The sequence below is a fragment of the Vespa crabro genome, chromosome 13, assembly GCF_910589235.1.
Source record: "Vespa crabro chromosome 13, iyVesCrab1.2, whole genome shotgun sequence".
Taxonomy (NCBI): Eukaryota; Metazoa; Arthropoda; class Insecta; order Hymenoptera; family Vespidae; genus Vespa; species Vespa crabro.
The window spans coordinates 6,235,661-6,368,217 of NC_060967.1; the positions used below are offsets into that span (position 1 = coordinate 6,235,661).

At 34.9% G+C, this 132,557-nt stretch overlaps 2 protein-coding genes, 4 long non-coding RNA genes and 2 pseudogenes across 12 annotated transcripts; 5 read left to right on the top strand and 3 right to left on the bottom strand.

Annotated features, from left to right (window-relative positions):
* The first annotated feature begins 14,999 nt into the window (after window positions 1-14,999).
* LOC124428530 lies at window positions 15,000-19,081 on the top strand. The gene is made up of 3 exons (XR_006943206.1): window positions 15,000-15,482; window positions 15,551-15,726; window positions 16,048-19,081. It is a non-coding gene; the product is annotated as an uncharacterized LOC124428530 (long non-coding RNA).
* Window positions 19,082-21,452: 2,371 nt separating this feature from the next.
* On the top strand, window positions 21,453-22,355 carry LOC124428620 (piggyBac transposable element-derived protein 3-like). Its single transcript, XM_046972880.1, has one exon. The coding sequence runs from the start codon at window positions 21,453-21,455 to the stop codon at window positions 22,353-22,355; it is 903 nt and encodes a 300-aa protein (XP_046828836.1).
* A 7,648-nt stretch (window positions 22,356-30,003) lies between these two features.
* LOC124428622 lies at window positions 30,004-31,008 on the bottom strand (annotated as a pseudogene).
* A 25,829-nt stretch (window positions 31,009-56,837) lies between these two features.
* LOC124428734 lies at window positions 56,838-60,688 on the top strand. 3 transcript variants are annotated; one of them, XR_006943270.1, is made up of 7 exons: window positions 56,838-57,125; window positions 57,282-57,578; window positions 57,944-58,110; window positions 58,198-58,370; window positions 58,461-58,502; window positions 58,597-60,412; window positions 60,506-60,688. It is a non-coding gene; the product is annotated as an uncharacterized LOC124428734 (long non-coding RNA). The 3 variants fall into 3 exon arrangements; XR_006943268.1 differs by having other exon boundaries at window positions 58,198-58,502; XR_006943269.1 differs by lacking the exons at window positions 58,198-58,370; window positions 58,461-58,502 and having other exon boundaries at window positions 60,506-60,687.
* Window positions 60,689-69,878: 9,190 nt separating this feature from the next.
* Window positions 69,879-75,026, bottom strand: LOC124428748. Of its 3 annotated transcripts, XM_046973188.1 has the most exons (3): window positions 74,800-75,026; window positions 71,464-74,400; window positions 69,879-69,952 (listed from the first exon to the last, which is right to left on the bottom strand). In XM_046973188.1, the coding sequence occupies exons 1-3, from the start codon at window positions 74,872-74,874 to the stop codon at window positions 69,896-69,898; spliced, it is 3,069 nt and encodes a 1,022-aa protein (XP_046829144.1). In that variant the 5' UTR covers window positions 74,875-75,026; the 3' UTR covers window positions 69,879-69,895. The 3 variants fall into 3 exon arrangements, with proteins under 3 accessions (XP_046829144.1, XP_046829142.1, XP_046829143.1); XM_046973186.1 differs by lacking the exon at window positions 69,879-69,952 and having other exon boundaries at window positions 70,513-74,400; XM_046973187.1 differs by lacking the exons at window positions 69,879-69,952; window positions 74,800-75,026 and adding an exon at window positions 74,480-74,570 and having other exon boundaries at window positions 70,513-74,400.
* A 2,030-nt stretch (window positions 75,027-77,056) lies between these two features.
* Window positions 77,057-79,527, bottom strand: LOC124428746 (annotated as a pseudogene).
* Window positions 79,528-80,144: 617 nt separating this feature from the next.
* Window positions 80,145-85,779, top strand: LOC124428677. Its single transcript, XR_006943254.1, has 4 exons — window positions 80,145-80,342; window positions 83,632-85,354; window positions 85,482-85,578; window positions 85,649-85,779. It is a non-coding gene; the product is annotated as an uncharacterized LOC124428677 (long non-coding RNA).
* A 4,825-nt stretch (window positions 85,780-90,604) lies between these two features.
* Window positions 90,605-98,711, top strand: LOC124428676. 3 transcript variants are annotated; one of them, XR_006943252.1, is made up of 4 exons: window positions 90,605-91,080; window positions 91,973-94,760; window positions 95,749-95,988; window positions 97,920-98,711. It is a non-coding gene; the product is annotated as an uncharacterized LOC124428676 (long non-coding RNA). The 3 variants fall into 3 exon arrangements; XR_006943253.1 differs by having other exon boundaries at window positions 90,605-90,811; window positions 90,918-91,080; window positions 95,749-98,711; XR_006943251.1 differs by having other exon boundaries at window positions 95,749-98,711.
* Window positions 98,712-132,557: the final 33,846 nt, after the last annotated feature.

Below are 132,557 nucleotides of genomic sequence, written 5' to 3' on the forward strand. Positions count from 1 at the left end.
GGATGGAATCAGTAAAACTACCAGCTATACACCAATATTCATGTCATATTCATGTCCAATGATCATGCTTATATGCAAACGTTCCCGAAAAAAGTGATGTCAAGGAACAGATTTGAACTGTTACCAAGAATGCTACATTTTGTAGACAACCAAAACATGGTTCCAATCATTTTGTCAATTATAGTCCAATCATTCAAACAATTATAGACACTTTGGAAACCAATTATCAAAAATATTACAATCCATCCGAGGACATATGTATTGGTGAATCCTTGGTTCTCTTTCGTGGCCGCATTATATTCAGGCAATATTTGAAACAAAAGCACCACAAATATGGAATCAAAATATTTAAATTGTGCTATGGATCGGAATATACGTACGCTCTCCGTGTACACGCAGGGAAAAATTTAGAAAGAGAAAACACTACGCCCACTAACATCGTAATGTCTCTTTGCAGAGATCTATTCCATAAGGGATACACGTTATACACTGATAACTGGTACACGAGCCTAGAATTAGCGGAAAATTGATCCACAAAAACACCCATTTAGTGGGAACATTGCGTTCAAATAGACGAGGAAATTCGTAACAAGTTATATCAACAAAATTAAAATGGAGAAATCATAGCGAAAGAAACTAATCAAGGAATAACCATTTTGAAGTGGAGAGATAAGAAGGACATCCTAGTTCTATCGACAAGGTACTCGTCAAAAATGTTCAATGCCGATCAGGAAACAAGTTCAAGCCACAAATTGTAATAGCTTACAATAGAGAAAAGATAGCTGTTGATTTATCCGAACAAATGAATTCCTACAACAATCCGAAAACTTACAATAGAGAAAAGATAGCTGTTGATTTATTCGAACAAATGAATTCCTACAACAATCCGAAAACTAGCCTTCGAACTATTATTGAATACTACGGTTGTAAATAGTTACATTCTATGCAAAGATATTACGAAGCAGAAAATCAGCATTACAGAATTCCGGAAGAAATTAGCAGTATATCCTACAAATTGTGAAAAAGAAGACATTCCATAGGACAATATTGCAAGAAGGTCTAAAAAACAACACCAACTCTAAAGAAAACCTGGAAACGTTTCCAAAGTACGAAGATATTGTAATTCATGTTACGATAAAAATGTAACAAAAGATAGTAGAGAAATGACCAGGAAAAAAACTAAGCGAGTAGTCACATTTTGTAATACCTGTAAGGGAGAACCGTTTTTATGTTTACCGTGCTTCAATGAAATTCACTAATCCTGTAATGTGTCAAAATTAAGTAAATTTTGAATAAATTTTCTGCAATTCCGTAAAACAATGTAAATTATATATAGTTCTATATTATGTTATATGTTGTCAGCCAGCGGTAGTTGACGCGGCCTAAATGTAATTTCAGTGTCAGCCACCGATGGCTGACGTGGGGCTCAACGTGTTAAAACGAGAAATTCAATCAATCTTCTTAGAAAGCGAGACGAAAATTATTGTACTAAAACATGAAATTATAATACCTAAGGAGATTGAACGAATAGGCATTATATATGATAACCACTCGACGCCGTTAGGCGGACACAAAGAAATATAACTGATGAATTAATTTTAAAATTTACCTAAGAATTAGACAGAAGTATTATTGGCCGAACCTGAAGTGAGATATACAAAATTTTATACAACAATGTAAAAGCTGTCAGACGAAGAAGCTCGTCAGACTAAAGACTCATCAGCCAATGACTATCACCGATACGCCCGGGAAGGCGTTCGATAAAATATCAAAGGATATCGTAGGTCCACTATCGACCAAGAAATCCGGGAAAAGCTATCCATTATTATATATATCCATTATTAAATATTCGTTGCCAATTCCTCTTCGACAAGCTTATTCGGAAGAAATAGCAGACGCGTTTATAAAAAAACGTAATATGCCGATTTGGCTCTCCAAAAGGCATCTTAACCGACCAAGGTACTAACAGTTTCTGTCAAAACTGATGAAAGCAGTAACTAAGAAATTTCAAATCCATCAATACCAGACAAGCGCGTATCATCCACAATCGAACGGTTCGATCGAACGATCGCACTTTGTTCTTATTACATTCTTAAAGCATTTTATTACCGATAATAGCGAATGGGACGAATGGATCGAAATAGCTATGTTTTCATATAACACGAGCGTACACGAAGGAACGCTATACACACCGCATGAGTTAGTATTCGGTCAACTAACACGAACACCTAATGAATCTAATATATAACGACCTACAAAACGAAACTTACGCACGCTATTTAGGAACTTTAAACGAACAAATAAATAGGTCGCATGAAGCTGCAAAACAAAACCTTATTAAAACCAGATCGAAAATATATTATGACAGAAACCAGGGAGTCGTAGATTTCAGGGTAGGAAACAATAAACTTCCGAGTTAGTTACAGAGATGCCTGGAGCTCTAAACCATATTTATGGAATGAATACATATGTCAAATAATGAATATAAATCGTTTTGATTGGCTTCTCAGCCATATTCATCTAAATGATAATACCCTAACTCCAGCAAGAGAAAGTTGCCAACTAGGATAAACTGTACAAAATTCGTCCATTCTTAGACAAGATACAAGATTTCAAAAAAAATCATAGTCCTGGTCTCAGTTTAGCGATCGATGAATCTATGATAAAATTTAAAGGTCGTAGTTCGATCAAACAATATCTTCCGAAAAAACCAATCAAAAGAGCATATAAATTATGGCAGATAAATCGGGTTATTGCTACAGATTTGATGTATATATTGGAAAAATTGACAATCAAATAACAAAAATCTTGGTGAGAAAGTTGTGCATACTATTACTTCGGATTTAGTTGGAAAAAAACATAAAATTTATTTTGATAATTATTTTACAAGTGTAAATTTATTAGAAAACTTAAAATCTAAACAAATCAATGCTTCTGGGGTTGTTGATAAAATGAGAAAGTATTTGCCATCCTTCAGTATAAATATGAAAAATCGAGGAGAATATGAATCATTTGTAAGTGATACGGGAATAATGGCAACACGGTGAATAGACAATAAGCCCGTCCTCTTTCTTTCAAATTTTCACAGTCCTAATCAACTTTCCATAGTATACAGAAGAAATCGTATGGGGATTAGAAAATCGATTACTTGTCCTTCTTTGATCGCGAATTATAATGATAATATGAATGCAGTAGATAAATTTGATCAATTAATGTCTAATTAGACAAAGAAACAAACTCGTAGAACTGAATATGCGACAACATAGAAGGCATGCAATAAGAAGCCATGTAAATGTCTTCATGTTATCCTAAAAAGCGCATTCACCACCCGACCCCCTGTGAGGATGTGATGGTCTTATATTGATGGAACATAATGAGAAAATCATGTAACTCGTCTCCGTGAAGCCAATCTATTCCACAAGAAAAACAAGCGCTATTGTTATCAATCAAACCGGCTGAAATTAAACGGGCATTACCGGACTTCAACACTGCGCCAGATCCAGATGGCCTAACTACTAGACAGCTTCGACAGATCCCCACAGAAAATCTCGTAGGTATTTTCAATATTTTACTGCATATTGCCAAAAAGACTAAATTCCTCTTGGAATCGAAGACAATTTTGATTTCGAAAAAGAAGGAGGCTTACAACCCAGGATAACAGTATCATCGGTATTGGCGAGAACATACCATAAGATCCTTGCCAATAGGCCTATCAAAGAAATGAGCTTTGACAAAAGGCTAAGGGTCTTCCTCCCTAGAGATGGAACGGCACAGAATATTTTCGATCTTGACATGGTTCTTCGTTACCACCATCAAAACCTCAAGTCTCAATTTATAGCGTCAATAAATGTCTCTAAGGTTTTCGACTTTGTGTCACAAAACAATTAGGGACATCTTAACATCTTATGGTGTCCCAAACCATCTTATATAATATATATAAGACGTATATGAACGGAGCAGTACAAGCTTTACATGTGATAACTGGGTCGCTGGTGAAATTAAACCAATGTGGGATGTCAAACAAAGGGACCCGCACTCACCTGTTATTCTTAATATAGTGATGAACGGACTCCTGTGTAAAATTCCCCCTGAAGTCGGGGCAGACATGGACGGAGTTCGTTACAGCTCTCTTGCATTTGCGGACAATTTCGTCTTCATTCTACACCAAAAGGACTACAGAGCACTCTAGATATTGTGAACGATTACCTGGTCATAAATACAGGTAAGTCGTTCACTGTGGCAATTCGGAAGGTGCCATACTTGAAGAAGACAGTGGTTGACGGCAGAGCTGCGTTCAACTGCGCAGGATGCCAATTGCCAGCCTTAAAACGGGGAGAAGAATGGAAATATCTGGGCGCCCCGTTCGCCTCAAGAAAGATCGAAGGTGCAGGAGATTGAGCTCCTTCAATGTACACTTCAAATGTTAACCAAAGCGTCACTGAAGCCGAAACAAAGGCTCTTCGCTCTGAGAGTAATGATGCTTCCTGGATTACATTATCTTTTAACTCTCGGTAGTACATCTCTGAACCGTTTAACTGTTTGACTGCTGAGGAACGCTATTGCGCTTTTCTTATGTTCTGCCAAAAATGCGAAAAACGCGATAGCGCTCCTGTTTTTTTAATGCCAAGACTGCAGAGAGTATAATAACGTTGCTCTAAATCACTAAAATTTGTGCGTCCAGTGAAGCGCACCCGTTCTGCAGAAGTGCTACCGAACAAATAAAGCAGATATAGATCGACACAATGCGGTATGTCTCCTACGTGAAACGGGCACTTCACAAAACACACAATATCGTAGAAAAGGAACCTCGATATCGCGCATCAAACCAAAACAGAAATATAAAAAGCTGACGGAGCATATCAAGGAAAGATACGACGTGAAAAATGTAAATAACTCTATACAGAGCTATTTGGAGGAAAACTTCTGCCCAATACCTCACAAACAATAGCATTCTCAAACTCATGGTGATCTCAACAAATCCTGATTGAAGGTCTTTCTGGGTTCTGGAAGATCTATCATGCGACAACATCTGTCACACCAAGAAAACCAGAAGAACACACCAGAGTTGGACAATGGACAACAACATCATTGTGCTGCTTACAAAAACCAGAAGATTTAGGAATAGTTCATAAAAACAAGATTCAACCCTTGTTGAAGTCATTGATACGAATCGATGATTTAGCGGCTGATGCCGTTTAAATACGACAGTTATTTTTTGGCCCACGGAGTCTGACGCCACTTATACACAACAGTCATTTATTAGTTTACAGCGGCTGACGCCGTCTAGATACGGAAGTCAGTTTATTGATTTACAGACGCTGTCGCCAACAATATACGGCACAGACTTTATTGTCAGAGAAATAAAAAATTTGTCTCAGTAAGAGTATTCTATGCGAATAAAGGCAACACAAAATTATTTTGCTAAAAATTCAAATAATTTTGAAAATACAAAGTGCATTTATTTTCTGTAAGTTTATGGTGTATCAAATTCAAAAAACTTATAAGCTCACCATTCATGATTTTACAAGACAACAATCGGGAATTCAAACAGACATTTCTGATTCTTGGAAAATTTTGCGATTTTTCAAATTATTCGTATCTGAGAAATTGATAGATTTCATTGTTGAAAAAAACAACTAATCATTGGAGACGATGAGATAATATTAATCCTGAACCTGGGACAAAGACAGACGAACTGTACTGTTTTATCGCTGTTTGCTTACTAATGTCTAGAAAAAAGAAATTACCAATTGATGAATATTGGACCACAAATAAATTACTGCGAAGTGACATCTTTTGCAGAATAATGAGAAGAGATCGCTATAAAGTGTTACTGAGAAAGTGTTACTGCGCTTTCGCGGAAGACAACAAAGTATGGTACAGGTGCGCCGTCGCGAAAGGGTTAAGCAGTGTCGGTAATGTTAGACCTTCAGTAGAAAGATGATGTCCAAGTAGATATGGTTAAAGTGGTTATCAAGTACGTCTATGTGTATTGGCTTGATCTTATTGTGACGGTGAATTTTTGCTCTTTGGCAAGCAAGATATTCTCTGGACGATTTGAGTGCGTTCTTAAGGATCAGGACAAATGTATTTTTCGCATAAATTTAGAGATGTGGTCCAGCCGCTATGATGTGAAAGATCATGAATGACTTGGAAAACTGTCTTGCGTAATGTTTTTGGTAAGAATGGTCTGATGAAACTTGAGAAAATATCACAATAGATGTTCATTCCTGGTTCTAGTGTGAGTTTTCGTAGTTTCAATGAAGTTGTATCTCTGATCATATCAGCTAGATCATTGTCGTTCAGTTGTGCTTGTTGGATCTCAAGAGATGTGAGAATGGATGGCATGTTTATAGTATTAATGCAGGATAGTGTATCTGCGACTGTGTTATCATCACCCTTCACAAGGACTAAGTGTGAAAAATTATGAGATATATTCGAGCCATAGTAGTTGACGTTCCGATGTTTGGTCCAGTTTTTGTTTGAAGACAGAAGTAAGTAGTTTTCTGTCCGTTTTGATGACAAACTGACGGAAATCAAGCAAGTGATGCAAAAATAGCAAGAAGTTCACAATCGTTTGTGCTATATTTCTGTTCTGTCCGGCTCAGTTATCCGGAGAAAAACCCTCTGTGTTTTTAGGTATCACCTTTCAGCTGTTCTAGTTTAGCTCCGATAGCAGTTGCGAATGGCGTCGGTTGCGAGAGTCATTGGTTCGTTAGAAAACGGAAAAGAGAGCAAAGTGATTGTTGCGAGTATTTTTGCATATTTCAAATGCCTCATTGACTTCAGGAGTCCATGCGATCTTGGTGATATCATTTTTTATTGACACTTTAAGGTAACTGTTGACGAACAACATGATCTAAACTGCCTGAAGTATACAGCAATGATAATTGATCATGCCAAGAATTCCGCAAAGTTCAGCGATAGTTTTAGGTTTCTGATATCCTTTAATGGCATCAACTCGTTTGCACATTGGAATGTAACCATGTTCATTAATGGTGTAACCCAGGAAGTTTATTTCCGTTTGGTTGAACAGGCAGTTTTTGAGATTGATAATAAGGTTGCTGTCTTCTAAGCATTCAATGTCTATGTATTCTAGATATTAGTCTTTATCGTTCGAGAATACCAGAATGCCATCCACATAGACGAAGACGAAGTCCAGGTCTCTTGAAAAGTGCGTCAATAAATCGTTGGTACGATTGGGTGTGGCATTTTAGACAAAAAGGCATACCTAAGTACTCAACCCAAGGTGTTATGATGGCACTTTTTCAAAGTTGTCCACGTGCATAGATAGTTGTAGATATGCTTTTTCGCTGTCGATTTTGCTGTAATGTTTTTTATCGTGTAAATAGGGAAAGAGATCTTCAATGAGCGGAGAATTATAAGTCAGGATCAGTAGCATCATTGAGTTAACGGTAGTCACCGCACGTTCTCCAGCAGTTGTCTTTCTTTCGTATCATATCAATAGGATTGGCATACATTCTGCTGAAGGATCTAATGATTCTGGAGTCCAGAAGTTCTCTGATTTGAGTTTTTCACGCCGCAGCCTTTCCACCCGCTAGTTTACGTGCTCGTGCAGTGACTAGTGAACCATGCGTAATAATTTCGTGCGCAAATGGACGTGCTTTTAAATTTAAGCATGGCTTGCTAATCGACCAAGTGATCTCAACGAATTGTTTTAAAAGTTCAGCATACTCAGTAGGCAAATCTGAACTTACAGATGAGATGCCGTAATGCTGTGCTTCCATTGCATTTCCTTTTGACGAGAGATGAGATCTTGGATCTATCAATTGTTGGTATTTTAAATCAATCAACAAAATGTAGTGAATTAGGAAATCAGTTCCGATGATTGCTATTTCCACGTCAGCGATGATAAAACACCAGCAGAAATCTCTGCGGATATTTAAATTAAGGTCGATGATTTTAGTGCCATATATTTGTGATGAACTTGCAACATAAAGTGTGAGTCGGTATTTCTATTTTTACGAAACATTTTTGCAGATATCATGGACACGACAGACCCCGAGTCATTTAAGAATTTCTGTTCGGTTGTTTAGTCGGAGTTCTTTTTGTCTGGAGTTGCTGTCTTTCACTGCTCTTACTGAAGACAGCGACGTTAGTTTCCCTAATTTGTTGTTGTCAGGTTGTCATTGAAGCGAATTTACAAGGTAAAAGGCAGCGTTTTGCTTCGCTGCCAAAACTTTGGTGATAACAGGAAATGATAGGTGTCGATGATCTTGGACTGCTGCGATTATGATGCATCGGAGATTGTCGAGCCTACAGTTTTAGGTTCTGTTGTTGCAGTAGAATGAGTTGTGATATGAACTCATTGATCTCCATCACAAAAGATTTTTGAATTTCTATGAGCTTTGAATCAATGTCATAAAGAATCGGTGATGCAAGATTGCGTGTAAAGGTTGCCACATATAACTCGGTTACTTTGTTGATCGTAAGGCATCAGCTCATAAAAACGGTCCGCAAACTTGGCTAATAGCATCAAGTGGAAGTTTACTTGTGGTAATCAGATAGGGTTTGATATATGCTGGTATTCGTTCAAGCCAAAATTGGTGCAATATAGTATCATCAGCGAAACCATCAGCCAATTCACGCATTTGTCGCAGGAGCTGAGAAGGTGTTCTATTTGGAAGTGTTGACTCACGTACAAGTTTCTTTGTTTTTGTCTGAAATCAGAGTCGTGAAATTACCGCGTTTCTGAGAGTTTTATCTTTACCTGTAGCGGGCTCCTCCTTCAGAAGACCGGTCAAACAGATTAAATACTCCGCAGTTAAAAAGATAGACAGCACTAAATTAACAGCAATAGATATCCATACCAACGAGTTAATAGAGATACCAAAAAAACGAATAGTGAAATACCTGGAAGTTCACTTAGATCATTTGCTAAGACTCGACAAACACTATGCATTTCAATTAGAGAAGGCAAGGATAGCATTCAAGATGAACTCGAGAATATTCTACGATAAAAATCTCTCTACTAAAGAAAAAATTATATGCTATGGATTATTGGTGAGACCTATCCTAACTTACGTAGCACCAATATTATGGAACACAGTTCCAACAATAATAGAACAAATCAGGAGAATCGAGAGATCTTGCTTGAGATCGTGCCTAAGGACGCATCGAAGGGCTGAATCTGAGTATAAGAGGGGAATTAAAAATGAGATCATATACAAACAGCGCCAACATAAATAGAATCGACTGATTTGCACTCAAATTAACCAGAAGATATTTCAGCAGCATAGAGAGTACAAACAACAGTTTAATCACAAAACGTATCACACACGATGAGGATGCGATTCTGAGTAAACTGGCTACATCCCACCGGAACTGTTTATATGTGACAAAATGGTCTAATTCAAGACCACAATAACCTTCCACTAATCTATCACCGTCGCAAACACTCAGCTAATAAGCAAATTTACAGTAACCATACTGAAGATATGCAGGAAAACCTCATATTTTCGATATCATTACTTAATAGAGATGTTAAGGACACCGACAGACTATGTAAAAAATACTACTGTCTACAAAAGGGCACAAAATACATGGACGATCTGCGCCGAAGAACGAGGTTTAAATAGCAATAGCTTCTAAAAGCCACTATTTAATAAATATAAAATAGAATAGAATAATTAGGCAATTTTTAAAATAAAAAGGAACACACTAGTTGGACCAGAGATTGATAACGTACAGTTAAAATGTACATAATGTTTATATGCTCCCATTGTAAATACCCCCCCCCCCCTCCCGTAGTTAAGTTATCATAATTGCTAGAGGAGGTAAAAAGTTTCTATAGTCACTAATTTTTATTTTATCAACATACATATTGTACTGTTTATTGAACATTTAACCACAGTTATAAGATAAATTAATATTCTCTGTTACTGATTGCTATGGAGATTTATCTTATAGATAACTTATAGCAATTTTTATAATATAATAACGTTAAAAGTCTTCTAAGTTAGATTATTCTTATGTACATATAAAGAGCTGTGAGAAATAAATTTACTTTAAAAAAGAAAAAATGTCTTAGAGTAACGCCAGTGCTCAAACTGATTTGAAAAATTTCGTTCCTGCAGTTTTGATATTGAAGATGCGTTACGTTCTGGAAAGCCAATTGAAGCTGATAAAGACTAAAAATAAAGGTACTACAAACTGCCCAATAATAACACAAGACATCCCTACGAGATTAGATCTGTCGAATTCGACCATTTATAATCACGTGAAACGACTTGATTTTGTTTCAAAGATCGATATATGGGTTCCATATATTCTTATAGAAAGAGATTGCTCCGTCGCATTATGATTTGCTTCTCAAACGTCAAAAAAATGATCTATTTCTAAAGCTAAATCATAACTGGAGACGAAAAATCATGGAGCAGAAGAGATGAGCTCACTCAAAGTACTTCGAAAACCAAAATTCATCAATAAAAGAGATGCTTTCTATTTGGAGGAATTATAAGGGAATTGTTTTTTTTAACTTCTACCAAATAATTACTTCGAAAGTGTTTCGTCACCAATAATTCATTTTCAATCTCGGCAACTTACGCCCCGCCAAGATTTAAAATCACAATGGATCAATGAAAAGATTACTTGCAATCAATAAGTATCAAATTCATTACAGCAGGCAATTATAATGCAAAGCATTCAAGCTGGGGATCAAAAATAACATCATGAGGTAATAAACTAAATCCATATTTATATAACACTAATTTGAACATTCTCACCATCGATAAGCCAATCTACTGGCTACTAACTTATAATAAAACTCCTTATCTACTAGATTTTAACATCTTAAAAGATTTAAACCCATTATATTTTACAATTGATAGATAAATAAAACAAGAATAAACAAAAGGCAATAAAACAAATTAATCAAAGAAGTAAACAAAAACATACAAAATATCCAGAATAACAATATAATAATAACAAAAGATATTCTTTAAAGATCCCTGAAATCACTTTTATCAGTAACACAAACCGTAAGGCACAAAATTCTTTTTGGGAAACAGTCAAAAGATGTAAAGGATCCATAATACCAATACCGGACATACGAAACCTCGACGGCTCATAGGCAAAAATACAGAAAACTAAATAGAAACATTCACTGATCACATAGAAACAACACTTCACAAGGCACAAATTTATTCCGATAGTCAATAATATATATAGAAAGACATCCTACGATGGCTCGAAAAAATATACCCTGGAAACTAGGTAAAAAATTAAACAATATGAATTATATTAGATCGATGATCTTATAAATAGAGACGTTATCTCAATGGACACATTGTCCACATGCTACTTTCCATATATAAACAATTTACCTAATATCTATTACTGATAAATTGTTAAAAATATGGAATATAAAAAAAAATTCCTATACGTTGCTTCGAATTACAAAGGTACTGTCTAATAAATCGCCAAAGAAGAGTAAACAAATGTAAGAAATATGCGTCATATTCTGCAAAGAAGCAAGCATATTAAATACAAACAATTAAAGTAATAATCACCCTTAATTGGAAAGCATAAATCCGCCATTTGTAAATGACCACGTTCACTGGATGAAAAAGTGGAGAAATGTAATTTTTTAAATTGACAAAATAAGATCTTAAACTTAGCTAATAAAAACAGACATGCATAATATAAGGAAACAAGGAAAAAACATAATTAAAAATCCTGAAACAGAATTACCAATGGTCATGCTCGCCAATAACTTATTGGAAAAATTATGATCAGTAACTTATGCCGATTCGAAACTTTCATTGCCACAGCATAATGTAGGATTAGGAAAATGTTCATTTATATGTAAGTGTCGAAAGAATGATAGAATAATACTATTACAACTATATTATATATATTATGTAATATATTATTTTATGTATATACATATATATATATATATATATATATATATATATATATATATAATATCTTATTTTTATAGTAACTCGTTTTAATTAGTGTGAAGTGATAAACGAAAATCTGTTTCTCTGTGAACAAAGAAACGACAATTCACGTTTATTGTTCACTCTGTTAAATTTTATTTACTAATTATTATTCACACGGTTAAATTTTATATTACACTCTCGTGCTACTTCTCTCGTCTACGTTCTATTTCTTACAGCCCGTTTCTCTCCCAAATCTTAACGACTCGATTCGTAGGTAACAAAAGAATTTGTAGATAACAAAAGACAAAGGAAGGGCGGGCCATGAGACGCGCGACGAATCTATGTAAAGAAAGTATACTTTCTTTACATATATATATATATATATATACACATATGTTGTAGCTTGTATCATATATATGGTTATTTTGTACTCACTTTAATATTTTGTATCGTATATTGTAAATTTAAATATTACGAAATTCGTAAGGTAAATTAAAGCAGTGCAGAGTAATTTAGTTTTACCGAGCATCGAATGTTAAGCAAATGACCGAGAGTAAGTTTGTATATAACGAGAGATAATAGATAAAAAGCATTTATAGTTTTCAAAATACTTTGACCTAAACCCAACTACAATAACGGATACAAAAGCGACTTGAATATGTTCACTTACTACTTAAGAAGTTCTATGGTGGTTCCAAAACACTCATTTGCGACGTAGATCGAAATTGACTTGAGAAGCAATGATTATCTGAAAAAAGATCACAAACAAAATTTATATTTATTAAATAAAGTAGGTATTTCTTCTTTAAATGGGGATGAACTAAATAAACAGGTTACGAGCAGATACCGTATGCTTCCATATACACACTTACAAAAAATTAATCTAGTACTAACTAGCAGCTTGAGCAAAAACACAATTACTCATTTTAATATCTTAAAGCCGATATATCGACTTCCCAAGTTTTTTAATAATTTAAACATATGTAATGACATTATCTTTTGATTACGGAAATAATTTTCCCCCTTTTTCACGTAAAACTACAAACATTTTACAATAAAATAAGAAATAAAAAATACGTGCACAATAAGATCTGATATAAAACGAAAGCAATATAACTAGTATCATTACTATAATAAAGAAAACTCCTTAAAAGTATATGTATACAAAGTAAATAAGAGTCGTTACTTGAATTTTTCTTAATAAAAACTAATTGAAATAAAAAAAAAACAGCACGAAATAAAAAGAAATTAATAATTTTGATTTATTTAATAATGATAATTATTCCAAAATAAAATAAAATAAAATTTTCAATGATATAATCAACAAGAAAATAATATTACTTATGTACCTCTATTTGTAATGTACTTGTATTGTACCTTGATCATATTACTGGATGTGAGAGGGAAGTCACCTTCCCTGTTTATCATGCGAAAACAAAACAACTTTCCTAAAAAATACCAAGCAAAATAGAACAATAGAAAGTACGTCCTTAATGTATGTTCTTTTATTAGAATTTACTTGAAAATTTTAAAACCACACATTTAACTTAACTTCGACTAAATACGAAGAGCAGTAAAAAATAAACCGACATTTCCACTATACCGCGTATAGAATTTCGTCGATTCGTAGAATATCATGTATTATAAAATGAAAGTGTTTTACTAATACAAATCAAATATATATATATATACATGTAAGATATTTTTTGAAACCCTACCTGGAAGATACAAATTGACTAATTCGAATCAGTCAATCTTAGTTAATACGAACTTTATTGACAAAAATACTATAACTAAAATGTAACAACTTGTAAACTATAATTCTTTTCTCATAATCTAGCCTACTTAAGATATTACCCGTTAAAAGATAAATCACGCTCTCCTTGACTACCAATCGGATTACCTCACATATCCATACATACACACGACTAATTAGTTCCAGAATATTCCATCGCTTCGTTCAACTGTCGATTGGAACATTTCTCACACACACACATGACTAACTAGTTCTGGAACCTTCCCATTTCATACTTATATATATATATATATATATACACACGAATATGTAAAATCAGGGTTTAGAGCGAATGATTAAAACAATTGATCTTACAAAACAATTTGAAGAGTATATATACGTATATATAGAATAATGCTACTAACGGTCCGTTCGACAACACAAAATCTTACAGAATGTCCTCTTTTTGCCTTTCAAGTTTTTTTCCAATCGTAACTGTTTTTCAAAACTTTTTTTCAATCGTAACATTCAGTCACCTGAATACCTGAATATCTATACTACGCGCTTGGCAATAACAATCCTGATATATGTACACCCCTATATATACGATTTAGAGGAAAGTCAAATATAATACATAATACATAATACAATGAATTATGATTAAATGACTTAAAAATGATTACACTAATCACAATTAAAACCTTTACAAAGAATACACATTACGAAAATAAGATCTGAAAATCCTAAAACAAGTACAACACAATAAGCTTCACGATGGACATATCTAAATTACAATTTTATATTTACGAATATATCTCAAATGCACGACTTTTTCGACTTGCAAATGCTACACCATAAAAATCACATGTTTAGCTATCGATTGGTATATTGAAAGAATCTGTAATTTAAAAGAAATAAAGTTGATTACTTGTAATCAATAGAACGATGAACTTCCAGGCAACTTGCGCCAGCACGCGTAGATCTTAAGTGGTCTTGATAATAGCAGCAGCAGACGAAGTCTGTGGGTTTATCGTTGGCAATCCATTATGTAGAGAGAAACCTTGAACATCAAGTAACAATAGTGATGTTTATTTAGCTTTGTTCGGTGTGTAGTAGGTATAATTAGACTATGACTTCTAGCAATTATGATTGTGGTCTCTAGAAGAGTCGAAGAAAGAACAATGATTTTCTTTGTGTTTCCGGCGTCTTTTTCGTCACCTTTGTTTATTGGTTTCCCGCGTGTGCGTTTAGTGGCGCCAAGACATGTTAGTTATGTGTTTTGCCGAAAGAGGCGTAGCATGTCCCACATATATAGCATCATCTTGTGAACATTTCGTACAATAGACCAGGGCCGCGTTAATAGTTTGCAAATCATATGCCTTTCCATTATATATATTTGATTCCTTTATTCAGTCCGCTAATGGTACATCCTGTGAATTTTATAATAGTTTTAAAAGATATCAAAGTTATATAGCTTTTCATTCGTATACGTTTTCAGCTATGAAAGTGATTATATGTCAATTTATCTAAAAGTTGTGAATACGTTTCTAAAGGAATCATCCTCATCGCGTACATTTGTTACAACAGATGAATACATAAGAGCGAAAAATAAATCTAATAATAAATAAATTTATCTGCGTAATAAATTTCAATCTTTCTTACAAATAATTTGAAGAAATAATATTTATCTGTATCTATTCATTTTTATTTAAAAACGTCTATTAATATAGAATTAATAATTGAAATGAAATATTACGAATCGATAGAAGTCGGAAATCATACGGAATGTTCGGACGATTACTAATTAGAAGAAAATGAAGCGACAAATTTGCAGCAAAGTAATAATTTTATAAATCAATCTAAGTATCCCTTCCTTCATTCAACACGTTTTTTTCATTATCTTTAGAGCACGAGTTCTCATAAAATATTTGGGACATCGTTGGAAGTTAGAAATAACTATGCGAAAGAAGAAAAAAATGTTTATACTACACGTTGTTTCGCTATCTGAAAGCAATTACAGCAATCAGTTCAACTTATCATCAGTGACCATCATTTGTGTTGGTACACATATATATTGCACAAGTATGTACATACTATATATTTCTAATAAAAAACAGCAGTGTTTTTTGAAGTAGTTGAATATGCATCTGACTTATGAAAATTTAGCACTTGGTATAGATTTTTTCTATCAGGTACAAATTTACTTTGAAATGATATTTTGCTTTGTACATTGTACTTTGTTGGTCATTTCATGTCCATTTGGCAATTGACATCCGGCAATCTTATGGCATTTTTAATACCAATTCAATTAGTTCAAAGATTCTCTCTCTATTTTATTTTATTATTCTTAGTTATAAATTTTATATAAATTGTTAATAATTGTATCTGAATTTTATCTTATAGTACTTAAATATGCTACCATTGCCAATGATGGTGGGAGGAAAGACAATAATACATTAGGAAAACTCTTGAAAGAACTGAAGAAAGCATTGTCTACAGTCAAGGACGTGAATCATTTAGAAAACCAATTAAAAGAGAAAATCCAAAACGATAAAGGATCGGTAATTGTATAAGCTCGTCACAAATAAGATATAGATGTCAAAAAATGAAATAGATTAAGTAAACTACCTGGAAATATAACATTTTAGAGGAATATTCGAATCTTAACAGCAAAATCATGGAGAAAGAACAGTGAGTTAAAGGATCATTCACAAGAGATTTTTCATCAGAGGTAGCTTCTCATTTTGTATTGCAGAAAAAATAGAAAATTTTCAATATTTAGAAGATCATCCTCAAATTATCGAAGATGAATTGCACAAGTAAAAATTAATATGCAAAATTTACGTGAGCCTAATGTAATTCTTTGATGCATAAATATACTTTGAAAATGGGGTAGAAGAATACTGTGAATTTCACATTCGTTTTGACAAAAACCGCCTAAAAGAAAACAAAATATGGAAATGGAATAAAGAATTCAGACCAAATAATCTGGATTTAGACCATCGAAGAAAAGAACCTTCAACAATACGGAACAAGCAACAAGGATGTTATACAATAGCGAGCCACTTGTGAAAGTCAAATTTAGCAGTAACAAATGATACAACAACTTACAGACTGCAACAGAGTATTCTAAGATTTACACATCAATGAAAAGTCGAGCTCGGAATTGCTACAAATAGAAACGCTGAATAAAATAAGCACCAAATCGCACATTTCAAATAATCGAGAGGATTAAACTATTACATATATGTTATCTAATATTCGATCACCGCTCTGACGAAATAATGATGGAATGCAGAAAGGTACCATGAAAAAGGATATTAATCTGCAACAACATAGTAATAACACACCGTTAATCGAATGGATGTTTAAATTGTTTCAACTATTGTATTCAACTATTGTCGCAACTAGAATTAATACCTTACATTTGCTAATTTTTGTTATAACGCGCGTTTATCCATAAAACGTCTATCGGTTATATGTCATCATATATGATGAAACTTTAGATCTTTTATTTGGTAATGCTGATAAAATTAGCTTAAATTAATTGATAATTCAATTGTTCGTAGCATTAACTTTCTGCATGAATAGAATTAACTATAGAAATAGAAGTAAGAGCTATTCCCAGCAGTGTCACTATTACAATTTCAGAATTAATCCAGTAGCTTATTATGACAATAGTTATCCATTGATCTCTTGAGCCAAAGAATGTAAAATATCATAATAAGAGAAGTATGAATTACCGACAAGAATTCAATATAGCAATCTTTAATATCAACGTATGAGAATCGCAAGTGTAAACTAAATGCTGACGTCATATATATCAACGGAGCAATCAGAAAAATCCAGATGACTCATAGTGGACGCGAACATGCCTGAAAGGATGGACCCTGGTGACTACAAGTTCGCTGTAGTAGGTACAGACTTTCGAACCTATTCGTCGTTGGCATGATTGAAAGATCGAAGAAATTGAAAAATTCACCCATCGCTTAGAAAAATTCTGCGGTGTTCCTCTATCACGTCTACTTCACAACTACTACGGTAGTCACGCGAACAATGAACTCCGTGATATTTCTTTTTATAAAGAAACAAATAAGCAAAAAAGAAAATACACGCAGTGCTCACTTTGATTTCAATTATGTTGATCCTTGCATAGTGAAAATAATGTGCCAGAATAACGAATTCTTAGAGTACAACAGAATAATGGCTCATTGCTTTTAGATGAAAATAAACACAAAAGCAATAATACCATTATTATAATAAAAAATATTATGAAAATTATTTAAGATATATTGAAAAGAGCAAATTATCTATCACGTAAAACAACCTACTGACAGAAAAATGGCTATTATAAGTTTATTTTCACATAATCGGCCAATTCTTACTCCGCAAAACAAACAGACTTGAATGGACAATAACTTTCACAACAATTTACTTTTTACCTTTCACTGCATTACATATCTCATGTGTCTCTCTCACAATCTCTCTATCTGTATTTATTTAATCGATCTAATAATGATCGATTAAATTGCATTAAAGCATGATTAAATTAATTTTACAAACATTGATAATTGCTACAATAATATAAAATCGATAGTAAGTAAAGCTTTTAAAAAATTTCCCGATTCTCCATAAGAAAAAAGAAAATAAATAAAAATAGAATAAAATGGAAAGAATCATGACCGATGTTAGGCCGCTAAAAAGTTTTAAGTGCGATCACTTAATCATAATATAATTTAATTTTCTTATAAGACCGATACGTCAACGGCACGACCTACTTATAAGACCGAAACTGATTTCCTTGTGTCGATTACTCCTTCGAATGCACATCGACACGATTGTAAGCCTCAAACGATTCGATCTATCAACGAAAAACGACGATTACTTTTCGACGATTAAAAACGACGATTAAAACGATCTTGTGAAAAAGGTCTACGAGCCACAATCTTCTACGTCACAAGCACGAGAAATGTTCAACGCTGAAGAACCAGAAAACATTATAAAAAAATTAAACATGATTTCCGATGTTAAGGGATTAATATATAAGCGGATAAAGTTCAATTACTTTTTTCACAAGAGAACAAACATTCGTGTCGATTGGTCACGATAGACAAATAAACAAAAAAATCTTCAAAATGCAATAAAACATGTACACAGATTAATGATACAGAGATGAGAAAAACGTGAGCATTTGTATTCACCAATTGTACTAACAAAACCAGCGTACCTGCCATAGTAAAATTTGGTTCCTCTCTTTGCACGAAGACGAAATAGAGAAAATTCATTGAGCACGAGATTAACACTTTGACGGCCGAAATCACGTATACGTGAGTTCACGAGCCAGCGGTTATCGGCCAAACTCACGTACACGTGACTTCGCGCAATCGGCAGTTACCGGCTGGTTACATGTATACAAATATTTGCAAAGCGTCAGTTGCTTATTGTTCATCCATTGTTTGTTCATTGTTTATCAATTGTTTGTCTACTGAGTATCGGTTAGGACTACGGAGTATCGATTACTATATTTACTATAATATATATATCTCTGTCCATCTATCTACCTACCTATTTATATTCATATGAATATCCAATCCTCAAAAATGAGTAAAAGTGACGATTAGAAAGTAATGATAGGAAGTGGACGGATACAGACGCTGAGGAGATGAAAACATTTCTCGCTTTAATAATTCTGATGGGATTAATAAAAAAGTCAGAAAAAGATGAATACTGGTCAACAAGTACATCAATTTGCACACCAATTTTCGAAAGAGTCATGCCAAGAAATAGATTTCGCCAAATTTCGAAATACTGGCATTTCAACGATGACTAAAAAAGTCAAGACCGATTGGACAAGATTAAATCCATGACAGACCATTTCAAACATAAATTTCGAATTGTCTATAAACCAATTCAAAAAGAATTATCATTAGACGAAGCCGTTATGTCATGACGCGGAAAGCTTTGCTTCCGCACTTATAATCCTGACAAGATTGTCAAGTACGGAATATTAGTACGCATGTTGTGCGAAGCACGATCTGGTTACATTTGTAACTTTAATATATATTGTGCCCGGGGAATAAAACTAAAAGAAATCATGTTGTCGGTACTGTCACCGTACCTTTACTTCTGGCATGATATCTATATGGATAATTACTACAATAGTGTAGCAATCACAGAAGAGCTACTACAAAAACAAACAAATGTGTGCGGAACATTAAGAAAGAATAAAGGTGTACCACACTGTTTGAAAAATATAAATTTAAAGGAGTCCGGCACGGACTTTTACAGGAAAGTTAATATCCTTGTGCAGGCATTTCGAACTAAAAAAAAAGACATTATATATGATTTCAAGTATACACACGGCAAATATGGTTGAAGTCACAAGTCCAAGTACAAACAAGACCGTGAAAAAACCGACTTGTGTTGTCGAATATAATAAGTACATGAAAGGCGTAGACCATGCAGACCAATACTTGTCGTATTACTTAATTTTATTACAAAGAAAGAAGTGGACGAAGAAAGTTGTGGTATATTTTATAAATGCAATCTCCTTTAACCCATTCGAGACCGATTGCACACCGTCTGTGCAATGGATTTCCGAGGCTATAAGATGGCCTGCACACCGTGTGTGCAATAACAGTAATGTGCAATTATCAGTTATTCTGAGTAAACTAGTCGTCGAAATAAGATTTTTTTTGGAACTAATGAAATCTGTAAAGTACAGGAAAATAAAATTTGGCATTGGTTTTACCAAAAAATCTGAAGAATTATTTTCCTTACATGTAAAATACTATGAATACGCATGCAGCGAAGGCTTAAGATAATAAATTTCGTTTAGGCTGTATGAATAGAAGGCGATACGCAGGCTGTGTAGGCTTAAGATAAGTTTTTCTTTTCTTTGACCCATCTTTATCCGTGAATAAATAAGAAATTTGCTTCCACCACTCTATACTTACTTACCCGATATAAACCGACCAGCAACGACAACGCGTAATAGTTCAGTCTTACAGAAAAAATTCCCAAGCGATAGACAGTTCTATACTTAGTCCCTAAAATGTCAGATCCTAAGGCAGGAATATCAGAAATGCAAGAAGCAACCAGTGATAATGAAAGTGATGATTTCATGTTTACAAGAAATAGAAAGGAGAATCGAAAGTTTGTCATCATGGATAGTAATAGTGATTTAGAAAATGTGGAAAACATGAACGTGAATATTGAACTGTTAGGTGATACACAGGATGAGGTTTTTGAAGAAAATGATTGGGACGATTGTACTGACATTGAAAGTGAAATAGAACAGCATCAAAGTGAGCTTACTGAAGATACAGAAACGTGGGAAGATGATGTTCTCTTACAAAAATTCCTTTTGTGGGTAAATTAGGTCTCCAAAAGTTATCAAACGGAGGTAGTCCGTACGATTTTTTTGAACTTTTATTTGACAATACCTTTTTCTCTTTGATTGTCAATGAAACAAACAAGTACGGCGAAATTGTTTTAAAGGAAAAATGGAAGGACTTAACTATTTCTGAATTCAAGGTGTTTATAAGTTTATTATTACATATGGCAACTATCAAATGTCCAAGAATTGATAATTATTGGAATAAAAGCGAACAATTGGTTTCCAGTGTTTTTCCCGACGCATGACTGAACAAAGATTTCAAAATGTCTTACGAGCGCTTCATTTCTCGTCGGATAATGAAAGTGATCATCGCCTACGGAAAATAATTCCAATTATAGATTATTTTAATAATAAAATGAGAGAAATATCTCTAGTTCCTTAAAGAGGAAGGTTAATATTTAAACAATACATGGCCGATAAAAAACACAAACATGGTGTAAAGTTATACGTTGTGTGCGAAAGTTCTGGTACTGCGTTACGAATAAAAGTATATACGAGAAGTGGTGACGATATAAGTGGAAAAGGACATGTAGATAAAGTTGTCTTTCATTTGATGAAAGAGTTTCTAAATCAGGGACATTCTGTTTTCATGGACAATTATTACAGTTCTTTTGGTTTAGTTTCAAAATTGCTACAATACAAAAGTTACTGTACAGGAACATTGAGAAAGACAAGGAAAGGAAACAACTTGGAAGTAATAAAAAAAAAATTGACAGAAAATAAAGTTATTTCTCGATTCAAAAACAATGTAATGATAGGTAAATTTAAAGACAAAAGAGACGTGTTATTCATTTCTAGTGAATACAAAGCAACGTTAAAAGAATATGAAAATAAATATAAACGAAATATTTTGGAACCAATTGCGTTCCATTATTACAGCAATTATATGAACGGGATAGATTGCAAAGATCAAATGCTGTCTTATTATTCTTGCTCAAGAAAAACATTTAAATGGTACATCAAATTATGGATTCATTTAGTTGAAACTTTGGTTTTTAATTCCATCAATTTATACAAAACATACTCACCGATAATAAGAAAATTGAGTTTTAACGACTATCGTCTAGAGATTTTAAAAAACTTAATTGGAAAACCTCGAGACAGAAGGTTGACAGCATCAGAAAGAAATGATCACCTACCTGGAATTTTACCAAGAAATAAAAATAGGAAAGTAAACAGAAAGATTTGCCGAGAGTACTACAAAGAAGGAAAATATAAACGTAGTAATTACCCTTGTCCTGCTTGTATCGGTAATCCTAGATTATGTTTGGGAGAATGTTTCAAGTGCTATCATCAACCAACTAATGTATAATTATTTTATGATCGGTGTACTATTTCCTAAAAATGTATTTACAAATTATATTTTCTTTTTTATTATTGAGTTACATTACTGTATTATCTTTAGACATTTTTCTAAAAATTTATTTCTCGTTTATGTTATTTTTTTCATTATTCAACTTATTTTTTTTTAACTTTTTACTACTTTTTAAAAATTTCCTTTGCATAATATTCTGTTCTTTATTATTGAAAGCAAAATAACGATTTTATATTATCTAACTATTTTGGAAATAAATGTTTATACATTTTTTAATGATGTATTTTCATTTTACCTTACATTGCACGCATGCTGTTCAATCCGCTCCTCGCAATAAAAATTTTCCGAGGAGCGAACTGCATACCCGGTGTGCAATGATTTTATTTATGTGAATTCACTTACGAATTGGGTGATTTCCATAGTAAATATATATATATATATATGTAAAGAAAGTATACTTTCTTCAGTTAGATTTGCCGCGCGTTTCATAGCCCGCCCATCCATTGTTCTTTTTTATTTACAATTTCTTTTGTGACCTACAAACCGAGCCGTTAAGATTTGGAAGAGAAAAGGACAGTAAGAAATATAACGTAGAAGAGAAAAGTAACACGAGATCTATAAGGAAATTTATAATACATATTAAATAAGATTTAACATTGTGAATAATAAACGTAAATTGTCGTTTCTTTTGTTCAGAGGTAAGAGTAATTAGGAGCTAAGCATTAACTAACAAATAAAGATTTATCACTTTTGTTCACAGAGAAACTTATTTTCGTTTATCATCTCACCTCATCAATTCGAGATATTATATATGTATTAGTACTCAATTTTTTTAAATGTCTGAATGCAATATATAAGAAGATAAATGCAATATACACAATTGAATGATTCAATGAAATACTGAAATTGTTATGATTAAGGTGCTAATTTTGCTAATCACAAGTACATTAATTAGATATATTACTTGATAAAGCCTACTTACATTTCCTTCTACTTTAACCATTTGACTGCTACGCGGCGCAAAAGCGCTGAGATCGTTTGTTTCGGAAACCGCAACGCAGCGTTTTTGCGCTGCGAGTTTCAGTGTGTTGAAAAAAAATGAGCTGGCTCAAATTCACATCGAAAATTAATGACGATATCGAAAAGGAGTGGATGAATCATAAAAATAGCGTGTCAATACAACTATCTTCATCAAACAAAAAATTTGCGCTTGAAAAATTACCGGGACGTAACTTACGACAATGTGCGGTGTGTAGCAACAGAAGGAGTGGGATCATTCGATCCCGACTTATTTGCGCTCGTTGTAAGAAAGGCCTTCATGCTATTTGTGCGGCAAAACATAGTTGTTATACATAAATTTTTCTTGTAAGAGTCAGTGATCTTCCCCTAATCAAAATGATCCATTACGCGCTGATCATAAGAGAAGATCGATAAACTTTGTTATTTTTTTATAAATTTTAATTTTCAAAAAAAAAAAAAAACCAATTTTGTTTATTTTTTCTTATTCACAATCACAATTAACATTTGTTCTTTATAATACAAAAAGAATTATTAAAATTGATTGATATTTGTCTAAATGAGTGTTTTATTTGAGAACATTATTTTTTCCTTTAAAGAAATCAAAATATGTATCGCAATTTTTGTGCATTCCTGCAAAAATTGCTTAGCACTAAAACGATTAAATTTTGTAGCATTTTCATCCTGCGTTTCCGATACTCCACGTGGTCCTCTCGTGGATTTTTGAGGTCTGAGGGGAAGATTCAGACTCCGCCGAAACTACGGTTCTCTTCGCTTTCCAAACCCTATCTCCCTGGTATAGGTTAAATCGCCGCTTATAAAATACCATAAAAGGCGTTGGTTGATAAAGACAGCAGGACGTTGACCATGGAAATTGGAATCCGCTAAGGAGTGTGTAACAACTCACATGCCGAAGCGACTAGCTCTGAAAATAGATGGCACTGAAGCGTCACGCCTATATGCTGCCGTCAGTGGCAAGTGTGGCGATGTCACGTTCCACTCGGTACGGGCCTCAACAAATTTTTTTAAGTTCAATACTTACCTTGAGGAGCTCTGACCTTCGTGAGATTCGTATCCTTTTTGGCAGTTACCCGCTATGCGCAGTTCGTGACACGGGATGGATACCTATACGCATAGTCGTGCGATTCGTACGCACCTCTAGTAAAAGATAACTGTGATGGTTTTCACGTGAATAATGGAAGCCTTTTAGCATCGAACTTGTCGACTGACTTGTAGTAGGAAGATCTTGAGACTCGCGAGAGAAGTTAATAAGTTTAAATTAGAATTACGCGAAGTTGCCTGGGAAGCACAGCAGGGGTTATATGAACGAACACTGAGTTTAAACTTAACAAAACTAATTTATTAATGCTTGTCAAGTAACAGTGTAAAATCGAATTTTTAAAGTATAAAAACGAAGTTCGTACAAGAATAAGATGTAGCGTAGAATAACCACGTAGTATGCTTATATCCTCTGTCGGTCTGCGGTAGGCGGCTCGAAGCGGCGCTGCAATGGGGATGAAGCCGTCGTGCGTAGTGGGGATGAATCTGCCGCTGCCGTGGTTCCATGGTGGGGATGGAAATTTGAGAGATTTCTACCCGGAAAACACGCACATCGAGCGATAATTTCACTTCTTCACAATTCCTTGAATGCCTGCGTCCCTTTCACTTTTCCGGAGTTTGGCATCGCTTTCCATAACTTCCTTAGATTCCTCTCGTCTCTTGAATTTATCGCTTATATGTTTGTTACCTATTTGCTAGTGTGTGTTCTATAATAGTGTTAGTTTGTGATAATAGAGACTCCCTTTACATCGGGCTCGAATGTGTCATATAATTGTGTTAGTTATTTATATATGTAAGGATCTTACTTATACGCCCTTTGAATAATAAAAGAGCTTGAAAAAATTTATGTGGTACGTAAGGTGTCCCCATTTAGTCCTATACTTAATAATATAAGAAAAGTTTTATTTACAGGTATTAATACTTTAAGTGTGAGAAGGGAGCGGGATGTAACACTTATTTGAAAATTTGCGTAGATATACATGCATTTTAACTTCTTTCTTTAATCAAATACGTATTTAATTCATAGAAAGTAGTTGGTTTTTCATCAGCAGCGTACTCTCCTCTTTCTTCGTCGAGGGCGGTAGCCTCAAGTGCCGTACTTGTTGGTGTTTCTTCCATCTTTTCTCTTTTTCCTAGGTGGAGGAGAAGATGTGTCACCGAACTCCATAACGCTCCCAAGAGATGTAAGCTCCATCCGTAGATGTCATGCAGAGCGTAACCGTGGATGAGTGTATCGATGATAAATTTCACCAGGTGTATGGCCATGAAGATGGCTAAGACTCCGGCACTTGCCAATCTGAATGTTACATACGCGCTCCATAGTCGTTGTGCCGTACTTGATGCGATTTTATTTCCATTAGATTGTATAACGAAATTTTTCCGGAGGGTATGTACCTTCCGCTGATTCCTCTGGCAGGTTTTTCGGCTGGTTCCATTGAAGACCTCCATGAGACCTCAGTTTGTTTAGGTCTTCGTTAGAATAAATTCCGCTTGTTCCCAGGTCTTCCGGATCGATATACCTCCATTTTGGCTTTGTTAGTGGTTGAATTACTCACGTAGATATCGATTCCACTAATTTTGATGTTACTCTGTACCATGTCCCATGTAGGTTATACATGTTAGGTAGCAGCTCGTTGCAGTCTTTCGAAGATTCTTCCTTCAAAATGATGCGTGTCTTCGGCGAGAGAAAAGAAGAATCGTTTCGGTAAGTAATTGGTAATTCTTTGTAGCAATCTTCTGTTCGTCTTACTCCAACTTCTACTGGAACATATTTTATGATGTATATAACTTCCGATGCGATGACAGCCATATATCCCGGTTGTTTCATTAGGGCATAAGCCATTTCGTCAGGCGCTAACGTTGCTAGAGAGAGAGAGAGAGAAAGAGAGAGAGAGCGTTTTTGAGAACTTGTTGCTCCAGTACACATTTTTGTCGAGTAATATCGATGTTCAGTGAATTTAGCTGTGTTTTGAGATGCCTTTCTACGTAGATGAACTTTGAGTTTACGTAAGCGAAGATATCTAGGTTCTCTACGGAGGACTTCGTTTTTCCTTTGAAAGTTCTTCCAATGTTCCGATGTTTCGATTATGAATAGCTTGGGGTGTTCTGTCTTTATTAAATAATATCTACATAGAATGAACTCGCTTGTTCTCGTTAATGCGAATGTGACATTTGTTACCGTATATAATATGGGTCCTTGCAACGATTCGGCGGGTGTCAGTTTCGTTTCCGGCCTTTCGTAAAGAATATCGTATCCATTAAAGCCACAACTATCGGTAGGTATGTTTGACCAGTATGTCTCACTTTCGTCTAAGTCGAGGCAGGCTTCCTCGTCCAATGTACAAATGGTTCCTGTCTTTAGGTGTATCTGATTGGCTTTCGTTTTCACGGTGGCGTAGTAGTCTCGTAACGTGATGTGATCTTAACAGATACTTGTACCACTACGTCGTTCCATGTTCCGTAAAAGTCACTATACTGGGAGCCCTTACAAGTGCCATCTGTTGTAGCAGAACCACTTAAAATAATGCTCCTTGTATCAGTGCTGTTCTTCTTTACGCCAGAAATAAAGACATTTGGTCCGAGAGAGAGTGTGCCTGTAAAGTGTAGCTGTTGGGTTAACGTGAATAAGTATGCTTGACGTTTATTGTGAAAGATGGATGTATGTAATGCATGCCACAGTGGAATATTGTACGGTCTATTTCCACACGGCATTGTAAAACTCTCACGGTGTTATAGTCGGCAGTCTATAGTAGTTGCACATATACGGTGTTGTTGATAGGTTGTAAGTTCGGGATTTCGCGGTCAGCGATATTCAAGAGAGAGTACGATGTGATGTTTAAGGATTGCGTGGCGCAATCATATCCTACTAATGTTACTAAGCTAAGTATAAGAATATAAGTTTTTATTGAGTACATTGTGCGTCGACCTTTGAATTATTCTATAATGTAGAACGTCGAAAAGGCAACTGATGCCGTTGGTACATTCACAGTTTCTTATGTTCTAGCTTTTAGTCTATGGTGGGGGACTACCTTTACCAACCGTCATCATGGAAGAGAGAGCGATCGTCGCACCAAGCTGCGCTGAAAAGACCCGTTTATCGATATTATATAGCTTTCCATGATGTCGACTACTATTTCAACTTATCAATTTTAAGTCTATTGGCGTGAACCACGCGGTCGCCAATGTCGGTACGTATCTTATGTTATGTTTGCTTCATATCTCTACTATTTCGAACGATCCTATGTATTTGTCGTCAAATTTACCTTCTTGCGACTCTTTTAGGAGAGTTACACTTTATTTCCTACCTTGAAATCTACGACTCTTTGTTTTTTATCATAGTACTTTTTCGACCTGTTCTTAGCGTTAATTAGATTTTGCTTTACAGCTTCTTGAGATTTATTTATTTGTTCATTCAAATTCCCTGAGTAATGTGCGTATGCTCCGTTTTGTAGGTCGTTATATGTAAATTCGTTAGGTGTTCGTGCTAGTTGACCTAATTCATGCGGTGTTTATAATGTTCCTTCGTGTACTCGTGTTGTACGAAAACATAGCTATTTCAATCCATTCGTCCCATTCACTATTCTCGGTAATGAAATATTTTAAAAATTCTATAAGAACGAGATGCGACAGTTCGATCGAACCATTCAACTGTGGATGATACGCGCTTGTCTGGTATTGATGGATTTGAAATTTCTTAGTTACAGAAAGTTAGTACTTTGGTCGGTTAAGATGCCTTTTGGAGAGCCAAATCGGCATATCACGTTTTTTATAAACGCGTCTGCTATTTCTTCCGAAGAAGCTTGTCGAAGAGGAATTGCTATTGAATATTTCGTAAGAAGATCTTGTATAGTTAAAATGTAACTTTTCCTGGATTTCGTGGTCGATAGTGGACCTATGATATCCATGGGTATCTTATCGAACGCCTTCCCGGGCGTATCGCTGATAGTCATTGGTTGGTGAGTTTTTATAATCTGACAAGTTTCTTCGTCTGACAGCTTTTACATTGTTGCATGAAATTTTGTATGTCCCTTTTCAGGTTCGGTCAATAATATTTCTGTCTGATTCTTAAATAAGTTTTTGAAACACCTTTGCGTCCGCCTAACGGTGTCGAGTGATTATCGTGTACAATACTTATTCGTTTAATCTCCTTAGGTATTACTATTACATGTTTTAATACAATAATTTTTGTCTCGATTTTTAAGAAGATTGAATGAATTTTTCGTTTTACGTTGGCCCAATTAACTGTAATTCAATCAAGAAGAGAGTGAAGGATTTCATCTAAGGTTTCTAATTAAATTGAAAGCGACATTCTCTCTTTGACGGGTAATGCTATTAGGTATCTTCTATCCATTTTTGTAATCTTCACTGTACCGAGAGTTATATCGGTAATAGTGGGTAGCTTGTGTTTGTCAGCGAGTTCTTTCGCACCTATATCTACCGGTGTTTCGTTCGTGTTGTGAAGAAGGCGATGTTGCCATTGTGCATAATTATTCTATCTTTTACTTCTATAATTTTACTATTGACGTGCGAGTATGTTTCGCCGGTCGAAATTTCGTCGTATGCGTCAAGTGAGGCTTCAGTAGTTTCATATGTCGTATCGTTTGCTTTCCTATCTTGAGGGTGCGCTTGTTTATTTTTAGACGTATCTAATTCTTCTTCGCTTGAGCTTGTCCCTACTATAGGGAGTATTTGTTTATGTATTTCAACGGGGTTTCTAGATAATGCGTCCGCAATCACGTTTTTCTTTCCTGCCTTATATACTATATTATACTCATACTCGGCTAATTTCAATCTCCAACGTATTAATCTTGATGTTGGATCTTTGACTGAATTTAACTATACTAATGGCCTATGGTCCGTTACAAGCGAAAAATTAGTACCGTAAAAGTAAGGCCTAAAATAGTTTACTTCGTATATGATAGCTAGGAATTCTTTTTCTATCGCAGAATAATTTTGTTCTGCACCGTGCCGCGAAGTGTGCACATTGCGCATCGGTAGTAGTCTTCGATGTTCGCACTTACGTCTTTCAATGGCACTTTCGAATTTTCTTATATGTATACTTTTTTAAGAGTTATGTAACATCTGTTTCGTCATATTGTAATAAATAAGTATGTACGCATACAGTTCCACGAATACGATTTACAAAATATTATTTTATTTTTCATTTATTTTTTTATTTATAGAAACTATTTTTACGTTTTAACAATATTTCGACATATATACTTTATACTGTGGGTTAACAACAATTATTATTTTTTAAATTATTACATATTTGGCCCGAATACTTGAAATATAATATGATAAATTTATATTCTTTGTTGTATAAACACCTTGAGATAATTCTTTTATTCTTTGAAAAACATTATTTTACTATGTTTCGATAAATATCGAATTATTACACTTTATTGTACTATTATGTATTTAAGATATGAAGATTGAGTCATTAGGTCAGAAAAAACCAAAATGAGTATATTGTGGGTATTCAGAAATTTACATATTAACAAATTTTACTATTATTATAAATAAAAATTAAGTTAAGGTAATTAGATATCGAATTATACAATAATTCTTAGTAATATAACTCTGTATGGTAGATTCTAAAGCAAGGTTAAACGCAGAAACCAAAATTACAATCTTTACATTCATATCGAGTCTCGCGTCTTTTGTCGTTGGCGGTGCAAACAACGCAACTTCTATTTCGGTTTTGTCTTAGTGGTTTATACAGTGAAGGAAAGTGCCGTTCTATTAGCCGTAATGGATTGTTATTGCCTCTTTGATGATGATAAGTAGTGTTCATATGATATTTTTGCAATATTTGTCGGATTAATTCCAAGTGAAATTTGGTTATAGATATCGGTTTTCGCGTGTTATGTTTATATGGACAGTATGCATTCCACACGCACATGTCCAGCAAATGGAAAAAATATTTACGGTACCATTTCAGAGATTTACGTGTCGAATTTATAGTACTAATCACCATATCTGCTTTGTCGACAGAACCCATACAATTATTATAATTTATGACGGGTTTTTGAATTTTCTGACCTCCACGCCTAACAACCGTTGCAAACTCTGAAGTATGCATAATGGATAGCATGTAAACTTCTTTCTTATCCATCCATTTGACAACTAATAAATTTTTAGTTGAACTGGATGATGCCACTCCCTTTTTCAGTGTATTAGTAATCTTTGGCATTCCTCGTCGTCTGTTTGTTATGGTCCCACACGCATTTGTATAATTATTATATAATAAATAAAACAAGGATGGACTTGAATACCAATTATCTAGAAAAACTGTGTGTCCTTTTCCTAGACAGGGCGCCATTAGTGATTTTACTATCGCTCCCGATTTGCCGATTTCCTTATTTTGGTTGTTGATCATAGTCGATGACCCGGCATAGACAATAAGGTTCTATACAACGAAACCAGTTCGACAATTACGAAGAATAAATGATTTTATACCAAATCTACTTCTCTTTGAAGGAATGTATTGTTTGAATGAAAGCCGCCATTTATAGGGAAGTAAACTTTCATCGATGCATAAATTTTGGTAAGGATAAAATGATCGGCTGAAATTATTTCAGAGCATATCAACCATGTTTCTTATTTTATATAATCTATAAATATCTATATAATCTAATAAATTGATCTTAACTGTAAAAGCAGACAATAATCTTTTCAACCTATATCTTGTCCGACTTATATTGGTTCAAGAGAGACTTTATACTATAATCCTTGATTTCTATTCTAGTTTTGTGCCTTACAAATACTTCACCATCCAATAGAAAAGAATTGAAGGCACTTATTTCGTACGCAGAATATGCAGGATTTAGTTCAGTACGAGTCATTAGATTCAAAAGATACTCTACCGGTATAGTAGATTCTGTTTTACGAACGGTCAGCGTAGGTGATCTCGCGGACACCGATTATAGTCGGCACCCGTACACACAGCACTTCGCGCGACCGCCGACTATAGTCGGTGTCCGTAGCGAAAGGGTTAAGAAGTCTAGACGTATATGCGATAGGTAAGTCTTTGCCTATTTCGCCTTGGCTCAATATACCACCTATAGCGTAATTAGATGCGTCGGTTGTAACAACAAAAAGTTTCGAGAAGTGTATTGGAGAAGTGGTTCCTAGTAGATTTACTAGCGTTTTAAATGAATGCTCCTGACTGTTTTCCCATTTGAATGGAACATCCTTCTTTAAAAGATTTCTAAGTGGTTTGCTTATCGCTGAAAAGTTAGGTATGAATCACCTATAGTAACCGGCTAGTCCTAAGAACTGCTTAATGTTTTTAGCTGAGCGAGGTACTGGGAATTCCTTTACTGCTCTTATCTTTCCCTAGTGAAGATACAAGGCGAGGCAGCGTCCGCCGATGAAACAGCTGCTATGAATTATCGCAAAGTATTAGCGGAAACCATTGACGATGGTGGATATTGCCAGGTATACCAGATCAAGTATTTAATGCAGATGAGACTGGGTTATTCTGGAAAAATATGCCCAGCCGAACATTCATTGCGAAATCGGAGAAAACTGCAAGTGGTTTTAAAGCGGCAAAGGATCGAATCACACTTCTTCTTTGCAGTAATGCCTCTGGTGCAAAGATGTTAACACCACTTATTATAAATAAAGCTTTACACCCACGTGCGCTAAAAGGCGTAAATTTATCTGAATATCTAGTACACTTCATGGCCAATAAAAAAGCATGGGTCACATCAGTTGTATTTGCAAGATGGTTCAACGATTCTTTTGTACCAGAAAAATTGTCTAAGAAAAATTTTGTACCAAAGTTATATAATTTTGATGAATCAAATTCGGTGTTAAGGGTACACTTATCGAAAAAATCCACTGCTTTGGATGCGTTTAAGGTATTTTTCTCGGAAGAATTAATTACTGGTATCTGCGAGAAAACAAATAATTACCATAAAAATGTAGCGTAAACTAAAATACATGCAGTTAATTCACGCGTAAATACCTGGACGGATACTTCACCTTCGGAAATATATTTATTTATTGCCATTACAATGCTAATGTCCAGAGTGAAAAAAACATCTATAAGAGAATATTGGTCTACTGATTAAGTTATAAAAACTGACATTTTTTCCATGAGCAGAGTTAGATATGAATCATTGCTAAAAATGTTACATTTTAATGATGACAATAATAATAGTTCGCACGATCCGTTAATAAAAATAAGACCGGTGGTTACTGAACCTAAAAATGCATTTTCTAAATCATTTTATCCATATCAATATTTATGCATAGACAAAAGTATTTTACTTTATAAAGGAAGATTATTTTTCAAGCAATATAATCCGACAAAAAGGAGTAGATTTGGTATTAAGTCCTTTGTATATACTACACTTCATAATTTATTCTGGAAAAAATACTGATATCACTGAGGAAGTACCATCAATTGGGCAATCTGGAAACATGGAGAGGATGCCCACAAGGATCGGTCCTCGGCCCTTCCTGCTGAAACCTCATGTTTGACCAGCTCCTCCGGATACTAGAGGAATCATCGGAAGTTCGCGTAATCGCGTACGCGTACCACCTACTCGTCATCATAGACGGCGATTCCAGGAAGGAATTAGAGGAGAAAGGAAATCACGTGGTAAATAGCATCAACGGATGGTGAAACTTTCAATCTCCGAACGGAGTAAGAAGAAGATTATTCTCTTGAAGAGCGACTGGGTTAAGAGGAAACCCATAGGTAGAAGGGGAGGACAGCGCCCGGATAGAAACCAGAAAACATCGAAAAAGACTGACTTAGCCAGTGGGCCACCCACCATTAGAATACGGAATAATAGCGTTAAATTTAGGAATTCAGTTTGATATTTCGGCATACATTTTGACAAAGGGCTTTCGACGCACTGCCAGTACCTTAGTGACAAAGTTGGGCCATTGTACGCGAAATTAGTGAGATTAACAGCTAGGGAAGGGGGACTCCACCAAGGGGCACTCTACAGGCGATATATAGAGGCGTATTCACCTCCACGGTCAAGTACACGGCAGCGGGATGGTCGGATCTCTGCACCGAAGGGGATCTTAAAAAGTTAAGCGCGACCCAACGATCGACCCTCATCTCGGTAACATCGGCGTACCGCACAATCGCGACGGAATCCCTTTGGATCGTAGCGGCGGAACCGATCGATCTTCAGTTACTGGAGCACAGAAAATTATACGGTATTAGAAAAAACAGGAGTACCGAAACGGCTATGCGAAAACCACGAAGAATAAACGCGCGATAATAAAACAGGTAGATGAAGAAATTTACAGGGATTGGCAATCTAGGTGGGAGCTCTCCACAAAAGGACGGACCACATGTGCGTACTTCCCGGACATCAAGGAAAGGATGGGTGCCCGCTTCATCTTTCCTAATCATTACACTACTCAATTTCTTTCAGGTCACGGTGCCTTCAAGGCCAAACTGAAGTCGCTGAACATCACCATGGAAGGAACATGCGAGTGTGTCGAAGAGGACACGGTTTCGCACCACATCGTCGACTGTCCGGTTTTCGAACCTCAGAGAGTGACTCTGGAGGAAATTCTCTGTGAAAGGAGTTGGTCGGAAGCGGCGAGACATCTTGTCTCCACGGCCGAGGCCTTCTCCCTCTTGGCGGAGTTTTGTAAGGAAACACTCCTTATCAAGGGTTGTTAGCTCATAAGTCTTGTTCAGCTGCAATTGTCGGAGTTCTAGTGATGGGGGTGGGTGCCTGTAATCTTCTCAGGCTAACCCACTCTCAAACAGGATAGGGTCGGAGATTCTCGTACGCATCTCCATATTTCTTCTTCTTTCTCTATCACCCAACTCTCCCCCCTAAAACCTATTACCCTTCCAATCCCGTCCCATCCTACGGAACGAGTGCTAAGGATTGTGGTACTGTAACTAGGCCTCCCCGTGATTCCCCGTGGGCACGGTCAACATCATCGTCGTATTTCGTTGCTGCGACGATTTTTGCCGTGGTTAAACCGCTCACCCTGCCCGCCCGTAGCATAGGTGCAGGCACCCTTCGGGTGTCACCTTTACAATATACTGTTCGGTTTGTAGTTTTTTCTTCTACTTTTTTGCCGTCTAACTTTCTCTTTCAACTAAAAGTTTTCTTCCTGCGGCGTCTTTCCTTAATTTTATTTAAGTTGCTTCCGTAAAATTCCATGATGGCTATCCGTGAGGAAAAATATTCCGGAGGTAAACTAGCCTCCCGTTCGGATCTCCGGGTGGAGGCTTTCGCAGAGGGGTTAGCGTGGTGAGAAGAAATTCGCGTATAGCGTCGCTCAATGCAGCTTGCGCGACCCCGAAGGTGACGAGTGGATGCACTTCCGGCGTAGGGCAGCGTACGCAGCAACACGCCGGTCGAGTGCGCGAACGACGTCTAAGGGCACTCACTGTACGACCCCCGTTCCTTGTCCTGCACAACCCGAACTGCAACAGGTGGTACCTAGTCTTCGAGAGGCTACAGTTGTTTTAGAAAGGCACGATAAGAAATTGTCAAGACCATCTTCTAAGGCCACGCAAACGAACGCCGTTGATGAACCGGTCGCTAGCATCGAAATAGGCGCGATATGTCCTTCCAGTTCGGGCGATAGATAAGTCGAACAGAATTCAGAGTGCGCACCGATTACCACGCGAGTAAATGCTCGTACGCAATCCGTACGCAATCCCCCCCCGAAAACGGAACATATGCCCCCAGCCCCTAGGGATAACTACGACCCTCGCATCAATAAGGAACGCGTAACGCGTAGAAATAACACCTTACCATTATTTATTATTGAGCTAGACGCCGAACAAGGAGGCACGGTTTCACTCCTAGAATCGGAAGGGGCAAAAGAAACAGGCGATGTCCCATCGGAAATCCCCGAAGAAGTCGATACACGCGCAACCCCTGATACCACTGGTGCGACAAGCACGGATATCGAAATAAAAGCACCGCGAGTTACCTTCGCCGAACCCTGTGCATAAATCTGCGGAGACAATATGATCTCGACTATCCCCCCTCCTGTTAATCGTGCGTTCTCGAAAATCCGCCTTCTGCAGTTTAACATGGGGCGTTCTAGAACGGTAACGAATGAAGTCCGCGAATTGATTAGCTAGAGGTGTCTGGACGTGCTGCTTCTCCAATGGAGCCGTACGTCCAAAAGCAGCGGACAGAATACGAAATCATAGGATTAGGTAGCGGAACTAGAATAGCTACCACTCGCGAAGAAAGACCCTGGTCAGCGGTAGCAGCGACCAATCCGAACATTGCGTTGCTTTTTATCTCGCAGCTCAGCACTCCGCACTGCGTCTGTGCAGAAGTGCAAGCACCCGGCTTCTCTTTCTATATTGTTTCTCACTACTTCCAGATTAGCGACAAAATAGAGGAGCACCTTAGGGCACTTGGAATCGGTACTTCGTGCCCTAAGGGGGGAGAGAGTAATTATTTCGTTGGACGCCAACGCGCGATCACCTCTCTGGGGCCCTCAGAGCACAGACGAGAGAGGGTCGAAGCTAGAAGTTCTCATCCGCGCATCCGAGTTAAGAGTGATTAATGACGCGAAGCAGCCATACACATTCGGGAAGACGAGATGCTCCTCGTATATTGACGTAACCCTCTCGTCACAATCCATGAGCCAATTCATAGGCCAATGGAAAGTTAAAACAGGATGAACGTCCAGTGACTACAACTCGATAGACATCGCGTTACATCCCCCGAAGGCTGAGTCGGGTCGAGGTGGGGACGCTCGGGGCGCGGAGAACAGGAGGTTCAACCCCAGGAGAACTGACTGGGATCTGTTTGCCGAGCGACTACTCTCCCTCTCCGCGGCTAGGCTGTTTAGGATCGGCTTCAGAAGTAGAGACACGAGCCAACGTGCTCACTAGTGTGCTACAAACCGCGTGCTCTGAATCCTATGCCTCGTAAAAAGGCCCACCGGAAGTCCAACCCGTAGTGGACGACAGCGTTATCGATACAAAAGAAAGCGGTGTCCCGACGTAGGTGCACGCTCCAGCGAGAGAAAGTTCACTAGGCACGCCGCGGGTTAAAGAAAGATAATCGTTCGACGTTGCAGGAATAAAGTAAAACGGTACGGCGTACCAAATTAGAGATTTGGAGGAAATTCGTCACAGAACAGGGTAACGCAGAACCGTGGGGATACATTTATAAGCAGAAGGCAGGTAAACTTCGCGTCGAAAGGGTGATCAACACCCTTAAACGAGAAGGCGGAAGAACCATGAACGGATGACTGCGATTCCGAAGACACGATCGAACAGCGGGCGGTGTGGAGTACCTCCAGAAATGTCCCCGAAACCGCGGATGCCCATCTCTTCAAGAAGGAAGAGGTCGCGCGTGTCATAGGATCCTTTAAAAACGGAAAGGCCACGGGGCCCGATCATATCGAGCTGTGTGTGCCCAAGAGAGCATTTGCCACCATCCCATCAAAATTTCCTATTAACGGATGCCTTCGATTGGGTATATTCCCATCAACTTGGAAAGAGGGCTCCTTAAGAGCACTTCTTAAAGGTGTGGATGAGGACGCCGAAGATCCCAAGTCTTGCCGGCCCGTATACCTTCTCTCTGTCGTAGGAAAGGTTCTGGAAAAGCTACTGAAGTTGCGCCTTAATGAAATATCCCTCGCGCCGGGTAAACTTCCAGACAAACAATATGGCTTTGTCTCGGGACGATCCACTGAGGACGCGATAGTAGAGATGCGCCGTGTCGTTTCTGCCTCCTCACGGAGATATGTCGTTGCATTGTTATTCGACATCTCGGGAGCCTTCGACAATGTCTGGTGGCCCTTAGTCCTTAAGGCACTCCAGGATTGGGACTTCCCAGACATCAAGACAAGGATGGGTGCCTGCTTCATCTCTCCTAATCACTATACAACTCAGTTTCTTTCAGGTCACGGTGCCTTCAAGGCCAAACTGAGGTCGCTGAACACCACCATGGAAGGAACATGCGAGTGTGTCGAAGAGGACACGGTTTCGCACCACATCGTCGACTGTCCGGTCTCTGAAGAGAGTGGCTCTGGAGGAAATTCTTGGCCGAAAGCAGCGAGATATCTTGTCTCAACGGCCGAGGCCTTCTCCCTCTTCGCGGAGTATTGTAAGGAAACCATCCTTATCAAGGGTTGTTAGTTCGTAAGTCCTGTTCAGCTGGGATGGTCGGAGTCCTGGTGATGGGAGCTGTAATCTTCTCAGGCTAACCCATTCTCGAACAGGACAGGGTCGAAAATTCTCGTACGCATCTCCCTATTTCTTTTTTTTCTCTATCACCCAACTCTCCCCCCTAAAACCTATTACCCTTCCAATCCCGTCCCATCCTACGGAACGAGTGCTAAGGATTGTGGTACTGTAACTAGGCCTCCTCGTGATTCCCCGTGGGCACGGTCAACATCATCGTCGTATTTCGTTGCTGCGAGGATGTTTGCCGTGGCTAAACTGCTCACCCTGCCCGCCGGCAAGAGTTTTGGGTTTTTCCTAATCCGGTTTCTTCGTAGCGGTGGCTGCTGTCTCTATGAAGTTCCGTAGCGTATGCCCTAATGGGCGAGGTAGCATAGGTGTAAGCACCCTTCAGGCGTCCACCTTTACAATATACTGTCCCGGGAGGATGGGCGGCCTTCCGGAACTTCTTTGAGCGGATCATGCGTGTAAAGGAGGACGCTGAGAGGCGCAGGAAACGGACGCAAGAAGAAGGATGTGAATGAGCGTGCGGGTGTGTATGTGGACAGGAGTGCTAACGATAGATTTAGGGAGAGAAACGGGCAGTAAGAAATAGAATAGACGAGAGAAGTAGTACGAGAGTGCAATACAAAATTTAACCGTGTGAATAATAATCAGTAAATAAAATTTAACAGAGTGAACAATAAACGTGAATTGTCGTTTCCTTGTTCACAGGTAAGATTAAGTTATGATTAATAAATAAAGACTCATTTCTTTGTTCACAGAGAAACATATTTTCGTTTATCACTTCACCCTAACTAAAACGAGTTACTATAAAAATAAGATATTATATATATATATATATATATATATATATATATATATATATATATATAGGTAGTAGCGAATGGGGGTTGAGGAAGGGAGAGGACAAAAACGAGCTTGTGTTTTGCGTATCTTTCAGGTAACTTGCAACCAGGTCTTCGGCGTTTCACGTTAATGCAAAATTATAGTTTAGATGTCTACAATCCCTACGTCATATATATGTATATCTATATATATATATCGCTCCCCACCGCCCCTTCCGACTCTATTTACTTCTTCGCTCTTTTCTCTTTACGAAATAAATAATATTTTCTCAGGGGAATTGTCAACGATGACGTCGCAACGATATCGTCCTACCAGCTGTGCTTGTTTCTACTTCTTTTTTTTTTCTTTTATAATTCGTTCAGAAGGCAAGAAAGTATGTTCCAACAGGAAAATTCCAAGAAAAAGGCGACAAGCACACATGTACTGTGATACTTATACTCGAAAGCTAGGACTTCATATCGGTAATTTTTTCGCAAAATACCATTCTATAGAACATTACAGAGATTAAAAATTTTACATTCTTACGTATTATAAGTAGTATTAAATACAACAAATCAGTTTCAATAAATTCTATGTGTTTTAATATCCATATATTGACTTTAAATCCTGTACGGAAAAGTAATTGCGAAACGATAGATTCGCCTCGACCTACTAGTACTTCCAAAAGCGAAATCTGCTGATCGCAAAGGTTTAAGATGTACAATCCACAATGGACTACTAAATATGGAATACTTGTACGAGTATTATGGGAAAGTCATACTGGATATATATGTAATATAGAAATTTGTTGTGGACAAGGAGGAAAACCGCAGGATTCCTCTAACGATTCTTACACCGTTATTAATAATAATGATAAACACCAATGGTGCCAATATTTCGAATTTTGGCACCATCTTTATATGGATAACTATTATAATACCTTAAATATTGCTGAATTCTTATTACAAAATAAAATACGAATATATGGCACAATAAGCGCCAATAGATTGGCAAGATGTTTTAAAATAGAATCGTTAAATCTAAAAAAATGTAGTCATGATAGTCAAATGATAGTCAAATGTAGATGTTCGGCAATTGTTTTTATTGTCCAACATTCTGTCTGCGACCCTCGCAGAAACCACATAACTCGTCAATTACTGACAATAAAAAACAAAATTTAGTTATAGACGCCACTTCAGTTAGTTTCTGATAACTCATTTCATTTGTTATGCCGTACAGTTGTAACTATTGCATTGGCATATTGTCGTATTAAATATGATGTTAATTAACAAAGCATCAATCCGAATGATATCAGATGGACCTCTCAAAATTGTGAGCTCACCATTCATGATTTTACAAGACAACAATCGGGAATTCAAACAGACATTTCTGATTCTTGGAAAATTTTGCGATTTTTCAAATTATTCGTATCTGAGAAATTGATAGATTTCATTGTTGAAAAAAACAACTAATCATTGGAGACGATGAGATAATATTAATCCTGAACCTGGGACAAAGACAGACGAACTGTACTGTTTTATCGCTGTTTGCTTACTAATGTCTAGAAAAAAGAAATTACCAATTGATGAATATTGGACCACAAATAAATTACTGCGAAGTGACATCTTTTGCAGAATAATGAGAAGAGATCGCTATAAAGTGTTACTGAGAAAGTGTTACTGCGCTTTCGCGGAAGACAACAAAGTATGGTACAGGTGCGCCGTCGCGAAAGGGTTAAGCAGTGTCGGTAATGTTTGACCTTCAGTAGAAAGATGATGTCCAAGTAGATATGGTTAAAGTGGTTATCAAGTACGTCTATGTGTGTATTCGTACGTCTATGTACGTCTATGTGCTATATTGGCTTGATCTTATTGTGACGGTGAATTTTTGCTCTTTGGCAAGCAAGATATTCTCTGGACGATTTGAGTGCGTTCTTAAGGATCAGGACAAATGTATTTTTCGCATAAATTTAGAGATGTGGTCCAGCCGCTATGATGTGAAAGATCATGAATGACTTGGAAAACTTTCTTGCGTAATGTTTTTGGTAAGAATGGTCTGATGAAACTTGAGAAAATATCACAATAGATGTTCATTCCTGGTTCTAGTGTGAGTTTTCGTAGTTTCAATGAAGTTGTATCTCTGATCACATCAGCTAGATCATTGTCGTTCAGTTGTGCTTGTTGGATCTCAAGAGATGTGAGAATGGATGGCATGTTTATAGTATTAATGCAGGATAGTGTATCTGCGACTGTGTTATCATCACCCTTCACAAAGACTAAGTGTGAAAAATTGTGAGATGTATTTGAGCTATAGTAGTTGACGTTCCGATGTTTGGTCCAGTTTATGTTTGAAGACAAAAGTAAGTGGTTTGTTGTACGTTTTGATGACAAACTGACGGAAATCAAGCAAGTGATGCAAAAATTTGACTGATGCTAAAATAGCAAGAAGTTCACAATCGTATGTGCTATATTTCTGTTGTCCGGATCAGTTATCCGGAGAAAAATCATCTGTGTTTTTAGGTATCATCTTCCAGCTGTTCTAGTTTAGCTCCGATAGCAGTTGCGAATGCGTCGGTTGCGAGAGTCATTGGTTCGTTAGAAAACGGAAAAGAGAGCAAAGTGATTGTTGCGAGTATTTTTGCATATTTCAAATGCCTCATTGACTTCAGGAGTCCATACGATCTTGGTGATATCATTTTTTATTGACACTTTAAGGTAACTGTTGACGAACAACATGATCTAAACTGCCTGAAGTATACAGCAATGATAATTGATCATGCCAAGAATTCCGCAAAGTTCAGCGATAGTTTTAGGTTTCTGATATCCTTTAATGGCATCAACTCGTTTGCACATTGGAATGTAACCATGTTCATTAATGGTGTAACCCAGGAAGTTTATTTCCGTTTGGTTGAACAGGCAGTTTTTGAGATTGATAATAAGGTTGCTGTCTTCTAAGCATTCAATGTCTATGTATTCTAGATATTAGTCTTTATCGTTCGAGAATACCAGAATGCCATCCACATAGACGAAGACGAAGTCCAGGTCTCTTGAAAAGTGCGTCAATAAATCGTTGGTACGATTGGGTGTGGCATTTTAGACAAAAAGGCATACCTAAGTACTCAACCCAAGGTGTTATGATGGCACTTTTTCAACTTTGTCGATAAAAATTTGATAGTCAGAGCTCTTTTGGTCTGGAATTGTTGTCTTTCACTATTCTTACTGAAGACAGCGACGTTAGTTTCTCTGATTTGTTGTTGTCAGTTTGTCATTGAAGCGAATTTACAAGGTAAAAGGCAGCGTTTTGCTTCGCTGCCAAAACTTTGGTGATAATAGGAAATTCTATTGCTAGTAGGTGTCGATGATCTTGGACTGCTGCGATTATGACGCGTCGGAGATTGTCAAACTTGCAGTTGTTGGTTTTGTTGTTGCAGTAGAATGAGTTGTGATTTGAATTCATTGATCACCATCACAAAGGATTTTTGAAGTTCTATGAGCTTTGAGTCAATGTCTTAAAGAGTCGGTGATGCAAGATTGCGTGTAAAGGTTGCCACATATAAACCGGTTATTTTGTTAATCGTAAGGCATCAGTTCGAAAAAACGGTCGACAAACTCGGCTAATAGCATCAAGTGGAAGTTTACTTGTGGTAATCAGATAGGGTTTGATATATGCTGGTATTCGTTCAAGCCAAAATTGGTACAATATAGTATCATCAGCGAAACCATCAGCCAATTCACGCATTTGTCGCAGGAGCTGAGAAGGTGTTCTATTTGGAAGTGTTGACTCACGTAAAAGTTTCTTTGTTTTTGTCTGAAATCAGAGTCGTGAGATTACCGCGTTTCTGAGAGTTTTATCTTTACCTGTAGCGGGCTCCTGTTGTATCAAGTCTGAAATCAGAGCCTTAAGGACCGTCAGATATTTTACTTTATCATCAACGAATCCATAAGTAGTGAATTCAGCCTCAGCCATGATGAACCAGAGATCCGCGTCGATTTTTGGTGAATGCCGCCAATTTAAGTTTATTCATCGAATAATATTTTTCACGCAATATAATATTATAGCCTGGTGATTGATTATAATTGTACAGGTTCTACATACTAGACGTATTTCCTGCTATTGTTCCTGTTATTGACGCGATGGGTGAAGCTGTCGCAGTATTCCGTGGCGTCATTTATCCATTGCTATTTTGATTCCTTTGTTCAGGATGAATTCCTTTGTCGTCTGTATCTTCTGTGTTTAACTTGCCGTTGTTGTTGATTCGTGGAGATTGGATTTAGATTCGCGCTGAATTCTGTTGTATCACATCTGAAATCAGCTCGGTCGTGTCTTGATCAAGGGCCTTAAGGACTGTCAGGTATTTTAGTCTGTATGTATACTGTTGGCACTTAACATGGTGCTCGTCGTTTGTGATTCTTTTTCAGGTGTTCTGAACATGAGGCTCGTATTTTATGATGAGGCAGGATGGCTGACGCCGATACGTTTTTCCTCTTGTAGGAACTCTTGATGCATAAAGATCACGTCGGGGTCATTAATTGAGGTCAAATTATCATTGACAACGCACTATGTGGAAAGAACTTCACACATTAACATAATAGTGATAACAATAGTGATCAAGTAACAAAAATAAGTATATAAATTTAATTCAAATGACTCTGGAATGTAAACATGAATTAATCGATTTGCTACTCCATTTGACTACTTTGCGCTATTCTTTTCTGAAGAATTGATATTATTAATTGTTGACGAAACAAATCAGTTGAAAAGAAAAATCGAACACAAAATAAAAAATCTGTATTCATTTAAAAAACCTTATGAACAAGCAGCAACTCTGAGTGAGATTTATTGTTTTTTTGAAACTAGTTTATTAATGTAGCGAGTTAAAAAATTGCATTACTCCGAATGTTGGACAAAAGATAAATTTTTGCGTATTGACAAGGCCCAAGCTACGAATCAGATAACAGATTCGAGGTGCTATCGGATGACATGAGCCTTACGGAAGAAGGGGAAAACGAAAAGGCCAATAGGGCAACAGCAAGAATCAATAGCCAGTGAACCCCAAAAATTCGAATGCCTCCAATTTATATACTAAAAGCTAATCTTAGGGACATAATTATCTTGCTTAATAATAGCAATATTAAGAAGGATGCGTTTTTACTAAAACAATCAGATATTGACATGATCAGACTTACATTCAGCGAAACTCACGAAAAGTGCGTAACCATCCTAAAATCCAACAACCATAAATTTCATACATTTACTCCTAAACGCACTGAATGTAAGACCTTCGTGGTAAAAGGAATAAGAGGAGGATTCGACGTTACAGACGTCACAACAGCGCTTAACGCGTTCAACATGAGAAACGTCATGATAATGAAAACTAGAAAACTACTGTTCGACAGGCAAAACACAAATAAATACCATTTCATAATTCAAGTTGACAGCAACAGCGACCGCGGGAACTTTTTAAAAATAAAATACTGCTCAACCAAAGAGTAAGATGGGAGAAGCTTAAACGACCTAAAATCTTCCAATGCAAAAACTGCCGAAGAGTGGGGCATGCCAGCTCTAATTGCAATATGGGGTACAGATGCGTAAAATGTGGCCAACCCCATGAACCGGGAAAATGTAATCTTAGCAATTCTTCAGAAAAAGAAAAGCTGAAGTGCACAAAATAAAAAAATAGATGGAAACAGGCTAAAGTCTTACCGATTCTGAAAAAAGGGAAAAATCCGGAAGAACCACAAAGTTACAAATCTATTAGCCTTACCATGAGTATAAGCAAAATATTTGAAAAATTCATCAAGCTAAACATAATGGGCCACATTAATACGCACAACATAATACCGAATCAATTCGGATTTAAAGCTAAATTATCCACTACGCAGGTGATACATAAACTAACATCAGACCTGAACAATTATCTGCATAAGGAATACGCCATCGGTGCGGTTCTTTTGGACTTGGAAAAAGCGTTCGAAAAGCGTTCTGAAAGAACGGACTCATACACAAACTAGAAGATTATCAATTTCCCTTGGTGTTAACGCTTCTGATCGCTAACATGATAGAGGGGAAAACATTCCGCACGTGGAACGGCACCAATATCTTACTGAAGTCCTACAAAATATTAGAAGGTTTACAGCAAGGTACAGTCACTTCACCGATCTTTTTTAACATTTTCAACTGTGAACTAATCAACAAGTTTGGAATGAATAACTTTGAAAAATTTCATTCAATTGCTTACGCTGACGATCTAATAATCTACAAAGCAGATACGGATAGAATCAGAGATACTCTGCAGACAGTTATCAACGTCTTAATAAAGATCTACAACTGAAACTGTAATCTAAAGATAAATTCAAGCAAAAGCGAAATAATATTTTTCAGAAGACCGGTCAAACAGATTAAATACTCCGCAGTTAAAAAGATAGACAGCACTAAATTAACAGCAATAGATATCCATACCAACGAGTTAATAGAGATACCAAAAAAACGAATAGTGAAATACCTGGAAGTTCACTTAGATCATTTGCTAAGAATCAACAAACACTATGCATTTCAATTAGAGAAGGCAAGGATAGCATTCAAGATGAACTCGAGAATATTCTACGATAAAAATCTCTCTACTAAAGAAAAAATTATATGCTATGGATTATTGGTGAGACCTATCCTAACTTACGTAGCACCAATATTATGGAACACAGTTCCAACAATAATAGAACAAATCAGGAGATTCGAGAGATCTTGCTTGAGATCGTGCCTAAGGACGCATCGAAGGGCTGAATCTGAGTATAAGAGGGGAATTAAAAATGAGATCATATACAAACAGCGCCAACATAAATAGAATCGACTGCTTTGCACTCAAATTAACCAGAAGATATTTCAGCAGCATAGAGAGTACAAACAACAGTTTAATCACAAAACGTATCACACACGATGAGGATGCGATTCTGAGTAAACTGGCTACATCCCACCGGAACTGTTTATATGTGACAAAATGGTCTAATTCAAGACCACAATAACCTTCCACTAATCTGTCGCAAACACTCAGCTAATAAGCAAATTTACAGTAACCATACTGAAGATATGCAGGAAAACCTCATATTTTCGATATCATTACCTAATAGAGATGTTAAGGACACCGACAGACTATGTAAAAAATACTACTGTCTACAAAAGGGCACAAAATACATGGACGATCTGCGCCGAAGAACGAAGTTTAAATAGCAATAGCTTCTAAAACCATTATTTAATAAATATAAAATAGGATAGAATAATTAAGCAATTTTTAAAATAAAAAGGAACACACTAGTTGGACCAGAGATTGATAACGTACAGTTAAAATGTACATAATGTTTATATGCTCCCATTGTAAATACCGCCCCCCCCCCCCTCCCGTAGTTAAGTTATCATAATTGCTAGAGGAGGTAAAAAGTTTCTATAGTCACTAATTTTTATTTTATCAACATACATATTGTACTGTTTATTGAACATTTAACCACAGTTATAAGATAAATTAATATTCTCTGTTACTGATTGCTATGGAGATTTATCTTATAGATAACTTATAGCAATTTTTATAATATAATAACGTTAAAAGTCTTCTAAGTTAGATTATTCTTATGTACATATAAAGAGCTGTGACAAATAAATTTACTTTAAAAAAGAAAAAATGTCTTAGAGTAACGCCAGTGCTCAAACTGATTTGAAAAATTTCGTTCCTGCAGTTTTGATATTGAAGATGCGTTACGTTCTGGAAAGCCAATTGAAGCTGATAAAGACTAAAAATAAAGGTACTACAAACTGCCCAATAATAACACAAGACATCCCTACGAGATTAGATCTGTCGAATTCGACCATTTATAATCACGTGAAACGACTTGATTTTGTTTCAAAGATCGATATATGGGTTCCATATATTCTTATAGAAAGAGATTGCTCCGTCGCATTATGATTTGCTTCTCAAACGTCAAAAAAATGATCTATTTCTAAAGCTAAATCATAACTGGAGACGAAAAATCATGGAGCAGAAGAGATGAGCTCACTCAAAGTACTTCGAAAACCAAAATTCATCAATAAAAGAGATGCTTTCTATTTGGAGGAATTATAAGGGAATTGTTTTTTTTAACTTCTACCAAATAATTAATTCGAAAGTGTTTCGTCACCAATAATTCATTTTCAATCTCGGCAACTTACGCCCCGCCAAGATTCATTGCAGCAGGCAATTATAATGCAAAGCATTCAAGCTGGGGATCAAAAATAACATCATGAGGTAATAAACTAAATCCATATTTATATAACACTAATTTGAACAATCTCACCATCGATTAGCCAATCTACTGGCTACTAACTTATAATAAAACTCCTTATCTACTAGATTTTAACATCTTAAAAGATTTAAACCCATTATATGTTAAAATTGAATCATGCTTAATACTCAGCTGACCGCTAAATTATATTAATTACATACTGGAACAGATCAATCGTTTATAAATGTCATGAATCCTGTGTAAAGAAAAGACAAATTAAATGCTATTCAAAAAATCATATAATTAGATCACATAAAAACAACACTTCACAAGGCACAAATTTATCCCGATAGTCAATAATATTTATAGAAATACATCCTTCGAAGGCGCGAAAAAATATACCCTGAAGGCTAGGTAAAAAATTAAACAATATAAATTATATTAGATCGATGATCTTATAAATAGAGACGTTATCTCAATGGACACATTGTCCACATGCTACTTTCCATATATAAACAATTTATCTAATATATATTATTGATAAATTGTAAAGGATATGGAAAATAAACAAAAATTTCTATACGTTGCTTCAAATTACAAAGGGACTGCCTTGCAAATTGTCAAAGAAGTGTAAACAAATGTAAGAAATATGCGTCATATTCTGCAAAGAAGCAAGCATATTAAATACAAACAATTAAAGTAATAATCACCCTTAATTGGAAAGCATAAATCCGCCATTGAAGTTTGTAAATGACCACGTTCACTGGATGAAAAAGTGGAGAAATGTAATTTTTTAAATTGACAAAATAAGATCTTAAGCTTAGCTATAAAAACAGGCATGCATAATATAAGAAAACAAAGAAAAAACATAACTGAAAATCCTAAAACAGAATTACCAATGGTCATGCTCGCCAATAACTTATTGGAAAAATTATGATCAGTAACTTATGCCGATTCGAAACATTCATTGCCAGCATAATGTGGGGTTTGGAACATGTTCATTTATATGTAAGTATCGAAAGAATGGTAGAAATAATACTGTAACAACTATATTATATATATATTATGTAATATATTATTATATATATATATATATATATATATATATATATATATATATATATATATATATATTGCAGCTTGTAACATTTCAATATTTTGTATCGTATATTGTAAATTTAAATATTATAAAATGCGTAAGGTAAATTAAAGCAGAGCAGAGTAATTCAGTTTTACCGAGCATCGAACGTCAAGCAAATGAACGAGAGTAAGTTTGTATATCACGAGAGATAATAGAGAAAAAGCATTTGTAGTTTTCTATATACTTTGGCCTAAACCCAACTACAATAAGGAATACTAAAGCGACTTGAATATGTTCACTTACTACTTAAGAAGTTTTATGGTGGTTCCAAAATACTCATTTGCGATGTAGATCGAAATTGACTTGAGAAGCAATGATTATCTGAAAAAAGATTACAAACAAAATTTATATTTGTTATATAAAGTAGGTATTTCTTCTTTAAATGGGGATGATCTAAATAGACAGGTTACGAGCAGATATCGTATCCTTTCATATATACACTTACAATAAATTAATCTAGTACTAACTAGCAACTTGAGCAAAAACACAATTACTCCAGAAGAAAAAGTAAAAAAATTCAAATACCTGGGAGAAATAATTCAAGAAAATGATTTAGAAAAATCTGCAGTAGAAGAAAGGGTAAGCAAGATGGAAAGGGCGTATGGTATCACTAAGAATTTTTATAACAAAAAGTATTTATCTAAAAATCTTAAAATAAGGCACTACACTACAGTAGTGAAGCCGGAATGCTTATACGCGAGTGAATGCTTGGTACTAAATTATAAATTAGATGAACTAGAAGTACTAGAAAGGTGAATCATGTGGAAAATTTTAGGTCCAGTGAAAACAACAGAAGTATGGAAATTAAGATCTAATGATGAAATATACAGAAACATACAAGACATAACAGACACGATAAGGAAAAGAAGACCCCAATTTTTTGCCCATATTTACAGAATGGATGATTCCAGATTAACAAAAAGGATACTCATGTACCTTTGGGAGAAAAAGGCAACTAGCTGGATTCAAGAGGTAAAGAAAGATCTAGAGAGAAATAATATAAGTGAGGAAGAAACTATAGACAGAGAGATTTTTAGAAAGAAGGTATTAAGCATGGAAGGATTCCAAGGAAGATTAAAGAAGAAACCTAGTGCCAAGTGGTCTGAGGACAAGAAGAAACAGCATAGTGAAAACATGAAGGAATATTGGAGAGAACGGAAGAGAAAACAGCTAAGTGTGAAGAATTGAAATTGGAACGTGGTCCCTAGCAGGCCTCATCGAAAGAAGAAGAAGAAACAAAAACAGCACGAAATAAAAAGGAATTAATAATTGCGGTTTATTTAATAATGATAATTATACTAAAATAAAATAAAATAAAACTTTCGATGAATAATCATCAAGAAAATAATATTACTTATGTACCTCTATTTGTAATGTACTTGTATTGTACCTTGATCATATTACTGGATGTGAGAGGGAAGTCACCTTCCCTGTTTATCATGCGAAAACAAAACAACTTTCCTAAAAAATACCAAGCAAAATAGAACAATAGAAAGTTCGTCCTTAATCTATGTTCTTTTATTAGAATATACTTGAAAATTTTAAAACCACACATTTAACTTAACTTCGACTACATACAAAAAGCAGTAAAAAATAAACCTACATTTCCACTATACCGCGTATAGAATTTCGTCGATTCGTAGAATATCATGTATTATAAAATGAAAGTGTTTTACTAATACAAATCAAATATATATATATATATATATACATGTAAGATATTTTTTGAAACCCTACCTGGAAGATACAAATTGACTAATCCGAATCAGTCAATCTTAGTTAATACGAACTTTATTGACAAAAATTCTATAACTAAAATGTAACAACTTGTAAACTATAATTCTTTTCTCATAATCTATCCTACTCAAGATATTACCCATTAAAAGATAAATCACGCTCTCCTTGACTACTAAACGGTTTACCTCACATATCCATACATACACACGACTAATTTGTTCCAGAATCTTCCATCGCTTCGTTTAACTGTCGGTCGGGACATCTCACACACACACACACATGACTAACTAGTACTGGAACCTTCCAATTCCATATATATATATCTCAGATTAATTATGTGAAGTGATAAACGAAAATACGTTTCTCTGTGAAGAAAATAATAAATCTTTATTTGTTAATCAATGCTTAATTGCTAATCAGTCTTACCTGTGAACAAAGAAACGACAATTTACGTTTATTATTCACGTTATATAAATTTTATTTACTATATATTATCTATTATAAATATCCGTATAATCAATCTCTAGTGCTAACTTTCTCTTCTACGTTCTATTTCTTACTGCCCGTTTCTCTTCCAAATCTTAACGGCTCGATTTGTAGGTAACAAAAAGAATTTGTAAATAACAAAGGACAATGGAAGGACGGGTCATGAGACGAGCGGCAAATCTACCTGAAGGAAGTATACTTTCTTTAAACACACACACACACACACACATATATGTAAGATATTTTTGAAACCCTACCTGGATGATACTTACTGACTAATTCGAATCAGTCAATCTTAGTTAATACGAACTTTATTGACAAAAATACTATAACTAAAATGTAACAACTTGAAAACTATAATTCTTTTCTCATAATCTAGCCTACTCAAGATATTATCCATTAAAAGATAAATCACGCTCTCCTTGACTACCAAACGGTTTATCTCACATATTCATACATACACAAGACTAATTTGTTCCAGAATCTTCCATCGCTTCGTTCAACTGTCGATCGGTACATCTCACACACACACATGACTAACTAGTACTGGAACCTTCCCATTCCATAATTGATAAACGAAAGTGATAAAGTGATAAACGAAAATACGTTTCTCTGTGAACAAAATAATAAATCTTTATTTGTTAATCAATGCTTAATTGCTAATCAGTCTTACCTGTGAACAAAGAAACGACAATTTCCGTTTATTATTCACGTTATATAAATTTTATTTACTATATATTATCTATTATAAATATCCGTATAATCAATCTCTAGTGCTAACTTTCTCTTCTACGTTCTATTTCTTACTGCCCGTTTCTCTTCCAAATCTTAACGGCTCGATTTGTAGGTAACAAAACGAATTTGTAAATAACAAAGGACAATGGAAGGGCGAGTCATGAGACGAGCGGCAAATCTATCTGAAGGAAGTATACTTTCTTTACACACACACACATACACACACATATATATATATATATACATATATAAATATATACATACACACGAATATGTAAAATCAGGGTTTAGAGGGAATGATTGAAACAATTGATCTCACAAAATAATTTGAAGATTATATATATATATATATATATATATATATATATATATCGGATATATGAGGAGAGGTGATAAACGAAAATATGTTTCTCTGTGAACAAAGAAACGACAATTTACGCTTATTATTCACTATTTAAATTTTATTTACTATCTTCATTATAGAGTTTCTTAGTAATATCTTGTCTTATTTCTCTCGTCTATGTCCTATTTCCTAATGCCCGTTTTTCTTCAAAACCTTAACGGCTCGACTTGTAAATAACAAAAGTCAATCGAAGGGCAGGACATGAGAAACGCGGCAACTCTAACTTAAGAAAGTATTCTTTCTTTATATATATATATATATATATATATATATATATATATATATATATATACACATATGTATAATAATGCTACTAACGGTCCGTTCGACAACACAAAATCTTACAGAATGTCCTCTTTTTGTCTTTCAAGTCTTTTTTCAATCGTAACTAATATCTATACCAAGCGCTTGGCAATAACAATCCTGATATATGTATACCCCTATATATACGATTTAGAGGAAAGTCAAATATAATACATAATACATAATACAATGAATTATGATTAAATGACTTAAAAATGATTACACTAATCACAATTAAAACCTTTACAAAGAATACACATTACGAAAATAAGATCTGAAAATCCTAAAACAAGTACAACACAATAAGCTCCACGATGGACATATCTAAATTACAATTTTATATTTACGAATATATCTCAAATGCACGACTTTTTCGACTTGCAAATGCTACACCATAGAAATCACATGTTTAGCTATCGATTAGTATATTGAAAGAATCTGTAATTTAAAAGAAATAAAGTTGATTACTTGTAATCAATAGAACGATGAACTTCCAGGCAACTTGCGCCAGCACGCGCAGATCTTAAGTGGTCTTGATAATAATAGCAGTAGACGATGTCCGTGGGTTTATCGTTGACAATCCACTATGTAGAGAGAAACTTTGCACATCAAGTAACAATCGTGATATTTATTTAGCTTTGTTTTGAGTGTAGTAGGTATAATTGGACTATGTCTTCCAGCAGTTATGATTCTGGTCTCTAGAAGAGTCGAAGAAAGAATAATGATTTTCTTTGTGTTTCCGGCGTCTTTTTCGTCATCTTTGTTTATTGGTTTCCCGCGTGTGCGTTTAGTGGCTCCGAGACATGTTATGTCTTGCCGGAAGAGGCGTAACAAGTCCCACATATATAGCACCATCTTGTGAACATTTCGTACAATAGACCAGAGCCGCATTAATAGTTTGCAAATCATATGCCTTTCCATCATATCTATTTGACTCCTTTATTCAGTCCGCGAAAGGAATAGTACAAAATCTACATTATCTATATTTTTCATATCCCTTGACTCGCCTCTAATTAGTTCTTTCCTGGGGCTTTCTTTATTATCTTATCTATTTTTCATAGGATTTTCTTTATTATTATCTATCATATTTTCGTGGTATTCCTTTTTCTTTTACCTAATTAATTTAACCATTATATTTCTACCATTTTATTTTGAAGTACAGCCAATTCTTTGCCATATCTTCGTATATTGCCTTCTCATACGTTTAATTCTTTGTATTTGCCACTACTCTCATATCATCCAAAAACCATTGTTTACCTTCCCATACTTTCGGGATTCTAAACTTTTTCTTAAATGCTACGGTGTCCAATGCGTCCACTATGTATCCACAAATTTTTTAGCTCTTTTATTTATTTCAATATCTTAGCCTTATGTTGTTATTTTCCACTAAACTAATAAATACATCTAAACTAAATTTACTATGGTCTTTAGCAATGAATTCTCTATAGTTATTTCCAACTTTATATAAAGCAGATTTTATTCACGCATGATGTATTTTAGGTGAACTATTTGTACTTGCACTTTATCATTAACAAAAATCTATAAAAGTGAAACTATCCTCCGTAATTTTTGTCCTTTATTAAAACCTTCTAATACCATACATTCTCTTTTTATTGTTAATTCCTCTGCTATATCTTTTAAAAAATTCACAAAATCACCATGTAATGGTAGTGTATAATTAGTTAATTCGAACGAAATGAATTTCTAAATAAATCCAAAGACTTTTAAACTCTTTGAAACTAATATATATATATATATATATATATATATATATATATATATATATATATATATATAAAGCATCATCAAAATAAGGGGAAAAAGATAAACACAGATATATTAGAATAATTATAAAATTTGCTAAAACTCTGCGTAATACCCGGAGACAGAACTTTGCACTAGAGTGGAAATTACAACATTCATCCGGTCCTACCTGTTTGAAATTAAATATTTGACCACACAGAAAAATGTGTACTACTTATCTACCTATAATCTGTATTTAAAAAATAACAAGAAGATCATTCCTATACATATTCTCCACGACTGTATCTCATACCACCAGACTGCAAAAACAAATAGGAAGTATGCCCCGAGGCAATTGCGATACCCTAACTCTAGCACGTATGATTCTTAAATAATAAGGAGCACGTACCAATTGCTATAATAGATTTTCAAGGCTAACGATTATTACGTAAATGACTAAAGCAAAAAGTACTAGTACATACTATAATAGTATATATGCACCGTGGTAATATACGAGTATTTTCATGCAATATGTTGTAAATCTACTATACAAAACGATATAAATAATAATATATTAGTATAGTAGTAGGACAAATAATTAATTAAACCGATGAAATAAGAAGATCCTATCTTGAGTTAATAAAAATAAGAATGCACAATTGATATAGACAATAAAAATATGTCACTTGCAAAAATAAATCCAAAAGAAGAATTGCTTATGGTCGTGCTTGTTAATAACTTATTTAAAAAATTACAACCAGTAACTTGTGCTGATTCGGACATGAATGAGCACTGAAGGTATTTTAAATTTGTTCACTCACTACTTAAGAAGTTCTGCGACGGTTCCAAAACACCGTATGATTGCATTGATTATCTGAAAAAAGAAAGAAAAATAAAATTATTAGTATAATAACTTTGTTCTTCTTAATAATGAAAGATGTTTTAATGAAAGATTTTTATAATGAAAGATTTTTTGAATTATGAAGGAAATGTTTAAAAAAGAAATTTACTTACTGTAGTCTTTGCTGATCGTTTGCACGATGAGCATCCTGCCTCAGAACGATGACGAATGATTCTTCTTTTATTGAACCTGTAAAAAGGAAACAAAATTATTAGTATCATTGTTATATCATAAAAAATTATTAAAATTATTAAAGAAAAGTCAAAAAAGAAATTTACTTACCAGTCTTTGCTGATCTTCTGCACGATGACCTTCCTGTCCCAGTATCATGAAGAATATGTACCAACACTGACACTACGTTGCGAATTTATATTGCATCTAATATTATTTAATCAGATTATTTTAAAAATAAATCAAACGGATTACGAATAAACACTGCTTCTACTTCATATATTATATATAAATATATACATATATATATATTAATATGTATATGTATAGATATATATGTATGTGTATATATATATATATATATATATATATATATATATATATATATAAGTATATACGAATATTGAATTTAATACATCGATCGATCACAATTATAAACAAAACCAATAATCAGATAGTGTAAAAGCGAGAAAAGTATCAAATTTATGAAAATAAAGTTGGAAAATAAAAGACAAAAAATCGCGCATTCCGTTATCGACTGATATATTGGAAGTGGATGTACGTTAGAAAAAAAATCTACTAATTATCGGTAATTATGCAAAACGACAAAACAACGTGTAAACGTCGAAGACAGCGAAGGAATCACTAAAAGAGAACTGAAATAACTCGCATAATTCGATTACACCACATTATTGCGGATATAACGCGAGTCAATGCAAATATTATTTTTATATTTATTTAGTTAAAAACAATAAAAATATATTATAAAAATATGTGAAAGTATCAAACGTAATTAATTCGAATTTTAAGTGTAAACAAAAATTTTCTTTCATAAATAAATATTAATATAAATATAGAAATATAAAATAGACTCACACATGAGTAGATGCGGAACATTCTTATGCTTTCTATACTACGCGCGAAATAATGAATTATTAATAAATCCAATAATTGGAATGATTTATCTATTCACGTATTTCTCTATTTATGCACATCGTTTCTACAAGTATTTACGGAAGAATAATACTTTGTCGAATTTTTATTTATAAATATTGAATAATAGGTCATTTACAATTATAGTAATGGGTATCATAATTTGGTAATATTGGATGGGAAATGTTCGACTTTCGAAAAAGAGAAAATATATATACACAACTACCCACACACACATATACAAATATCTAAACGTAAATGGTTCAAAATTAATACTTTCGTCGTAACAACTTCGAGAATAGAAGATATTCGTATGGAAAATAATTATACGCGGACGAATGAACATTTTCCATACATATTTTGTTTTCACATTTAGGAGCTTTATTTCTACAGGTACCAAATTGAATCGATTAATTATTCATTTAGTATGGACTGACAGGGTATCCGTTTAGACAGTTTTTAAATTCCTGTATCATATTTTTAATGTTTCGATATTTTAATATAATAAATCGAAAAATTACAAACTTTGTGAGGTCTATTGCTCAGATGATATAATACGCATGTGCAAAGATCCAATTAGTTTCTTTGCTGACGATGAATTAATCAGTTTGTATAACTTTGCGATACAGGCTGCAACCAAGTCTCGTCGTCTGGTTAATTGTAGGTAATTAGAATATTTTCTCAATTATACACTTACTTTATATATTAATCAATTGTTAAATAGACGACTTTCGCGCGTTAATGTTGACATGACATAGCATCGTTTCCTTTAACAAATATCTGCGAAAATAAAATCGGCGTCTCAGCGTTCCTTCGTGTTTCTATTTTGAATTATTTTGTCTTATATTTGCAGTGTCAGTACTTGTTTCACTTTTAACATTTTTATTATTTTCATAAAAAATTAGCGGAAAATCGTCATACACCAAATTGTGGCTTTTCGAAAGACATTTTTTCATCGTGCTAATGCTTCATTTTTATCTCGTTTTTAAACATAACTAGCTTAGGGAATAAGGATGACGATATCTCTATAATAGGTTTTGTGAAATTTCGGCGAAAGCTTTTGTTATTTACTGTAACTTTATTTCTGTCAATTCTTTTTCTGTCAAATGTGTAGTGTCATGCGGAAGATACAATCCGTTTTCATTGGAGAGGTTTTTCCTAGTAATTTCTTAGCACATCTTTTTTATTAACGCGAAGTATGTTGCGTGACAACTAAGTCGAATTATTGTATTTATAAGATAAATGGACTTGGCAAAGTTTAAATGTGAAGTAAAAAAATATCTAAGATAATTGATAGAACGAAGAAAACACGTACAATTTTTCGATTTTTCTTCCTGATCATATGTTTCATTCAAATATATGTGTTCTTATACGATCCTCGTGATTGGCTAATTTTAAGCGCTGATGAAGAACGTTGAGTAGTTAGTAATTGGTGTCCTAGGAGTACATTGGTTGGACAGTTGCGTACTTACACATTGAGCTCGTTGATTGGACAGTTGGTGCGCGTAAATAGGATGATGTTTGATCGATCTTGTGAAATAATAACTATGTCTAATATATATAATAATAACTATACTCTCCAAAACCATATATCAATGTTTTCGACAAATGCAAACCTGGTGCAATAGTGGCGCTGGCGTCAATAAAGGTCTAAGGTTAAGTTAGCTTAACATTATATTTAATGCTTATTTAAAAAATAAATTGATAGATGCGTTTGATCCTATAATTTTTTCAAGTGATATGCTTTCGTTGTGCATAACAAAAATGTTGAGTTAATACCAATTTACAGAAAATCATTTGCATAACCATATTATCTATATGTATATCATAAAATGATATTTTACTCATAATGTGTTTGTTGCGTATTATTCGATATCAACAACATACTATTTTTCTATTAACTGCTAGGTAATCGTTCTTTTTTAAATTATTATAAATAACTTTAGTAAAAAAATTGTATTTGACGTTACAATATATTTTTTTTCTACCAGTCATTTTCTTTGTATATTATTGCTAATATTGATCATCATTAAAGATATAAAAAACGTAGGTCGTTTTTTTCAGGGAATCGTTACGAATTAATCCATCCAAAGGAAAGGGTAATGTCGTCGTTGAATTTAAAAGAGATTTCAACGCCACGTTTAGGTTATATATTAAACAGATATGCAAGAAGCAAAAGATTCAAACATTTACAAAGTTGGTTGAAGGACATCATGAACAGATGCAGTTATTATATTAAAGATAAATATGAAAGAAGCAATTAATCGAAGTAATAAGGCAACAAACAATAGCGATAGGCCGTAACCACAATGGAAAGACTTTTTGGAATATTTATACCTACAGTTATTAATTTCTTTGTTAGTAAGTATGAAAACATTGATAAAAAGTATTTATAGCTGTATGTTGATTTAGCCTTCAGGCTACTTGAGACGTAAAATTTGCTCGTATTAAAGTAAATCAATTTTACTTTAATGAAATTTTCTTCCTTTAACTGTTTATACAAATGATGTGGCAAAAAATACTCTTACTGGATCATAGGAACAAATATAGATATAAAATTTATTTATCGACCGACAGATATTTACCTACATTTATTATGTAACATAAACTTAGTTAATTGCGTGAAGGCACTGTTTTACAGGACCTATGCCATCGTTTCTATTACCTGTGCATAGATCCATCACTATATATTGTGTCACTACATTCATTATATTATTTATTTGTAGAGTACTCTGATCATAGCAATGTTAAATATTTGGATCACAAAAAGACACCATAATACAAAAATGTATTGACAAAAATATTATAAAGTAAAGGAAATGTTTCTACAAGGAATATTTTGGGAATGCTTCTGTGACCATCATTTGTGTTGGCACGCATATATATTGCACAAGTATGTACATACTGTATATTTCTAATAGAGGTAGAGGATAGTTTCTTCTTTATGCTCTTGAATCATAACCAAATTTAAATATTGCAGACATTTTTAACTTTTGCTTATATTCACGCAATTTCTTATATTATAAAAAGAGTGGCAATGAAATCAAAATGTATTCAAATCTATCATTGCGCAAGGTGGTACACTCTTCGAGAAACAGAAGTGTTTTTTAAAGTAGTTGAATATGCATCTGACTTATGAAGATTTAGCACTTGGTATAGGTTTTTTCTATCACATACAAATTTATTTTAAAATGATATTTTGCTTTGTACATTGTTCTTTGTTGGTCATTTCATGTGCATTAGGCAATTGACATCCGGTTATCTTACTTTTTGATGCCAACTCAAGTAATTCAAAGATTCTGTCTTTAGTATTTTATTATTCTTACTTACAAAATTTTATATAAATTGTTTATAATCGTATGTGAATTTTATCTTATAGTACTTAAATATGCTACGATTGCCAATGATGGTGGTAGGAAAGACGATAATACATTAGGAAGACTCTTGAAAGAACTGAAGAAAGCATTATCTACAGTCAAGGACGTGAATTATATAGAATGTTCTGTAAATTGGTATTAACTCAACATTTTTGTTATACACAACGAAGGCATATCAGTTGACAAAATTATAGGATCAAGCGCATCTATCAATCTATTTTTTAAATAAGCATTAAATATAATGTTAAGCTAACTTAACCTTAAACGTTTAATGACAACAGCTCCACTATTTCATCATGTTTGCATTTATAGAAGATATTGTTGTATGGCTTGGAGAGTAAAAAATAAGGGTTAGAAAAGATTTTCTAATTATCTATAATTAACGAGATGACGAAGCTCGGTTGCAACAAAGTACCACAAAGTTATACAAATTGATTAATTCACCGTTAGAAAGGAGAATAATTGGATCATCGCTCAGTTTATCATCTGTGCAATGGACCTCACAAAGCTTGTAATTTTTTTATCTATTATATTAAAATATCCAAATTTTAAAAATATGATACAGAAATTTCAAACCTGTCTAAATGGATACCTTGTTATTCCAAACTAAATAAGAAAATTAATCAATTCAATGTGAAACCTGTAGAAATAAAGCTCCTAAACATGAAAACAAAATTTGTAATGAAAATGTTAATGCGTCCGCACATAATTATTTTCCATACGAATATCTTCTATTCTCGAAGTTGTTACGACGAAAGTATTAATTTTGAACCATTTACGTTCGGATATTTGTATATGTGTGTGTGGGTAGTTGTGTATATATATTTTCTCTTTTTCGAAAGTCGAACATTTCCCATCCAATATTACCAAATTATGATACACATTACTATAATTGTAAATGACCTATTATTCAATATTTATAAATATTCGACAAAGTATTATTCTTCCGTAAATACTTGTAGAAACGATGTGCATAAATAGAGAAATACGTAAATAGATAAATCATTCCAATTATTCGATTTATTAATGATTCATTATTTCGCGCGTAATATAGAAAGCATAAGAATGTTCTGCATACGCATCTACTCATGTGTGAGTCTATTTTATATTTCTATATTTATATTAAAATTTAATTAGGAAAGAAAATTTTTGTTTATATTAAAAATTCGAATTAATTACATTTGATACTTTCACACATTTTTATTATATGTTTTTATTGTTTTTAACTAAATAAATATAAAAATAATATTTGCATTGACTCGCGTTATATCCGCAGTAATGCGATGTAATGGAATTATAGGAGTTACTTCAGTTACCTATTAGTGGTCCCTTAGCCATGTTGGACGTTATAGCAAGTTTACGTGGTATTTCGTCGCTTCGCATAATTACAGATAATTAGTAGACTTTTTCTAACGTACACTCTCTTCCAATTTATCTATCGATAACAGCGTGATTTTTACGGGACCGCGTTCGCAAGTCGGCACGTACTTTTGCGTATTCTATTTTCTTGCTTTATTATTGACGCTTTTTTTGACACTACTTCCTAATCAATAATTTTGTGTTTATAATTTTGATCGATCGATATCTTGTATTACATTCAATATTCATATATACTTATATTTATACTGGTATATATAATATATGAAGTAGAAGCATTGTTTATTCCTAATACGTTTGATTTATTTTTATATCTCAAAATAATCTGATTAAATAAAATTAGATTCATTATAAATAAGCGATGTAGAGTTTATGCTAGTACATATTCTTCATGATCCTGGGGTAGAAAGGTCATCGTACAAACGATCAACAAAGATTCCGGTAAGAAAATTTCTTTTTATACTTTTCTTTAATAATTTTAATAATTTTTTATTATATAACAATGATACTAACAATTTCGTTTCCTCTTTTCAGGTTCAATAAAAGAAGAATCATTTGTCATCGTTTTGGGGCAGGATGCTCATCGTGCAAAGGATCAACGAAGTCTACAATAAGTAAATTTCTTTTTTAAACATTTCCTTCGCGTAGTAGAGTCAGTGCATCGAAGAAAATGATCGAAAAATAAATACATTTTCTTCTATAAGAGCATATTGGTAAGTAAATTTTTTTAATTTCATAATAATTTCACAATTTTTTTATTAATATAGATCTAATAAAAATTTGTTTGTCTTTTTACTGATGTCTATTACGATTTTGTTTTATCAATGACGATGAGCTACTTTATTTTCAACTTACTTATATATCGAACTACATTGTTTTTGACTTTCTATGGATCATAGCTGTTCAATTTTGACTTATTTCGCGGACAAATGTTTTGAAGCTAACGTAGAACTTGTAGCAGAAAACGAACGAATTTAATATCCCTCCAACACTCAGTCATGTCGAGGATGAAAGCTCCGAATCAGCACAAATTACTGTTTGTAATATTTTAAATAAGTTATTGACGAGCATGACCATGAGTAATTCCTCTTTAGGTAATTTCTGTTTTGCTTGGTATTTTTTAGGAAAGTTGTTTTGTTTTCACATGATAGACAATTAGGGAAGGTGACTTCTCTGTCACTATCTAGTAATATGATCAAGGTACAATACAAATACAATACAAATGGACATACATGAGTAATATTATTTTCTTGTTGATTATACCATCGAAAATTTTATTTTAGGCTAATTATCATTATTAAATAAACCGCAATTATTAATTCCTTTTTATTTCGTGCTGTTTTTGTTTATTTCATTTAGTTTTTATTAATAAAAATTCAAGTAACCTCTTTTCATTTACTTAGTATACGTATACTTTCAAGGAGCTTTCTTTATTATAATAATGATACTAGTAATATTGCTTTTGCAATCGGGATGCAGGTGGTTTCAGGGGTGTAGAGGCATCGTAAAAAAAAGCTCGATTCGGGCCAGCGGAAGAGCTCGGATAAAAGTCGAAAGGTGAAACTACGCAAAGAAAGAGGGAGAGGGAGGGAGAGAGAGATCGTCTTTTTACCGTCTCGTGTTTCTTCGTTCGTGCGTCGTTCTAATGACCGATTTTCTGTTTGCTTTTATAATGTTTTCTCTCTCTCTCCCTCTCTCTCTCTCTCTCTTTCTCCCTCTTACATTTGAATGCCTTGTCGTCTGCCCTGTATATCTCATGCACCCCTCTCATCTCTCTCTTTCTCTTTCTATCATTATCACTTAACTCTTCGTACACTGTTTGTACCTCCATTACCATTCTTATCTCTCCTCGTTCTCTCTCTTTCTCTCTCTCTCTCTCTCTCTCTCTCTCTCTCTCTCTCTCTCTCTCTCTCTCTCTCTCTCTCTCTCTCTCTCAAAGGAAAACTTATCTCGCTATCTCTCTTATTCTGTGTATGTGTGTGTATATATTTTTATATATTATATATGCATATACACATATATATATATATATATGTTACGTAACATTTGTAAAGATAGAAGGAAAGAATAATAATAAAAGAAAGAAAAAAATTCACAGAAAAAGATAATACAAACAGATAGCACATTATCTTAAGAATCTATTAATATTCGTCACGTAATAGGGTGTCGACTTGATTTTTTACTTCTTCGTTTTTGTCATCGACGAAATCAGGTAAAACTGTAATGAAAAAGAAGAGAGAGAGAGAGAACCTTTTTTCATGCAGTACACGCAGTTACATAATTCCATTCCTTAAAATCGATCATTACAGGAAAATGAACAGGAAATCACGCGAATGGTATTTCGATTACTACTTCGCAAAACGAATGGACTCATACATGATTCGACTTGAATGAACAATAACGTAATGATGATCGTTTAAATCGCATTACGTTAAAGCATGATTAAAATAAATTTTACGAACTTCGATAATTGTTACGATAATGTAAAATCGATTGTTATAAAGCTTTTAGAAAATTTTTTCTTAGAATTAAAGAACTAAAACTGTTTAATTTATTTTAAAACGTGAAAGAAAAGCGATAAATCTAATGCAACTCAGACGTAACCCTGAAAAAAAATCGAGATTGTATAGGGACAAGAACGAGTATCAACTTATAATATTAATTGCTGAAAATCATGTGCTAAAAATTGATTAATTTATTTCAGGGCCTACGATTCTGTGATTGTACAAGTCTCTTCATCTTTTATCAATGACCCTACTTGACTTTTTTCTTCCAAAAGTATCAACTTTTCTCGACTTTTTTCATTCAAAAGGAATGACTTTATCGAGACTTTTTCTGACCAACAAAATTGATTAAATATTTGATTAATTTTTATATAAAAATGTAATAAGAAAGAAAGTTTCGATGTTTAATTATCGAAATTCAAAAGGAAGCTGACACAGTAAGCCTCAAAGGCAATCAATTTTGCTTACATTCAAACTCGTCAATTATAGCGAAAATAAAAATTTTCAAGTATTGACAATTTAAATTAGGATTATTTTAAGTTTTTTGTATTGAGTTTAGAGGTATAAGTTGTTTCAATAAATGCGCCATCGATTAAATATTAATGTACTGTACTCCATGTACATTATATATTCTTTAAATAACTACAAAATTCGCGAAAGTATTAATGTTTTAATTTTAGACCTTTGGAAAGATAGATCTTCGATGTTTACGTGTCGGAATCCAAAAGAAAGTTATTTTGATAATAGTCAAGTCATTATAAGTAATCAACTGCTCCGTGTTCAAAATTTAATCGTATTAAAATATTGAATTAAATTATTTTACGATTAACGAGCATTACTAATCGTCATTAATATTCTTTAATATTCTTACGTTAATGTTCTCGTAGAGAATCCACGTTTCATCTTCAGTAATTAGTCTCTTTAAAAATGGTTCTTTGAATTCGTATGTTTTGCTGCAGAAGCATATCGAACATCGAAGTACGGTAAGGTTGCTCATTACCTCTGCTTTTATAATGGTTTACGCCGTCAATGAGAACAGGCGTAATTCTCGACCGATTTTGACGATAAAAGCCTTATTTTAATTACGAGGATTTTGTCTAGGACATATCTTTATCAAATTTTTGGAAACGCTTTATTTTCTTTGAAAAAAATCTTGTTAAATAATGATATTTTTTATGTAGAATAGTTTATATAAAAATAAAAAGCTTCTTCAAAAATTCGAAAAAGTATGTCCTAGATTGAACCTTCTTTTTTAAAATGAGATCTTGCTAATTAGAATTAGTCAAGAATTCAATTATTTACATCGATAACGTAAATGCTGTTTCCGACATTTTTCGCGAAGAAATACTTTTGTACTGTGAAGATCTTCGAAATTTGGGACGAAAGAGAACCTCCAGTATTGATTTTAATATTATACAGAGTTATATGGCATATGTTTTATGTTTGTGAAATAGCGATTGCCCGCTTCTTTGTGTGCGTAAATAGCTGATGCTCAGATTTTCTGAATATTTCCAAACGCAAAGAAATGCGTTTCTCGACGCTCGCACGGAGAAGTAACTTACTCGGTCATTTTAACGAGCTTTGGGCAAATGATTCTATGACAAAAATAATTAAGTTTATACATTAACGACTTTATATATTAAAACACTGAAAATTCTGCAAACAGTTTATAGCACATTTGCAAGTATCTGGATTCGTAATTCAGGAATCGTAGGTATTCGATACTAGTTGATTCCAGTGATTTTGTTTTATTGTATCAATGTAAACGAAAATAATGAATTAATTTATTCTTTTTTCTTTATATGATAATTTAGTAAGGTTTTACTATCCCATCTCTTATATTTTTTTCTCCACTTTTGGCCGTGCTAGATAAGTATAACGGTAGCACATTTTTGTTCGATGACAAATGCATATAAAGTATGTACATTTTTCGATTATTATGAAGACCATTTATATTATTGTGATTGAGATTCAAAATAAGCAAATGATGGAGATTTCTTAACGCAGTCGATGGAACGATTGCTAAATAATTTTGCAGAAAGTTCAACTTTGTCAATTAGTTTCCTGAAACGATGAGTAAAATTATTAACACTCAATAGAATTTATTAAGTTCGAATCATCGTTTAATCTTTCAGTCATTACCAGTAGATATATTCAAATCTCTAACTTGATTCGAAATATGATTGAGTGAGAATTAAGGTCGAATTGAGCGAGATAATTTTAATTTAGGAGAAAGCAACGATACAATATCCTCTTTGATACAAGAAATTTCAATCATATTCTATTGATCTTGACAGATTTACTGATTGAGTACAACGATGATTTCTCAATCATAGCCAGAGTGCTGCTACCTTATATGTAACCTTGGAGCTTCGGTAAATTATTGTGTTTGAGTATCAAATAGAAAATGACAATATTTGGTTTTCCCTTTAGGATATTTATGGCTTTGGAGATATACGATAATTCGGTCTGTTGACATACGATATCCAAGCCAGCCTTTTTCATAGTGCAGGAACAGGGTAAGATCACGCGTTGATGTAGACACTTTGATAACTTTTTGCGCCAAACTGCTGGTCAGAAGGCAGATGAACCACGTTAACCTACACGCACCATTGCAAGTTCTACTCGTTCTCATATTTTCTATATATATTTGCTTTCTTCGTTAATTTCTTCCTCTACTTCAACTTTTTTTTCCTCTTTCCTTTTTTTTCTCTTTCCCGTTACCATTCCTTCTTCATTCTCTCCTTTTTCTTCGCTAGAAATAGTATATAATGAAAACGGAAGGCACGCAATAAGCCGCAGACGTTGCAATTTTTAATAGCTGAGAAAGCTAATAAAGTTCAATCAATCAATCTCTCTCTACCTCTCTCGTGAAAGAGAAAGGATTCTCGGGTATATTCGACTTGACGTCAGGCCAGCGAATCCTCCGAGTAGTCCTACTCCTTTTCCTCTTTCACATCAACCGCATAATTCTACTCCTCTTTCTCTTTTAACTCCCCATGGGTTAATGATTAGTACGGTTAGTACATACGGGATAAGATTAACTCGTCTATTATGCTAATTTGCCATAATAAGGGGTACTGTCTCACTATAATAAGAAGAAGTTAAGGGTCAACCACCGTGTCGACACAGTGCACAACTGTGTCTTGTGCTGATTGATAAGGGTTATGATAGTGAAGAAGAATGCTTCACCCCAGTCGGCTAAATCTGAACTACCATCACCACCAACCTATCTCTCTATTTCTTTCTTTCATTCGTCTTTTCTTTTTTTTCTTCCTCTATCTTCTTCTTTCTTTTGACTGTCTGCTTTTCCTTCTCCCTTCACATATTTATATATCCATCTCTTTCTTTTATCTCTTCATTACAGACGTTTTCCGTATCACTCATACATATATACTCTTCATCCGCTATTTTCCGTTAGTAATAACAACAAGGAAACTGGGATCAATCTCTTGAAGGAGTTAATGCATTAAATTTATTCCTAATCTGTTTCTCACATTTTATCTGTTTCTGCTTTCAACTCGTTGCTTCTCTCTTTGTACCTATCTGTCTGCCTCCCACTCTCTCATTCACAATGACCACATCACGTTCTCGTAGAATTTTTGAAACCGAAAACAGCCCAAAATGGGACGCGATTGGATTGATGTGGCAATGTTTTCATATAATACAAACGTACACTGTAGGAACGATGTATACACATCACGAACTAGTGTTTCGCCAATTAGCCAGAACACCGAACGAGTCAGAACAGATTGATAAATCTCAGGAAGCCACGAAACGAAATTTAATTAACGCTAAAAATAAATACAAAATATATTATGACAAAAAGCAACGAGTTTTCAATTTTAAAATAGGAAACCGAGTGTACCTTTCTGAAAGGGTTACATAAAGGTAAATTCGATGACAAATATGTCGAACCATTCGATGTAATAAAAGTATTAAACACACACAATATAAAAATACGTACCGATAATAACATAGTATACAATACAACAGACTTAAGATTGATAAATCCAAGTAAAAATCGGCATCATGGAAACTTGTAATACTGACACACTCTCTTTCTCCAAGCGCAGCATGGCGCAACGATCGCTCTCCCTTCCATGATGACGGTTGGTAAGGTGCTCCCCCACCTTAGTCTATAAGTTAAAATATAAGAGATGTTAAACGAGCTAACGGCATCAGTTGCCTTTCGACGCTTTACAAGATAGAACATCCCAGAAGTTGACATAAAATCCTTACGATAAAAGTCTTTATTTCGATGCTAACCTTAATAAAAGTAGCAGTAGCACTGGTAGGGTACGATTGCGCTACGCAATCCCTGAATATTACCTCGTATTCTCTCCTAGATATAGCCGATTGTGAGATCCCGAATCTCCAACCAATTAATAACACAGTCTACGTAGAGTTACTACAGACTGCTGACTACCACTCCGTAAGAGTGTTACAATGTCGCGTGAAGATAGATCGCACGATATTTCATTACGGCATGCACTCACACACGTCCATCGTTCGTAATGGACGTCGAGAACACTTATTCATATTGACCCACCAATTGTGCCAAACAAGCTGCACTCTACGGGCAATCTCTCCCTATGCCTGAACGCATTCATATAAGTCCTAAAGTGTAACCCTGAGTGGTACCGCCACGATAGATGACACTTCCAAAGGTTCTCAATATAACAACCTCTATGGAACATAGAGGATTGACATAGTAGTACAAGCCTCCGTTAGGATCACGCTACTTCGCCACAGTCATGACAAAAGCCAATCAAACCCACCTAAAATCTGGAACCGTATGTGCATTGGACGAGGAAGCCTGCCTCGACTCGGATAAAAGCGAAAGTTACTGATCAAACATCTCAACTGACAGCTGTGGCTTCCATGAATATGACGTCCTTTATGAAGGGCCAGCAATGAAACTAACACCTGCCGAATCATCTCAAGGGCCCATACTTTACACAGTGACAACGAAAGACGTCACGTTTGTTCTAACAAGAACCAGCAAGTTTGTTTTATGCAAATATTTTTTGCTCTATCCGCAAAACAGAACATCTTAAGCTATTCATTATAGAAACATCACTCGGAAGAACATTAAGTAAGATTGCATTAAGTACGGCACAACGACTCTGGGAAACCTTCGTAACCTTCGGATATCAGCAAGCGCCGGAATCTTGGCCATTTTTATGCCTTTTCGATTAGTCAACTTCATCGTCGACACACTCACCCATGAGGTACGGATTACACGATATTTATGGGTGGAGCCTACATCTCTTAGGAGCTCTATGGAGTTCAGTAACACACCTCCTCCTCCACGTCGCCAAAAGAGTGGAACAAGAAGAACCACCCACAAAAATGGCACCCGAGACTACTGCCCTCGAGGGCAGAGAGAGGAAAAGGGAGAACCCGCAGCTGACGCGTTCGATCGACCAAGCACATTATTCGAATTAAACGCGTACTTAAATAAAGATAAATATTAAAATGTACATATGTCTACGCACATTTTCAAATATGGGGGAAAGTGTTACATTCCGCATCCCTCTCATACTTAGATTTAAAAACCTGTTATCTACCTATAAAAATCTTAGTCTTCTAGAAATAAGTCCCTAATAATGTTATTGTAAATCACTCATTAGGTATAAGAAGTGATCGGGGACACCTTACATATTTATCAGTCTCTTTATTATATGAAATATTTTCTATAATACATGATCTATAGTGCACCAGACGGAGCCCATGGTACGTAACACACGTAACGCACTGGATGAAAGTCATAACATGCGCCACATGTAACGTACCAAACGTCTATATTGTCGGTAGGTCGAGACAACGCCTCATCCCCGCGGTAGAGCTACCGCAGTTTAGCCGACTATATAAGCGGCTGCACAACGGACCTCAGGGGTTGTATTTTTTTTTTCCGACAGTTATTTTCGGTTATTTTTTTCGAAAGTTATTCTCGACAGTTATTGTAAAGTATTAATAAATTAATATTATTAAATTAAAGTCAGTGTGTCTTAAATAACCCCGGCTGCTTAACTTCCAAGAAAACCGCATGACGTTCTAAACTATTTTCAAGTTACATTAATTATTCTCGCGAGTCTCAAGAACTTTCTGCCGCGCAGTCGACAAGTTCAAAGCGTAAAAAAACTCGTACGAATCGCACGTACGAGTTAATATATCCTATCCTTGAATCCTAGCTTCATTTATACCGAGAAAACGACGCCCTGGTAGAAAGTACCATTTACGCCGACTACTCGCGTCACTTTACGATTCGATTCGTTGCCACAAAAATTTTTTGGAAATTGTTCCAACCGAAATTACTGACCAACACGAGGTCGTACCTTACAGCCTCATACCTGTCACGGTCAAGAAGAAGACTCACTATCCGAGTCGACTATCGCCGTCCGATCCTCGAGCGTAGTTCACCCAAGCAATTCCATATCGCCTAACGCCGATCAACATTACGAAGGAGATCGTTTGAACGGAAGACAGCTCGTATTGGTGTCAGGTTCCGTGTCAAGAATTGCACATACCAGGTAACGGCCAAAAAGGACACAAATCCCACAAGAGTAGGAGCACCTCAGGTAAGTTCAATAACTTATATATTTTTGTTGAGGCCCGTACCGCCTGGGACGTAACAATAGATTGCGTATTATAATAGTAAAGACAATTATTAACTTCGACTAAAGTAATGAGTAAAAAATAGTATGAAAATAAATGCAAAAATTATCATAAGGTAGTAAGACAAGGAGAAACGATAGAGATAAGGAGGACGGAAACAAAAGAAACGTTTTGTACTTTTCTTCATATGTCGCCCTATGTAAAATGATACATTTTTCCTTCTTTTGTTATTATAAATTACCGTCATTATGTGTCATGATGTATATAATATATATAAGTATATTCTTCTGTTTCTTCTTAATATTACTCTTCTTATCACTATATTATCATATTATATATTACTGCAATAGTAAAATAGTAATAACATTAAGTGCACTCCTAAAGAAGGAATCATAACAAAACAGCCCCGGGGGAAAAATCAGATAAATAATGTGAAAATGAATTTGTCTTTTAATCTTCATTAAAAATTATTCATTTGGAAAAAATAATCGACAATGTATAGATTTTATTATTCATTTGTCAGAAAAAAAGATTATACTGCTGCTATGTCCCATCTAGCACAGATCATAATCAGAAATTCATGTCAGTCAACAGTGGTTAGTTAATAATGCTTATGGCAAATCCATCATTTTATGTGTAATTTTTGTCTTTTTTCTTTTTCAACAGTTTCACTTTAGGTACTCTCTTATCCTCTTTTAATCCAACTCGTTGGTAAGGATCGATACCTACCTCTCTCCTATTCCCACTAATGCAAGCATTGTAATTCGAGGGAAGTTTCTGCACTGATATCGATCAAAACTCAGATAAACATAGTTTTCGATGCATTTTGCTTGAAGTAAAACAAGATTTCCATGGTCTACGATATGAAAGCAACAAACAAGAAAAAAGTGATGTGAATAAGAATAAATATATATTTTCACTTTAAATAGTAAAAGATATATTTCAAATATTAAATGAATACGTACTTTCAAAGTCGATAATAAATTTACATCTGACACATATAACAAAGCATCAAGTAAAATACGTTTATTTATTTGACAAACGTAATTCGATATAAAACATTACAAAAACATTATCTAAATTACATATAAAATGACATAACGTATATATAACAATATTAAAAACGGAGGTATACTTAATAGAGTCTATTCAAATATAAGTAAAAATATATTATGAGCAATATTTTTAAAACGAAGTGTTCACGTGAAAACGATAAAAAGGAGAAAAAGAAAAAAAAAATAATAAATTCTTGCATTGAATTCATAATTTCATTAGAATTATAGAAATTATATATTATCATTAAGTAAAACAGTAATGTTAAGCTGACTATGACGGAATATCTTTAAATTTGCCCACGGCCATGTAAATGGGCAATATGAGATTCGAGAACGACAGAAGATTTACAATTTTCGTTACAAATGGTAATAATAATATTTGATAAGTGGCATGCCCGGTGGCAAATGATTTTCTACGTGCTTCTTTAAAAGGTCAGAATTAACGAATGGTCTTTGACACTTATTACAGAGATAATCCTCGAAATCTAAATATATTCGGCTAAATGTTTCTTTAAATGTAGTCCTTTTGCAAATTTGATAGTACATATCGGACACGAAATACAACATCTTACCAAATTAATGAAAGAGGAAGTAGACCCGTGTACAATTTTATTGGTCCTTTATCAACAACGAACTTATCGTTATCAATGATTTCATTAATATTTAAGTCTGCATTCTAAGATTTATAAGAGGAGGAAACGACTTGCTGATTTTCCACGTCATCACTGTGGAGGTGATTTTTATGAAACAAGAACGAAATATCAGACAATAAAATTTCGCCACAAATACCACACTTATGTCCGAACATAAATTTATTATCGTTATGAGTTAAATTAATGTGTTCGCTTAGTATTGGCAACGTACAACATTTTCTAGGGCATTTTAAGCACATATGATTGCCACGATTAGAATAATATTCAATGTGTATTAAAAGTTCGACTACGCTATAGAATTCAATATTACATTTGGAACATACGTAGGACTTACACATTTTATTATAACGTATAGAAAACGGTGAGATATTCGAAATCGATGATTCTATATGTTCTCTATTCGAATGCACATGCAATTTATGTGCAAGAAATGATGATTCAATAGCAAAACCTTCGCAACAAATCGAACATTTATATTTATAAGACGTTGAACTATTTCTAGGATAATGGAACATTTTGTTATGACGATGTATCATGTTCAATCCGTGGAATATATTACCACAAAATGTACATTGGAATATAAGACCTTTATAAAAATACATAGAGTGCAACTGATAACGTTTATAGGTATTAAAATATAGGCCACAAATATTGCAAACCTTTGCTAAAGATGGACTAGTACTAGTAGATGGACCGTTGAGACCTTTCAAGAACTCCGTCAATCTTATGTTGTTTACAGTTATTGCACTTGCATGATAATGAAATTCGTGTATTCGAAGATTATTTTCAGTACGAAAGCCTTGATTACAGAATTGACAATGCAAGGTGTACAAACTGCATATGGCAAAATTGTGAGCAGTATTATTGTGAGTCTTCAATATCTTTTTACTTGAAAAGAATAGTCCACATATTTCGCAGAAATTATTGAAGGAGAGATCATAGGTGCGTAGGTGTTGGAACAAATTTTCTGGTTTTTGAAACTGTGTCTCACAAATCGAACATGGATATTTCTTCTTATTTACTGTAGCATCTATTTCCGGTATAGACTCATTATTACAACTATCACCCAATTCTATCGCATTTCCATGCAAAATGAAATCAATTTGCTCATCCTCGTTAGTATTAGAAATGGTAAATTCGCCGGCAGTATACGCCGGAGTATCCGGTATTGGTTCATCTATCAAATCATTATTTTTAGAAGGAGAATCTTCCGTATTATTACATTCCAATGGGTTTGTTAAGTCAACGAAGACTGTCTGATCTTCTTGCCGATCATTTATTTTTCCAGGAACACCGACATCCTTTTCTTTCCTTTCGTTAACTTGATTTGTCAGATTCTCGATAGTACTAACATATAAATTTTCCTTTGGATTTTCTCGATTATTATCATCAATCTCTTGATGTTCCGTTTCTCTTCCGTTTCGATCGTTTTGATGTTCCGTCGATTGTGATCGTAGCAAGATATTTAACGCAGATCTCTTGCACTTGTTTCCCTTTACATCGGAATGACATTTCATATCTTTACTGGAAAGAGGACGATCGTTTTTCGATAACGTTATCCTAATACAATGCAGAAGCAAATGTTGTTTCAATGATAATCGGCTATTGAAGAATTGATAACAAATGCAACATTTGCATAACCTCATGTCGTGTTCTCGTAAGTAATGTTTCAATAAAAGACGTTTCGAAGCATATCGTGCTCGGCATATGCTTGATATGTATGCCGTATGACATTCCTTCATGTGTTTCTTCAAACGTCTTTTTGTGGTCAATAACATATCACAAATTGTACAAGGAAAATCGCTGATACTGGCCGGCGCATTATCATTGATTCCCGGCATAATCAATTCCTTTTTTATTTCTGGCAACTTCACCAAAGATACTTTTACTTCCTTCAATCTAGCAACAGCATTCGCAGACTGTTTATTTTGACATCCTGTAGAATCCGATTTCTTCTCAGACGATGAGTTTTCGGGATTCGTAATATTTCCTTTTCCTAACAATTCGTTCTTTCTTAGATCAAACTTGACTTTTTTGGGCAACGTTCGACATCGATCAAAACGCTTAGAATTTAAGGTGACAGATAAGCTTGGTTTACTGTTAGTAATTCGTTTTTTAATTTTTACCGGCACAGATCTTACAGAAGAATCGTTCTTAATGAAATCTTTAGAATTATTACTTCGTAAAAAATGATTTTTGGAAGGTGACGCGTTACTATCACTTTTCCTTTCCAATAATTCACATTTACGAAATATATCATTAATTGGTTGTAAAACTCTAGGAGAAGACGTGGCAACTATTGAAGAATTCGAAATCGATCTGGTGGACAATTTATCATCGCATCTTATCAACGAAATGCTACATTTTTTACACATACTTAAAAGTTTCCTAACTTTATTATCGCTTTGATCATTTTTACGTACGATCGTGGTTGCCTCACTATTATTTACTTTAATAGAATTATTTAAAGATCGCAATGCGTAACGCTTATTTACTTTTATAGAATTATTTAAAGATCGCAATGCGTAACGCTTACTATTAATATTACTACTATACAGGAAAGATTTTTCAAGGTCAAGGTTGTCGTCATTAGACATGTAAGAAACTCCTAAAAGAGCCTTCACCGTGGTCAAATCGACGTGCACTTTAACAAATGACTGTTGTTTCATTCTATTTTCATTCGACTTCTGACTCGTTTGAGGTATACCGGCACCTAATTTGTCCGTCGACGATTTGCCCGCTTCCTCATCCATCCATTCATTCCCTTGTTCAGTTATACGTAAAGCGCTATTAACGTTCGAGTTGTTTAAATTTTCAGATGAATCCTTTGCATCTACTTTCTTATGATGTACAATGTATTCCACCATTGTCTTCTGCCGCATTTTTCTCTTCCTTGATGTACCAGAATATGAAACAGTTGAATGATTTATTGAAAATGAATCGTTTACAACGTTTACTCTTATTTCCTTTCCATGAACGTGAAATAAATGACTTTGTAAGATTATTTTCCTTCGAAACATTCGTTTGCAAAAATGACAGCAATATTTAGAAGATTTCAGGACGTTTTTTTTATCAATCTTTAGTTTAATATGAGAGCAAGAATTCGAGAAGCAACTAGAACAAGAATAATTATTTTGCCTGGCATAAAAATTTTTATGCCGTTTAAGCTGATTCAAATTGTCGTAAGGCAAAAAACATATATTGCAATAAGCAACAATCTTCTTTTCCCTTGTTTTTCGCATATCTCTTCGTTGTTCTTTATTGGATCTTTTAATATCATTACGCTTTGTTAATGTTTTTTCGTTTTCATTGTCTTCATCGATTACAATGAAATCATTTTCTTGACGAATACGCTTTATATTTCCGGTTTTCGCATGATCCATCGAAGAATACGTTCTTTCGGTTGAATTAGTCGTTACATTACAGAGGTTCTCAGTCTGAGGACAAATATTTTCTTTCGCACCGATATTATCCTCAGTTATATTAATCGAGTTAATGTCTTCAGATTTTTTCATGGTTGGCATGCAAGTATCATATGACTTTGCATCATTTCTATCATGTGGCTCTTGTTTTGTCAAGTTCTCTTCTGCGCTAAACTAAAAAAGTACAATTAAATTAATTTAAGATCTAAAATTTTATTGGGAACCAAATTATTGCTTGCAATGTAAATATTACGTATTATTTTCTCCTATATTAACTAGAAACTTCGATGCTGTTAGAAATAAAGATATCACGTTGATATGAACATAAAATCAACTGTTCATTAATTTGCAAAATATCAATTGCAATGAAGAAAATGAATAGTTTTGGACAATTACTATATATAAATATATTATGTAAAGGAATTAATTCAGAACAGAGATGCATGGGATAATGGCAAAAGCTTATTCTATGTTTGCGCAATAGAAAGATAAGAATAATGAAAAAAGAAAAGATGGAGAATACTTTAAAGCCATAAGCAATAAAACTCCACTATACTGTTAAATATTACTTACTCTGGATAGGTCCTTAAAGTCTCCATTAGTATTTGCAGGTTCCAATGATATTTTGAATTCACGAACCAGAGCCATATTAGAATATTGGATAAAATTTCAAAGATCAATTATTTTGTTTGATACTACAGTTTTACTGTATCTTTGTAACATAGAAACTTCTAATAAAACACTTCAACTAAAAATAAAAATAAAAATATTTATCGAGACATATTTTAATACAAAGTACACGTTAATAACGTTCTTCTGCAATATTTTTAATTACTAAAGGGACATATATATATATATATAACAATTTTATTGGATGGCTGGTAAAGTTCGTGCCGATTTCGTCCTTACGCCATCTATCAAAAATCGGCACGAACTTTCCGCATAACCCCGACACAAATATTTCCCAATATATAGAAAGAAACGTACAACTTATGCGTTTGAATAATATATTGAATCCGATATTTCGATGAAATTTACAATCGTTCGCAAAATATTTTTTATTTGCTATTACCATATAATAATTTCACAGCCACTGAGATTCTAAACGTACGCTTCTACATGCTTCTAATGCACACGCTTCTACACACATGTGTACGTGTGTGTGCGTATATATGTATTAAAGAAAATAATTATATAAATAAAAGCATACCTTGTATCTAAAACTTTATTATTTGAATTTAATTATTTAACGAAATTCAAGATGGAATCAGTTATATTAATTACCAGCGTGCAGTGTTGCCACTACCATCGAAAGAAATCGTAACGCTCTGATATCGGTAACTAACTTGGCTGTCGCTAGTTTATCTACAAAAAACCTGAATAATAATCCTGAATATATTATCGCAATAAGATTGGTTCTTTTTTCTTAGGGGAGAAATAAGGCGACAAAAAATTATCGATTAACTATCCTTACTGCTTGTGTGCTCGAGTGTTCCTGTACTTCTAAAGTTTCTAGGTTATAAATTGTAATATCCATAATACGAAAGTTGTTCATTCGTAAACGTCGTAGGATAACAACGTGACACAACAAACTCTAAAGATTGCTAATATAACGGAAGTAACATTATATTAAGGAGACAACAGGAAAGAGTACTGTAAAATTAAATTAAATACTCATATAAGTCGAAAATTTCTTTATCATTTAACATTTATCCAGATATTATACACATATGCAGACACATTATTTATATTTTTATTATAACTCCTGTACAGATGTATATTTATGGACAAAATCTACAAATATTATGGACGAAATAGGTCTTGCGATTTTCAAATAATGTGTAGTTGAATATTTTTCGTTTTCTCCGCCCATGTTACTTTTGAAAATATCAATACTAGGTTTAGTCGAACATATGCGTTAATTTTCAAACGACAGAATATAGTTTACTGTGAAAAAATGAATAGGAATAAAAAAAAACCGATTATTACTTTGGATTATTAACGAACAAGTACTTTTGACGTTGTTTGAATTTTTCAATAAAATGAAAGTATAGATGGTTGACACCGAAGCAAAGTTGATGATAGTTTAAAACAGGGCTAAAGCTTCTGCAACGCATTACAGCGATAACAGTGTTCTGCATCCTGCAATACCGCATCCCCCCCTCATTGAGTGATGAACTTCCGCTGGGAGCTGCCTAAGTTATCTTAATAATTAAAACCACTTAACACGATTTTATCTAACTTTTTGATATAGCGACAAGGAATCGCTTTTAAATTGTTCCGGAGAGGAACTCCTGTAGTTGCGAAAACATTATAGTGCTTGGCAAATTTCATTTGCAAAATCAAAATGTTACATTCTGAATATTAGGTTGGAAACTATGAAACGGGCTTTGAATGAAAATAAATAACTGAACAAAAACGCCCGTTTCATAGTTTCCAACCTCTAATGCATATATTTAAGATATTTCTCCTATTAATATTATTAACTATTACAAGAATATGTTAATTGTACGATGTTCATTACAAAATTCTAGATACTATTATTAAAACTAACTTGAAATTTTATAATATTATAATAATTTAATTACCTTATAAAACATTTGAATTTGTTATTGTTTATATTGCTTTTAGATTATTTTGAAATGGAAAATATAAATTCCTAGGATGCAATCGTATTTCTAGTTTGAATGAATGCTCTACTCATTACCTAAAATCATTACCGCATTAAACGTCGAGATCGCTATTGTCCATGCGATTAATAACCTTATCAGCAAAATCCTCTTTATGATTCCTAAAAATCTGCAAATAACCAAGCAATTCAATCAAAATATTTGATACTTGTATCAAGTATATTTCAGGTTAGATTTTTGTTTTCTTTATGATGACAAAGTTATTGAAATTGTTATCAGAATATTACACTTATTCTACATATTGCAACATTTCGTTACCAGTCATCGTTATTAACATTCGTAACAATATCTGTATTTTCTGTACGTCGTCTATTTCAGATACTTTCTGATTTATCACTTTTATCTTTGATTTTTATTAGATCTCTTTAGAGATATATTCTGTACTTTCTCTTATTCTATACCTTTTACTTGTAACTCAAAATCACTATATCTTTTTTATCTAACTTCTTCCTCTTTGGTTCCCTTAAACGTGCTAAATTTTATTCACTAATTTCACCATTTTCCGTTACATGTTTAAGTTTCTGAGCTTGATGAATTTTAATCCAGGAATTATAAAATTTCACTGAAGCTGTACTCTGAATTCTCATTCTATTTAACTCAATTTTCGATTTCTCCCATATTCTTCAAATCGAATATATCCTTAGCTCTTTCACTTTCTATATGTTTCGAATTTTCTATTTTTTCTTTTTTTCTATTAATTACTTTACTTTCTTACAATAATTTGCGACATGACAGTTATTGAAAAATACTTTCAACTGTAAAATATATATTTATAAATTGGACAACATATTATCATCTGTAGGAAATAATAGGATATAACATGTTATACTTACTTATATTATACAAGGAACATAAAAAATGGGGGAAACATTAAATGGCCATCCTTTGCTGCTATTTCTAATATTAATCGGTAGAGACCATCAATTATACTATCTTTAGATATTTTTAATATACAAATTACAGATATTGATTTCATTGGTACAGCTTTATGCTTTTTATTAAAATCATAAGATGATAATATCTGAAGTCAATATTAAAATATATATTTTTTGAAATATTTAAAAACGTAGATACTTTTGTTATACGTATTAATTAATTACTATATCCCAAATAGAAATGGTAAAATAGATGTGAAAGTATTTGTTTCCTTAGAAATATTAGATAATGTTTGCAAACAATGGAAACATAAATTGTTGACTCGGTATTACTTTAATTCTTCCAATAATAATCTGGTAATACGCAAATTAATAATTACCATCTACTTAACTAAATAATTTATATGCAATTAATATGATCGCCAACATACCTGTACTAAAGGATATAACAAAGAGTGTAACATTAGTTGTTTTTTTGAGAGTGTTATTGACTTGGATCAGAAGAATAATAAATTTATATGCTTCCAATTATATACTGCCTGAAAATTATTGCATTCCTTAAATGAATAGCAAGCTGTCTGATATATAAAAAGGCATGACTGTATGCAAAGTCAAAATAAATCTCTGTTAAAGAATGCCTCATAAAATTTATTTCTGGCGAAGTATTCGGCGATACATATTTGGAATTTTTTACATACTTGACGTAGGAGATCGACTAAAAGACATAATTAGAATTTAGTCATTTATATGATTGTGACGACTATTCTGACATAAACAGAAAAATATAACTTTACCTTTAATAATATTTCAAGTAAAGATACCCTATGAATAGCTGCAATACGTAATGTATATAAAAATGCAACAACTCGAACAGTTTCTTCATCAGTTGACCAAAATTTTAATAAGACTCTCAATAATGGTTTCTTTAATGAGAAAACATTTCATGTAAATGTTTTAAAAGTATCGTTTGCATGTTAGCTGATGAAACATTTTATAAGATCTATAAAAAATATTGTTATTTTAATACAAACATTGTTGCACATTATTATTTATGTTATCAATATTAGAATGATACCAATTAAATCAGTTAAATATGATTTTAATGAATCTTTCATTTTGATAAATCTTTTGCATTTGTGCTGCAAAATATGTATTAGTACTCAATTTTTTAAAATGTCTGAATGCAATATATAAGATAAATGCAATATGCACAATTGAATGACTCAATGAAATACTGAAATTGTTATAATTAAGGTGCTAATTTTCCTAATCACAAGTACATTAATTAGATATATTACTTGATAATGCCTACTTACATTTCCTTCTACTTTAAATTTTGTAGCATTTTCATCTTGCGTTTTCGATACGGTTTGCTACACAGCATAAGAAATTTCGAGTGCAATGTTCTAAACAAATAAGATTATAAATACACTATAATATATTGACAATACATAGTTATTTTGATAATTAAAAATATATGAAAGCATTATCGGATAAATCAGATAAACAGATATCTAATAGAATTTGATCATTTTCTTTCAAATACAAATAAAATTCTAGATACGTTTCCTTTAGCTTTTTCATTCATGATTTGACTCATATTCTTTTTGACTCATATCACTATCACTGCTTTCAATATCATCGGCTTTTTAAACCTTATTATTTCTTAATTATTAAAAGCATGGACTTTAGAATCATATATATATATATAAATATATATGATTCCGTTAATCGTCATCCTCCTTACTATTAACCAACGTCTTCCAAATTTTTTTGTTCGAAATATTCATCCTTTTTTCCTTTTTCTAGCAGATATAGTTGAATTTTTTTATTCCTTTCTTCGTCTTCTGTATTTTCATTATGTATAACTGAAACTAAATACACAAATAATTAATTAATAACATGTTAATCGTTGATATCTTGAAATAATTTAAAAAGAGATAAGTATATCCAATATTTCATTTTACCTGAAGGTTATGTACGTAATATATATATATACATACATATATATACATATATATATATATATATATATATATATATATATATATATATATATATATATTTACAATATCCTTTAAATTGTACTATTTTTTTTGAAAATATGTTAATATTTGACAGCTGGAACGTCACAAGGTTAATCCATCAACATTGTATAACCTTATGATAGATCGACAGAAAATCAACTTAGCTTCAAAATATCCTAAAATATAAGAGTATGATGCTTACTGTTTCCACCAATCAAATAATCATATTATTAATGGACATTTTTGCAAATTTTGTTAGATTATAGTTCGATGAGTTTCGTATCTAGATATCGCTACGAATATGTTTATAGGCAAAAGAAATCGATTTTTAAATAGACTATGCCTGTTAATAAGTATCCGAAACATCGACAATAGTTTATAGTTAAATTAATAGTAATCTATGTAATATGTAATCGCAAAATAATTGTTATGTTATGAAAAGGTTAATAATTAATGACTGTGAACATTAGATTTCAAAATCACCGACAATAAGGATCTAACAGAGTACTATCTTATTCGTTTAGGTATATTTTCCGTTTATTTTTTTATATGCATATATTACTCATCTTCTTTTCTAATTTAAATATTTATTATTACAAGTATTTTGTCACTATTACACAAGTACAATAATCATGGATAATTAAACGAATAATTAGATATAATTCTATACTATTTCCTATTTTTGAGCAGGATTGAATGATACTGTAAATGCAGTATTCAAATCAATTGGGCTAATGACATGGGATTCAGTAAATGCGTTAAACATCTTGATATGTGGATTAAGCAATGTAACAATAAAAGCTTAGGAATCAATAAGTATTTTTCTATTAATCTTGTTTTATTTTTTATTTCGGACGCATTCTTAATATCCATAAAAATTATTTCGCAGGATTTTTATCTATCATATTTTAATAATATTTCATCTTCTTTTCCCTGATTAATTTAATCACTATATTTCTTTCCGTTTTGTACTGCAACCAATGCTATTACATATCCTCGTATATTGCCGTATTATACACTTCATCCATTTTTATATTTACCGTTACTCTGGTATCATCTGAAAATCATTGTTTCCCTTTCCATACTTTTGGAATTCTAAACTTTTTCTTAGGTGCAATGATGTTCAATGCCTCTATTATGTCATCAGCAAATTTCTTAGCTTTGCTGTTTATTGCATTATATCTTGACCTTGCCCTATTCTGTTTTTTACCAAGCTAACAAATTTATCTGCACTAAATTTACTATAGTTTCTAGCAATAAATTATCTATAATTATTTTCAGCTTTATTCGTATATAAATCAGATTTTAGCCACGCACGATCTGCTACTTCATTCATGATAAACTACTTGTACTTGCAGTTTATTAATAGCAAAAAATAGATCTATAATTGTTTAACTATACTTTGTCATCCTTGTCGGTTTATTAATATACTGCTTCACACCTAAACTTAATATCATCGTTTACAATTTCTTTGTATAGAACGAGTCTATCATAAAGTCTATATTAAAATTTCCCAATACTATACATTCTTCTTTGCATGTACATTCTTCTATACATTATACTATTTCTTCAATACTATACATTGCGAATTCCTTTACTATATCAAAAAGCTCACAAAATCACCGTATGATGGACTCGGTAAATGATATAAATGACTACCATTATTGTTCCTTTATACAATTTTTCTTTTATTCCTATCGCAACACACCAACAATATTTTTTCGTCACTAATATTTCATATTTAATATCGTTTCTTACATATGATATTGCTACTTTTATTACTATTTTCAGAATTGCATCTAATCACATTATAATTTCTCGCATATTCACTTCACTATCTTCAGTTTCAGATACTACTATCTGAATGTAGGAATCAGTTTCTTCATAATCTGATGTTGTATCTCGAATTTATGCGCTAACAAACTTTGTACATTTGTATATAATATTAACTCTCTTTTCTGTAATCGCTATTTCATATCTTCCCAGCTGGCTTTCCTCTTCTCTTCCTCTATCGCTCTCATGAATGTTGGACATCCAGAACATTATGCTCCTCATTTATCTTCAAATTATAGATTTTATTCTTGTATAAACAGTTCACACACTTCTCTTTCTTAGCTTTCAGTTACTGTTCTTACGATCATCAGCACATTTCAAACATATTACTGGTTGTGTACAATTTTTCCCAGAATGATAAAAACCCCAACATTTAAAACATATCTTTACGTTTATATAATCAGCAACATAACATTTCCTTCATCCAATTTTCCTATTCTTCAACATCGTCGCATGCATTGCATCATCCATCTCAACTATCAGTGTACCATCATTTAAACCATACTACTGTCTTCATTCTCTTTTCTAGTAATTTTTTTCAAAATTTACATATGAAATCCTTTTCTTGTTTTGTCCAAATGATTAGTTTTATTATCATTTCTATTATCTGCTCCTTTTCACATTCCATTTTCTTTTCTTTCGAATTGATAATTTCCTATTTAGTGTGAATACCTTTTGGCTCTATAATTTGATACTCCCTTTACTCCCTATTTATTTACACCACTTGATTTTAATTGTTTTAATTCTTGCTCACTTTTACAAGCTAAAATGGGTGCCCATTTTCCTCCTTTTCTCAACTTTGATACACTTATACTTTTGATATTAATTTTAGTCTTTATCTTTTTTTGTCTTCTCACTCTCCCGTTATTCCTTTGGCTTTATTATAATAATATTTCCTTTTTTCCTTTCTTTTGTCACATCACAGTAACTGCGCTGGGCAACTTTGCCTGACATCGTATTCCACATTTTCTTCTTTCTTCTTTCATTTCTTTCTTAAAGCTCTTCAACTCGTCTTTGACAATATCTGTAAATTATGCTCTGTAGTATCAAAAGATATAATGGATACTAGGATAGATATATGACGTTAATATTATCTATAAAAAAACATCACAGGCCAAGGAAATATTATAAGTGTCGGTTATTTATTTCAAGTAAAACGAACAAATGAATAAAACAGATGTCTACTTTGATTCCAGTCTTGGATTGTTCCTTCTGTCACTTACAATTAGGTATCTTACTTACTACTTGGGCCACTCAGTCATACACTTACATACTCCTAATACTATGCCGACGTACAAAATACTGCGCACAACATTCTTAAGTCTAGGTTCCCACGCAACAATCACTCTAAGCATTTACCCACTATCTCTAAATTTATCTTAAAGAATATTTCTATAACTATTTATTGATTGACATCTGGTAAACGTTCGTTCAGGGTGCATTTACAATCCTATTCTAAGTTTATAATTCACGGCTCTCAAAAACTTTGCCTTTAAAGAAAACTTAAGTACAAGAATACATACAATAAAATAAGCTAACAAACTATTTTTATGATCCTACGTGCTCTTTATTTCATTTTTCTTAATAATCTCCTGCCTAAATTTTCTAATCAACTATTCAATCTCCATTCCAGAATCATCTATATGTATCTCCTTTGTAATCAACATTCTCCATTCTTTATCTATCCCTGCTTTTCCTTAAGTACTAGTACTTTTGGAATTCGTAACCTTTATAGAGTTTGTGGCAGCTTGGATGAAAAATTTTCCCACAGTGTATGCAATTAATCAGCTGGAATTTTATTTTCTTTCTAGACTGCTTCCTACATACCTGCTTCCCACTACGCGAGACATCCATTTCTCTTTGTCAAATTTTTCCTTATCAACTATTAATTCGTACTATCTTAAATGTCACCAACAGCAGCAGCATCGCACGACAAGACAGTTCTTGAAATTCTCACCCCCATCCCGATTCTGTACACAGATTCTGATAAGGGAATCGATCATTGGAGGATTCCAAGCCCAGTCTGGCTAATAGATGACTGGAATTCGACTGTGGTGCTGCGAATTGAGGGAAGGGCTGGACTTGATGGATGGAGAAGCGATGACCTCGATAATGGAGGACTCTGGTGGTTTTGGCCGCTTCAAGGAGTCATTGGGATATGATGCCCCAAGCATGCAAATGGCCAGCCCAATTGGGAATGGGTGAGTGGTTCCAAGGTTCTACTATAGAATACAATAGACGTGTTTCAGATAATACGCGCAAGGCAAGTCACTGACCGTTTGGCAAATAGGCTATAACCAGAACTTTGCCGATGACAGATACAGGTGCGTATGTCTGCAAAGACGGCTACAAAATATATCAACCACATAAAGCGGAACCCAAATTTTTTGAAGACATCAAAGTTAGATTGGACCCATGTAGTGGATACGGTGGGTTTACGTGTTATATTGTCTGTGGCCTCAAAAAGTCCGAAAACTTATCTTATGTTTAGCCTATTCGAATAGGAACGTATAGTAATATGAATATACCATTAATAACAACTGGTACATAAGGGTAACATTAAGGATATCAATAACCTAAAAGTATTGAGTTTGCAAAAGAAAAAGATTAGAACTGCAGAAAGTTCAAGTGCTTCTGTGTGAAAGCTTCAGTGAAATTCAATTTAATAGCCACACCTACGAACTTGTAGACATTAAAGACAAAATTTCAACAAGGCCTAAGTGATATTTTATCAAAGATGAGACTAACTCTCAAAGTGGACACAGAAATTTGAGATAGACCAAACGACAATTGCGTGAAATAAAGAGATCCAAGATACTTACCTATTTGCTATTGTATCCTTGCATACATGGTATAAGATACCAATGTATCAGCCTGTAATGGGATATGGAATGATTAGATGATCAAAATTCCATAGGAGTGGCACTGGCAGTATTGTTTAACTACAGTTGCAGCTATGGGAGCATTGGAAAGTGTGTGTGTGTGTGTGTGTGATGTAAATAGTTTAGTTAACATTGGTGTAATAGCTTATAAGAAAGATATGCGTGAAATGTTACTTTTAAGAAAAAACGTTAACATAAAAGAAATCGATAAAAGAAGTGAGCTCACGCTTTGTCTCTCCAAACTCGTATAGTATGTAATTCTTTGTGAATGTACTTCGATTAAAATTATTATTTTTAATCAATAAAAAAGTGTTAAGCTTCGTGTGTTATTTATTTCACGTGACTATTATCCACACATGGGACATGGTCCTTCGAGCTGGATATTGATAAATATTAGTGAAAAAAAATCGTGACAAACAACAATAAACAGTTTTCATTCTCGCACGCACTATAGATAATCGTTCGCGAGCGAGAATGTGGTGAAACAAACGGGAGATATCGTGACTATATCGAGTATTTTAAAAGCAATTTTTTTTCTCAAAATTCGTCGATTTCAAAGCAGTGCGTAGTACAAATATATTTATGCATAGTACAACGGGACATTACTACACTGTACGTTCTCATAATCACACGTGTGCCATACATTATAAGGTATTCAACGAGAAGTATTACGCTATAAAATCTTTACGCGACAGTAGCATGCGTCAAAACGAGAAAAAATACATTTCCAAATCAGCATCGCGAACGACAGCAGTGAAGCAACAGCGGACGACAGCTCGATGAGATTTCACGGCGGCCGATTCAATTTTTATTGGCGTTTGGTAAGTCTCCAATCATATTTTTATTCTCTTTTCCTCATTCACTCCTATACAAAAGCACTGTCTCGATATCATAGTTATTTGCCGAACGTCATACGGTCAACAACATCGGATCTTTCTTTGCTTCCAGCTACCTGCGCTACCCGAGCGGTACAGTGAGTGCGCGAAGTGAGACGAGAAGTGACGTGCTGTGAAGCAACGAGCGTTAGAGAGCGATTTTGCGAAAGGTTCATTCTATTAGTTTAAATTATAAAACATTGTAACGATTGTAACGAAAAAAAATTGTAACGATTTCAGTGGAGAACAATGAGTGTGCGAGGAATCTGTCTCGCGTAATGGACGCCACCGACGATCAGATGTCGACGGTGGAAGAAAGAGGCAGTTTCTCCTTGGTGAAACGGAGGAAGAAGAAAGAAAAAAGAGGAAAGCGCAGAAAATACCCACCCAAAGAAATCGAGATAATACCCACACCGGTGGCTCTCAAGAAGAAGAGAAAGGCGCCAAGAAACGCGCAGGTCGAGGAATCTGCCGTGGAAGACGAGGAGAGAAGCTTAATAAGCCTAAAAGAGAAGTTTCGGGCAGCATTCGATAGAATGCTGAACTTAGTTACGAAAGCTGAGTAGGAGAACTCGCTAAAGAGGAAAATTCGTGTCACAGCAACGGAGCTGAAAGAGCTCGTCAACGAGGCTTTGATAGCGAACGGAAGACTGGAGGGTAAAATCGAATGCATTCAGACGGACACGGTGGAAAACACCAAGAGGATAGCGAAAACGGTGCAAAAGATCATCCAGGAAACCATTTCCGCCGAAGAAGCTGTTAACCTACGGGGAAAGAGTGGGTGTCAAGGTCAAAAATGTTGCAACGGCCAGCATAATGAAACCGAGGAATCTTTTAACAATATTTCCCTGTAAAAACGAGAGCCTGAAAAGTAGCGAGGACTTAAAAGAGGCTCTGAAGAAAATGGTTATTCCGCGCGAAGAAGGTATGGGAATACGGAACGTGCGGAAGATCAAGAATAACGGGCTATTGATAGAGACGTTGAAGAAACGGAATATAGAGACAATTATGAGGAACGAAGAGATAAAGGCAACAGGGATGGAAGTCGGCCTTCCAGCAAAGAGAAACACGCGAATCATCATCTTCTCCGTACCGAGGCCCACTAATGATGAAGAGGCGAGGATGGAGATACTAAAGCACTACTTCGAAGGCGAGGAATTAAAAACGCTGACGAAAAGCAGCAAGGTGATTTTGAAGACGGGAGATAAGAAAATAGACAGCTGCAACATTGTCCTAGAAGTTTTGAAGGAGGCCCGCGACATCTTAAGGAAAATAGAGCGGCTATATGTCGGCTAGGATTACTGCAAATTCCAGGACTACATCGCGCCAACCAGATGTTATAAGTGCCAATCATAAAGGTCCAATGTACATAAGGGCACATAACATGGCACTGCAAGGCCAAAAAAGAAATATGTGGACATTGCGGAGCCGATAGACACTCTCACAAAGAATGTAAAGCGAAGGAAAAGCTCGCAATTTGCGTCAACTGCAAGCGAGCGAGAAAAAACCGGCGGAACATTCTGTGACAGATAGAGAGTGTTTCGCAGGCAGCAACGCAGGTAATAATCGTCAAGACTGATTACGGCCAATAAAATTGTACCTGACCCGGCCGGGGCCATAAACCACACTAATGAGGTCGTAAAACCGTCGACGGATCAACTGAGGATTTTACAACTTAATAAGAGAAAGACCAGAATCGTAACGGAAAAAGTCCTGCAATTTATGGGTAAGGAAAACATAGATGTTTTGTTATTACAAGAACCATATGTTTGTAGGAACAATATTCCGGGTTTCGGATTCCGTGTAATTACCACCATTCACGAAGCTAAAATAGCGGCGAGAACGACGATGGGCAGCCATCGTCATTGGAAAAGAAACATCTCGGCGGTGAAATTCTGGCATCTTTCGAACGTGCACTGGACGTGTGTGCAGCTACAATTTGCGGCGACAAGCATGTATTTTCCACCATCGGAGCCAATCGATCCCCACCTGCAATTAGTGAGGAAGATCGCAACGGAACTTCGAGACGAAAAGTTAATCATCGATGCGGACGTGAATGCCAGATCAACGATCTGGCACAGCAAGAGTGAAGACGCTCGAAACGACCGAGGACTATCGCTCAAGTTACTGATTCCTGAACTGAATCCCATTGTCATCAACGAAGCAGGCAATCCGCCAACATACAGCTCGCCACGAGGAACGTCGAATATCGACGTTATGCTCGCCACGGAAAACATAGTGCCGTTCGTAAGGAATTGGAGAGTCGAGAAGGGTCTCACGCCTCTAACGACCACAATGCCATTTTGTTCTCCCTCGAGAAAAGCGGAAACAATAGCTACACGCTGCGAAAACCGCGGTTCTCCATCGCCAACGCCGATTGGGAAAGCTTTGACGAGGAACTCGTGCGAAGAGTGCGAGTGAATCACATCGCACGGAAATACACGGACCGCGAAAGGGTGGAGGCGGCTATTCCTTCAATTAACAAGCAACGGCAAACAAAGCCGACTTCGTCCAACCTCACAATTCAAATTAACAAATGCCCTATTTACAAGGACAAGGATTTCGTGTTCATGTGCAAAACTTTAGTGAAGATGCCGATTCTCGAGCACGCAAAGGCAGCCAGGGACAATTAACTGTGTCTTAATTGTTTACGATCTACTTCACATCGTGCGAAAGTTTGTCAAGCCGGTAGTTGCAAAAATTACACAACACACTTCTATATCTCGCGACATCATCAAATCCACAAGGCAAAAAGTCATCAATCGGGAGTCTTTGCGTCAGGTCGTATCAATGGCCATGCATGCGCTTCATGATTATGACAGTTTATAAATCCGGTTGTTCACAATGATCATCCAGGTGTTGGACGTCGACGGAAATCCCATTCCGTCGATTTCCGTTGGACAGATTAAGGCCACTGCAGATCATCCGGTCCTTCAAAAAACTATTTTCAATTGGGTATTGGACGGGGATCGACCAAGTTGACGAAATAGACTGGACCTCGCATTGTTTGCAATCTTATTAACAGCTGAATATTTTTAACATTTCACGAACGCCAGAACTCTCTAACCGCTTAATCTCTTACCTTACGATTTAATTTCCAATATCGCGTGGCATAAACGACAACAATGTCGGTCCCATGTCGAGCCATTCACGATTTGGCTGAGTGTTCGAAGATGTGATTATTGAATAAGAAAGATTTATTGTCTCACAGTGAATATACATTAATAACATTTTTATTTTAATTTCTAATAAATAAACAGATATTTAAGAATATCATCGTCTTAACAAAATTAAAAAAATGTAATAATCTTCGATTGTATGATATTTTTCAAAACATTTTGATACATGTAATGTAATTTTGCATTCCCACGTTGTTTCGCTACGTTGATTATGCTTTCTACAAACTATACAGGTTCTAGTAGGAGGTTTAATTTCGACGGTGTTGGATCTATGATGGCTTGAGAAAATGAGCCCAATGTTGTGCGTGCAATCTCTGTGAAAAATATTTCAGTAACGGTGTATTTTGCAACAATAATTCGGCTATTTTAATCCTATATTCTGCGTGACTCTTTCTTTTTTCATTACTTATTTTGTTATACAAAATGTAAAAGTTAAATAAAGCCATATCAAAGAGGTAAAAGAAAATTCTGTCAATCAATTCCTATCATCCCTTTATTGTATTTGATGGCACATTTCGGTTTCCAAATAGGATTGCGTTGATTTTTCTCTGACTCAATCATTGCTGCTGTTATGTGTTTTCTAGAAAGAATAAGAACGTCTCGTGTGTCCTTCCATTTTAGTGCCATTGCTGCATTACAGCTTATTCTGATAACGATTTCAATAACTTTGTCATCATAAAGAAAACAAAAATCTAACTTGAAATATACTTGATACAAATATCAAATATTTTGAATGTAGATCATTTGTTGATTTCTTCACACCATTTATATGCCAATAATTCATTTGATTATCTACAAGCAACAACAGATACACTAGAAACCATAACTGGAGAAACACAAATATCGACTATATATTCGGCTATATAAACATAAAATTACTCAAGAGCGAGGCAATAAAGATAGATTAAGATTGAGAAATAGGCACGATATCATGCTGCTCGTGCGATAATAAACTTCCCGAGGTAACAACTGTTAGTTGTTTTCTGCAATAGATTTGGAAAAATTGCTAAGATCATGTACAATATTAAAACTGAGAGAGAGAGAGAGAGAGAGATCATCTTTTTCGAGTTGGTAACCAGAGGCAAAAAATACAAGTAATTAACGATACGAATCTACGATGTTCTAAAGATCTCTTTCTTTTTCCTTTTACTTTGTTTTTTCTTTTGCATTTTGCTCATTTCGTGGCGTTTTAATTTTAAGCGTTACATTTCTAAACTCCGTTTATAAACTTGTGTATAAACTTCTAAACTAAAAGATGCACGAACTGTGATCATCTAATAAAAGAAAGTCGGTCTTATTGCTACCAATTACGTAGAAAATGAATGTCATGTTATCATTCATGCTGCTAATATGTTACCGACATTTCGATTGTAATTTCTTTCAAAGACGAGCGTTGTCAAAATGAAAAAAATGACAATCGACTTTGTAAGAGCTTTAAGAAGACACTGGATATATGCTCCACCTTTCTATTTCATACACATACTGTGCATCTCAGGGGAAAGTAATTGATTGCACAATTGCAAGATCTTGCGTTTTTTGCCAGAATATTATACTTCCGTTATATATCGCGTATCGGTTTCGTAGTAAATAAAGGGAATATAGGTTCGTGCACACGCGTGCTCACCATAGAACGAAAACTTATAGCCTACTTCGTTTCTTTTACGTTTTACAAATAGTTCTACAAAAAAGGCATCGAAAAGCTAGAGGAGCGTTGGAATGAATGTATCACTCTTGAAGGAATAAAGTCGAATTTAAAAAATAAAGTTGTTTTTTCTAGTTAGACCAGAGACTTATTGAGTGATGATCGTTATGATGATATATTTATATATATAATAACATTATATTTTGTTCGTAACTCAATATTCTCTTTTACGATATTTTTGCCAGAATCTTTCAACGGTGATTAGAATTATTTTGATATTAAATCTAATCTCCGTCCACTTACTTAATTTAAGAAAGCGAAGCGATTTGGTCGATGGACAGAGACCTGCGAGCAATCGGCTCGGGTTCTAAAGAGTATGAAAACACGCAATCGATTGATCCTACTAAATACCCAATATTCTTTCGTATTCTTATTAGATAATATTGTCCTATTTCTTGTTAGAGTTCCATCATGGCGGCGTTACAGGACGGACGCGTCGCCGTGTGCTCCACATTTTGTGCAATTATTGCTGATTTATTTTATCGGCGAAAAATTTATATCTCACTTGTTAATAAGTGAACGGTAAACAAAATGTGATATTAATTAAGACTGGGGACCGAATAACTATCTTGTAATTAGTGGAGAAATGTGCTCGGTCATACCATGGAGGTTATCTTCGTTTTTCCAGAAGTGGCGTGTGTTATACTCTATGGCCAAATGGCAGACTCAACTGTTACTCACAATTATACGATGGAAGCGTCGCCGTCGGCGCAAGTTGACACTATTTTGGCTATTACATTCATGCCGCCCTGTGATTGGTTGCTGGACTTGGACATGAACTACGTGTAGTGGTACGAGCAACACCTTATTTTTTGCACCGTTGTCGCACTTGCGTCACTCCTAACCTCAATTCTAGTAAACGCGGGAAACGTACGGGACTTCAGGCACGGCTTTACATACCTTGTCGCCCGTGGTTTAAGAAATTAAAATTTTCAAAATTTTCAACATTTCGTCATAGGAACGTGACCGTGATAAGATAGTCATGATGGAACCAATTTAATGGTGGAGTGGTTGCACGATCAAATACTTATTAATTAAAATTATTCTTTTAAATTATTATTTTTTTTTTTTTCTTATATCTATTCCTAAGATTTCTAAGTCCTTTAATTAATCTAAGTACTTTCATTAAAGTACTTTAATTAAAATTTTTCTCTTTTCCCCCTGTCGTGTAACGTTATTATTTGATTATTGCATTATCATTCCACTATTTTTATAAGTATATTATTACGAAGCATTACTCCCATCATCGTGTTTTGTTTTATGTTCCATACCTAATTTCTTAGTTTCACTTCCTTCGTCATATTTCCTTCGTTTTATTTCTTTCGCGTTATTTCTTATGTCTAACTTCCTTCCTTTTATTTTTCTCGCATTACTTCGTTTTATTCCTTCGTCCTACTTCCTTAGCTTTATTTCCTTCGTCTATTTCTTTAAATTAATTCCTTCTCATATTTCTTTTCTTTTACTTCCTTCGCTTATTTCTTTCGCTTTATTCTTCTCGCTATATTTCCTTCGTTTTATCTCCTTCTTTCACTTCCTTCGTATTATTTCTTTGCTTCATTTCTTCCTTGTATTATCTTATTTTGTTTTATCTTCTTGTCTCATTCCTTTTGTCCCATTTCTCTGTTTCATTTTCACTTTCATGTCTTATTCTCCTTTTTTTACTCATTGTGTTCTCTCTTTCAGCTAAAAGTTTTCTTCTGGTGACTAAATTCCATGATGGTTACCCGTGAGGAAAAATATTCGGAAGATAAACTAGCCTCCCGTTTGGATCTCCGGGTGGAGGCTTTCCCAGGGGCGGTTAGCGTGGTGAGAAGCTCGCGCATAGCAATATTGAACACATCTAGCGCGATCCCAAAGGTGACAAATAGATGTACTTCCGGCGTAGGCCAGCGTAGGAGCGCAGCAACACGTCGAGCGAGTGCACGTTCGTTGTCCGAGGCTACTCACCGAGAGCCCCTCCGCTACGTTCCTAGCCCCGCACAACCCGGACTGCATCAGGTGATAGCCAGTTTTCGTGAAACTATAGAGTTGTCTTGGAAAGGTGCGATAGGAGTTTGCCGAAGTCATCTTCTAAAGCTGTACAAACAAGAACCGTAAACACTAAATCGGCCGCGATTAGATTAGGGAAACACAGCGCCAGAGCTGCCGCGATAAGTCCTTCCAATTTAAATAGGAAACAGATCGAACAAAACCCAGGGTACGAATCGACAAGCACGCGACCGCGAACTCGAGTATACACCTGTATGCACCCCTCGCAAAACTTACTGGACGCATCCCCCCAGTCTCTAGAAATAGCCTCAACCCCCGCGATAAAAGCGCATACGACAAGACCTTACATTCGATAATCAAGCAAGACCGCGTAGAAACTCCTCGGGATTCGCCAGAAACGGTCTTCGAAATAAGCGACACTTCAATGGGAATTCTTGAAACGGACACTACATGCGTAACCCCTGAAACCACCGGCGTGATAGGTGTGGAACATTAATACAAAGCACCTTCGCTGAACTCTGGGTAACTATTAACGGTAATGAAGCGATCTCGGTTAGGGACCCTCTCCCTCCCGTAATTTCTGCCTTTTCAAAAATCCGGTTGTTGCAATTAAATATGGGACGCTCTAGAACGGTAACAGGCGAAGTTCGCGAACTTTTATTAGCCAGAAGTGCTTGGATGTGCTGTTTTTTATAGAATTTGAGATAAGTTAGGTAACGGAACTGCGGTTGCGCCGACCAACCCGAATATCGAGTTATTATTCATCTCGCAGCTTAACACTCTGCACTGCGTCTGTGCAGAAGTGCAAACACCCGGCTCCTCTTTCTACGTCGTTTCGCACTACTTTCAGTACAGCGATGAAATAGAGGAGCAGCTTAGGCACTTGAAATCGTTACTTCGTGCCCTAAGGGGGAAGAGACTAATCGTATTACTGGATGCCAACGCGCGATCTTCTCTCTGGGGTCCTCAGAGTACAGACGAAAGAGGCTCGAAGCTGGAAGCCCTCATCCGGGCATCCGGGCTGAAAGTCTGAAATAACGTAGAGCAGCCACCCATCTTTTGGACGACGAGAGGTTCCTTATATATCGACGTAACCCTTTTGTCACAATCCATGAGCCGACTTATTGGCCAATGGAAGATTAGAACAGACTGGACGTCCAGGGACCACAATTCTATAGATATCGCGATACATCCTCTGAAGCCTGAGAACCGACTGGGACCTGTTCGCTGAGCGCATGCTCTCCCTCGCCGCGGCAAGACTAGAGGGAAGCAGTTTAGGATCGGCTTCAGAAGTAGAGACACGAGCCAACGTGCTCACAAGTGTCCCATAAGTAGCATGCTCTGAATCTATTCCTCGCAAAAAGGCTCATCGGAAGTCAAACCCATGGTGGACTTCAGCGTTAACGAACCAGAAGAAAGTGGTAGCTCGGTTAAGACGCGCGTTCCAACGAGAAAAGGATGATCAGGCATTTGAGGAGCCTCGAGCTATACCGTTCTTCCTTGCGGGCCTACAGTAATGAGGTACGACGGGTCAAACTATAAATAGCGGGAGAAAATTCGTCTCGGAACAGGCCAACGCGGAACCGTGGATTTATATTTATAAGCAACAAGCTAGTAAACTTCCGGTCGAAAGAGTTATAAACACTCTTAACCCATTCGAGACCGCGAAGTTTTTTGAACACGGTCCTTAGGATCCAAATTTTTTCTTTTTCATTCTGTTGTTCATTTTCAGTAAAAAAAACTTGTTTACTATGGAAATCAGCCAATTCGTAAGTCAATTCGCATAAATAAGACGATTGCACACCGTCTGTGCAATTGGTTCCTGCGAAGAATTTTCTCTAAGACTGAACTGTTACACGTCGTCGTTGGTGCTCAGTTTTCACGGATAAGGAGACACAGAGTGATGGAAACGAATTTCTTACTTATTCACGGATAAAGATGGGTCAAAGAAAAGAAAACATTTATTATCTAAGCCAGCGCTTAAGATAATAAGATTTAAGGTATTATTTCTTTACATGTAAGAAATTCTGAATACGCAGACCCCGCTGGCTTAAGATAATGATTTTCGTTTAGGTGGTATGAATAAAAGGCGATACTATTGATGTTAATGATAGATTTGAAAAATGGAATTAGATATATGGGTTCCTGCAATGATATTTTTTAAAAATGTAGATTTCGAAAATTCAAACAAAACATTTTGTTTTATTTGGTACAAATGAAAATTGAATGACAAATTATGTTTTTGTGTACTTTACAGACACTATTAATTAAAAAACATCTTTTATTTAGATTTCTTAATATTTTACTCAGAATAACTGAAAATTGCTCATCATTACTATTGCACCCCGGTGTGCAGCCGGTCTCATAGCCTCGTAAAGGCATTGCACACACGGTGTGCAATTGGTCTCGAATGGGTTAAACGAGACGGCGAGAAGACCATGAACGTCCAAGATACGGCAAGAGTTCAGCTTTTCAGACGCATGTACGTCGCATCGCTATCAGTAATCCAATTTGTATTTTGTTGTTACCTATTCTAAATATACTTTCTTAAGTTAGATTTGCCGCGTTTCTCATGTCCCGCCCTTCTATTGTCTTTTGTTATCTACAAATCGAGCCATTAAGATTTTGAAGAGAAACGGGCATTAAGAAATAGGACCTATGCACGAGAGATTACAAAGAAATTTTATAAAAGATAATACATTAAATAAAATTTAAGTAGTATGAATAATAAACGTGAATTGTCGTTTCTTTGTTCACAGGTAAAACTGTAAATAGCAAATAATTATTAATTAACAAATAAAGATTTATTACTTTGTTCACAGAGAAACATATTTTCATTTATCACCTCACCTAATAGATTCGAGATATTATATATATATTACAGTATTTCGTAAAAAATAAGTTATAAATTAAAAACACGAAAAATTTGAAGAACAAATAATATTTTATTGAAAGTAACTTTTAGAATGTAAAATATTTACTATTACTTTTTGATTTGACGCTTTTGTAACAATAAAAGGTTAAACAATATTTCGAAACTGCATCGCATAGCATCCAAAATTTTATGCCCCGGCGATGATGCTTTTTGTTTGGCATGTATTGAATTATACTCGAATGACATAACGTCCCAATTAAGGATTCGTCGATTGATAATTCCTTATGAGGTGTATAATATAATTTAAAAACTCTGTTAGCGTCTTTAACAAGGGGTTAAAATCTTACACAGGGATGTAATTAGAATGACTAGATGGAAAACATAAAGAACTATCAACCAAATGAAAATACTTCTGTAGTTTACTATAGTTAACTATTTCTGTAGTTTAGACAAATTTGATGGTTTAAGAAAACGCCTCGAATATTTCGCGTAATTATTAGTTTCGGTAACCATTAGTGACAATAGTTCTAAATCAAAAAAAGGTCAAAGTATTTAATCGGTTTGTTCTCATTAGAAAAATTGCATTCTGTTTCAGAATTGTCGGTATCTTCTTTGGCTATTCTTAGCGGGTCCTCTGCACATGAATCATCGTGTATCGAAAAATCGCTATCATTCTCCGAGCTACTGAAAATCCGTTTCTTGCTCTTCCTAACAGGAATGATGTCAGAGTCATCGGTGTCACTCGGACAACTTGGATAGGAAAGGAACGGAAGGAAGTTGGAGAGAGAGAAAGAATAGAGAAAGAGATGACAGAAGAACAAAGAAAGGAAAAGCCGTACGAGAACATTCATACACCATTCATACAGTTCCATTTAGTCGCCTCTTACGACAAGCAGGAAGTACTGTGGGAGTATTCTACTATCCCCTACCCACAGGGAAAAAAACCTTCATTATATATTCCTTCCTTTCTTTTATAAGCCCCTCTACCTAAGATACTTTTACTAAAGTACTATATTAAAAGATTATATTTTCTCCCTTACCTTCTAAGTACTTTCATTTAAAGTATTTCCACTAAAGTACTTTGATTACATTTTATTGATTATTTCCTTTTTCTTCTAAGTCCTGTTACCCAAGGCTCTTTTACCCAAGTACTTTGACCATATGTTTCATAATTATGTTCCTCCTTTTCTTTCTAAGTCCCTTTTACTCAAGGTGCTTTGATAGAGTGCTTTGATTATATGTACCTTATTCTTTTTTTAAGTCCTTTTATTCAAAGCGCTCTCACTAAAGTACTTTTTTAAATGTTCTCTCTCTTCTTTCTAGGTTCTTACTTATAGTGTTTTACTAAAGTACATTGTCACATGTACTTTCTCTTATTCCCTACGTCCTTCCACCTAAAGTATTTTCACTATTTCTCTTCTAAGCACTTTTACTTAAAGTACCTTTACCAAAGAACCCTGTTTATATGTTCTTCTTCTTCAATCCAAGTTAGACTTAAAGTACACCTACTAAAGAACCTTGATTATATGTCCTTTTCTCCTTCTAAGTTCTTTGGCTGAAAGCACTTCTATTAAAGAACTTTGATCTTTTATTTTTTTTTTTCTTTGATCTGTTTTTGATCTTTTATTTTTTTTCCTCTCTACGCCCTCTAATCAGAAGTATCTTAACTAAGTACGTTGATCATACGTTCTTCTTCTCTTCTCTAAGTACTTTACTTAAAGTATTAGCACCAAAAACCTTTATTACACGTTCTTTCTTTTCACTCTAAGTCCTTTGACTTAAAGTACTTCTACTAAAGAACTCCGATTGTGTTCTTTCCTCCCTCTTCTAAGTCCCCTTATTTAAAGTACTTTTTTAAAAGTACTTTGATTATATGCTCTTTCCTTTAGTTTCTAAGTCATTCTACTTACAGCACTGCTTAAATTATATGATCATCCTTTCTTTTCAAGTCCCCTTACTCAAAGTACTTTGCTAATGTACTTTGATTGTATGTTCTTTCTTTTCTCCTCCAAATCCTTTCACTTAAAGTATTTTTACTAAAGTACTTAATCATACGCTCTTTCTTTTTTTTTCCAAGTCGTCTCACTTAAAGTACTCTTACTAAAGTACTTGGTTAGTTAGTTCCAAAACCATACTAAATAATACGATGGTCTGTAAATGCACGTTTCTACCACAAAGTAGCGCTGAGTAGCTGGTAGCCAATGTCCAAAACGGTTCGGAATGCAAAAAGTTAAAAGGTATTCAAGAAAATGGAATCGATTTGTAGCGCAGTTTTCCAGTTCACGTAGATTTGGAAATAGTATTGAAGTACGTAGTATACGTCTTATTATTGTTTTTTGCAACACAATACGAAAGATACTAAGAATAGAACAAAGCGAGTAATAAAAACAAAACGTGGCTACACGCTTGTCTTGAGTAAAATATGATATTTTTAAATTATGGCCCGGCCGTCAATTCTCTTACAGAGACGTAACAGTGAAACTTTCAGAATCGCGTTAAGAGGAAGAAGAAAAAATATAAACGAAACAAGAGGACTAACCGACGAGACGTCGTTGTAACTTTGTGAATAGAAGGGATATTCCCTTGAATAGTTTTCATTCGTGCTTGGTATCGCTGTTTTCAACAGCTCATTTTAACCCAGAATTATTGGTGATAATTATAAGTAACTTAGTTTTTCATTTACGTTATGTTCCTTGCTATTTAATAGTATTTACTCGAATAATTTATATTTCTTTAATCGTATCTTTCAATTGTACCAAATTCCAGCTCGACTCTTCACGATTGAATCAAGAGGACATCTTTTGAGGACTCTCATCCCAGAGCTATCGTAATGGATCACGGATGGAAAAAAGTGAACAACACTGATTGCATCGCACGATGATTAAACGTGGAAGAGAAGATTATGAAGAAAAGAAAGGAATGTAGGAAGATGCGATGTAGCTGATAACGAAAGTTGGACATCTCGAAGATCCCTGCATTCTGTTAAAGTCAGAGTGGGATAATGCAGTTATATTTTTCTCTATCGAGAGAAGAAGACCCGTCCCACCTTTGGGATTATTCCCTTTATTATTAGCGTACAACAATCGATTTCTCACCTTCGGAGATAGTTGCGACGTCGTTCGGAAATTGGAAAGTAGAAAGAAAATTATTAGTATCATCGTTGTAATAAGAAAGCATTGAAAATATTTTAAATGTTTGGTGTAAAAATATGTATATGTAATGTTCAGAGAAACAGACTATTGTTTATTTAATAAAAGTAATATATAAATAGATCATGCGCATCATCTAGCGTGAACGTTGCCGTAATAGTTTCCGGAGACCTCGATGTTCGCAATTTCTCTCCACCATGGCATTCAACGCGTTAAAACATTAAATTATGTCAACAAATTAATTTATACAAACTTTTACAGTACGTACATTCGTTCGCCACTTTTTCTCAAGATACATTTTATTTTTACCTGCTGATATTATGTTGTTACATTATAGTGCTTATTATTATTCCTAATATCAAAATAATTAATATTGTGTAAATATTATTACCAACATCCCTATTCTTATTATTATTATGCGTATTATTATGATTACAGTTAACAAAAAAATTATTTATACTGATTTCATAATTAAGAATAAACTTATGAATGCTACTATTATTATTGGATTGTATCTGGCTTGCATACAAGTTGCGTCTCCTTGTCTCCCAGAAACGTATCAATTGTATCTTAGTTACCTTTAACGTACTTCAAAATTAATTCTTAATTACCTCTTCTTTATTTCTTAGTATCGCCTGATCGCGACTTCGCTGCTAATTACCCGTGTCTCTCCGTCTCATAGTTGCGTATAATAAAATAAAAATATAATCTTATAATATTAATATAAACATCTATTACTTTAAAATATTAATTTCAGAGCGGTTTTCTCTGGTAATATAAACATAAACGCATTTCTCCACGACTTTGACAGTTCGCGACTTAGTTTTCTCTAGCACTCCGACGTGTGCACCTCGTGATTCTCTTTTCTAAATGCTAGAACTTGTAAATTAATATTTTCGGTAATTTTATAATTATTTATTCGGTTTTTATAGCACGCGGGATAGAATAGAGTAATATTTAAACAATAGTTCGTTTATTTAAACAATAAAAATTCTGAATCGCGCGTGGGACTTAAAATAATTTGAATATAAACTTCTTGTACTTAAAAATTTTAATTTCGGAGCGGTTTTCTCTGGTAATATAAACATAAACGCACTTTTTCCCGACTTTGACAGTTCGCGACTTAGTTTGCTCTTGCACTCCGACGTGTGCACCTCGTGATTCTCTTTTCTAAACGCTAAAACTTATAAATTAATAATTTCGGTAATTTTATAATTATTTATACGGTTTTTATAGCACGCGGGATAGAATAGAGTAATATTTAAACAATAGTTCATTTATTTAAACATTGAAAAGTCTGAATCGCGTGGGACTTAAAATAATTTAAACATAAACTTCTACTACTTAAAAATTTTAATTTCGTAGCGGTTTTCTCTTGAGACATGAACATAAACGCACTTTTTCACGACTTTGACAGATCGCGACTTAGTTTGCTCTTGCACTCCGACGAGTGCACCTCGTGATCCTCTTTTCTAAATGCTAGAACTTGTAAATTAATATTTTCGGTAATTCTATAATTATTTATACGATTTTTATAGCACGCGGGATAGAATATAGTAATGTTTAAACAATGGTTCATTTATTGAAACATTGAAAAGTCTGAATCGCGCGCGGGACTTAAAATAATTTTGAATAAACTTCTAGTACTTAAAAATTATAATTTCGCAGCGGTTTTCTCTTGTGACATAAACATAAACGCACTTTTTCACGACTTTGACAGTTCGCGACTTAGTTTGCTCTTGCACTCCGACGTGTGCACTTCGTGATTCTCTTTTCTAAACGCTGAAACTTATAAATTAATATTTTCGGTAATTTTATAATTATCTAAACGATTTTTATAGCACGCGGGATAGAATAGAGTAATATTTAAACAATAGTTCGTTTATTTAAACAATAAAAATTCTGAATCGCGCGTGGGACTTAAAATAATTTTTATTTAAACTTCTAGTACTTAAAAATTATAATTTCGCAGCGGTTTTCTCTTGTGACATAAACATAAACGCACTTTTTCACGACTTTGACAGTTCGCGACTTAGTTTGCTCTTGCACTCCGACGTGTGCACTTCGTGATTCTCTTTTCTAAACGCTGAAACTTATAAATTAATATTTTCGGTAATTTTATAATTATCTAAACGATTTTTATAGCACGCGGGATAGAATAGAGTAATATTTAAACAATAGTTCGTTTATTTAAACAATAAAAATTATGAATCGCGCGTGGGACTTAAAATAATTTTTATTTAAACTTCTAGTACTTAAAAATTTTTATTTCGTAGCGGTTTTCTCTGGTAATATAAACATAAACGCACTTTTTCACGACTTTGACAGTTCGCGACTTAGTTTGCTCTTGCACTCCGACGTGTGCACTTCGTGATTCTCTTTTCTAAACGCTAAAACTATTAAATTAATAATTTCGGTAATTTTATAATTATTTATACGGTTTTTATAGCACGCGGGATAGAATAGAGTAATATTTAAACAATAGTTCGTTTATTTAAACAATAAAAATTCTGATTCGCGCGTGGGACTTAAAATAATTTGAATATAAACTTCTTGTACTTAAAAATTCTAATTTCGTAGCGGTTTTCTCTGGTAATATAAACATAAACGCACTTTTTCACGACTTTGACAGTTCGCGACTTAGTTTGCTCTTGCACTCGGATGTGTGCACTTCGTGATTCTCTTTTCTAAACGCTGAAACTTATAAATTAATAATTTCGATAATTTTATAATTATTTATACGGTTTTTATTGCACGCGGGATAGAATAGAGTAGTATTTAAACAATAGTTCGTTTATTTAAACAATAAAAATTCTGAATCGCGCGTGGGACTTAAAATAATTTTTATTTAAACTTCTAGTACTTAAAAATTTTAATTTCGTAGCGGTTTTCTCTGGTAATATAAACATAAACGCACTTTTTCACGACTTTGACAGTTCGCGACTTAGTTTGCTCTTGCACTCGGACGTGTGCACTTCGTGATTCTCTTTTCTAAACGCTAAAACTTATAAATTAATAATTTCGATAATTTTATAATTATTTATACGGTTTTTATAGCACGCGGGATAGAATAGAGTAGTATTTAAACAATAGTTCGTTTATTTAAACAATAAAAATTCTGAATCGCGCGTGGGACTTAAAATAATTTGAATATAAACTTCTTGTACTTAAAAATTATAATTTCGCAGCGGTTTTCTCTTGTGACATAAACATAAACGCACTTTTTCACGACTTTGACAGTTCGCGACTTAGTTTGCTCTTGCACTCCGACGTGTGCACTTCGTGATTCTCTTTTCTAAACGCTAAAACTTATAAATTAATATTTGCGGTAGTTTTATAATTATCTAAACGATTTTTATAGCACGCGGGATAGAATAAAGTAATATTTAAACAATAGTTTATTTATTTAAACATTAAAATGTTTGAATCGCGCGAGGGACTTAAAATAATTTTTATTTAAACTTCTAGTACTTAAAAATTTTTATTTCGGAGTAGTTGCCTAATATTTAAACAATTGTATATTTATTTAAACATTGAAAATTCGAAATCCCGATTACCCAATCATTTCTCCTTTGTCTTTTGAGGAGTAAGCATCTAAAATGTCTCAGTGTGCCTTCGCTGCAAGTATCAACGAACTTAAGGTAAATATATTTTGATATCTTACATTTCTTCAATAATTTATACTGTTTCTTATTATAACCATGATATTATTAATTTTGTTTTTATTTTGTTTTTTCAGTACGTCATTGCAATCGCTCGGGAACCAACGATGTTATCTTGTTTTGCTTAAATATGAATATTTCAAAGTAGAAGCAGTGTTTGTTCGTTCGCGTTTCGCGATTTAAGAAGCAAAAGTTTTTGCAACGTCTGCGTGCAATGCAGTCGTTAGAGTCAGTGTTTGTTCGCAACTTTATTAATTTTTTAACAGTCGCATAGGCTGTATTTATAAAGTCAGTAGAGTTTCGCGAATTAAATTCAGTGACCGTTCGTTAAAAAATAACTATCGCGATGTAGAGTCAGTGCATCATTGAAGATATTCTTGATGAACTTTGAAATTGACCTACCTAGTTTTCAACCACATACGGATCGTCCCTTCTCAATTACGACCTGAACGAGTGTTTTGGAGCCATCGCAGAACTTCTTAAGTAGTGAGTGAATTTTTAAGTCCCTCCAATCACTCAATCATGTCGAGGACGAAAGGTCCGAATCGGCACGGGTGATTGGTTGTAATTAATTAGTAGAAGAGCATTGAGTGACCACGAGTAAATTTCTTCGGAGATTTACTCGTGAATGGTTTCTTAGTTTTTCATTTATTTATTAGATTAGGATAGGGTCTTCTTGCTCAAACGCGTTTATAATTATTTGAGATTTTGAATATTTTAATACATTTTTAAATATTTTACTCGCGCGGAAATATGTAAAGAATCGATATTCTTACGTTCTAATAAAGAACGAGTAAGAAGACACTCGCGATGGATAGTCTCTGGATTACAAACGAAACTATGGATGATTTTATTACAATAATTAAAATATTCGTTTGTAAGAAGGAATGTCCAAGGGTTTGCTTTATATTTTTAAATAATTATTAATTAAATATTTAATCGATTTAAATTGATACAAAAAAGTCTCGATAGAGTCATTGGTTTTGAAAGAGAAAAATCGAGTAGAATGATTGCTAAAAAACAAAGAGACGTAGTCCGTAAGCCTAGATGATAAATTAATTATTTTTTAGCTCAGGATTTTCAGCAATTAATATACTATTATCTAATTTCTAATTTTTTTATAATTAATATCTATTTTCTCCCACTCTGCGAAAAAGTATCTTTCGAAAGGATAATAATAAGTTTTCAGATTCGTTATGGTTGTATTAGGGTTTTCTTTCATATCTTAGAATTTGGAATCAAATTTTGTCGTTACAGTTTTAGAGTGATAATCGATTAGGTTGAGGAACGAAGCAAAGAAGAGGCTATATGCCGAAGACAACATGTGAACAATTATTAGGCTATTGAGTTATTTTCAAAGGTTCACTAGGAACTTTTGAGAATGGCTCTTAGTTTTACTATGTTAATATTTTAATTTTACCATGTTGTCACTCAAAATGCTCTTATGGTGATGGGTGTAGGGGTGTAAATTTAAAAAACTGAGACGAAGTAACTTTCCGTAAATAATATTCCCACATTGCCACGCGTAGGCGAATAGGATTATTTCATATTTTATGCCTTTTTAATATTAAACTGTTTTTTAAAACTTGATTGAATTTATGATTCTAGTTTAATAAAATCAAATTTTACGTTAAAGTCGATTAATAAATTTAGCACATTTTTTCTTTTCTAAAGTTCAATTAAATTCATAATTTTATTTTAATAAAATCGAGTTCTATATTAAAATCACATATCTATGAAATGTAAAAGTAATATAATATTTCTTTAGATCAGTTTTTCATTAATATTTTTTTTCTTAGCTATTAACTTTAATTAAATTAAATTCAGAATTTTATCGTTCGTATAATTAATATACATATATACATATTCTTTCGTTTTCCTTATTTCTTTTCAGCTAGCTCTAAGTTGTGGGAACGCGAACACGGGAAGGAATAATTAATAAATAGGATTATCTTAACATTTAAACAATGTACGATATACGTAAAGTATAATTAATTAATATTTAAACAATAAGATATTCTTAGCAACGTTATAAAAATCATATACATGTATTGTCATTTACTATCGATTAATAGATATAATAATATTTTTTTCAGAGAGAATAATATTTATTTGTATTAATCGTTTATTTTTCTTAAGTTTAATCAAATTAAATTTAGCATTTTATCGTCCGTATAATTAATTTACATATATATTAATTCTTTTTTCTTTCCTTATTTCTTTTCAGCTAGGTCTAGATCGTGGGATCGCGAACACGTGAGGGAATAATTAATTAATATTTAAATAATAGGATATTCTTAGCAACGTTATAGAGAACACGTACATATATTATTATATATTATCGATTAATAAATATAATATTTCTTTCAGAGAGAATAATATTTATTTATATCTGTGTTCAGAATATTTCATTTCTTTTTAATTAATCCTTTATTTTTCTTATGTTTAATTAAATTAAATTCAGCATTTTATCGTTCGAATAATTACTGTCATTTCTATTTTTTCTTATTTACTGTCATTAATTATCCTCTATATATATCTCGGCTGGAAGCCATGGGTGTGTGCCTCCTCTGTGTGGGTTGCTGTCTCAGCATCTTATAGAGCTGCTTCTCTTTTATTCTCTTTCTGGAGCTCTCCTTTCTATTTCATATTTTGCATTCTTATTTACTATTATTAATTATGATTTATAAGTCTCGGGTGGGACCCATGGGAGGGGCCCATGGGTGTGGGCCTCTTTGCGGGTTACTGTCTCAGCATCTTATATAGCTGCTTCTCTTTTCTTCTCTTTCTGGGGCTCTCTTTTCTATTTCATATTTTTCATACTGATTTACTATTATCAATTATGATTTATAAGTCTCGGGTGGGACCCATGGGATGGGGATATGGGTGTGGGCCTCTGTGCGGATTGCTGTCTCAGCATCGTGTAGAGCTGCTTCTATATTTTTGTCTTTCTGCAGCTTTCTCTTGTATCTCATATTTTTTTTCTTTAATTATGTTCTTAATTATGTCATTAATATGTTATTTCTTTTCATTATGGCTTTTCAGATTTTTATTATGTTATTTCTATTTAATTATATTTTTATAGTTTTGATTATGTTTTTAATATATTTTTATTAATTATGATTTACAAGTTTTAGGTAGGAACTATTAGATGAAGCGGACTGTTGTTTCAGCAGCGTGCAGAGCTACTTCTATTTTCTTATCTTTCAGCAGCTCTCTTTTATTACTCATATTTTTCTTCTTTAATTATGTTTTTAATTATGTTTTTAATTATGTTTTTAATTATCTTATTAATATGTTATTTCTTTTCATTATGTCTTTTCAGATTTATATTATGTTATTTCTTTTCATTATGTCTTTTCAGATTTATATTATGTTATTTCTTTTTAATTATGTTTTTATGGTTTTAATTATGTTTTTAATATATTCTTTTTAATTATAATTTACAGGTTTTAGGTAGGAACCATTAGATGAAGCGGACTGTTGTTTCAGCAGCGTGCAGAGCTACTTCTATTTTCTTATCTTTCAGCAGCTCTCTTTTATTACTCATATTTTTCTTCTTTAATTATGTTTTTAATTATGTTTTTAATTATGTTTTTAATTATGTTATTAATATGTTATTTCTTTTTATTATGTCTTTTTAGAATTTAATTATGTTATTTTCTTTTAATTATGTTTTTATGTTTTTAGGTTTGTTATTAATATATTCTTATTAATTTTCATTTTTAAGCATTAGGTAGGACCCATGAAATGAAGAGGACTGTTCTTTCAGCATTATTATGTTTTATTTTATATATTCTTTTCTTTTTCTTATTTTCCTCTTAACTTCTTTTTTTCCAGGATAGATCATCGAGATTCACTTGCGGTCGGATGCGTCATCCTAGCATGACATGGATTCATCATCGATTTTTACGCGCGAATACGGGCAGGATAGGAGAACACTCGCACGCTTGTCGGCAAGCACAGGCGTGGGTGTTTGCGGGCGCGACTAAATTTCGTTTGATTGTTCGAATCGAAAACGTGAATTTAGAGTAGAGTCACCGTTTTTCTAACACTCACGTGAATGAACGCGGGCGCGACTTAAAAGTCCTACCGGGGACTTCGTTTAAATTTGCTCGAATATTCGATTAGATTACCTCGCGAACGCGTTTTTTTAGAGTAGAGTCACCGTTTTCCGAACACTTGCGTGGGTGTCCGGGCGCGATTAAAAGTCCTATCATGGACTTCGTTTTAGTGTTGAAATGGGTGCGCGAACGGTTTACCTTGTAGTGCTGTACATAGCTAGCTGATGTTATGATAATCCTCATATTTGGTAGCGGGGCGGAAATCCCGACAAATATCATGGAAAGTCTAAATATCGGTTAGCATATGTCACTTTGGATTTCAACTTAGAGTCACCGTTATTATCTAACACTCACGTGTGTTCGCGTGCGCGATTAAAAGTCCTACCGGGGACTTCGTTTTGTTTCCTCGAATATTCGATTAGTTTATTTAGAGTAGAGTCATCGTTTTTCGAACAATTGCGTGGGTGTCCGGGCGCGATTAAAAGTCCTATCATGGACTTCGTTGTAATGTTGAAATTCGGGGTGCGCTTCGGATTTCAACTTAGAGTCACCGTTTTTCTAACACTCACGTGAATGTTCGCTTGCGCGATTCAAAGTCCTACCGGGGACTTTGTTTTATTTCTTCGACATTTCGATTAGATTACTTCGCGAATTTGGATAGGACAGTAGAATCTACGTAATTATAACACACGTGAGTGTCGCGAACGCGATTAATGCGCTTTGATTGTTCGAAATTCGGAAGCACGAATTTAGATGTGCTTAATAATCCGTTATTCCCGAGGCGAGGGTGTTGAACGGTAAAGCTCTCTGTAAGTGGGGTCCCTGTAGCTGAGGCTAGATACCTCCTGTTAGCTAAGTCGCCCTAAATATCCGAAGCGGAAGGCATAAGGGATCGGTATCGCGGAACGCGGATTTTAGAGTAAAGTAGAGTCACCGTTAGCTCGTGGGTCTCCACATGCAGCAACCTCCACGTGGTGAGACCTGGGTCGTTAATACTTGCAAAGTTTAATTATAAATCTTATAATGCAAGTATTATCGAGCGAATGGCTGCATATTGTATTACTTTTCCATAATTTTTTTAATCTAATTCCAACTAAACATTAACATATTTCCATCTTATATAGCTAATAATACTTCGAAAGAAGAAATATCACAGAATTTATTGTACAATAATTTCTTAGACGAACTAAAAGGAAATTTTTCTATCGCACTTTTTTGTCCGCTGTTATTTCTATTTATTCTTATTTACTCTCACTAATTATCCTTTATATATCTCGGGTGGGACCCATGGGAGGGGCCTGTGGGCGAGGGCTTCTGTGCGGGTTGCTGTCACAGCATCATATAAAACTTTTTCTCTTGTCTTATCTTTTTTGGGGTCTCTATTCTTCTCTTTCTGGGGCTATTTTTTCTTACTCCGGCTCTCGTTTCTATCTCATATTTTTCCTTTTGAATTATGGTTTCAATTATGTTATCATTATGTTATTTCCTTTTAATTATGTATTCTTAATATTTATTTATGTTGTTTCTTTCTAATTATGTATTTAATTGTGTGTCTAATTATGTGTTTATGTGTTTATGTTTCTAATTATGTTTTAATTATGTTCTTAATTATGTTTTTAATATATTCTTATTAATTATGATTTATAGGTCTTAGGTAGGATCCATGGAATGGTGCTGAGCTGCACTTTTATTGTTTCTTTCTCTAGCTTTCTTATTTATTTATATATGTTCATTTTCTATATTATTTACTTATTATTATATTTATTTTCTATTTATAATCTATGTGTATATTATGTTTTATTTTATATATTTTTTTGCTTTCTCTTATTTTTCCTTAGCTTCTTTTTTTCAGGATAGATCATCGAGGGATAGGTTCATCTGCGCCCGGATCATACATCGTATGGCAGGATTCATCATCGATTTTTACGCGAGAATACGGGAAGGATAGGAAGAACACTGGCGCGCGTGTCGGCGGGCACAGGCGTAGGTGTTCTCGGGCGCGATTATATATCGTTTGATTGTTCGTATCGAAATCGCGAATTCTAGAGTAGAGTCATCGTTCTTCTAACACTCGCGTGGGTGTTCGGGCGCGATTAAAGGTCCTACCGTGGACTTCGTTTTGATTTCTTTAAAATCTCGATGGGGGTACTTCGCGAATTTCGGCTTAACAGTAGAATCTACGTAATTATAACACACACGTGAGTGTCGCGACGCGATTAGTATTTCTAAGGAGTGCGCTTTGTTTGTTCGAGATTCGGAAAGCACGAATTCGGATGTGCTTAATAACCCGTCATGTCTGAAGCGGACGGTGCTAATGGTGGAGCTATCTGTAAGAGGTGTGTAGTAGCTAAAGCTACACATACCCTGTTAGCTAAGAAGCCAATGCATTGAAGCGGAAAGGTATGGCGGATCGGTATCGCGGAACGCGGATTTTAGAGTAGAGTCACCGTTAGCCCGTGGGTCTCCAATTGCAGCAACCTCCACGTGGTGGGACCTGGGTCGTTAATACTAGCAAAGTCTAATTGTAAATCATATAACGCAAGTATTATCGGGCGAATGGCTGCATGTCTTTATCCGACTTAAACATTTTTTCATTTCATATCTTACTAAACGTTAATGTACTTTTATTTTACTTAGCTATTTATGTTAGAATACCTAAAGATAAGAGTAGATGTTAAAGAATTTTTAAATAATTTCTTAGAAAAATATATTGAAAAGTTTTTAATTGTCTTAATAATTTAATTAAACAATATGACATTTCGTAAAGCGTTTCATAGCTCTTAAAACGCGTTAGATAAAATTGCTATCTTTCGCTCTTTCTTGTTCGGAACTTCTAAGAAGGAACACTGGAAGTACGATACGAGATACTACAAACATTTCGACGTTTACACCTCGGAGTACGAAAGGAGACTGACGTGGTATCTCGAATCGTCCTTCGAATGGTCCTTTATTGTTGTCATTATCGATCGACGAAGGTTCACTGAAAACTATTTAATCTAACCCATCTTACGTGCTATGAAACGCTTTACGAAATGTAAAATTATTTAATTATTGTCTCATCTTACTACGAGTATATGTACATTGTTTAAATAATTATAAAATGACTGTGTCTATATGATGAGTGAATGTACCTGTACGGAGAGATATCATTTCGACGTTTACACCACGGAGAAAGAAAGGTGACTGACGTGGTATCTCGTATCGTCCTTCGAATGGTCCTTTCTTGTTGTCATTATCGATCGACGAAGGTTCACTGAAAACTATTTAATCTAACGCATCTTACGTGCTATGAAACGCTTTACGAAATGTAAAATTATTTAATTAATGTCTCATCGTACTACGAGTGTATGTACATTGTTTAAATAATTATAAAATGACTGTGTCTATATGACGAGTGAATGTATCGGTAAGGAAAGATATCATTTCGACGTTTACACCTCGGAGTACGAAAGGAGACTGACGTGGTATCTCGTATCGTCCTTCGAATGGTCCTTTCTTGTTGTCATTATCGATCGACGAAGGTTCACTGAAAACTATTTAATCTAACCCATCTTACGTGCTATGAAACGCTTTACGAAATGTAAAATTATTTAATTAATGTCTCATCGTACTACGAGTGTATGTACATTGTTTAAATAATTATAAAATGACTGTGTCTATATGACGAGTGAATGTATCGGTAAGGAAAGATATCATTTCGACGTTTACACCTCGGAGTACGAAAGGAGACTGACGTGGTATCCCGTATTGTCCTTCAAATGGTTCTTCCTTGTTGTCATTATCGATCGACGAAGATTGACTGAAAACTATTTAATCTAACGCATCTTACGTGCTATGAAACGCTTTACGAAATGTAATATTTTTTTTTCTCTATTATAATATTATGATAATATTATTATAATAATATAATAATTTTATTAGAATCATCGTTATATTAAGAAAGCATTGAAAATATTTTAAATGATTGGTGTAAAAATTTTTATATGTACTGTTCAGAGAAACAGAATATTGCTTATTTAATAAAAGTAAGAAATAAACAGTTCATACGCATCATCTAGCATGGATGTTGACGCAGTAGTCCCCGAAGCCCTAGTTGTTCGCAATTTCTCTCCACCATAGCATTAAACGTGTTAATACATTAAATTATGTCAACACATTAATTAATACAAACATTTACACTACGTACATTTGTTCGCCACTTTTTCTCAAGATATATTCTATTTTTACCTGCTGTAGTTATGTTATTACATTGTAGTGCTTATTCTTATTACTAATATCAAAATAATTATTACTGTGTAAAGATTATTACCAATATCCCTATTCTTACTATTATTATACGTATTATTATGATTATAGTTAACAAAAAAAATTATTTATACTGTTTCTATAATTAAGAAGAAACTTATGAATGCTACTATTATTATTGTATTGTATTGTACGAGTTGCGTCTGTTTCTCTCCCAGAAACGTATTAGTTGTTTCTTAGTTTCCACTTACATATTTCTTAATTACTTCTTAATTACTCTTATTTATTTCTGGTTACGTCCGTAGTAGTTTTAGGTTTACTCCGGAATTGTGACTGGTTACGTCCGTAGTTTTTTTTTCCTGGTACCTTCCGGAATTGTGCCTGGTTACGTCCGTAGATTTTTATTTATTTTTTCATTTTTTTTCCCTGGTTCCTTACGGAGTTGTGACTGCCTACGTTCGTAGTTTCTTTTTCCTTTTGTTTTTCCTGGTTCCTTCCGCAGTTTTGACTGGATACGTGCGTAGTTTTCATATTCTTTTTTTTCTGGTTTCTTCCGGAGTTGTGAATGGTTACGTTCATAGTTTTTTTTATTTATTTTTCCTTTTTCTTCCTGGTTCCTTCCGGAGCTGTGACTGGCTACGTCCGTCGTTTTTTTTTCCATTTTTTTTTTCGTGGTTTCTGCTGGAGTTGTGCCTGGTTACGTTCATAGCTTTTTTATTTATTTATTTCTTTCCTGGTTCCTTCCGGAGTTGTGACTGGCTACATCAGCAGTTTTTTTATTTATTTTTTTTTTCTTGTTCCTTTCGGAGTTGTGCCTGGTTACGTCCATAGTTTTTTTATTTATTTATTTTTTTCCTGGTTCCTTCCTGAGTTGTGACTGGATAAGTCCGTAGTTTTTTTATTTACTTTTTCTTTTTTATTTCCTGGTTCCTTCCGGAGTTGTGACTGCCTACGTTCGTAGTTTTTTTTCCTTTTTTTCTCCTGGTTCCTTCCGGAGTTGTGACTGGCTACATCCGTAGTTTTTTTTCCTGGTTGCTTCCAGAGTTGTGCCTGGTTACGTCCGTAGTTTTTTTATTTTTTTCTTCTTTTTTTTTACTATTCCCTTCCGGAGTTGTGATTGGCTACGTCCGTAGTTTTTTGTTCTTTATTTTTCCTGGTTATTTCCGGATTTGTGTTTGGTTTCGTTCGTGGTTTTTTTTTCTTTTTCTTTCCTGGTTCCTTCCGCAGTTTTGACTGCTTACGTGCGTAGTTTACATTTTCTTTTTTTTCTGGTTCCTTCCGGAGTTGTGCCTGGTTACGTTCATAGTTTTTTTTTATTTATTTTTACCTCTCTTTCCTGGTTCCTTCCGGAGCTCTGACTGGCTACGTCCGTATTTTTTTTTCCATATTTTTTTCGTGGTTTCTGCTTGAGTTGTGCCTGGTTACGTCCATAGTTCTTTTATTTATTTGTTTTTTTCCTGGTTCCTTCCAGAGTAGTGACTGGCTACGTCCGTAGTTTTTTTTTCCATTTTTTTTTTCGTGGTTTCTGCTGGAGTTGTGCCTGGTTACGTTCATAGTTTTTTTATTTATTTATTTCTTTCCTGGTTCCTTCCGAAGTTGTGACTGGCTACGTCCGCAGTTTTTTTATTTATTTTTTTTTCCTGGTTCCTTTCGGAGTTGTGCCTGGTTACGTCCATAGTTATTTTATTTATTTATATTTTTCCTGGTTCCTTCTGGAGTTGTGACTGGATAAGTCCGTAGTTTTTTTATTTACTTTTTCTTTTTTATTTCCTGGTTCCTTCCGGAGTTGTGACTGCCTACGTTCGTAGTTTTTTTTCCTTTTTTTCTCCTGGTTCCTTCCGGAGTTGTGACTGGCTACATCCGTAGTTTTTTTTCCTGGTTGCTTCCAGAGTTGTGCCTGGTTACGTCCGTAGTTTTTTTATTTTTTTCTTCTTTTTTTTTACTGTTCCCTTCCGGAGTTGTGATTGGCTACGTCCGTAGTTTTTTGTTCTTTATTTTTCCTGGTTCTTTCCGGATTTGTGTTTGGTTTCATTCGTGGTTTTTTTTTCTTTTTCTTTCCTGGTTCCTTCCGCAGTTTTGACTGCTTATGTGCGTAGTTTACATTTTCTTTTTTTTCTGGTTACTTCCGGAGTTGTGCCTGGTTACGTTCATAGTTTTTTTTATTTATTTTTCCCTTTCTTTCCTGGTTCCTTCCGGAGCTCTGACTGGCTACGTCCGTAGTTTTTTTTTCCATTTTTTTTTTCGTGGTTTCTGCTGGAGTTGTGCCTGGTTACCTTCATAGTTTTTTTATTTATTTGTTTTTTTCCTGGTTCCTTCCGGAGTAGTGACTGGCTACGTCCGCAGTTTTTTTATTTATTTTTTCTTCCTGGTTCCTTACGGAATTGTGCCTGGTTACGTCCATAGTTTATTTATTTATTTATTTTTTTCCTGGTTCCTTCCGGAGTTGTGACTGGCTACGTCCGTAGTTTTTTGTTCTTTATTTTTCCTGGTTCTTTCCGGATTTGTGTTTGGTTTCGTTCGTGGTTTTTTTTCTTTTTCTTTCCTGGTTCCTTCCGCAGTTTTGACTGCTTACGTGCGTAGTTTACATTTTCTTTTTTTTCTGGTTCCTTACGGAGTTGTGCCTGGTTACGTTCATAGTTTTTTTTATTTATTTTTCCCTTTCTTTCCTGGTTCCATCCGGAGCTCTGACTGGCTACGTCCGTATTTTTTTTTCCATTTTTTTTTCGTGGTTTCTGCTTGAGTTGTGCCTGGTTACGTCCATAGTTCTTTTATTTATTTGTTTTTTTCATGGTTCCTTCCGGAGTAGTGACTGGCTACGTCCGTAGTTTTTTTTTCCATTTTTTTTTTCGTGGTTTCTGCTGGAGTTGTGCCTGGTTACGTTCATAGTTTTTTATTTATTTATTTTTTTCCTGGTTCCTTCCGGAGTTATGACTGGCTACGTCCGCAGTTTTTTTATTTATTTTTTCTTCTTTTTTCCTGGTTCCTTCCGGAGTTTTGACTGCCAACGTTCGCAGTTTTTTTTTCCTTTTTTTTCCTGGTTCCTTCCGGAATTGTGACTGGCTACGTCCGCTGTTTTTTTATTTACTTTTTCTTTTTTATTTCCTGGTTCCTTCCGGAGTTGTGACTGCCTACGTTCGTAGTTTTTTTTCCTTTTTTTCTCCTGGTTCCTTCCGGAGTTGTGACTGGCTACATCCGTAGTTTTTTTTCCTGGTTGCTTCCAGAGTTGTGCCTGGTTACGTCCGTAGTTTTTTTATTTTTTTCTTCTTTTTTTTTACTGTTCCCTTCCGGAGTTGTGATTGGCTACGTCCGTAGTTTTTTGTTCTTTATTTTTCCTGGTTCTTTCCGGATTTGTGTTTGGTTTCATTCGTGGTTTTTTTTTCTTTTTCTTTCCTGGTTCCTTCCGCAGTTTTGACTGCTTATGTGCGTAGTTTACATTTTCTTTTTTTTCTGGTTACTTCCGGAGTTGTGCCTGGTTACGTTCATAGTTTTTTTTATTTATTTTTCCCTTTCTTTCCTGGTTCCTTCCGGAGCTCTGACTGGCTACGTCCGTAGTTTTTTTTTCCATTTTTTTTTTCGTGGTTTCTGCTGGAGTTGTGCCTGGTTACCTTCATAGTTTTTTTATTTATTTGTTTTTTTCCTGGTTCCTTCCGGAGTAGTGACTGGCTACGTCCGTAGTTTTTTTTTCCATTTTTTTTTTCGTGGTTTCTGCTGGAGTTGTGCCTGGTTACGTTCATAGTTTTTTTATTTATTTATTTTTTTCCTGGTTCCTTCCGGAGTTATGACTGGCTACGTCCGCAGTTTTTTTATTTATTTTTTCTTCTTTTTTCCTGGTTCCTTCCGGAGTTTTGACTGCCAACGTTCGCAGTTTTTTTTTCCTTTTTTTTCATGGTTCCTTCCGGAATTGTGACTGGCTACGTCCGCAGTTTTTTTATTTATTTTATTTTCCTGGTTCCTTTCGGAGTTGTGCCTGCTTACGTCCATAGTTTTTTTATTTATTTATTTTTTTCCTGGTTCCTTCCGAAGTTGTGACTGGCTACGTCCGCAGTTTTTTATTTATTTTTTCTTCTTTTTTCCTGGTTCCTTCCGGAGTTTTGACTGCCAACGTTCGCAGTTTTTTTTTCCTTTTTTTTTCCTGGTTCCTTCCGGAGTTGTGACTGGCTACGTCCGTTGTTTTTTTATTTTCTTCTTCTTTTTTTTACTGGTCCCTTCCGGAGTTGTGACTGGCTATGTCCGTAGTTTTTTGTTCTTCTTTTTTCCTGGTACTTTCCGGATTTGTGTTTGGTTACGTTCGTGGTTTTTATTCAATTTTTTTTCCTGGTTCCTTCCAGAGTTTTGACTGGCTACGTGCGTAGTTTTCATTTTCTTTTTTTTCTGGTTCCTTCCGGAGTTGTGCCTGGTTACGTTCATAGTTTTTTTTATTTATTTTTCCTTTTTTTTCCTGGTTCCATCCGGAGTTGTGACTGGCTACGTCCGTAGTTTTATGTTCTTTTTTTTCCTGATTCTTTCCGGATTTGTGACTGGTTACGTTCCAGGTTTTTTTTCTTTTTCTTTCCTGGTTCCTTCCGCAGTTGTGACTGGCTACGACCGTAGGTTTTTTATTTATTTTTTCTTTTTTTTTTCCTGGTTCCTTCCAGAGTTTTGACTGGCTACGTGCGTAGTTTTCACTTTCTTTTTGCTTGTTTCTTCCGGAGTTGTGAATGGTTACGTTCATAGTTTTTTTTATTTATTTTTCCATTTTTTCCTGGTTCCTTCCGGTTCTGAGACTGGATACGTTCGTAGTTTCCTTGTCCATTTTTTTTTCGTGGTTTCAGCTGGAGTTGTGCCTGGTTACGTACATAGTTTTTTTATTTATTTATTTTTTTCCTAGTCCCTTCCGGAGTTGTGACTGGCTACGTCCGTTGTTTTTTGTTCTTTTTTTTTCCTGGTTCTTTCTGGATTATTGTTTGATTACGTTCTTGGTTTTTTTTTCATTTTTTTTCCTGGTTTCTTCCGCAGTTTTGACTGGCTACGTGCGTAGTTTTCACTACAATTTTTTCCTGGTTCCTTCCGGAGCTGTGACTGGCTACGTCCGTAGTTTTTTTTTCCATTTTTTTTCGTGGTTTCTGCTGGAGTTGTGCCTGGTTACGTTCATAGTCTTTTTATTTATTTATTTTTTTCCTGGTTCCTTCCGAAGTTGTGACTGGCAACGTCCATAGTTTTTTTTATATACCTTTTCTTTTCCTTCTCCTGGTTCCTTCTGGGGTTGTGACTGCCTACGATCGTAGTTTTTTTTCCTTTTTTTTCCTGGTTCCTTCCGGAGTTGTGACTGGCTACGTCCGTAGTTTTTCATTCCTGGTTGTTTCCAGAGTTGTGCCTGGTTACGTCTGTAGTTTTTTTATTTTATTCTTCTTTTTTTTTACTGTTCCCTACCGGAGTTGTGACTGGCTACGTCCGTAGTTTTTTATTCTTTATTTTTCCTGATTCATTCCGGATTTGTGTTTGGTTTCGTTCGTGGTTTTTTTTTCTTTTTCTTTCCTGGTTCCTTCCGCAGTTTTGACTGGCTACGTGCGTAGTTTTCATTTTCTTTTTTTTCTGGTTCCTTCCAGAGTTGTGCCTGGTTACGTTCATAGTTTTTTTTTATTTATTTTTCCCTTTCTTTCCTGGTTCCTTCCGGAGCTCTGACTGGCTACGTCCTTATTTTTTATTTCCATTTTTTGTCGTGGATTCTGCTGGAGTTGTGCCTGGTTACGTCCATAGTTTTGTTATCTATTTATTTTTTTCCTGGTTCCTTCCGGAGTTGTGACTGGCTACGTCCGCAGTTTTTTTATTTATTTTTTCTTCCTGGTTCCTTACGGAATTGTGCCTGGTTACGTCCATAGTTTATTTATTTATTTTTTTTTTTCCTGGTTCCTTCCGGAGTTATGACTGGCTAAGTCCGTAGTTTTATAATTTATTTTTTCATCTTTTTTCCTGGTTCCTTCCGGAGTTTTGACTGCCAACGTTCGTAGTTTTTTTTTCCTTTTTTTTTCCTGGTTCCTTCCGGAGTTGTGACTGGCTACGTCCGTTGTTTTTTTATTTTCTTCTTCTTTTTTTTACTGGTCCCTTCCGGAGTTGTGACTGGCTATGTCCGTAGTTTTTTGTTCTTCTTTTTTCCTGGTTCTTTCCGGATTTGTGTTTGGTTACGGTCGTGGTTTTTATTCATTTTTTTTCCTGGTTCCTTCCAGAGTTTTGACTGGCTACGTGCGTAGTTTTCATTTTCTTTTTTTTCTGGTTCCTTCCGGAGTTGTGCCTGGTTACGTTTATAGTTTTTTTTATTTATTTTTCCTTTTTTTCCTGGTTCTTTCCGGATTTGTGACTGGTTACGTTCCTGGTTATTTTTCTTTTTCTTTCCTGGTTCCTTCCGCAGTTGTGACTGGCTACGACCGTAGGTTTTTTATTTATTTTTTCTTTTTTTTTTCCTGGTTCCTTCCAGAGATTTGACTGGCTACGTGCGTAGTTTTCACTTTCTTTTTTTCCTGGTTCCTTCCGGAGTTGTGACTGGCAACGTCCATAGTTTTTTTTATATACATTTTCTTTTTTTTTTCCTGGTTCCTTCTGGAGTTGTGACTGCCTACGATCGTAGTTTTTTTTCCTTTTTTTTCCTTGTTCCCTACCGGAGTTGTGACTGGCTACTTCCGTAGTTTTTTGTTCTTTATTTTTCCTGGTTCTTTCCGGATTTGTGTTTGGTTTCGTTCATGGTTTTTTTTTCTTTTTCTTTCCTGGTTCCTTCCGCAGTTTTGACTGTTTACGTGCGTAGTTTACATTTTCTTTTTTTTCTGGTTCCTTCCGGAGTTGTGCCTGGTTACGTTCATAGTTTTTTTTATTTATTTTTCCCTTTCTTTCCTGGTTCCATCCGGAGCTCTGACTGGCTACGTCCGTATTTTTTTTTCCATTTTTTTTTCGTGGTTTCTGCTTGAGTTGTGCCTGGTTACGTCCATAGTTCTTCTATTTATTTGTTTTTTTCATGGTTCCTTCCGGAGTAGTGACTGGCTACGTCCGTAGTTTTTTTTTCCATTTTTTTTTTCGTGGTTTCTGCTGGAGTTGTGCCTGGTTACGTTCATAGTTTTTTTATTTATTTATTTTTTTCCTGGTTCCTTCCGGAGTTATGACTGGCTACGTCCGCAGTTTTTTTATTTATTTTTTCTTCTTTTTTCCTGGTTCCTTCCGGAGTTTTGACTGCCAACGTTCGCAGTTTTTTTTTCCTTTTTTTTCCTGGTTCCTTCCGGAGTTGTGACTGGCTATGTCCGTAGTTTTTGTTCTTCTTTTTTCCTGGTTCTTTCCGGATTTGTGTTTGGTTACGTTCGTGGTTTTTATTCATTTTTTTTCCTGGTTCCTTCCAGAGTTTTGACTGGCTACGTGCGTAGTTTTCATTTTCTTTTATTTCTGGTTCCTTCCGGAGTTGTGCCTGGTTACGTTCATAGTTTTTTTTATTTATTTTTCCTTTTTTTTCCTGGTTCCTTCCGGAGTTGTGACTGGCTACGTCCGTAGTTTTATGTTCTTTTTTTTACCTGGTTCTTTCCGGATTTGTGACTGGTTACGTTCCAGGTTTTTTTTCTTTTTCTTTCCTGGTTCCTTCCGCAGTTGTGACTGGCTACGACCGTAGGTTTTTTATTTATTTTTTCTTTTTTTTTTCCTGGTTCCTTCCAGAGTTTTGACTGGCTACGTGCGTAGTTTTCACTTTCTTTTTCTCTTGTTTCTTCCGGAGTTGTGAATGGTTACGTTCATAGTTCTTTTTATTTATTTTTCCATTTTTTCCTGGTTCCTTCCGGTTCTGTGACTGGATACGTCCGTAGTTTCCTTTTTCATTTTTTTTTCGTGGTTTCAGCTGGAGTTGTGCCTGGTTACGTACATAGTTATTTTATTTATTTATTTTTTTCCTAGTTCCTTCCGGAGTTGTGACTGGCTACGTCCGTAGTTTTTTATTCCTTGTTGTTTCCAGAGTTGTGCCTGGTTACGTCCGTAGTTTTTTTATTTTATTCTTCTTTTTTTTTACTGTTCCCTACCGGAGTTGTGACTGGCTACGTCCGTAGTTTTTTATTCTTTATTTTTCCTGGTTCATTCCGGATTTGTGTTTGGTTTCGTTCGTGGTTTCTTTTTCTTTTTCTTTCCTGGTTCCTTCCGCAGTTTTGACTGGCTACGTGCGTAGTTTTCATTTTCTATTTTTTCTGGTTCCTTCCAGAGTTGTGCCTGGTTACGTTCATAGTTTTTTTTTATTTATTTTTCCCTTTCTTTCCTGGTTCCTTCCGGAGCTCTGACTGGCTACGTCCTTATTTTTTATTTCCATTTTTTGTCGTGGATTCTGCTGGAGTTGTGCCTGGTTACGTCCATAGTTTTGTTATCTATTTATTTTTTTCCTGGTTCCTTCCGGAGTTGTGACTGGCTACGTCCGCAGTTTTTTTATTTATTTTTTCTTCCTGGTTCCTTACGGAATTGTGCCTGGTTACGTCCGTTGTTTTTTTATTTTCTTCTTCTTTTTTTTACTGGTCCCTTCCGGAGTTGTGACTGGCTATGTCCGTAGTTTTTTGTTCTTCTTTTTTCCTGGTTCTTTCCGGATTTGTGTTTGGTTACGGTCGTGGTTTTTATTCATTTTTTTTCCTGGTTCCTTCCAGAGTTTTGACTGGCTACGTGCGTAGTTTTCATTTTCTTTTTTTTCTGGTTCCTTCCGGAGTTGTGCCTGGTTACGTTTATAGTTTTTTTTATTTATTTTTCCTTTTTTTCCTGGTTCTTTCCGGATTTGTGACTGGTTACGTTCCTGGTTATTTTTCTTTTTCTTTCCTGGTTCCTTCCGCAGTTGTGACTGGCTACGACCGTAGGTTTTTTATTTATTTTTTCTTTTTTTTTTCCTGGTTCCTTCCAGAGATTTGACTGGCTACGTGCGTAGTTTTCACTTTCTTTTTTTCCTGGTTCCTTCCGGAGTTGTGACTGGCAACGTCCATAGTTTTTTTTATATACATTTTCTTTTTTTTTTCCTGGTTCCTTCTGGAGTTGTGACTGCCTACGATCGTAGTTTTTTTTCCTTTTTTTTCCTTGTTCCCTACCGGAGTTGTGACTGGCTACGTCCGTAGTTTTTTGTTCTTTATTTTTCCTGGTTCTTTCCGGATTTGTGTTTGGTTTCGTTCATGGTTTTTTTTTCTTTTTCTTTCCTGGTTCCTTCCGCAGTTTTGACTGTTTACGTGCGTAGTTTACATTTTCTTTTTTTTCTGGTTCCTTCCGGAGTTGTGCCTGGTTACGTTCATAGTTTTTTTTATTTATTTTTCCCTTTCTTTCCTGGTTCCATCCGGAGCTCTGACTGGCTACGTCCGTATTTTTTTTTCCATTTTTTTTTCGTGGTTTCTGCTTGAGTTGTGCCTGGTTACGTCCATAGTTCTTTTATTTATTTGTTTTTTTCATGGTTCCTTCCGGAGTAGTGACTGGCTACGTCCGTAGTTTTTTTTTCCATTTTTTTTTGCGTGGTTTCTGCTGGAGTAGTGCCTGGTTACGTTCATAGTTTTTTTATTTATTTATTTTTTTCCTGGTTCCTTCCGGAGTTATGACTGGCTACGTCCGCAGATTTTTTATTTATTTTTTCTTCTTTTTTCCTGGTTCCTTCCGGAGTTTTGACTGCCAACGTTCGCAGTTTTTTTTTCCTTTTTTTTCCTGGTTCCTTCCGGAGTTGTGACTGGCTATGTCCGTAGTTTTTGTTCTTCTTTTTTCCTGGTTCTTTCCGGATTTGTGTTTGGTTACGTTCGTGGTTTTTATTCATTTTTTTTCCTGGTTCCTTCCAGAGTTTTGACTGGCTACGTGCGTAGTTTTCATTTTCTTTTATTTCTGGTTCCTTCCGGAGTTGTGCCTGGTTACGTTCATAGTTTTTTTTATTTATTTTTCCTTTTTTTTCCTGGTTCCTTCCGGAGTTGTGACTGGCTACGTCCGTAGTTTTATGTTCTTTTTTTTACCTGGTTCTTTCCGGATTTGTGACTGGTTACGTTCCAGGTTTTTTTTCTTTTTCTTTCCTGGTTCCTTCCGCAGTTGTGACTGGCTACGACCGTAGGTTTTTTATTTATTTTTTCTTTTTTTTTTCCTGGTTCCTTCCAGAGTTTTGACTGGCTACGTGCGTAGTTTTCACTTTCTTTTTTTCTTGTTTCTTCCGGAGTTGTGAATGGTTACGTTCATAGTTCTTTTTATTTATTTTTCCATTTTTTCCTGGTTCCTTCCGGTTCTGTGACTGGATACGTCCGTAGTTTCCTTTTCCATTTTTTTTTCGTGGTTTCAGCTGGAGTTGTGCCTGGTTACGTACATAGTTATTTTATTTATTTATTTTTTTCCTAGTTCCTTCCGGAGTTGTGACTGGCTACGTCCGTTGTTTTTTGTTCTTTTTTTTTCCTGGTTCTTTCCGGATTGTTGTTTGATTACGTTCTTGGTTTTTTTTTCTTTTTTTTTCCTGGTTTCTTCCGCAGTTTTGACTGGCTACGTGCGTAGTTTTCACTACATTTTTTTCCTGGTTCCTTCCGGAGCTGTGACTGGCTACGTCCGTAGTTTTTTTTTCCATTTTTTTTCGTGGTTTCTGCTGGAGTTGTGCCTGGTTACGTCCATAGTTTTGTTATCTATTTATTTATTTCCTGGTTCCTTCCGGAGTTATGACTGGCTACGTCCGCAGTTTTTTTATTTATTTTATTTTCCTGGTTCCTTTCGGAGTTGTGCCTGCTTACGTCCATAGTTTTTTTATTTATTTATTTTTTTCCTGGTTCCTTCCGAAGTTGTGACTGGCTACGTCCGCAGTTTTTTTATTTATTTTTTCTTCTTTTTTCCTGGTTCCTTCCGGAGTTTTGACTGCCAATGTTCGCAGTTTTTTTTTCCTTTTTTTTTCCTGGTTCCTTCCGGAATTGTGACTGGCTACGTCCGTTGTTTTTTTATTTTCTTCTTCTTTTTTTTACTGGTCCCTTCCGGAGTTGTGACTGGCTATGTCCGTAGTTTTTTGTTCTTCTTTTTTCCTGGTTCTTTCCGGATTTGTGTTTGGTTACGTTCGTGGTTTTTATTCAATTTTTTTTCCTGGTTCCTTCCAGAGTTTTGACTGGCTACGTGCGTAGTTTTCATTTTCTTTTTTTTCTGGTTCGTTCCGGAGTTGTGCCTGGTTACGTTCATAGTTTTTTTTATTTATTTTTCCTTTTTTTTCCTGGTTCCATCCGGAGTTGTGACTGGCTACGTCCGTAGTTTTTTGTTCTTTTTTTTCCTGATTCTTTCCGGATTTGTGACTGGTTACGTTCCAGGTTTTTTTTCTTTTTCTTTCCTGGTTCCTTCCGCAGTTGTGACTGGCTACGACCGTAGGTTTTTTATTTATTTTTTCTTTTTTTTTTCCTGGTTCCTTCCAGAGTTTTGACTGGCTACGTGCGTAGTTTTCACTTTCTTTTTGCTTGTTTCTTCCGGAGTTGTGAATGGTTACGTTCATAGTTTTTTTTATTTATTTTTCCATTTTTTCCTGGTTCCTTCCGGTTCTGTGACTGGATACGTTCGTAGTTTCCTTGTCCATTTTTTTTTCGTGGTTTCAGCTGGAGTTGTGCCTGGTTACGTACATAGTTTTTTTATTTATTTATTTTTTTCCTAGTCCCTTCCGGAGTTGTGACTGGCTACGTCCGTTTTTTTTTGTTCTTTTTTTTTCCTGGTTCTTTCCGGATTGTTGTTTGATTACGTTCTTGGTTTTTTTTTCTTTTTTTTTCCTGGTTTCTTCCGCAGTTTTGACTGGCTACGTGCGTAGTTTTCACTACATTTTTTTCCTGGTTCCTTCCGGAGCTGTGACTGGCTACGTCCGTAGTTTTTTTTTCCATTTTTTTTCGTGGTTTCTGCTGGAGTTGTGCCTGGTTACGTTCATAGTCTTTTTATTTATTTATTTTTTTCCTGGTTCCTTCCGAAGTTGTGACTGGCAACGTCCATAGTTTTTTTTATATACCTTTTCTTTTCCTTCTCCTGGTTCCTTCTGGAGTTGTGACTGCCTACGATCGTAGTTTTTTTTCCTTTTTTTTCCTGGTTCCTTCCGGAGTTGTGACTGGCTACGTCCGTAGTTTTTTATTCCTGGTTGTTTCCAGAGTTGTGCCTGGTTACGTCTGTAGTTTTTTTATTTTATTCTTCTTTTTTTTTACTGTTCCCTACCGGAGTTGTGACTGGCTACATCCGTAGTTTTTTATTCTTTATTTTTTCTGGTTCATTCCGGATTTGTGTTTGGTTTCGTTCGTGGTTTTTTTTTCTTTTTCTTTCCTGGTACCTTCCGCAGTTTTGACTGGCTACGTGCGTAGTTTTCATTTTCTTTTTTTTCTGGTTCCTTCCAGAGTTGTGCCTGGTTACGTTCATAGTTTTTTTTTATTTATTTTTCCCTTTCTTTCCTGGTTCCTTCCGGAGCTCTGACTGGCTACGTCCTTATTTTTTATTTCCATTTTTTGTCGTGGATTCTGCTGGAGTTGTGCCTGGTTACGTCCATAGTTTTGTTATCTATTTATTTTTTTCCTGGTTCCTTCCGGAGTTGTGACTGGCTATGTCCGCAGTTTTTTTATTTATTTTTTCTTCCTGGTTCCTTACGGAATTGTGCCTGATTACGTCCATAGTTTATTTATTTATTTATTTTTTTCCTGGTTCCTTCCGGAGTTGTGACTGGCTAAGTCCGTAGTTTTATAACTTATTTTTTCATCTTCTTTCCTGGTTCCTTCCGGAGTTTTGACTGCCTACGTTCGTAGTTTTTTTTTCCTTTTTTTTTCCTGGTTCCTTCCGGAGTTGTGACTGGCTACGTCCGTTGTTTTTTTATTTTCTTCTTCTTTTTTTTACTGGTCCCTTCCGGAGTTGTGACTGGCTATGTCCGTAGTTTTTTGTTCTCCTTTTTTCCTGGATCTTTCCGGATTTGTGTTTGGTTACGGTCGTGGTTTTTATTCATTTTTTTTCCTGGTTCCTTCCAGAGTTTTGACTGGCTACGTGCGTAGTTTTCATTTTCTTTTTTTTCTGGTTCCTTCCGGAGTTGTGCCTGGTTACGTTTATAGTTTTTTTTATTTATTTTTCCTTTTTTTCCTGGTTCTTTCCGGATTTGTGACTGGTTACGTTCCTGGTTATTTTTCTTTTTCTTTCCTGGTTCCTTCCGCAGTTGTGACTGGCTACGACCGTAGGTTTTTTATTTATTTTTTCTTTTTTTTTTCCTGGTTCCTTCCAGAGATTTGACTGGCTACGTGCGTAGTTTTCACTTTCTTTTTTTCCTGGTTCCTTCCGGAGTTGTGACTGGCAACGTCCATAGTTTTTTTTATATACATTTTCTTTTTTTTTTCCTGGTTCCTTCTGGAGTTGTGACTGCCTACGATCGTAGTTTTTTTTCCTTTTTTTTCCTTGTTCCCTACCGGAGTTGTGACTGGCTACGTCCGTAGTTTTTTGTTCTTTATTTTTCCTGGTTCTTTCCGGATTTGTGTTTGGTTTCGTTCATGGTTTTTTTTTCTTTTTCTTTCCTGGTTCCTTCCGCAGTTTTGACTGCTTACGTGCGTAGTTTACATTTTCTTTTTTTTCTGGTTCCTTCCGGAGTTGTGCCTGGTTACGTTCATAGTTTTTTTTATTTATTTTTCCCTTTCTTTCCTGGTTCCATCCGGAGCTCTGACTGGCTACGTCCGTATTTTTTTTTCCATTTTTTTTTCGTGGTTTCTGCTTGAGTTGTGCCTGGTTACGTCCATAGTTCTTTTATTTATTTGTTTTTTTCATGTTTCCTTCCGGAGTAGTGACTGGCTACGTCCGTAGTTTTTTTTTCCATTTTTTTTTTCGTGGTTTCTGCTGGAGTTGTGCCTGGTTACGTTCATAGTTTTTTTATTTATTTATTTTTTTCCTGGTTCCTTCCGGAGTTATGACTGGCTACGTCCGCAGTTTTTTTATTTATTTTTTCTTCTTTTTTCCTGGTTCCTTCCGGAGTTTTGACTGCCAACGTTCGCAGTTTTTTTTTCCTTTTTTTTCCTGGTTCCTTCCGGAGTTGTGACTGGTTATGTCCGTAGTTTTTGTTCTTCTTTTTTCCTGGTTCTTTCCGGATTTGTGTTTGGTTACGTTCGTGGTTTTTATTCATTTTTTTTCCTGGTTCCTTCCAGAGTTTTGACTGGCTACGTGCGTAGTTTTCATTTTCTTTTATTTCTGGTTCCTTCCGGAGTTGTGCCTGGTTACGTTCATAGTTTTTTTTATTTATTTTTCCTTTTTTTTCCTGGTTCCTTCCGGAGTTGTGACTGGCTACGTCCGTAGTTTTATGTTCTTTTTTTTACATGGTTCTTTCCGGATTTGTGACTGGTTACGTTCCAGGTTTTTTTTCTTTTTCTTTCCTGGTTCCTTCCGCAGTTGTGACTGGCTACGACCGTAGGTTTTTTATTTATTTTTTCTTTTTTTTTTCCTGGTTCCTTCCAGAGTTTGACTGGCTACGTGCGTAGTTTTCACTTTCTTTTTTTCCTGGTTCCTTCCGGAGTTGTGACTGGCAACGTCCATAGTTTTTTTTATATACATTTTCTTTTTTTTTTCCTGGTTCCTTCTGGAGTTGTGACTGCCTACGATCGTAGTTTTTTTTCCTTTTTTTTCCTTGTTCCCTACCGGAGTTGTGACTGGCTACTTCCGTAGTTTTTTGTTCTTTATTTTTCCTGGTTCTTTCCGGATTTGTGTTTGGTTTCGTTCATGGTTTTTTTTTCTTTTTCTTTCCTGGTTCCTTCCGCAGTTTTGACTGTTTACGTGCGTAGTTTACATTTTCTTTTTTTTCTGGTTCCTTCCGGAGTTGTGCCTGGTTACGTTCATAGTTTTTTTTATTTATTTTTCCCTTTCTTTCCTGGTTCCATCCGGAGCTCTGACTGGCTACGTCCGTATTTTTTTTTCCATTTTTTTTTCGTGGTTTCTGCTTGAGTTGTGCCAGGTTACGTCCATAGTTCTTCTATTTATTTGTTTTTTTCATGGTTCCTTCCGGAGTAGTGACTGGCTACGTCCGTAGTTTTTTTTTCCATTTTTTTTTTCGTGGTTTCTGCTGGAGTTTTGACTGGCTACGTGCGTAGTTTTCATTTTCTTTTATTTCTGGTTCCTTCCGGAGTTGTGCCTGGTTACGTTCATAGTTTTTTTTATTTATTTTTCCTTTTTTTTCCTGGTTCCTTCCGGAGTTGTGACTGGCTACGTCCGTAGTTTTATGTTCTTTTTTTTACCTGGTTCTTTCCGGATTTGTGACTGGTTACGTTCCAGGTTTTTTTTCTTTTTCTTTCCTGGTTCCTTCCGCAGTTGTGACTGGCTACGACCGTAGGTTTTTTATTTATTTTTTCTTTTTTTTTTCCTGGTTCCTTCCAGAGTTTTTACTGGCTACGTGCGTAGTTTTCACTTTCTTTTTTTCTTGTTTCTTCCGGAGTTGTGAATGGTTACGTTCATAGTTCTTTTTATTTATTTTTCCATTTTTTCCTGGTTCCTTCCGGTTCTGTGACTGGATACGTCCGTAGTTTCCTTTTCCATTTTTTTTTCGTGGTTTCAGCTGGAGTTGTGCCTGGTTACGTACATAGTTATTTTATTTATTTATTTTTTTCCTAGTTCCTTCCGGAGTTGTGACTGGCTACGTCCGTTGTTTTTTGTTCTTTTTTTTTCCTGGTTCTTTCCGGATTGTTGTTTGATTACGTTCTTGGTTTTTTTTTCTTTTTTTTTCCTGGTTTCTTCCGCAGTTTTGACTGGCTACGTGCGTAGTTTTCACTACATTTTTTTCCTGGTTCCTTCCGGAGCTGTGACTGGCTACGTCCGTAGTTTTTTTTTCCATTTTTTTTCGTGGTTTCTGCTGGAGTTGTGCCTGGTTACGTCCATAGTTTTGTTATCTATTTATTTATTTCCTGGTTCCTTCCGGAGTTATGACTGGCTACGTCCGCAGTTTTTTTATTTATTTTATTTTCCTGGTTCCTTTCGGAGTTGTGCCTGCTTACGTCCATAGTTTTTTTATTTATTTATTTTTTTCCTGGTTCCTTCCGAAGTTGTGACTGGCTACGTCCGCAGTTTTTTTATTTATTTTTTCTTCTTTTTTCCTGGTTCCTTCCGGAGTTTTGACTGCCAATGTTCGCAGTTTTTTTTTCCTTTTTTTTTCCTGGTTCCTTCCGGAATTGTGACTGGCTACGTCCGTTGTTTTTTTATTTTCTTCTTCTTTTTTTTACTGGTCCCTTCCGGAGTTGTGACTGGCTATGTCCGTAGTTTTTTGTTCTTCTTTTTTCCTGGTTCTTTCCGGATTTGTGTTTGGTTACGTTCGTGGTTTTTATTCAATTTTTTTTCCTGGTTCCTTCCAGAGTTTTGACTGGCTACGTGCGTAGTTTTCATTTTCTTTTTTTTCTGGTTCGTTCCGGAGTTGTGCCTGGTTACGTTCATAGTTTTTTTTATTTATTTTTCCTTTTTTTTCCTGGTTCCATCCGGAGTTGTGACTGGCTACGTCCGTAGTTTTTTGTTCTTTTTTTTCCTGATTCTTTCCGGATTTGTGACTGGTTACGTTCCAGGTTTTTTTTCTTCTTCTTTCCTGGTTCCTTCCGCAGTTGTGACTGGCTACGACCGTAGGTTTTTTATTTATTTTTTCTTTTTTTTTTCCTGGTTCCTTCCAGAGTTTTGACTGGCTACGTGCGTAGTTTTCACTTTCTTTTTGCTTGTTTCTTCCGGAGTTGTGAATGGTTACGTTCATAGTTTTTTTTATTTATTTTTCCATTTTTTCCTGGTTCCTTCCGGTTCTGTGACTGGATACGTTCGTAGTTTCCTTGTCCATTTTTTTTTCGTGGTTTCAGCTGGAGTTGTGCCTGGTTACGTACATAGTTTTTTTATTTATTTATTTTTTTCCTAGTCCCTTCCGGAGTTGTGACTGGCTACGTCCGTTGTTTTTTGTTCTTTTTTTTTCCTGGTTCTTTCCGGATTGTTGTTTGATTACGTTCTTGGTTTTTTTTTCTTTTTTTTTCCTGGTTTCTTCCGCAGTTTTGACTGGCTACGTGCGTAGTTTTCACTACATTTTTTTCCTGGTTCCTTCCGGAGCTGTGACTGGCTATGTCCGTAGTTTTTTTTTCCATTTTTTTTCGTGGTTTCTGCTGGAGTTGTGCCTGGTTACGTTCATAGTCTTTTTATTTATTTATTTTTTTCCTGGTTCCTTCCGAAGTTGTGACTGGCAACGTCCATAGTTTTTTTTATATACCTTTTCTTTTCCTTCTCCTGGTTCCTTCTGGAGTTGTGACTGCCTACGATCGTAGTTTTTTTTCCTTTTTTTTCCTGGTTCCTTCCGGAGTTGTGACTGGCTACGTCCGTAGTTTTTTATTCCTGGTTGTTTCCAGAGTTGTGCCTGGTTACGTCTGTAGTTTTTTTTATTTTATTCTTCTTTTTTTTTACTGTTCCCTACCGGAGTTGTGACTGGCTACGTCCGTAGTTTTTTATTCTTTATTTTTTCTGGTTCATTCCGGATTTGTGTTTGGTTTCGTTCGTGGTTTTTTTTTTCTTTTTCTTTCCTGGTTCCTTCCGCAGTTTTGACTGGCTACGTGCGTAGTTTTCATTTTCTTTTTTTTCTGGTTCCTTCCAGAGTTGTGCCTGGTTACGTTCATAGTTTTTTTTTTATTTATTTTTCCCTTTCTTTCCTGGTACCTTCCGGAGCTCTGACTGGCTACGTCCTTATTTTTTATTTCCATTTTTTGTCGTGAATTCTGCTGGAGTTGTGCCTGGTTACGTCCATAGTTTTGTTATCTATTTATTTTTTTCCTGGTTCCTTCCGGAGTTGTGACTGGCTATGTCCGCAGTTTTTTTATTTATTTTTTCTTCCTGGTTCCTTACGGAATTGTGCCTGATTACGTCCATAGTTTATTTATTTATTTATTTTTTTCCTGGTTCCTTCCGGAGTTGTGACTGGCTAAGTCCGTAGTTTTATAATTTATTTTTTCATCTTTTTTCCTGGTTCCTTCCGGAGTTTTGACTGCCTACGTTCGTAGTTTTTTTTTCCTTTTTTTTTTCCTGGTTCCTTCCGGAGTTGTGACTGGCTACGTCCGTTGTTTTTTTATTTTCTTCTTCTTTTTTTTACTGGTCCCTTCCGGAGTTGTGACTGGCTATGTCCGTAGTTTTTTGTTCTTCTTTTTTCCTGGATCTTTCCGGATTTGTGTTTGGTTACGGTCGTGGTTTTTATTCATTTTTTTTCCTGGTTCCTTCCAGAGTTTTGACTGGCTACGTGCGTAGTTTTCATTTTCTTTTTTTTCTGGTTCCTTCCGGAGTTGTGCCTGGTTACGTTTATAGTTTTTTTTTATTTATTTTTCCTTTTTTTCCTGGTTCTTTCCGGATTTGTGACTGGTTACGTTCCTGGTTATTTTTCTTTTTCTTTCCTGGTTCCTTCGCGCAGTTTGTGGACTGGCTACGACCGTAGGTTTTTTATTTATTTTTTCTTTTTTTTTTCCTGGTTCCTTCCAGAGATTTGACTGGCTACGTGCGTAGTTTTCACTTTCTTTTTTTCCTGGTTCCTTCCGGAGTTGTGACTGGCAACGTCCATAGTTTTTTTTTATATACATTTTCTTTTTTTTTTCCTGGTTCCTTCTGGAGTTGTGACTGCCTACGATCGTAGTTTTTTTTCCTTTTTTTTTTCCTTGTTCCCTACCGGAGTTGTGACTGGCTACGTCCGTAGTTTTTTGTTCTTTATTTTTCCTGGTTCTTTCCGGATTTGTGTTTGGTTTCGTTCATGGTTTTTTTTTCTTTTTCTTTCCTGGTTCCTTCCGCAGTTTTGACTGCTTACGTGCGTAGTTTACATTTTCTTTTTTTTCTGGTTCCTTCCGGAGTTGTGCCTGGTTACGTTCATAGTTTTTTTTATTTATTTTTCCCTTTCTTTCCTGGTTCCATCCGGAGCTCTGACTGGCTACGTCCGTATTTTTTTTTCCATTTTTTTTTCGTGGTTTCTGCTTGAGTTGTGCCTGGTTACGTCCATAGTTCTTGTTATTTATTTGTTTTTTTCATGTTTCCTTCCGGAGTAGTGACTGGCTACGTCCGTAGTTTTTTTTTCCATTTTTTTTTTCGTGGTTTCTGCTGGAGTTGTGCCTGGTTACGTTCATAGTTTTTTTATTTATTTATTTTTTTCCTGGTTCCTTCCGGAGTTATGACTGGCTACGTCCGCAGTTTTTTTATTTATTTTTTCTTCTTTTTTCCTGGTTCCTTCCGGAGTTTTGACTGCCAACGTTCGCAGTTTTTTTTTCCTTTTTTTTCCTGGTTCCTTCCGGAGTTGTGACTGGTTATGTCCGTAGTTTTTGTTCTTCTTTTTTCCTGGTTCTTTCCGGATTTGTGTTTGGTTACGTTCGTGGTTTTTATTCATTTTTTTTCCTGGTTCCTTCCAGAGTTTTGACTGGCTACGTGCGTAGTTTTCATTTTCTTTTATTTCTGGTTCCTTCCGGAGTTGTGCCTGGTTACGTTCATAGTTTTTTTTTATTTATTTTTCCTTTTTTTTTCCTGGTTCCTTCCGGAGTTGTGACTGGCTACGTCCGTAGTTTTATGTTCTTTTTTTTACCTGGTTCTTTCCGGATTTGTGACTGGTTACGTTCCAGGTTTTTTTTCTTTTTCTTTCCTGGTTCCTTCCGCAGTTGTGACTGGCTACGACCGTAGGTTTTTTATTTATTTTTTCTTTTTTTTTTCCTGGTTCCTTCCAGAGTTTGACTGGCTACGTGCGTAGTTTTCACTTTCTTTTTTTCTTGTTTCTTCCGGAGTTGTGAATGGTTACGTTCATAGTTCTTTTTATTTATTTTTCCATTTTTTCCTGGTTCCTTCCGGTTCTGTGACTGGATACGTCCGTAGTTTCCTTTTTCATTTTTTTTTTCGTGGTTTCAGCTGGAGTTGTGCCTGGTTACGTACATAGTTATTTTATTTATTTATTTTTTTCCTAATTCCTTCCGGAGTTGTGACTGGCTACGTCCGTAGTTTTTTATTCCTGGTTGTTTCCAGAGTTGTGCCTGGTTACGTCCGTAGTTTTTTTATTTTATTCTTCTTTTTTTTTACTGTTCCCTACCGGAGTTGTGACTGGCTACGTCCGTAGTTTTTTATTCTTTATTTTTCCTGGTTCATTCCGGATTTGTTTTTGGTTTCGTTCGTGGTTTTTTTTTCTTTTTCTTTCCTGGTTCCTTCCGCAGTTTTGACTGGCTACGTGCGTAGTTTTCATTTTCTATTTTTTCTGGTTCCTTCCAGAGTTGTGCCTGGTTACGTTCATAGTTTTTTTTTTATTTATTTTTTCCCTTTCTTTCCTGGTTCCTTCCGGAGCTCTGACTGGCTACGTCCTTATTTTTTATTTCCATTTTTTGTCGTGGATTCTGCTGGAGTTGTGCCTGGTTACGTCCATAGTTTTGTTATCTATTTATTTTTTTCCTGGTTCCTTCCGGAGTTGTGACTGGCTAGGTCCGCAGTTTTTTTATTTATTTTTTCTTCCTGGTTCCTTACGGAATTGTGCCTGGTTACGTCCATAGTTTATTTATTTATTTATTTTTTTCCTGGTTCCTTCCGGAGTTGTGACTGGCTAAGTCCGTAGTTTTATAATTTATTTTTTCATCTTTTTTCCTGGTTCCTTCCGGAGTTTTGACTGCCTACGTTCGTAGTTTTTTTTTCCTCTTTTTTTCCTGGTTCCTTCCGGAGTTGTGACTGGCTACGTCCGTTGTTTTTTTATTTTCTTCTTCTTTTTTTTTACTGGTCCCTTCCGGAGTTGTGACTGGCTATGTCCGAATTTTTTTGTTCTTCTTTTTTCCTGGTTCTTTCCGGATTTGTGTTTGGTTACGGTCGTGGTTTTTATTCATTTTTTTTCCTGGTTCCTTCCAGAGTTTTGACTGGCTACGTGCGTAGTTTTCATTTTCTTTTTTTTCTGGTTCCTTCCCGGAGTTGTGCCTGGTTACGTTTATAGTTTTTTTTTATTTATTTTTCCTTTTTTTCCTGGTTCTTTCCGGATTTGTGACTGGTTACGTTCCTGGTTATTTTTTCTTTTTCTTTCCTGGTTCCTTCCGCAGTTGTGACTGGCTACGACCGTAGGTTTTTTATTTATTTTTTCTTTTTTTTTCCTGGTTCCTTCCAGAGATTTGACTGGCTACGTGCGTAGTTTTCACTTTCTTTTTTTTCTTGTTTCTTCCGGAGTTGTGAATGGTTACGTTCATAGTTTTTTTTATTTATTTTTTCATTTTTTCCTGGTTCCTTCCGGTTCTGTGACTGGATACGTCTGTAGTTTCCTTTTCCATTTTTTTTTCGTGGTTTCAGCTGGAGTTGTGCCTGGTTACGTACATAGTTTTTTTATTTATTTATTTTTTTCCTAGTCCCTTCCGGAGTTGTGACTGGCTACGTCCGTAGTTTTTTGTTCTTTTTTTTTCCTGGTTCTTTCCGGATTTGTGTTTGGTTACGTTCGTGGTTTTTTTTTCTTTTTTTTTCCTGGTTCCTTCCGCAGTTTTGACTGGCTACGTGCGTAGTTTTCACTACATTTTTTTTCTGGTTCCTTCCGCAGTTTTGACTGGCTACGTGCGTAGTTTTCACTACATTTTTTTTCTGGTTCCTTCCGGAGTTGTGACTGGTTATGTCCGTAGTTTTTTCTGGTTCCTTCCGGAGTTGTGAATGGTTACGGCCGTAGTTTTTTCTGGTTCCTTCCGGAGTTGTGACTGATTACGTTTGTAGTTTTTTCTGGTTCCTTCCGGAGTTGTGACTGGTTACGTTTATAGTTTTTTCTGGTTCCTTCCGGAGTAGTGACTGGTTACGTTTGTAGTTTTTTCTGGTTCCTTCCGGAGTTGTGACTGGTTACGTCCGTAGTTTTTTCTGGTTCCTTCCGGAGTTGTGACTGGTTACGGCCGTAGTTTTTTCTGGTTCCTTCCGGAGTTGTGACTGGTTACGTTTGTAGTTTTTTCTGGTTCCTTCCGGAGTTGTGACTGGTTACGTTTATAGTTTTTTCTGGTTCCTTCCGGAGTAGTGGACTCGTTACGTTTGTAGTTTTTTCTGGTTCCTTCCGGAGTTGTGACTGGTTACGTTTGTAGTTTTTTCTGGTTCCTTCCGGAGTTGTGACTGGTTACGTTTGTAGTTTTTTCTGGTTCCTTCCGGAGTTGTGACTGGTTACGTTTGTAGTTTTTTCTGGTTCCTACCGGAGTAGTGACTGGTTACGTTTGTAGTTTTTTTTTTTTTTTTTTTTTTTTTTTTTTTTTTCTGGTTCCTTCCGGAGTTGTGACTGGTTACGTCCGTAGTTTTTTCTGGTTCCCTCCGGAGTTGTGACTGGTTACGTTTGTAGTTTTTTCTGGTTCCTTCTGGAGTTGTGACTGGTTACGTCCGTAGTTTTTCTGGTTCCTTCCGGAGTTG

Bases quoted from the DNA above. Each gene is read 5' to 3' on its own strand.
- LOC124428748 (XM_046973186.1), bottom strand. From the start codon at position 74,874: ATGGCTCTGGTTCGTGAATTCAAAATATCATTGGAACCTGCAAATACT. The intron at 74,401-74,799 runs GTAAGTAATATT...GTACTTTTTTAG, and splicing joins ACTTTAAGGACCTATCCAGA to TTTAGCGCAGAAGAGAACTT.
- LOC124428620 (XM_046972880.1), top strand. From the start codon at position 21,453: ATGGCCGATAAAAAACACAAACATGGTGTAAAGTTATACGTTGTGTGC.